General features: G+C 44.2%; 1 protein-coding gene across 1 annotated transcript; it reads left to right on the top strand.

The window, feature by feature from the left end:
• The first annotated feature begins 49,832 nt into the window (after nucleotides 1-49,832).
• PRKCQ (protein kinase C theta) lies at nucleotides 49,833-97,571 on the top strand. Its single transcript, XM_084279254.1, has 19 exons — nucleotides 49,833-49,943; nucleotides 50,037-50,191; nucleotides 51,342-51,467; nucleotides 57,452-57,651; nucleotides 59,474-59,534; nucleotides 60,898-61,060; nucleotides 61,530-61,561; nucleotides 61,663-61,748; nucleotides 62,783-62,912; nucleotides 63,602-63,711; nucleotides 66,046-66,169; nucleotides 68,160-68,338; nucleotides 70,975-71,148; nucleotides 80,877-80,968; nucleotides 83,208-83,270; nucleotides 86,588-86,726; nucleotides 91,429-91,617; nucleotides 94,166-94,294; nucleotides 95,622-97,571. The coding sequence occupies exons 3-19, from the start codon at nucleotides 51,350-51,352 to the stop codon at nucleotides 95,775-95,777; spliced, it is 2,145 nt and encodes a 714-aa protein (XP_084135380.1). The 5' UTR covers nucleotides 49,833-49,943; nucleotides 50,037-50,191; nucleotides 51,342-51,349; the 3' UTR covers nucleotides 95,778-97,571.
• Nucleotides 97,572-144,179: the final 46,608 nt, after the last annotated feature.

The raw sequence follows: 144,179 nt of genomic DNA, 5'->3' as shown, positions 1-144,179 counted from the left end.
ACAGGAAATAGGCATCAAAGGGCTGTTCTCAGGCAGCCAGAATGAAAGGTGAAACAGACCTGCTCTCACAACCAATGCAGTTTGTGATTCATGACCTTTTGCTTTTCCTAGAAGGAAAATCAAAGATTATGTTATTTGTTTATGAAGAACTTAAAGAAGAACCACTCTCATGGAGGGTTGGTCAGAGGATTTCAACCCTGTGGAAAAATCCATGATTCAGAGCCTACCTCAGACCTGTGGAGATCCAAATCCATTGCTCCAGGTATCCAGGAGAGGCATTACGCCATTAAGCTATAATCAATGTTTGGGAAGAGGAGCAAGATGCCTACATGACCCTGCACCTGATGCTGGACCACTGGACTGCATGAAAGCATCCCATCTCAAAATCTTCCATGGAGAGAAGCATAGCAGCTAACAAAGCAGCCCAGATCGTTTATTACCTGCAAGGACTCAAGCTGTCATGCCCAAATCACCTGTGGTCATATCACACAACTGGTTCTTGCTCACTCATTGTGCAAAGACATCAGACATTTCATTTGGTTCCAGGAATCTTGCTTCTAAGGAAGTCTTGCAGAGTACAAATGAGAGGTCACCCATCACAGGCAGGACATTTACTCTCAGCCTCAGGCTGAGGTCCTTCCAGACCTTTGCAGTCACCATACCAGGTGGTGATGGTTCAGCTTAATGTCAAGTAGGATGAGAAATGGTGGCTGAGGTTTCTGGGGTGGGTTAGCAGAAGACAGAGAGATGATCTCTGGCTGATGAGTGGGAGTTTGTGAGGAAGAGAATGAAAGGAAAAAAGGGAAGGCCAGAAGTGCTCATCAAAGAAACTAACCCTCAAAAAAAGAGAAATAGAAATGTTAAGATGATGCAATTCTGCTTTTCCAAAATGAAGCACTGGGACTTCAAGCAGTCTGTTTCCTCTGAAAAGTGGAGCTAACTGCAAACACCAATAGGCATGAGGTTAAATACAGGGGAAATAAAAGTAACCGCTGAACCTAAGGAGGAAAAAAACATTTCAGTCTGACTTAAAGTCATCTCCTCTGGGTTGCTTTGTTGATTTCCAGAGAATACCCCTCAATGCTTTCTTCCTCTGAAATCTTTTCTCACTACCCTCCTATAATTTATTGATTTCAACTAACTGTGCCAGAAATTAATGACTGCTCCAGCTCTGTCCACATCTTAACTTGAGCTCCTTTTCCTTGCTTCTGGAGAGGTAGGAGAGCAGCTGCAAGGTGAAAGCCCTCCTGCCCTTGGTTCTCAGAGAGTGCAGACAGGGGAGCAGCCCCCAGCAGTATCCCACTTGCTTGGGTGGAGGGAAGGCTGAGGTTGGTTGTGGTTTTGTTCAGTGTGATGCAGAACCCTGTTCCTCACTGCTTGCACTATGTCACCCTGAGCTGTGCAACAACGAGATGCTTCAGAGAGTCACAGGTTTAGCCTGGGGTGCTTTGGCAGAGGTAATGGCTTTGGAAATTAGGTTATTGTGCAAAAGAGATACGACTTATGTACAGCAGTCAGAAGGAGCCAGAGTCAAGGTAGCTCTGAGAGGTCCATGGGAGACATTTGTTCCGTCGTGACTCGGCGCTAAATAATCCATCAAAGCTCTACCCACTTCAGGTCCTGGTAATAGTGGCACTCCTGAGTCCACCAGGCTCATAACAAAACCTCTTAGAAACACAGTTCTGCACATATTCCTTTCCCAGACCCACAGGTCTGTAATAACAATAGTAAAGTGATAACAGTAACAATAGTCATCACTAACAGAAAGCAAAATGATGAGAAGTATTCATCAGCTGTCAAGGTTTCGTTAAGCAGTTCGGTGATATTCTGGAGTCACGAACCATTCAGGTCTCCTCTGCAATAATGGCACTGGTGGTAGTGGTGGTGATGTTGATAGATACTTGTATTGCAGGAGGCTAATGCACGTAGGTCTTGTGGGATGTGGTGAATATTGAAAAGTTGCTGGTACACAAAAAGCAACCAGATAAACTGGTGGAAGAAAAATCCATGAAGTATTGAATATAAAGCCACAACTACAGGAAGTCTATAAACAGCAAGTCTTGCTCTGAGCTACTACTGGTTTGACTTGTGTTCTTGTTCTCATGCACCTTCTTGGAAGTATATATGGGTGTCTTGCCTGTATTGCTTGTGGGCAGGTAATACTGGGACTTAATAATGAATCTATTCAACTTCTGAAAAGTTTTGTGAAGGCTTGCATCCCATGCTGGGTAGATGGCATTAGAGGGTAACTCTCCTGTTGGTTATTCCAGCTGCCAGGATCATGTCCATGGAGACATTTGGATATGGCCTCGAGAATGAAGTGATTTACTGACACACTCATTTTTCACAAGTGTTCACCTAATCTCCACAGAATTCATGAAGTGCTATACTCCTGAAATCAAATAGCCAACCACATAAATTCTGTGGTACACTTACATAGGATGCTTCTAGGTAGAACTTGGTTCCATAGACAACCCAAAACTGTAGGCAGGGATGGAAACATCAGTTGTCACTGGGGTTGATAGCACTGGAAACCCCTTACTACACCATCAGTTGTGCATGGGGATTCATGATGTCAAGTTTAGGTGTAGCACTTCTGGCTGTGCTCTCAGGGAACTGTCTCCTCATTTCTTCTTGATGCATCCTAACCACATTGTCAAGGGTTAATTCTTAATCTCCTGATACTTTCTATTTCTGACTTTTTATTTCCTGATTATCATCACATTCTGATCTTCCACGAAGGGATCGAGCCTCCCACAAAGCAAGAATTTCTCTTCAGTCTTAGATAGGTCATGAAGTCTTCTATGTTTTCAGATTCTTTTGATAATAGCTGTTTTAAAGCATCACTCTCACATGTCTCATCTTGATGTGGAGTGTAGTACTCCTTCCATTCCTGCTACACACTTCCATAGTTAACTTCCACTGCCTGAATTAGCTGAAAAACTTTACAAGCATGAAGTGTTTTACAGCCAGCTGCTGTCAGAAATAAAACAACCTTCTAACTGGTTTCATTTCTGCAGCACATTTAACGTGATGACACTATACGAAGCAGTGGCTCTCCTCTCTCTCTCAAGGTGCACTTTTAGCGTTCATAACCAGGCTCCTCTTCCAAGTGGTGTATTGCTACTTTTACATAGTTTAGTTTACTCATTAAGCCATGAAATGTTCACTGATCACTCCCAAGAAGTGTTCTGGGACCCCGACTTCTTCAGGGTCTGAGTTTTCAACTATTTTGCATTGTGCAACCAGGGTACTTTGACACATGAGAATTAGTGTGTGGTAGTGTGCCATCACACATTAGCTGCTCCTCATTAAATGTACATGTTTCTTTGTTTTTCAGTTCTTGCCACACAAGATCTTGCAGATGCCAAGTTCTTTGTTCTCTTTATTTAGGGGTAAGCTAAACAAAGCTACCTGAGGTCTCTTGCACATACCTGGTGGTTTTCAGTAAATGTGATGCAGCTCCATCTCTGTGTTCATCCTAGAAAGCAAAGAACATTGTCTCCAGGATAATGGCTTATAGCCTGACTTCTGGTGCTATGTATAATACACACTTACATGAGATTGCCACTGGAATAATGTTGAAGCTGCCTGACAGCCCTGTCAGGACACAAATGAAGGCTTGAAAGGCTCCAGAAAATTATGCAAAGCTGAGGAGAGTTTCATCCCTTACGGCATCTTCCAGTTCCTCAATCCCTGCAGAGTTAATCTTCACAAGGATCCATCTCCAGCACCTTGCCCAAAATCACATAAGATGCCAGTATTTCAGGAAGCTTCATGTTTGGGTACATGGAATAGAAATCTTAACAAAACATCACTTTTAGGAGATGACAGCCTTTCATGAAGTTTGTCCCTATCATATATTTGCCTGTAAGAACAAAAACCCATCAACAGTCCCAAGGATTTCTGTTGTCCTGTCCTAAGAAGGCTGTTTGGGTTCCCTTCTTCTTATCTTGAACACCCAGGCTTTGAACTCTGGTTCTCCAGTCATGTTCAGCATGAATTAATTTGACTTCAGGTGAACTCCAGCATTTCATGCACAGTCTATTTCAATGCCAGTTTAAATATGACCTCAGTGTTGGTGATCATGTCTAATGCTGCCACTTCTATAGCGCCCATCTTTCTGAAATGGAATGTTACCCATGATATTAGAGATCAAACAGGAGAAACTCATCATCAGGAGAGAAACTTTATAAAGTTCAGTGAGTGAATGAGTCGTTTACACACTGAAGATATTTCATGCACCCTGCCCTTTTCTCATTGCATGGTTGAATATACATATTGTAACCAGCCTTTGGATTTTGAACTCAAGATTAACTCCCCACAGCCTAACAGCAAACTTTTGCTAAGATAGCTGTAATTAAACCTTTTTTTTGTTCTACAACTTCCAAATGTACTGTCTTCTGACACCTTTTTTTATCTATGCCGTTGTTTGGTCTGACTCAGATGCATAATTTCCATTAAATGCAACGTGGGTTGAACCCTTTCGTAGCCCACTGAAATGCACTGTCTTTCTCATCTACGGTAATCGCTCTTATGTGTGATGTACAAAAATATTTACAGAAAAATAAAGCTTAGACTCACAGGTGGTGTAAGTGTGTGTTCAGAGAAATCATAGAATCACAGTAAAATAGGGTTTGAAGGATGACCCCCTCCATCATCCATCCTAGAGTGGGATCAACCCTCATTATTTCAGTCCTCTCTACAAATTTGCTTAGTTCCTTAAAAAGATGCATAAAATTGAGATTTTAATATCTGAATTTTTATTTTTTTTACACGTGTAAGTTCTGTGTCTTGTTCTTAAAACCTCAAATGACGGATCCTCTGCAATGTGCCTGCAGCAACCTGTTCAGAGTTTCTCAGTCACAGCCAATAAAGCATTGCCCCCAGTGTCTGCAATAATTCCTCACTGTTGCAGTTTAAACCCATTATTGCCAGTTCTGATCCTATCATTGGAGCCAGTGAACACGTATCGCAGCAAATGCCCTTCAGAGTTTTAGGGCTTAAAATTGCCTTCAGTGTGAATCCTTTTTTTTTACAAGGGAAGACTGTACAATAAGGCAACACTTCTTCCCCATGAATGCTTACTATCAAAAAAGGAAAGGAGGGAGAAAGACAGTGGTGCTCAAAGAATGCCAGACAGCAAGGCAGTGTACTATACATTACTTCTTATTTAATAGCTCTATCTTGCAAACACTTGAACAGTTTTATTCCAGTAAGCTTGTGGACACATAAATATTGGCAACATTCATTCATAGAAACATCTTTCTTCTTAAACCTTATGGGCTGCACATCAGCTCCAGGCCTGATTTATAAGCCCGAAAAAAATGGAGTCTCAACTGATCATCATATATCTGTATGAATACACTGGAAAAAAACTTTCCCCTTGAATTATTGGGAAAAAAATAATTACATTCATGTTATACTCAAAAACATACATGAACAGTAGGTTACTGGAATATGCCATTGTCTGGACAATTTTACAGAACGCATCATCTGTTTTATTTTGGCATGCCATGCTGCCAAATGGGCTTCAAAAATTTCACATTTGAAGTCTGCATCAAACATAAATCCCCTGTAAGTGGTGCATTTCAGGGTCCAATGGGTTGTAGTGAAGTTCAAAGAGTGTAGACTTAGATATATATGTATACACATATATATATGTGTGCATATATATACACACACACACACACATATATATATATGATTTTTGCACTTTGGAAACCAGATTTAGCCATAAAAACTCTTTTCACTGTTTTTCTATTTTTAATGAAAAAGATGAGTCAATCACTAACCCAATGCTTGGGCCTGAATCTCTTCTCCCCAAAGCTGGCACAAACAAAAGTAACCCAAATTAATTATTTGGAGTTACATCAGCATGAAAGTAAAGCCACCAAGAGAAGAATAATATTCCTCTGTGCCTGATACTGAAGAGGTTTATTTTAGTTTCATTCATTCCCAGGCTTTTCAGATGGGAACACTATTTTTTTTTCAACCTCATATGGTGTAACTTGAAGCTGCTATAAAAACTCCTCCTTTCTTTTGAAAGTCAGGCTTTCTTCTTTTTTTTATAGCATCCGTAACCCTTGACTTTCTCACACAGAGTCTGTTCCTCAAAGATTTCTCACAAGAGTGAGTGATTCAAGGTTGGTTTTCAGCTTGATTGCATTTTGTGTGACGGGGAATATAAGCAACTTTGACCTAATCTTATCACCTCAGGCATGAACCCCCCCCCAATTTATTTATTATGGATAATTTGCATTTTCTGCAAGCATCTATGGCTGTTTGCCCAGACGATCAAATTTAGGGACTCATTGGCCCCACATCCTGAAGGATCTAGGAGCTGTATGTACATGCCTTTTGCATGAGCCCAGCCCTGCTTTCTCTAACCTGTTGGGAACCAACACAGCCCATGGCAGCCCAAGCAGCCACAAGAATCCCAGAGCTCAGCTCAGTCTGAGCACTGTGTTGTTACATTGCACCTTGGCAGTCCCCAAAATGACCACTGTCACCTTCACCTGGTTACATCCCTGCATCATATAAGGTTTTTCTTATGGGCTGAGATATGCCCACTGTTTGCACCATTTGCAGCATCCCATAGAGGTGACTCAGGAACAACTGGTATTGCTCAAAACTTTGCTGTGTAGGTGCAAAGGTCTTCCTAGTAGTCATATTGTCATGATGTCATGGTGGGCCTGTCATCTTTCACTACCCTCAATGATCCATCAGACTCCACCCATGGTTAATATCAATATCAACCTCAATATATATGGACCAGCTGATACTAGTTGCAAAAAGAAAACAGAAAGAAGAGCTGAAATGAGACATAGGCACATCCAGAACTGCAGGTCAGGCTTCACTGGTGGACAAGACTAAAAAAATCTTTTGACTAACTTGAGACACATACATCTGGCAGTTGTGAAGCCCAGACTTGAAGCCAAACTCCAGAGTTTGCTCCTAGCTGAGACAGGGAGATGTGGGAGCTGGGGCTGGCCAGCTGCAGCCCTTCTACTTCATTTCAGTTCAGATACGTTGCACAGCAGACACAGGAAATTGCTACCCAAGTACACAAACCAAAATATACACAGACCTTTAGTTTCATTTTAGCAGTCCCCAAAAGCATCTGTTTCTCATTAAAAGTACGATATCCAAAAGGCTGGAAAGATGGAAACACCTTTTAAAGACACGGAGTTTACAGGAGTCTAATAGATATCCTCTCCATTCCTCTATCACAAGGCAAGATCAGCCCTACCCAAGACCTTTTCAGTAAATGTTTGTCCAAGTTATTTTGGACACAAAAAGAAATAATGGAGTTCCCATCCCTTCCCCATGAGAATTACTCTGATGCATCTGTAGTCTTTGCATTAAAAAGCTTTTTCAGTGTCTAAACTAATAACACAAGATGAAAAGTTCAGTATGATTTTTCAGTTGCAAACTCTACAGATGTTTCTCTGTAAAATATTATCACTAAAGAATATAATTTTGATGATGATGATGATGATGATGCTACTAAGATTATTTCAATTGCAGTGTAATCTAAAGGGTTCAGGGTCTGGACAAAACTGATTAAGCCATCAGCTCAAACCATTGGTCAAAAGTATCAGTCAAATTGCAACCATCAGCCAAAACCAACCAATTTTATCTTCTTGGGATATCCTACACACCCAAAGTCAAGGTCAGCCCAGGAAACCACTGGGGACATCTTTCTAAGCCATGATTCAGAGAAGGATCACTAAGTACACCTGAATATCTAAGACAACCAGCCCTTCCTGCAATTTCAGGCCAAAATGTCTTGTCTTCAGCAGACACAGAGAAGAGACAGACCTGTTTCATCGCCACTACTACTGGTGTATGCAAAAGCTGTTGGCATATTCTGTTTCACTGCTCACTTCTCTTCAGCTAAACACCCCCACTGCCTTCGCCATGGCCATATTCTCTATACCCTGATCCTTGATCCCATCCTCTGCTCTCCTCAAAAACCTCAGCACCCACCTGGCGCCCACACCAGTCATAGAGAAGATAACGTCTAGATGGTGCAGCCCTTAAATACAGGTTTCCCAGGCTGCACTAAACCAGCAGATTTTCCCTTAGTGTGGAGTCTGTGTTTAGTGGGACTTGTCCACTGCATCCAGTACAGCTGTATTTTTATACTGTGCAAGCAATAAACCAAGCTTTGGTTGAAAGTCTTTCCTTAGTACTCTCGTTCCTCCTCAGTTCCTGTCCTCCAGTTTTGTTTTGTTCAATTTAATATCTCAGGATGATTTGGAAACTGTCAGGAACCCAAGGGGATTGCAGTCACCAGGATTTCTTTGCTGCAACAGCCCTGGAACAGCCCTGCAACACAAAACTGAGCTGTGCTGTGTTTCAGATCTTGCCATCTCCTCCTCGTTGCTCTGTCCTATCAGCTATTCCCTTATCTGGAGCAGGATTGGCAGAATGAATGGCAAGACTGGTCCTGATCCTGTGAAATCAGTCCTCTACAATGCTTTAACCTTTTCTATCTCTGTAGTTAAAGCCACTTGTCAACTGTGGGAAAGGGCAGTAAATCCAGTCAGAACTGTTAACTTCTGAAATGATTATAATTTGGATCCATTGGCTTAAAGTTTGCCAGCATCAAGGTGCCACAATGATAGTTGAAAGTGCAAAGTGGAATCGATAGAGTAAAACTAGTTTAAATTTCCAAATGGACACTCCTGTTTTGAGGCAGGTGATCTTCTCTTGTAGAGAAAGTCCATGAAAGCAGGTTGAAGGGAAACCAAAACATTTCCTGGCAGTGACAGAAGTGCATCATCCCAGCAACTTACATTGGCAGGTCTGTGAGGTTAATCCACTTGCTAGTCAACAATATTGCACATTTTTCAACCTTTGCATTGAGTCATGTTCTTTCCTCTCATAAAGAAGAAAAAGCAATGTTGGGGGGAAAGAAGATGAACCTTGCATGACTTCAGACAGCAGCTGGAACATAGATAAGTTTCTACTCACAAAAACCTTTCTCCAAAAGACTTTTAAGCTGGGCTTCTATACCCACAACTTGGCAATTTTTTTCCTCCTTAAATCTATCCGTTGCTCTAACAAAAGCTTTACCTTTCTCTACAAACCTCATGTTACTTACATCCTCAGGACATCAGGGCTACAGAAAGACTCCTATTAAAAAGTCAAATGAATAATACATTAAGGAGGATTTCTCTGTAAACACGTCTTTCATGTTGTGTGTTTACTTACTTGTAAAAAAACATGAGAGAGGGGGCTCTGCTTTACAGCTCAAGAAAGGTGCAGAGAAGGATGACAAAGATGAAAAAAAGTGTGGAATAGCAGATTGAGGAGGAATAATTAAATCACCTTGGAGTCATTGCCAGGCTGAAGAGGTGGCTGAAGGAGTAGATAAAGGTCTATCACACTTGTATCCCTGTACTAAATGGCTTTCTGTTGCTTGACATCAAAACAACAGACTGTAAGGAGCGTTCCCATAGCAGCTCTCCTGGCTCTGCAGATAGTATGAAATGAAAGAGGGACAAGGAATAAACTCAAGGGGTGGGCTGCTGCTTGCAGGCTTAGCACCCACCAATATATCCTCATGACACTGCCCAAGGTATAAAACATTTGTTCTCAGGTTCCTGCTATCAAGTGCAGCTCTAGCAGGCTCCACAGCAACTGTATTGTGGTGATCTTGACCTGAAAACAAGGTAATAAAGCTATGGACATAATAAAGACAATGGAGATAAGAAACCTGTCTCAGGACAACAGGAACTTAATACATGATGGAGAAGATCCAGGGCCAAGTGCAGTGTAGTGTGAACGTAGCCAGGAGCCAGTCCCAGGACAGGGAATTGGTGTCTATTTTGATTTAGCAGTTTAGATATTGCCACTGCTGCAGGATCAGGGATTAATAAACTTTTTTAGGTGTTTCTTCACACAGCAATAACCTTGGTGGGATCAAATGGAGGACCAGATTCTGATCAAGACATTCATGGAAGCCCAGGTAAGAGCAGTCTACAGCAGAAAACCACCTTTTATTTCTTGCCTCATCTAAGTTTTGAGGGCTAGGTGCTGAAATGGGCTCCCATTTCCTTCTTCCAAGTCACCTCTGTTTTTCAAATGTTACTCTCCTGTGCTTCTAGCCACCTCGGGCTGTGCTAAACCATCTTGGCTATGCAAACACTTTGGCTCCTCAAGACAGGCCAATGGAACTGTGTAACTGATTTTTCTTTCAGTCCTGAGCACGTTGTGCCCAATGCCATAGGAGGGCATGTAATCCCACAGCAATGGAAGGAATCAGTTATAAAAATTAAATCAATGTTTAATTTCTCATAAGTATGGTGTTATTTTGCTGACTCTTAGCCTGCAAGGACATCTCTAGGATTTACTGTAGTGTTGCTCACTGCTGAGGGAGTTATCTTTGCTGTATCCCAGCCTTACAGGGCAATACTTGTTCTGGAGTGCATGTTCAATGCCATGTCTCAGCCTTGTTTTACAAAGAATCACAGAATGTGTAAGGTTGGAAGGGACATTTAAAGGCCATCTAGTCCAACCCCCCTGCAGTAAGCAGGGACATCTTCACTAGATCAGGTTGCTCAGAGCCTCATCAAGCCTGACCATGAATGTCTCCAGGGATGGGGCCTCCACTACCTCTCTGGGCAACCTGTGCCAGTGATCCACCACTCTTAGAGTGAAGAACTTTTTTCTAACATCCAATCTAAATCTCCCCTTTTCTAGTTTAAAACCATCACCCCTTGTGCTATTACTCCATGCCCTCAGGAACAGTTCTTCCCTAGGTTTTTTAGGCACCTTTCAGGTATTGGAAGGCTACTATAAGTTTTCCCCTGGAGCCTTCTCTTCTCCAAGCTGAATAACCCCAACTCTCTCAGCCTGGCTTCACAGGGAACTTGCTCTATGCTGTCAAAGGGAAGAAGACCTCAGATTACTTGATCTGAGTGCTTTATCCCTCAAATCACAGCACTGTGCAGCAACTTAAGCCCTACAATTGCCAGGTCTACGTTCATGGGCTGCAGGGGTGGTTATAGAGAAAGAGCCTCCAAAACCCCTTTCAGCAGCTCTCGTGTAGTCTGCCAGCCCACAGTTTCCCCCGTCTAAAACAATTCCCCCATCAACATCAAATATTCATTTCCTTGAGGGGGAGGGAAGCCAGTCGATGTTTTAGGGAGAGGGGGGAAACCAGTGTACTTGACTAGAACGTGGGAGGTTGCTAACCATCAAAGATCATGATAGAAATCATCAGTGAAAACATAAAGGAAGCCAGGATGTCTTCCACCAGACATGATTAATCCTCCACCAGACATGATCAGGAGCATTGTTTGGATGTCAGTGAATTGGTCAGGGAATTTTTCACTTTCCAGGAGAATGATGCTGCAGGATTTTGATTTATAGCTGAAAAACAGCCTAATTTCTAACTGAAGATTGGAAAGTGGGAGGGACATATGAACCCATGACAACTCCTGAATTTTCCACGAGCGTCAGTCAGCCTTTGAGGGAGTTTGTATGATTGCCTTCAGTAGACTGTCAACTCTGAAAACTAATGACAGGGTATGGCAGGCTAGAGTCCAGAAGTGTGAGGAAATAGCTACGGATGAACATCTCAATGAGGAACACAGATCATGTTTCCATTGCCACCTATTTTTCTATATTTCAGTGGGATGCTATTAATTTAATCATTAATCAATTGAATTTCCATGAGGCAGTCAGGGTTTCAGTTACCTAAATGCCTGAGATGCCCAGGCTAACTGAGACATTCATATAAGGCTGGCAACACAGGACCTGTAACTTTCTGGACAGGTGTCTGGAAGCTAGAGCAAAAGCCTGATACTCAGACACATCTAAAATTGCACTAGACACCTACAACAGAGCAACTGTCTAGCACCCTCAAAGTCCAGGCACCCTGCTACAAAATCAGCTCCAGTTTCTGCCGAGAATGTGACATTTAAGTGCAATCCAGCAAGTGATAAGCCTGTAAATGCTGAGGAAAGTTAAAGAGCAGTCTGGCACTTCGCAGCCAGCCAGCTAGTCCCCAAAGGAAAGTATTTTACTAACTTTTATTTCAAGCCTTTCTTTAGCAAGTGTAGCTTGTCTGAATACATATTATCACAAAGATCAAGATGTTTGGATCTGAAAATACCTCACAACAACTGTCTGCTTTAACCTTTGCACAGCTTACATATTTTCTCCTTGTAATAGTATTCCACCTACTAAAGGATTTCAGAAGCACTGGAAGGCAATGCTTCTACAGAGGGTATTTGTTAGAACATAATATCTGCTATCAGGTGTAGCTGGGAGTTATTAGAAAGTGCCCTGAAATAAATGTTCTTCATTAGCCTTATGCTAATTCAGAGGATCATATAATTTCTAAGCAAAAAAGTATATGCAAATAACATCTGTCTCATAACTGGAAAATGGCTCCAAGCCTCAAAGTTTGAGTCTGGATCTAGATCTCACACTTCATGAAGTGTCAAGAGCTCCAGGCTTGGGATCTTGATGAATAAAACATCAGAAACAAATTAGAAACGTGACTAAAACCAGCAAGGAGAGGTCCCAGCACCCAGGGTCTGTGACAGGCAAATCAAGTGAGGAGACAAAGGCTCCTCACTTGAACAAATTCATTGATCAAGGGAGGAAGATTCACAGGTTCATAGAGGTTGGAAGGGAACTCTGGAGATCATCTAGTCCAACCCCTCTGCTAGAGCAGGATCACAGCATCCATGTGGGCTTTGAATATATCCAGAGATGGAGACTCCACACCCTCTCTGGGCAGCCTGTCCCAGTGCTCTGCCACCCTCACAGTAAAGAAGTTTTTTCTCATTATGAGACGGACCTTCCTGTGTTCCAGCCTTGTGTCCACTGTCCCTCATCCTGTCACTGGGAACCATTGAGAAGAGTCTGCCCCCTTCCTCAGGACACCAACCCTTCAGGTATTTCTAAGTGTTGATGAGATGCTTTCTCAGTCTTCTCTCCTCTAGGCTAAACAAACCCAGCTCTTTCAACCTTTCCTCAAGTCTTCTAATCATCCTGGTAGCCCTCTACTGAACTCTCTACAGTAGTTTCCTGTCTTACTTGAACTGGGTAGCCCAGAAGATCATACATCAAGTCTCTAGTAGCTACTAGAATTAAATGCAGATGTACCATAACCATCCACTTGTCCTTTAACTGTATAACTGACATTTCTGTCCGAGCTGCTCAGTGTACCAGCCACATTTACTGGGGACAGAGCACACTCTGGTGAGGACAACTAGAGGTGGAACAGCCAGATGTTCACAGGAATGGGTTTACCTGGCAAGTTCTCAGGACTTTAAATACATCCCTTTCCTTCCCCAGTTAGCATGCTGGCAGAGCAGATGTTCCTACGGCATGTTGACTTGCATACCGAAGATTTACACCAGCCTGTGTCTGTTCATGAGAGATATTTATACCTGAAGGAAACTACTTTGGAGTGTAGAAATGCACAGACTGGTGAGGGGGGAGAAAAGGTGAAGTAAAGCTATTGTTACGGAGGATAAGGTCCAGCCTGGCCCCTGTTTTTCAAGAAAGGTGTGGAACAGAAGAGGGAAAGACCTCAGAGGCTGAGCAAATATTATCTACAAGGAAAAGTAGACTGAATTGGAGCAATGTATCATTAAGAGAGACAAATTCAGTGCAGGCAGGTGGGCACCCAGTCTCTGAGAGTTAATAATGGCAAATGAACTAAGGAAAACCATGACAGGCCAACACACACAATAATATTCCTGCAATATTCCCAGTCTCCAGCAACTTGTATTTCCAGTAATTCCTAAACCAGAGTCTACTGGAATTTAATAACCTTCAAGGGATTTTTATCCTTGTACATCTAAGTGCTGTTTGAAGTACTAAGATTTCAGGGTCACAACGTACTTCATCAAGGGTTTTCATAACTTAATAACAGGTATTGCATGCTGCACAAAGAAGTATATCTGCATTTTCCTTTAAACCTATTTGTTTTACATGATTTGATGATAGTTTGATGTTCTTGTACTAGAAAAGACTGTGGACAATCATGTCTTACATGTATCAATGACACTTGTAATTTTATAGGTCATATCACAGGATAAGAAGTCAGAGACTGCAGTTTCATTGTGGTGGATTTGAGTTGGGTGTTAAGGAGAAATCGCCTCTCTAGTGTGAAAGAAAATGAGACACTGAAATAGATTGTATGGTAAGAAGATTGAGCTTGATTGCATATGTGTCAAGAAGGCAGACAATCAATGTTGTTCATGGTGCAGTTTATCCCACTCTTAAGTATATATCCACGTTCAGTCAATTAAATTGCACTTTAAACTCCACTGACTATCGACAAGATCTCCAATGACAACCACAGAGCCTCAACAGCCTCCTCACAGGAAGACAACCAAACTTAGAAAAGAATCCCACCCATCTGAGTTAATCCAGGCAGAGCAGGACTGCCAAACTTGCATCTTGGGGAAAACTCCACCTGATATCAAAAGCTACTGAAATGCCATGACAATGATTTAACACCTCCAAATACTTGCTTTTCCTGTGTCTTCTTTGATGCCAAGCACATGTAACACCAGTTCAAAACCCGTATGTTCTTCTGACTTTGTATAGTGATGCTCTAAACAGTGACAATGCTCTGCCAAGTCATACAGCAGAAGTGAAGCCAAGACACTGAACTATGGAGGGAATGTATAGTGTTACTTGAGTTTCCTTGTGCTGAGCAGAGCCCTGTAACAGATATTTTCCCCATGGGCAGTCTAATGCTCTGACTTTTCCCACCAGGATGCTTCCTTCTCTTTCAAATCTGCAGAAATTTGAGAGATCCACAGCTGACCTCCTTCTCTCCCAGTTGTTTTCCATCCCTTTTCTTAGTTTTGCCCTTGAGAGATTCCTGAGACCCCAAGCCAGAAGCCTTCAAAGTCCATAAAGGGATGACCACTGACTTCAGCAGGGCTTGGCTACTTCTATAGTGGAAATGACTAAGAGAGAATCACAGCTTTGACAGGCATCAACAGCTCAGCCAAGACACAACCATCTTCAACACCAAGGACCTATCTGGATCCCACAGCCCAAATCCCCATGAGCATTCAGGATCCACAGTTCTGTGTCCAGGGTCTCTCATGGACCTGATTCCTCAGTCAGTGCAACCACTATGGCTAATTCCATGTGACAAGTCTCCATTCCTTCCAGGCACCTTTCATTATCCCTACATCTCATTAACTAGATCTAAAGTAGTGCTAAAATAATTTTTTTCCATGAATAATGGCCCCTCTTAAATCTATGTACCATAATAATGGCAATTAATTTGAACAGGCCATTTAAAGCTATTGTATTGAGCTCAGCACAAGCCCAATTGACATGAAAGTCTTTTATAACCTGGTACTCTCTGGACTATCATTAATTATCTCCTAATTAAACAACAAAGTTCCCTCGCAATGCCCCAGTTAGACATCATTACTAAACATTTTGCCATTACTTAGTGGATTAATGTGGCTAATTAAGCAACTTGCAGCATGGAGTCAAGATCATTGAGTGACACTTGAAATGAGGTGTGCAAATCTCTATAAATTGTTTGAAGCCAAAACCTGGTTGGCCTACATCGACAGAAAGGATTACTTTAAAAGTCAATAGCTTTATTCTGATTTTTTTTTTTCCTTTCCTGGGGGAATTAAAATTAAAAAAAAAACCCTGCCCACAAACTCCAATAACAAATTGCCATTGGAAATGTTGGCTTTTCCATGCTCAAAGAAGAGACTGCTCATTTGCTCTAAGATTTCAGGTGGTGGGAGTGCAAGGGTTTTACAAGGGTTTGATCAAAAATTTCCCAGTATATTTTCCTTCAGTGATGAAACCTGAATTCTTCAGCTTCACCTATGCATGTACTGGCAGGACATCACTCCATACTGGACCTCAACTTCACCTACAACTGGGAACTCCTGTTGGAACTCTGCATATGCCACTATATCCAGTAGAAAGTGTTTGGGGATGATTTCTTTCCTTTAACAGAGTAGACTGCTGTGGTGACCAAGCCCAGGTTACTAGAGCTGTGATTGCATGAATGTTTCCAGTTCCAATCTACCTCCAGGACACTTGTGGGTTTGCATATTCAGTCTCAGCAGCTGCCAGCTTCCCAGTTGGTGATGCTGCTGCCACTTTCCAGCTGCTCTTCAACTAACATCCATCTTGCAGGATTTCTCTTCTGAGTTCTACTCTTCAAACCAGCAGCTATAGATAGACATGAAGGTCTATTTAACCTGAAGAGGGATGATTTTGAGTTGCAAACCTGTAATATGTGTAATTAGCTGTAGTTATATATCTAACATTCATATTCTGGATTCAGAAACTTCTCATAACTCAAAGCACAATGGGTACTTAGTCCACAATGAGGAGCATATCACTAAAGAAATGCTAATAATCTTTAAAGGAAGAGCCTCTCCTGGGACAAAGCACAGCATTGATATTTTCTGTTTACAGTGGCTGAGAGTGTGAAAAATTTCTTTTAAGATTCCAGACATTCCTCCCTGGAGATGTACCAGAGACTGTTCATACGTTCCAGTGACTCTAATGACTATCTTAACACTCAAATCCATAACAGAAAAGGAAAATCCCAAATCGCTCTTCTTCTACCCTAGGAAGCAGTAAACCTACAACCTGCCAGTTAAAAATCATCTTAGAAAAACATAATTAGGTGGTACAGCAGTAAACAGTACGTGAGGTATTTTTGTGTGTGATAATGTGTAGCAGGTTCAGATTTGTATTCAGATAAGGAGATCACAGTGAAACTGAAACTCCTTGCATGATAACTACTTCTTATTAATGTCAAGGATGTTGCCTGATTTGTTATAAAATATGAGGCACCTACCAGATGCAATTATGTTTGATATTACATTGTGCAGTGGCACTCTAAAAATACCCATGAAACAGTTGGCTTACACACTTCCCACCAGGAGGCAATCACAGAATCCCAGAATAGACTGGTTTTGGTTGGAAGGGACCTCAAAGCCCATCTGGTCCCAGGGACACTCTCCCTTACCCCACACTGCCAAAGCCCCACCCAACCTGGTCTTGAACCCTGCCATGGATCCAGGGGCAGCCACATCTTCTCTAGATAACCTGTGCCAGTGCCTCACAAAGAATTTCTTCCTAACATCTGATCTAAATCTATCCTTCTTCAACTTAAGGCAATTACCTCTTGAACTATCAGTCCATGCCCTTCTAAACAGTCTTTCTCCATCTTTCTTGTAGCCCCTTTAGGGGCTGGAAGGCTGCTCTAAGGTCTCTCCAGAGACTTCTCATCTCCTGGGTGAACAAGCCCAACTCTCTCAGCCTGTCTCCAGAGGAGAGGTGTTCCAGCCCTCTGATCATCTTTGTGTCCTCCTCTGGACTTGGTCCAACAGCTCCATGTCCTTTTTACGTTGGAGACCCCAGAGCTGAACACAGTACTCCAGGTAGGTCTCATGAGAGTGGAGTAGAGGGGCAGAATCCCCACTCAGTTTGCTTGTGACACAGCCCAGGATATGGTTGGCTTCCTGGGCTTCAAATGCACATTTCTGGGTCATCTTGAGTTTTTTTGTTGACCAACACCCCCATGTCCTTCTCTTCAGGGCTGCTTTCAACCCATTCTCCACCCAGCCTGTATTTGTGCTTGGGAATGTATCAACTGATGTGCAGAACCTTGCTTATGATCTTGTTGGAGTCACTAAATCTTTTCCTTTGCAGATAACCTGGTTATCCATCTTTATTCTACTATGGCTTTCAGTGGGTTCATCACTCCTGCATGCCAGTGCTGCGTCCCAGACTAAAGCATCATATCTCACATGACTTAGAATAAAACCTACTCTTACAAACAAGCCCTTTCTGCCTTCTTTTCAACCTCACATATATTGTCATCCTCTGCTTATTATAGCACCCAGTGCTTAGTCACAAGTGATCGCTTCCCCTTTCTCCTTTTCTGCTGCAGAGTATTGGACAAACAGAAAACCAGTTCCCCAAGGGGAATAACTGGTCACAGGTAGGGAAAGTGCATTATTTGAGCAGGGGGTACAAATGCTGGTTAACGGGCTCAGCAGAGCAGTGTGATGAAGAACTCCCAAACAGGGCTGATAAAAGTGATACCTCAGATTGCAGGAGGAAGGCCAGGTCCAGGAGATGGTGAGTGAGTGGAATGGCAGAGTAAAGCAGTGGTACAACTCCTCCAACACATATGTGGCAGCCTTCTGCTTGGTCAGATGGAGAGCTGATGCCATCTCTACTGCAAGGAACCTAGAGAACATTTATGGTGTCTGGGGACACCTGGGCAGATTAGACAGGAGCAAACCTCCACCACAGCCCCACAGTCCTTGGGAAGAACAGCAATGGCAAAATTACATTAATTCTATTAAAGTGCAACATCAGCCTGGGATGCTACTGTAGTTCCAAATCTTCTCCATCTCCCTGCTCTATGTATTCCAAATTGTCTCCCTGAATATAGATGTGCACCTTCTGAAAGCTTGTCTCTAGCTGCATATGCTCAATTCTGTGTTTCTTCTCAGTTTCCCTTATGTCCATACATCTTCTCAGCTGAGGGATTGATGGTGCCTCAGACACAGTAGGTGCTGAAGCAAGGATTAAAGTTTCATGCATGGAAGAGTCAGTCTGTACACTGCCCCACTTCGCTCACATCACAGAGCAAAATACCTCTGTACAGGCATAACAGCCTGAAACAGGTTCCCTCCTTCAGTCATGTTGTTGGCATTACAAAGTAACACCTGGACAAGATAATATCTATAAAGCCAACAGTGAGATTGATGGAGAATCCAAACATACACATGTATAAATGCTCACATAGGTAGATGGGACACAAGGTTGTTCAGACACTGCAGCTCTCATTCATCATCTGGGCATCCCTTTTCATAACTCCAAGCTGCTGCCACCCTGCCACCTCCTGTTTGCCCTGCTGCTGTGGATGATGAGGCCCTTTCCATGGTCATACATACAGACATCTGTGGTGATATCTGGAGGTGGTGTGTGTGTGTGTATATAGGCTTTTTGATACCCTATGTATATGATGCCCTTGTTACAGCCCTGCATCTAGACATTTCTTCAGGCTACACACAGATATGTATGAGTGTGGGTTTATATGCATGATTATCTTTACTTTTGTTGTTTGTATGCCTCTAGATTGATGCACAATGTTTTCACTAGTCAAAGTTTTCCAGCTGTTAAAAAGCATGGATTTTTTTCCTCTTAAACTAAGCTCTGAGTCTGCATCTTATGTTACTCTCTTGATAAACCCCAAACACAGACAAGTCCACATAACTTCTGGTTCCAGACATTTCACCACCTCATTTTCTCCCACTAGAACTTTCCTCCTATCCCCAGAGACTCATAAGAAACACCCCTTTTCACAACACTGAACTAAATCAAGCAGCTATTTTTATTGATCCCGACTTCTAAAATGATTGGAGGTGTGCCTACTGTGGTTTAAATGAGCACAATCCTGCTCAAGCCACTGACCTTTTCCTGATTTACTGAGACCTGTCCCTTTGACTTTACCATCTTGCAAGTTCAATCTGGATTAAACTGGAAGTTCTTCACAAAAGTGAGATTCTATGTGAATTTCAGGAGCCAAAGATAAAATTCCATAAGGGAATACAGACTGCCTTATCATTGCAGTTATTTAGCATTCATTTTTCACTAGCATATTTGCATCAGCCATGGTAAAAAGCTACCATGCTAGAACTTGTCCAAACCTGTAGAAGTGACAATTGCTGTCCCAAAGAGTTTGAAGATTCAAATAAAAAACAACTAGGGGAAGAGAAGGACACTCTTCCCTTGGGCTGAGACCAATGGGATGAAGTTTAACAAGGCCAAGTGTAGAGTGCTCCACATGGGACATAACAACCCCATGCAGCGCTACAGGCTTTGGGGAGACTTTCTGAAGAGCTGTCAGGCAGAGAAGGACCTGAGGGTGCTGGTTGACTGCAGGCTGAATATGAGTCAGCAGTGTGCCCAGGTGGCCAGGAAGGCCAACAGCATCCTGGCTTGTATCAAAAATAGTGTGGCCAGTAGGTCTGGGGAGGGGATTGTGCCCCTGGACTGGGCATTAGTGAGGCTGCACCTCGAGTACTGTGTCCAGTTCTGGGCTCCTCACCATAAGAAGGACACTGAGGTCCTCGAGTGAGTCCAGAGATGGGCAACCAGTCTGGGGAAGGGGCTGGAGGGAAAATCCTATGAGGAGTGGCTGAGGGAGCTGGGGATGTTTAGCCTGGAGAAGAGGAGGCTGAGGGGAGACCTTATCACTGCCTACAACTACCTGAGAGGAAGGTGTAGAGAGGTGAGTGATGGTCTCTTCAGCCAGGTGACAGGTGATAGGACAAGGGGAAATGGCCTCAAGCTGCACCAGGGCAGGGTCAGATTAGATGTTAGGAAAAAATTTTTTACTGAAAGAGTTGTCAGGGGGTGGAACAGGCTGCCCAGGGAGGGGGTTGAGTCACCTTCCCTGGATGTGTTTAACAGATGGGTAGGTGAGGTACTTAGGGATGTGGTTTAGCATAGGGCAGGAACGGTTGGACTTGATGATCTTAAAGGTCTTTTCCAACCTTGTGACTCTGTGATTCTGTGACCCTGCTAGATTGAAATTACAAAACCAGATGCACAGTCTTCCATTCTAAAGGTACCAACATGGCAAAAAGTCAGGGCCCTGCGTACTGCACAACCTTCCAGTCACAATATGGAGCTGATTCCCCGTTACAGAACATGCAATGGCCTAAGAAATAACATGAATAGAGTGTTTGTGCAGTGACATTTTTAAGCGCGCGCTGACTTTTAGGGAAAGCCCACAATGAATATTAAACAAGCCCCTGCATTTCCTAGGCCTTGTGGGTAGGACCTGACTTTCGTTTCTCGGTTATGTGCTTTGACCTTTTAAAATCATTTTTGGCACCGCATGATTCCTCTGCTTCTTCAGCCTTATTTGCTCTGGGACTTCAAGAGAATTAATAACCAAAGGAGCCCTGGATTCTTTCACCTGGAAAAGGACTTTCCACTAACGCTGCTGTGCATGGAAGAGTGCTCAGCAATTATAAGAGTATTTGAGAACAAACCAGAGGCACAAATGAGAAGAGTTGCTGGTTTCAGTTGTTACTTTTGAGGCATTTAGTGCTACAGCACCTTGATGCCTAACACAACACCCGGATTAAGTCCAAATCTGCAAGGCTGTACTGAAAGATAAAACACAAAGCCTACTTATTACCTAAGTCCCGCTTAAGCCTTCAAAATAGATTTCAAGTACAACTGGAGTGCTGCACTTGCCTCCTGTATGGGGGACATCCTATGACACAGTCATTTAATTTCAGGGCATGTTTGAGCTTTTTCTTATATATCCTGAAGGAAGCCAGAGGTCTGGATAAACCACTTTGGTTCAGATAGCAGAAAAAGGATTGCAGTTTTATTTTTCCTTTCCATCTTTTGTTTTCTCTCTCATTTGCAGGCGTCACTGAGCAGGCTTCCAGTCAGGTAATCCTTTCTAAGAGCTCTCTTTCAGACCCAAATGAAGCCAGAGGTTAAGAAAAAGAAATAATCATTCATATACTGCTGTGTTTATCATTGTCTGGAAAGCAAAGTGTTGAAACCAAATCGGCCAGAGACAAAATAGCCTGAGCTGCTACTGTGATGACCTACTTTTAATAATAAGTGAGCACTCCAGGGCTGGAAGGTTGGGGTGAATGTGAGAGTGTGGTGAGGAGATATCCTATGGGAAAGGATACCCCGGAGTCTTTCTGCCCTTCAGATGCTAACCTTCTCTAAACAGATATTTGACTAGATCACAAACTAGTACCCTGGTTTTCATTTGAGGACTTGCAGCCAGCTTTTATGTTATCCCAAAGCTGCATTTTCACTGCCATAGTGACAAGGACAATCTACGAAGAAGACTAAGATCTAATGCAGAGATACCAACTTCTTGATATGATCAATCAGCCCTTCCTCCCCCACATCTGTAGTGTTACAGAGTAAGTCCTTGAAATAGCTACAAGAGCTTGTTTCAAATGAGCTCAGGTTATTTCCGCACTGTACTGCAAGGCAAGCAGCAGCACTGGCATCCCCGAAACCAACCCAAGTGAGGCAACATCCTCTGTATTCACACCTACCCAAAGCAAGTGTCCTCACTGTGTGCTGCTTCAAATCACCGATGTGCTGTGCGTGTGCTCTTCCTGTCCCTCCATCACAGCCCTCTCATCTTCCCACACAGGGTACTGAAGGTCATCTACAGCACTGATCTGTCCTGAAGTTCTTTCTCGTTCGCCTCCTCTGGTCTCCTAACATAAGTGTGGAGTTTTCAATGCTTCTCTCTACCCTGCCAGACCCCTGGACCACAGTGGACATGAGGATCATGCAAAGCAGAGTTACATTTCTAAGGGGTTGATGGAGCAGCCTTCAGTCATTAGTAGGAAAGCGGCAAAGAACAGTGACCACACTGAGAAGCCACAGCCATGAAATGCTTGGGGATCTCCCTCTTATTTCTTCCCTCACTGAAATCCCATTTCTACTCCTGCTAGTAATGCTGCAGTCAATTGGGCACCTTAGTGGGTTATAACCTATTGACCATGGCCAGTGACAGAAAGAGGATCATTGCTTACCTTACCTTCAGGTACCTTCCTAATGTTGCAATTGCTCAGGACATTACTCCAAGTACTTCCCCCTGAGCCTAGTTAAGATCTCTGTATCATCTGCCTCTGAGGACCAGCTCTCCTGGCTGCTGGAGCTGGCCTGTGGGCACCTGGTTTTCAGAGCACAGCTGACATTTAAGACCATCTAATATGGTTCTCTTTCATGCTGCTGAGAATTGAGTCCACCGTGTCTCTTGCAGGGTGTCCCAAAACTGAGGTCATTGATGGAAAATGTATCCTAAACACCTAGCATCCTTTGGTGAACAAAAGCTGATATGGAAAGTCATCATTTTGAAAATTTTGTGGCCATAACAGAAAGGATGTGACAATGGTTCCCTTAACTGGAGCCTGATATGTTACCATGAACCAGAACTGATGGTAAATGCACTCAAATCAGACATTAGCACCAAAAAGAAAAAGTTTTGACCTTTCACCTTAACCACTAAAAGAAAGCAAGCCAGCAAACACACTCCTCACCCAAAATAGTCACCACAAGGAGGTCAGGTCTGAAATATTACCGTCAGCAGCTTCTATTCGCCCCAGCATACGTTAACCCAGCGGAGAAGACATATTTCTGGGAAATTTAGAAGGACTGAGCACACCACAGCACCCCACTGAACAACTCATTAATAGCAAAATTTCATTGGGCAACAAGTGATGTCTGCTGGCATCCTTAGTTCTTGTGAACAGGTCAATTCAAAATAATTACCAGGCCAGCTCACATGAGAAAGGGAGAATTCAGAGAAATAAAACAAAGACCTCCATGGGTCACCTTTGGCTCACTCCTGCTCATGGAGATCTCACAGAGGACAGGTAAAAAGTTCAGAAAGGGCTGTTATTTACCTGGCTGCTTCCAGCTAGGAGGTGGCACTGGTGAAAACCAAATGCAGGAGGTAGATCAGTGCTTATTTCGCAGAAGGTGGCAGCTTGGCTTCAATACACAGTGGGGTAGTGGAGTGGCAGCAGAAAGAAGGGTTGCTCAGCATCTCCACGTTGGGTTGGGAGAGTGGGCTGAGTCAGGGTTTAGCAGGCTTAGCCCAACACACCTTTCAAGCCATGCCTCAGTTTTACAGCCCCATTTGCTAAACCGCTGATGACTCCTCTCAGAGCCTTTCTTGGAAAAAGCTCTACTGAGATCATTAAGACTGCTAATGAACATCTGCATATGCAGTTGGTGAAAAGATCCGGTTGTTGTTTCTCCACCAGTGGCTGGGTGCACATCTACCAGATACCAAAGCTCCTGAGTCTTTCCCAGGCTAAACCAGCTTTTCCTTTGGCTACGTCTTCACCACTTGGAGCTGCCTCTGGTATTAACTCATGCCATGCCTCAGGAAAGACTCCCCAGTGGGACACATCTTCACCTTCTCCCCTGTCAGGTCAGACCTGTCAGTCCTCCAACCTTCCAGACAGGTCCAAGTGTAAAGGACACCTTGAGAAAAAGCTGTTTTGGGGACTCATGGTGTGTTACCCAAAAGCTGGACATCACCCTGCTGTGTCCCTAGGCTTCAGTCACCCATCTATAAAGGAGAGAAAGCTCTAACCTTTTAGGGCACAATAAATACACTAAAAACTACGGGGTGCTAATACACTGGATAGGAAAGACTTCAGTGTTGCCTTAAACAACCTGTTTTGTTGGGTTTTTCTCCTTCAGACTGCCCTACATAAGGAAGGTTATGTGCTGCTAGGAGTTGGTCCCTTTCAGGAGCTCGTACAACACCCAGGGCAAGAGGCTTCTGTGCAGACACTCAGAACTTGTGAAATCCTAGCGATAAACTGCCTTGAGCTACTGCAGTGCATAGCCCAGAATCAAAGTTATCAGGCAAAACTTCTCAAGTCCTCAACATGTACATGAGACAGAATTCAAGGTACAGTTTTGTATTAACATCACAGTGTCTTAGAGCTCTTTCTGACAAACTATTTTATAAGATAGATAAATAAGATAGATAAATAAGAATAACAGATAGATAAATAAGAATCTGTGACTGTCTGTCTGCTTTAACCACACAGATGAAAATAATAAGAAAAAAAACCAAAACACTAAGCACATTTCTGGATTCTTGGGAGGAGAGTTCAGACGTGTTATGAGTGTGTGATCACTACATCAAATGTGAGAGCCCTCACCAGCTGGGCTGCTGGACCCCATTAGTTTGAAGGAGGTGACTATGTCTGCAAGAAGAACATCTGCCCTACCTCAGCAAGCTTCACAAGCATCTTCTAGCCATGATACTTATTTGGGATTTCAGTTATGCCACAGTGTAAACTTTGGTACGGACATCAACCATGGGAGGACACCATGATGTGAGTTGTCAGCAGCAAAACCCCAGGCAGCCAGATCTAAAACTGAAAAAGTGTCTGATGTTCAAAACAAAAAGCCCTGTCTGTGCTGAATACCAATGCAGTTAGAAAGAGAAATGTGAGCACACTTGAAATCTTGCTGATCCCTTAACGCCTGTGACCTCCCTGGGCAATGACTTCTGCTAATCCCAACTGAATTTAAACTAAAGGTCTTTTAACTGGGAAGACAGTAAATACAGAGAGTATATAAAAACGTGACAAAAAGAGCCCAATGTCATTTGTTTGCCCAAATAGTTCATGGAGTCTTCATCCTTGGAGATACTCAAAAGCTGCCTATACATGGTCTGAGCAACCAGCTCTAGGTGGCCTTGCCTGAGCAAGGACATTGGACAAGATGACCTCAAGAGGTCCTTTCCAACCTCAACCCTTTCATGCTTTTGTGACTTTTTGATTTTGCCTCAGATTTCCCCATGCAATCATAGAATCACAAAATGCTTTGGTTTGGAAGGGACATCAAAGATCATGTAGTTCCAAACACCCTGACATGGGCAGGAACACCCTCACTAGACCAGGTTGCCCAAAGCCTCAACCAACCTGGCCTTAAACACTTCCAGGGATGGGGCTTCCACAACCTCTCTGGGCAACCCATTCCAGTGCCTCACCACCCTCACAGGGAAGAATGTCTTTCAACATCTAATCTAAACCTATCATCTTTCAGTTTGAAGCCATTCCCTCTTGTCCTATCACTACACTCCCTGATGAACAGTCCCTCACCTGCTTTCCCATAGGACCACTGTAAGTATTGGTAAGCCATAAGTAATTTTATCAAAGGAGATAGGGATGGACAGCTGTCCCACAACTCCCAAACTGACCTTCCAAGGAGGGTCAACGGTTAATGCCCAAGCACAAGAAGAGAAAAGGCTGGAGTCAGCTTTTAAGGATTCCAATTTCAGGGAAACTTGCTATAGATGGTGTCTTTGTGCAGAAGTCAGTGAAGGGGTACTGCTTTCATGCAAGCAACTGGTGATTATTCACCAGGGAAGGAGAGAGAGGACCTTTTGCTCACAAATGACTTTGTACTTCTCTACCAGTTTCAGAGCACCACAGCTTTCATTTAGCCTCAGCTAGAGTGTGTGGTCACACACCATGAACCATGAAGGCTATGGAGCTGGTCGGGGAGGTTTTCACCCACTCCCACCCATCCACCACCCAACCCCACCTCTTTCTCACCGCCGCTGTGTTCATTCAGCCTTTCCTGTGGCCATGCCCTGTGAAAGTTATGCCTGTTACAAGCAAAGGGCAACCTCTTGTTTTTTGGTTTTTGTTTTTTTCAGTATTGCTTAGCTTGTTTTTCTTAATTCCAGACCATTTTTCTATTCTGATTCAGAGCATGGTGAGGCAGTCAGTTGAGTCAGCAAAGTGAGGAAGCCATAGTCTGGGTTGGGGAAGCAGGACACGGTCAGGGGGCAGGCAGAGTGTGGGAACCAGCAAGTGAGGGCTGGCAGCAGCTTTGCCTGCCCCAAACCATGCCCTAAAATGCATTTTAATGCATCTACATATGTATTAATATATTATTTTTAATGCCACCAGCTCATAGCTGCTGAGCCCAAAATGACTGAATAAGGAAAATGAAAAAGTTTAGAACTTTAACCAAATCACAGTTGAGCAAATTTTATGGACTGGGTATGTATTTTGCTTTGTATGTTTGGTTGGTCCTTTGCTTGAGACTAACAACTCTTCTCTGGAGATATTCAAGTCCCATCTGGGTGCCTACCTGTGCAATCTGCCCTAGGGAACCCGCTTTGGCAGGGGAGTTGGACTCAATGATCTCCGGAGGTCCCTTCCAACCCCTACAATTCTGTGAATCTGTGAACTCTTGGAAGGTACTGCAGCAACAGCAGTGATAAGACCAGCATCACAATTGATTCATAACTCTTTGTACCTTGCCAGGGACAATACAGATCAGCAGTCGAGGAGTTCCAAAGAACTACAATCAGACTGGACCTTGTAGAAAGTTTGTCCGATAATTACTCAACCTTTTCTGGTGAAGCCTGGGAGATACTCACTGTCTCACAGTATTTTGCAAGTTGGTTTGATTTGCTCACTGCATTTCCTGTCCTCTTGTGCGGAGGCCGAGGAGCTCCCAAGTGTGTGACAGCTGGATGGACAGACCTCTCTTGGGAAAGGGTGGTTTGGGGAGCATCGGACTCACCATATAGTAGAAGGGATGAAGTGATCTCTCTGGTCCTTTCTAAGCAGATTTTCTGACAGCTAGAAGAGACCGAAAGGTAAGCTGCGTGTTAACGTGCAGTCCACACTTTGAGCAGAAGTGGAAACCTTTAGTGAGGAAGAAAGAAAAGAAAAAGCCCAGTTTTAGTGTTATTTTAACATTGAAAATTACCTGCTATATTTTCTTTATTTTTCAAGCACGGTGACTCACTGAGTTTCAATTAATTCAAAGCAAAGAGGAATATTTTACCTTCTTTCACAGCAGTTACTACACATGTTCCCTTGTTATTTTCCCCCCGCACCTCCCTCAACAATAAACTGCAAATAATCATCCTTAAAAAAAACCCAAACAACAGAGACCAAATATTTTGAGAATGAAACTCTTCAGAAAGGCCCATTGCCCAGGCAAAACGTTCAATCAGTTTGATGATTTTTTTTTTTCTTACTGAAAATGTGGGTGGTTTTCAAATACAGGAAAGAAAACACGATGGCTTGTGGTGATATTTTCCACCAGAAAGATGCAGCATTAAGGGCTTTTGGTTTCCAAATACCTACACCCACAGAAGTGGTCTTGCCTGTTGTAGAAGGCAATGACTGATTAGTTCTACGAGTCAAGTTAGATGACAATAATAATATACAGCAGTTGATGGGTGTTTCAGTGGAAGGTCTGTGTCAGTTGGGTAATTAATATGGCAGCTGCCTCGCAGACTACAGCGCTGCTGGTTTTAAATATGCAAAGAGCTGCTGTGAAAAAGAAGGGGGAAATCCATTCTCCATGTCCATGGTGGATAGGATCTGGTGGAAAACGTTCCTGCTTATCACAGCGGGTTGGATTAGATGACCTTTAAATACCCCCTCCAACCCAAACCATTCTGTGGTTCTATGATTCGATAAAAGAAGTGGGCTTAAATCACAGCAAGGGGTGAGTTGAGGTTATAGATTAAAGAAATGCTTTTCTCCAGTGAAGGACAGCTTTGAACAGACTGCAGTGGACAGGTATGGAGCTGTCGCTAGAGGTTTGGATGGGCAAGGTGGGTGAATTTTCCCTTAGAAAGGGCTCCTGGAGATTTTTCCCTGGAGCAGGGTCTGGAAGATGCCCTGCCAAAGATATTTCCTGCTCTGAGACCTTGTGTTGCACAGGCAAATGTTTTGCTGAGAGAGGATGCAGGCTGAAGCCCTTTTCTGCCCAAACGTTGGAGCTAAACATCCTAATGCACTGTTTTGTGTGTGATATACAGAAACTTATCCTAAGCCTAAATATTTGCAGAGCTGCAACATTTCCTACAGGCAAAGTGATCTTCATCTAACTGGCCTCTTTCTCTATCCCCCAGGTGGGATCTGGTGTATACCTGGGGGAAATATTGGTGGGGTCAGGGAACATGGTCAGACAGACCATAGTGCCATATGGCAGCTGGGTGTACATCACTGTGATGCCCATATTTCAGGGCACTCATTCAGCCTGAGTGCAGGTGGATACGATGATCCTCCAACCATCACATTCCTGTGCAAATTGTACCAACAGCATCAGTGACCAGTGGAGCTGAAAGCTTAGGCTCTGGGATGAGAATAGGTGAGATTTTAATTATCTACAGCTCACCTTTCACTTGGGGGGTGGAAGAACGTCTTCTGCATGCTTGCACTAGCAACACCACACCCCGTGCCTCCCCGGTGTAACGCACTCTGGTGCAGACAGGAAGGAGGGATCTGTGAGTTAATGGTGTATGAGCAATTAAATTCAAAATCATCAGCCTCCAGAAAACGTCTTTTTCTCTCCTGCTGCTAACAGGAATAGGTGTACTCAGCTCGAATTGTTCCAGAAATTAGGTGAGAACCATTCTTGGAAAGCAGTTCCTTTCCCCTGATTTCCTAAGTCCCAGCAGCCTTTCCCTTTGCCTTGCCTCTCTCCTTTATTTTAATGCAAACTTTACAGCAGCGAGGGCAAAATAATCACAGTGGCATTCAAAGAATCCTTGCATCCTGCTCAAAGGGAACACTTGCAGGTCCTAACGCTTCAAAACACCTCATTTGGATGATCTCAAACCAAACAGCTCTTTTACAGGTCCGGCAGGTAGCTTGCTCTGCACCTCTGATGGTGCACTGATGTTTTAGGGAAGCACCATTTGAGACTCTTCAGCAGAGCACTGGGATCCACAGAAGGCACAGGAACATGGCTTCATGTCTTCTATGGGTACATCAGGGGTGTGAAGGACATCTGTAGGTCTCCTTGCTATAGCTGTAATCATATTTGTTTGCCCGTGAGGGGCAGCAGAGCCCACTAGTCTCACAGGGCTGTTGTGCTCTTGCCGGAGGTGAAGGTTCTGCAAGGGATTCTCCAGAACCCCCTCGTTCCCCCAGATTTCTGGGGTTTCCTTTCCTACTCGTTGCTCCTCTCCCAGATTCCCAGACCAATTTCCCTCTCCAGATCCACCTGTCCACAACCTTACAGCAGAAGAGTAAGCCAAGGGACAGGTGGAGCTGAGGTCTCCCAGGGGATGTTCTGGGCAAAGCCCACCTCTAATACCCTCAAGCCCTGAAAGGGGTGCTCCAAACAGGTACCACCCATCCCCCTTCATACAACAACTTGGTCTGAGCTTGTGCCTGACCGGGAGAGAGATGCTTTAAAATACCCGTGGCCAGGAATGTAACACTGTGGGATAGACGAAGGAGGAAAACCTTCCCTGTTGGCTTCTCCTTTGCACCCCTCACCTCTCCTGCCTGCCACAACAAAAACTCTGCACAGCCTGGAAAATAAATCCAGTTGTCCTAATGGCTTCACTCTTCTTTTGGTGAGCATCCCTTTGCAGCCCTGCCTGCAACAGTGGGTTATGTGCAACCAGCCCCAAAGCAGGGTCCCTCCCAGGGACGATGCCCACCTCCCAGCCAGCACCAAGCCCAAGCCCCTGGGGATCGGGCCCTTTGTTTTTTGAGGGGGGGAGGGGGGTGCAAACACGGCAGAAGGCCGTGGGGGCCCGCGGGCGGAGAGGGGGGGCGCGGCGGGGCGCGGAGCGGGGTGGTGCCGGGGAGGAGGAGAAGGAGGAGGAGGAGGAGGAGGAAGAGGCGGCCAGGGCAGCCCCGACGGCGACGGAGGGCGACCCGGCGTGCGCTTCCCCCGCGGGCCGCGGCGGCGGGGCGGGGGCGGCTGCGGCGGGCAGCGCTGCGCCGGGCTGAGCCGAGCCGGGCTGTACCGGGCGGAGCTAAGCCGAGCCGGGCTGAAGCGTGTTTAGGCAGTGCCAAAGCCCAGCTTGAGCCGAGCCGAACCGAGCTGAGCCGAGCCGAGCCGAACCGGGCTGAGCCGAGCCGAACCGGGCTGAGCCGAGCCGCGCAGCCGGGCAGCAGGTACCGCTTGCGGCGCGGAGCGGAAGGGAGGGAGGCGGAGGTTGCGCGGACAGGGCCGGGGAGGGCGTCCGGCTGCGGGGTGATGTGCTGGGGGCTGGTGGGGAGCTGGTGAGATCCCCCGGGCGCAGGCGGCGCGCAGTGTAGAGCGGTGGGCGCAAACTGCGCGCAGGCAGGAGGTGCCCAGCGGGGCAGCAACAGCGAGAAAGTTTGGGGCGTTCTGGTGGTACTGGCATTTCATTTGACCTGGGGCGCTGCTCAGGACAGTCTGCTTCAGCTACCAGAGACTTTTCTCCTTTTCTTTTCTCTTTCCTCTTTTCTTCTTTTCTTTTCTTTTCTTTTCTTTTCTTTTCTTTTCTTTTCTTTTCTTTTCTTTTCTTTTCTTTTCTTTTCTTTTCTTTTCTTTTCTTTTCTTTTCTTTTCTCCTTTTCTTTTTCCTTCTCTTCTCTTTTTTCCTTTCTTCTTAAATTACAGTTTAAATTACCTTCAGGTTCTACACTTGATGTCTTTTTACGAGTGTTTGTGGTTTCGTAGTCACATTTTCCTGCCTTTAAAAAAGTGTTGTTTTCTCCCATGCGTCTTCATGCAATACAGAGGGGAAAATGAGAAAAGCGATGAAAACTGACTATAACCAAAGTGTTATTCAACGTGGTAAACAAACTGGGGAAAATATAGAGGGAAAATACTTTCCCCTGGTAGCTTCTATAATGTTTTGTAGGTGTTTCTTGCTTACAGCAGTATGTAATAAGACAACAAGTCTAGTTTTAGAGGAGATGCTGTATCTCAGTAGGTGGGCATATCGTTTTAGGATCAAATATGTAGTAGTCTACAAACCAGAATGGTGAGAAGCTTGAGAGCAGGTTTGAGCGGTAAAGAGAAACGAGCTGTCTCTCCATCCCTTCTCTGCTGGGTAGTGTTGTGAACTGCATTTCCTTTTGAAGGAGGGGACTCAAAACCCCAGCCTGGCTGCCGAGTCTCGAGACTTGGGTTGCGTTCCCTGCATGCACATTGAGTGCTAATGAAGTTGAACTCTTGGGTGTGATGGACTCCTTTTTTAATGAACCCTTTATATTGTAACTGCAGTGCAAGTAACTAACTTCTTTGGCTGTACTTTTCCCTAGTCTCCAGTAATGTGATACTTTGCAGGGGTGGAAAGTTCTTACGGGCTCTTTTTTTTCATTTCAACCGATGAAACAACAGTAGCAAAAGAAATGACTTCAGCAGCTGAAAGCCACTCAATTGAGTCATGTTAATAGCAGATTATTTAGTAGGGTTAGTAGGGCAGGAAGAGATAAAGTTTCACTGAACTTGCTATTAAAAAAAAAAAGGCGGGGGAAGGGAGAAGCAGAACTATGTGTGGTGAATAGGGCAATGCTCTGGCTTCTTGCATTTTTGAAGTCAAATCCTTTGAGGTACTGGACCTGTGTTTTTCATATTTCTTTTTTTAGCCTTCTTTTTTTTCTTTTTTTCTTTTTTTCTTTTTTTTTTTTTTTTGATTGAAGAGTTGACTCCATGTCCCAGTTGAGGCCACCAGTCATTTTTGAGTTTCTGGGGAATGTGCTTTAGGAGTCGAGCCAAGTTACCAGCAAGGAGCACCTGCTCCAATGAGGAGGTCCCTGTCCCACCTAGTTGTGGTGGAGAAGGGTTTCATTCAGCTGGAGACATCAGAAGGCCTCCTAAGACAGCTGCTTTCTGGGAGCTCACAAACCTGTCAAGCTGCTGTTGGTTGAATGTCTGACATCAGGGTTGAACATGGATGCCAGTGCAGGCTCTGGGTTGTCGCCTCTGTCTCTCTTTTCGGTGTTCAGGCAGGATATGAGGGTTTGACATCCACCAGCCTTCACTTGCCAAAGCTCCCTGAGCCATGCTGAACCCCTCTTTTTTTCTCCCATGACTTTTTGGCCAACCCCTATGAGGACACATGATGAATGACACAAGTAATGCCAAGCCTGTGCTGAGGCCCAGGAGTCGAAAGACTCTCTGCTTTAAGACACCACACTGGCGTAGGTAGCACAGAGCTTAGTTAGACTTTCTCCCCACTTCTACTTGGGATTTTTTTCAAAGCCCTGTCAAGGATTCAGATCCCCATCCTGAACCTCCATCACACATCAGGGCAGACCCCTGTTCCCAGGCTGGTTTTGTAATCACACTGCTACCCTGGGTAAAACTTTTCTTTTTCCTTTTTTTTTTTTTAAATATTTTTTTCATGCCAAGGAGGGCTACGAGCAGAGGCTTCTTACGCTGCCAGGGTGGAGCTAACAACTTTTTTTTCTCTGCCTTAAGCGTGCTTCCTTTGAAAGAAAGTCACTCAGTTGTCAGAGCTTCTCACCGGTGCGCTGTCTGCCTTATCGTCATGTCAGAGGTGGACGGCCTCAGAGGAAAAGCTTAGGGGGAGAAACAAGGAAGGAGGGATGGAAGGAAGGACAGCCCCAGCTGCTTAGTTTCCCAGCATGACAAGGTTTTATTTTTCCTTCTTGGGATCTTTTCCAGGTTAGTCTCTGCATATCCTCCCACTTTGTTCTGCAGGAGGTGGTGTGCTGAGTATAACTTTTGGTGGCCAACTTTTTGACTACTTCTCTTATTGTCTGGGTAAGCCTAAGGAGGTGAAGTACTAACCATCTTCCAGGGCTTTGTCAAGAAGGCTGCTCTTGACTTTTCACATAGATGTTTGTGGATCTAAGATAACACACTCAACTGTGAAGGCTGCTGTTGGTTCCCATTGTGCTGAAGCTGAGGCTTGTGTAAGCTGAGTGCCATTCTTTGCCTATGCTTTTAAAAAGTGATTCTCATAATAGAAAAGGAAGGAAGAGAAAGTCAATACAGTAGTATGAACATCCAAAACCTGTATGTGTGAAATCTGTAGGACTAGCCAGAGCATTCATCCTGCAATCACAGGTACCTACAAATTAAGTGTGCACGCACAGTTTCCTTGCAAGGTTACTCATGTGCTGCCGGCCTGTCCTCACACAGGGATGCTCACCAGCTTGTGTGTTTGGGATCAACATCAGCAGGCAGCCTGTGTTAGCCTGTGAGCTCCCCTGGCAGTTTGTTTCCACTCCGTTCTGGTGGTCTCTGCTGGCACTTTCGTACTAACCAGAGCATCTGACTCCTGGTTGTCAGCCTGGCTTGGAAGGAAAACATTGGCAAAGGCAGCATAAACCCAAACCCCTTCTCTGTAGCCAAGTGCAAAGTGGTTTTTTTGCATCGTGGCTTGTTTGTGTTAATTTTGTGATATATCAGGCTTGTTGGAGGTCTTTAATTTGTCACCAGCAACCAGATCACATCTAGCAGCAAAGATAGCACTTATTAACTTTGATGATGTGTATGGAATGAACCCAGGCAGCTTTTCATGTTGCCCACAGCTACTCTAGCGACAGATACTCCCTCTGGTTTGTATTGTACCTTATAGCAACCCCACTGCTTTGGAGCAGCTCTCTGGGGCAGAAGCGTATCATCCCACTGTGGGATATTATTAGTTACACCTATGTGTAAGAATGCTTTCCTGTGTTCAGTCCTTTTGGGCAGAAGTGCTGAGTGGAAGGAGTTTGGATGTATGGGATGTGTGTACACAGGCTGAGATGAAAAGAAAGCGGTGCTGCTTTCACCTAACCATGCCTTGTCTCTCTCACCACCGTGCCATGCGTGTGGTGCGGATGTGTAGGGTTCAGTTATCTCTCAAGTGAATTTCTTGATATTTATCTGAGGCATGAACAGCCCTGAGATTTGCAGAGTGTGAGCTCCCCATAATGTTTTTTTCTGGGTTTTTTGAATGGCCATTTCCACAACACATTCAACTTGTTTTGGTCTGGCTTACTTCTCAGCAATTATATGCCTGGATTGTTATGTCTTTTAATTTGCTTGGCATTCATGGAGAAAATGTGTCTCTCACTGCCCAGCTTTTTTCTCTGTACTGCATTGATAATGCCTGCTGAGTACCTGAGTTTATAAAAATAAAGAAACCCTGCATCTTCTCCCCAACAATTACGAACTAGAAAAGCAGAAGAAGCAATTACAATAAGTGTCTTTTTTTTTTCAAGAGAAATATGTTTACTGAAGTGTTGCTGCATTGAAATAATCTCCTAGCATAGACAAGGCACCTACAGTGATGAAAAATTCAGACAGTTTTCATTCAGGGTTGCTAGAGCATGAACTTAAAGGAAAGAATTTGATGTGACATCAGAGAGAGGTGCCTATAGGAGATGGTTGGAGCATCTTCCATGGAAGGGAATTCAGAGGTGTCAGTAAAAATATTTCTGTACTTAAATATAATTACATTTATGGTAATTATAATTATCAGCAAACATAACCGTAGAAGGACTGTCTCTATAATTACTGCTGCACTGGCTAGGAGCTGAAGATGGGATGGTAAATGAACACATCAAACCATTGGACCTAAGGAGTTTACAAAGTACATAGGAATGAGTTACACCAAAGGTAGCAAAAGTGTGGTACATATGGAAGTAGAAATGGTGAAAGAAGGAAATAGGAGGGGAAAATCTTGCAACCTTTTGTGTTGCAAGTCTGTAGCTCTTCATGGGCACAGTGACGTGCTCCCAGGTAAGGTGTTATAAGAGTAGGGTCTAAGCTGGAAGATTCAGGGTTACAGGTTCTGATGATTTTAGAAGACAGAAGAAATAAAAGTGGTTTTATTTCCAAAACACAAGAAAAAAATCAGGTATTTTTAGCTTTTTGTGGAAATAATTTGGTCCACAACAAAAATGTTTTGATTTGGAATGTTGTTACTGTGTGCCATAGTGATTTAGTTAGAGGTGGTACATGCTTTTCCATTCACAGTTGATTCCTGAAGCTTCCCAGATTTGCTGTGACCTCTTTATATGGTGCAGAAAGACGTTGGCTCCATTTTCAGTGTCTCCAACAAAATTCTTCATGGAAGATATTGTTTTGTGGATAAACCTGGTTGACATGAATGAGGAGATGGGGGAACCCTGTCTATAGTTTCCATGAGGCTTTATTATAGTTGGCTGAATTAAAACATGTCAGACTTTGCACCTCAGTTTCCCAGAGCAAAACCCCAACTTCAGAATTATTTTTTTTAGTTGAAAAAGTGGTTTTGTATCAGATATGTCTGACAGAATCCTCTCTGGCAGCAGAAAACAGCAGCTTATGATCTGCTGCTCATGGAGGGGTTTACCATTCAAAAGGCCAGGAAAATGACCTTTGAAACAGCTTTGAAAAGGTTGTTCCAGGCACTTGGGGTAACATGGGAGATGATGTGAGCGTGCCTGCAGAACTGGATCAGAGAGTGGAGGAGGCAGAGTAGACCTCAGACTCATCACCACAGCAATCTGGGACAGGAAAAACCCCGTGTAGACAGATGGCTGGAGGAGAAGGAGCTGGTTACAAGAAGGTGGGTAGAAGATAGAGAGGCATATGGTGAGAGGTGAGTGTGGGGCTGGGGGCAGCCAGTACGTTCCTCCTACTGTGGAAGTGTGAAGGTTTAAGCTACAGATTCACCTGTGTTTAGGACTAGCACATTTTATGGAATTGAGCTGATTACCCCCTGCCAGGTGATATCCAAGATCTCTCTATCTAAGATCTTTCTATCTACGCCTGTTGCTGCTTTATGGGAAGAAGACCCAGAACAGGGTAGACTCACTCAGACTCTGAAGTAATGTAAGCATGCCTTTTCCTCAAACTCCCATCTTATGGGCGATATGGAGCCACTCTACTTTTGCAGTGGAAGCTGAGGTCTCAGGAGATCCAGGTGGACTTAGTGAACCCAAATATTTGTCTTATGTAGCCCAAAACAAGTCCCAGTCCAAACCAAACTGAAGCAGCGATGCCTGGTCACATTCCCACAGTGATATTTCTTTTCCTTGCTGGTATATCTTTGGTGCTAAGCAAAGGTTTGGGACCTACTTCCCACTCTTTCCTGCTGGATAAGGGACACAGCTCCACCTGACAGATGGTGTGAGCCAGTGGATATTCTTCTGAAAGCAAGCATGTCCTGTTCTTTATTGCATGTCCAGAGTCAGTGGCTATTCTAATCAAATAACAGGGCTGAGTGCTGTGCTGCAGTCAACAAGAGCACGTAGGTGTCAGCACAGTCCCAGTCTGGTTGTGGTCTGTTAGAGCAGTGCTGTGGCAGGCACGCTTTGCATGATGGTGTATGACAGGGACTGTTCCCTGTAGGCAGGTTGGATGCAGAACTTTCAAGGAAGAGTGAGATGCCTATGAGATGGATGTGCTTTTGCTCATCTTCTTCACTGAAAGAGTTAGGATGTGGAACAGGCTGCCCAGGGAGGGGGTTGAGTCACCATCCCTGGATGTATTTAGAAGATAGCTAGACAAGGTACTTAGGGATATGGTTTAGTAGAGGAGAGGTACAGTTGGACTCAATGATCTTAAAGGTCTTTTCCAACCTAGTCATTCTGTGATTCTGTGATCTACTAGAGAAGGTATCTCGATGCACTTGGTGCTTGGCACGTGTGTCCATGCACTGCTGACCCCAACAGCATTGACTTCACAACATCAAAACGCCTAGTTTGGGTTTAGTAGGACCTTCATGACTTCATGACTTCCATCACTTACAGCCTACGTGCTGGTCACAGGATAGAAAGACCCTTGCTCTCAGTAAGGGATATAACCAGAAAGGGGTAATGAACCTAATGAATTGTCCCTGTGTGCTGCACACAGCACGTTTTGTACCTCAGCAGAGAAGGTGAGAAGAAATGGCTTTCCATAGTCACCAGCCTGAGCCTGCTCCTCACTGCTGTGTCTAGACCAAGTGTAGTGGACTAAATCACAGCCCTAAAACTTCACCTGTGAGGGCATAGACTCATCTGGACTCGTCTGGTTTTTACCTTGATAAGTAAGAAGTGGCTGAAAGATCCAGCAACAGTACAGCAGACAATTTATAACCCAAACAATCGCTCTAAGTCAAACACAGATTCGTCTTCTGTTGTCACATCTGGATATTTCATTGCTGAGCAAAGTGCAGTTCCTCCCTCATATACTAGTGAACTGCACATTTTCTGGAAGCCCAAATAAATCCAGTCCCTCCCAACTAGCAGAAGGGCTGTTGCACCACTATGAATGCATGTGTTTGCTGAGAGCATGGATTTAATGTAGCTCATCTGTGGGATGCAGGGGTGAGAGAGGATGTGTTCTCAAAGCAGACCAGCTTTAGGGCTTTGCCTGACTCATTGTTTTGGGAAGTTATCCCGGTGTTTTGTGGGAGAAGAACCCCTCTAACAAATGCACTTCTAACTTTGGACCGACAGTAAGGTTTTTCTGGGGTTGGGTAGGTGTATTTCTCCCTCTCTACTTTGTCTGTCCCTGTCCTTGTCGATGCAGTAACTCAACATTTTGGATCCAGTCCTGCTTTTGGGACAAAACATGCAGCAGCAGTAGCCTTACTGGGAGCTAAATGTCTCTGGCTAAGAGGCCAAATTTAACCTGCAACCTAAATAAAATGCCCATAATTTTATTTTTAAATTAGAAAAATATAATAATAAAAATGTATATATATATATAAATGCTAATGGCAGCAGGTTTATCTGCAAAAACACACGTGTAAGGCTGATGTAACTATCCTGAAACGTGCAGGCTTGTTGCAGCCTTACCTTGGCACAAGTGAAGCACCAATTCAGCCTGGTCCTCAAATGATCCCATGGTTTTTCAAATAGGAGGTAACAATCTACAAGGATACCTAGAAACTCTGCAGTCAGTGACAGGATGACTATCACTAATGAAGACACCAAGCTTTGGGGTCATCTAGCATCATAAATCCCCAGGAACCTTGCTCCAGACTTCTGCAAGAGCATTTCTGTAGAACCTTAGTTTCTGTTTTGTTTCAAAACCAAATTTGCATGTGATTAACTTTTCACTTGGATTCGAGCCTTCTGAGGAGGTTTTTGATGTGGTCATTTGATTTTGCTGTGGAGTCTTTATGTGCTGGTGAGCCTGCTCCTCCTGGGGTGTAAATCAGCAGTACAAGTCAGGGATGGCCACAATGGGGGAAGAATTGAGTAAAAGAACAGGCATTTTGGGTCTGGTTCATTGGGAACAGAAAGAGCAGCTGAGGCTTACAGAGATTTGTTCTGCTTTGTGAATGGGATTTAGACAAGGTCGTACCCTACTTATCTGCAGATACTGGAGAGACAAATGCTGATGTGGGAGTCACCATTATTTGTCTTGAAGGACAAATGAAACACATGTTGAGAGCTGAATTTACCCAGGATTTCCCCTCCCACCCTTGCAGTAAAACTTGCTATTTATGTTTTAGTTTGTAACACTGGTGAGGTGGTAGAAGAACATGTGTCCTCCAGCTTCTTTTTTCAGCTCCCCTGTCCCCTCCTCCCCCTCATACAAGGGGAGGGTATTTGTCAGGGGAGCTACAGGCCTTGCTATTAAAACATTTGAGCAAATTACATAGAGAAGGCCTTTGGAAAATGGGGTTTTTGTCTGCCTGTCCCCAAGGCAAGGTGGTTCTCTGTAACATATTCTGTGATGAAATGGGAAAAGATGGTGTTTTTAGCACATCTCATCATTAGAAAATTCAGTTATACAGCTTGTGTCAGTTTTTCCAGTTCATGGTTATTAACATTGTCCTTCTGCCTTACTTGCAGACCAGATGCAAACCCCACAGAAAGTTAAATAAAGGTTTCGGTGAGTTTTGGTTCAGAGTCTGTTGCACTTGGGCAAAAACCATCATTGTGTCCTCAGCTTATTTGTCTCTCCCTGCAACACATGTGTTAGCTCATTTGGGTCTTGCTGCATACAAAGACCTGTGAGCTGAGCTCCGAATTTCACAGAATCACAGAATTGTAGGGGTTGGAAGGGACCTCAGGAGATCATTGAGTCCAACCCCCCCTGCCAAAGCAGGTTCCCTGGGACAGGTCACACAGGTTGGTGTCCAGATGGCTCTTGAATATCTCCAGAGAAGGAGACTTCACACCCCCCTGGGCATCCTGTCCCAGGGCTCTGTCACCCTCACTGTGAAAAAGTTCTTTCACATATTGGTGCAGAACTTCCTGTGCTCCAACTTGCAGCCATTGCCCCTTGTCCTGTCCCCACAGACCACTGAGAAGAGGCTGCCCATTTCCCGCTGTGTCTCACACTTCACGTATTTATAACAATTAATCATATCCCCTCTCAGGCTTCTTTTCTCAAGGCTGAACAGCCCCAGTTCACTCAGCTTTTCCTCATAAGGGAGATGCTCCAATTTGCTTAACTGCTGGCAGGTGAGACACCACAGCTGGGAACCATCCCCTCTTGTCTCAGACGTCTGAATGCCGGGCAGACACCTCCACCTCAGCAAGCTGCCTGGTCTCGGTTGGCTGTGTGGTGAAAGAGGTATTGAGGTCAGCAGGCATTTGACCCATTTCAGTCAGCACCATGGAGATAATGGAAATTGAAAACCCAGCAGGTCTGCTTCTTTCTGTCATTTATGAAAGGAGCCTGGGGTGAATAGTCCATATGCAGATGTATAGAGTAGGCAGTAGAGTGAATTTCTAAAGTTAGGTGTGAGGAATTCCAGCCATATACTGGTTTGTTTGGGCAAAGAGGGGAGGGAAGGGGACCTCTGGTGTGTCAGGATCAACAGATGTACTGATATCATAGCGTGGTTCCTGGGGACTGTGGTCCCTTTTGGGCAGAGGACCCCAGTAGCATCACTAGCTACAGACCTAGATGCTCATAGACTTCTCTTGTTAATCACATGGAGGGTGGTCATGTTGGTGGATGAGGAGTGAGCAGAGGGCAGTGGCAGGGTGGACAAGGAGGATGCAGTGTTAACTGAATGATCTTTGGAGCATGGTGATGATGTGAGCCTCTGAATTCAGTCCTTTCAAGGAATGCCATCTGTGCTTGCTGAAGTTCTTGTGGCCACCAACATGCCTCTTCATGGTACAGCTCCCACTTGCCACAGCCCCTCTGGCTCTGTAGTTCTACGTTAGACAAGAGTTATGTCATATCACCTCAGAAAAAGGGACCTTCTTCTTTTTGGGAGTGATAAGGAGGGGGTGGTAACCAATTATAACCTTTGTCATCTCTAGAGCACAGTACCAACTTGATTTTTTTTTGCTCAATCCATCCTTTTCTGATTGTAGTAAAAGGGACCTCATTCATCTAAAAGAAACTATCATCTGTTGCATTTTGGAAATGCTGCTATGGCTGTAACTCATAGTGTTGCACAGAGGTGACACAGCTTGGGAGCTAGTTTCTGTTTGGGATTTTTTGAGTGCACCAGGACTACCTCTGCTATTGCACCTGGGTATCTGAGTGCATAACTGAGATTTTCTCTGAACAATGGCATGTGCAATAGGGACAGACATCTTCCTTGCACCCTGTGTTGCTCAGCTGAGCAAGAAGAGTGATGCTGAGGTGACCCCTTCACAGTACCTGGGGATGATGAGCCACAGTAGTACCAAGATAGCCAGTGTGGGATGGACGGAACATTTGTTTGGTTGAAGTGAGGCTCTGTCCTACCTCTTGAGCCAGAGCTAGTTAGTGGGGAAAAATATATGAGTTTGGGGCAGATAATCTTTGCATGATCATAATTTAGCTCCTTACATGGTTTGAAGGTGAACTCATGAAAGTTTCCTTAAGCATCCAGGGGTGATATTTAAAAAAACCCACAACCTGGAATGAAAACCAAATCAAAAATCAGATTCTTTGACCTAAAATGAATTTTTACTGTGTTTCATATTACATTCTTCCACTGACTGCATGTCCTATGTCCACCTCAGTCAGGGACATAACTAAGGGCAGAAGCACAGAAAGAAATGGTGGACAAATGACCTCTCAGAGAGTTGGTATGAGGTCAGCAAAGTGGAAAGATTATGAAGAGACAGAGATGGACAGTCCCTCAGGAGCCCACCTGAGGCTCTCATGCTATACAGACACCACACTGTAAGTGGGAAGAGGGCTTCCAGCCTAGCTGGAGTCAGAACTTTCTTATTTAAACAGAATTTTTAAAGTTTAAAATTGAGCTCCTGACCGAGGAAGAGGGAATCATATCAGAGTTTATTTAAGGAGGTGGCTGGAGTCCAGGGGCATTGGGAGTGGGAAAGTCATAGAGGTTGGTGTTATGATGGTATTGGCAAGAGAGGCCACAGGTGTGGCATCTGAAGAAGGAGCCTGAGATTGATGTGATTATAAAAAAAATAACTCATTTGGGGTCATTTTGATTAAACCAGGGAAGTAAAGACTGATGGAGCAGAGAATGAAGGCAGAAAAGTAGCATTTCTGTGTGTTACTGTGTAAAAGTAGCATTTCTGCTTTTAAGGTGATTAAGAATAAATATGAAACTACAAGGGGGTGGGTAAGGCTGAATTATCTGAAATACCCCTGATGATGTTCATTGGGAAGTGTGAGCTGGGCTGGGTGCTTAGCAGAACAGCAAGTCTCTGCAGACTGACTGGGAGGACTGCAGGGCAAGGAGAAGCTACTGGAGAGCTGCACACCAGGGCTGGGCTCATGCCTGAAATCAAGTTGTCTGGCAGTCAGGCATCTTTTTTGCAGTTCCTGTCTGCTAAGCCTGATAGGAAATGTCCAGTGCTGCAGAGGAATAGGGGGGAAACACTAATTCTCCTAAATGAACAGTGCAAGCCCTAGAGAAACACAATGCAATCCTAGATCAAACTTCAGTTCCTGAAATGCCTCTCCAAAGTCCTTCGTGTCACATAGAAGTGAGGTGTGGATGTCCAGTATGGACTCCAGTTACAACCTGAGGCTTCTCTCTGACAATTTCAGCCACGTTTTTGAGGAGTATGTAGTAACACCAGGCAGACAAGAAGCTTCGTTCCTGACAGATGGGTAGACAGATACGTCAAGAATGATGTAGACATCGTCTGCCAGGAGGCAGAGGGATGAGTGAAATGTTCTTTTCCAGCCCAACATTTCCATGACTCTGGGACCAAATATCTTTAACAAGTTTCCAGATTAAATAAAACCATTAAATGCCTCTGTTGTTGAATGACATTAGCCATAGGCATGCAACTGCACCTGCAGAAGGAAGGATGCTAATATATCACATTATGGCTCTGTTGTGTGTCATCATCCCCCCGTTCCCCTCCATCCTTGGGACTCTTTATTGAAGGGAAAGAAGATATAAAAAATAGGTGCAGATGTTGTCACCATCAGGAAGTTCAGTGCATTAACGACCATCCTGAGACAAGATGATGAAGTTTTTGAGGTGAACTCCACCTGTGTTTTTTTTTTTTTTCAAAAGCACCAAAACCCAACTAACAGGAAAGTGTGAACCAGTGCCAAAATCTTACAGAAATACAGGAATTGCTGGGCTAACGAACAAGAGACCAAAAGAAAGGAGATACTGTAGCTACACCTCAGTTCAAGGTATTTTTATTTCCCTCATTACCCTGGAAAGGTCTTCAAAAGCATTTTGTGAGCAGTGTTCAAAAAAAACAGGCGTTGTGTCTTCAAGTTTGGCCTGTGTTTGTTAGAAGGCAGCTAAAACTTCAAGAGAGAAGTCAGCATTCCAAGTTATGGATATGTGTAATGGGGTTAATTATTTTTAAAGCATTCCTTTAGAGTTTGAGTGGCCCAAATGTTGCAGAAATTGAGTGATTCAGGAAGGTACAGTAGCTTATTTTCGCTAGGAAAATAAGAAGGCCAAACTGACAACTTGCTTTTAATAATAATCTGGACCCAAAAATGAACAAAAGAAGTATTCACAAAGGAGACCAAACTGAACAGTTGTGCATCATTTTGGTGGGACAGGTGAGGGTGCAAGTTTGCAGGTCTTTCAGGACCCCACATGGCAAATTTTTATTGAAGGTGAGGGTGTCATGACCATGCTTCAGGGACAGGGCCTGGAAGGGGTTATTCCCAGTAGAGAATTGGTGGGTCTACTCTGCTTCTCTTTCCAGTTTGCAGAAATAACAAGGGTTTTAGCTTTCAAAATTCTGCTTCTCCAGAGGGAGAAGCACTCCACTTTCCACTGGAAAACAAAAGACATATGTGAAAGATTCTCCTTTTGATGGGAGATTTTGGCTCCTTCTATATGAAGAAAATAGGAAGTGTCGAGGAGTGTCCCTGGGCACTAGACCCTCTTTCCATTTCTAGAGTGACTTCCAGTGAATGACACTGGATAGGCAGGATGTGTGGAGTCCCCACCTATATTTTACTGTCTTTTCAAGTTATTGTAACTGTTAGCCAGAAGTGCATCTGCTCCCAGATCAACATGTTCATTGTGAGTCATTTTTACTGGACACCAGAACATCATTAGTTGGATTTACCCAATTTTAGGCATCTTTGGGTTATGCACAATGGGGAAATAGTAATTCCAGGATGGGACTGGCTTAATGTATTTTAAATATTAACTTAGGGGTGCTCTCTACACACTCTTTATTGTGTGTGAAGGGAGCTGGGGTGATAGCTCATACATCTGCTGCAGTTGTCTGGGTATATTTGTGTGAATCCACCCTTAATCTCTTCACCGACAGCGAGGCCATGGTCTCTTTATTCCAAGCAAAATGCAGTTGCTGCAGACTGTCCCATGTGTCATCATTCCTGCCTAGCGTGGGCCCCCACATCCGCGCTGTGTCAGTCAGGTCAGGGAGTGGATGCAGCTGCAGACTCACTGGGTGAGAGGGAAGGGAAGGGAAGGGAAGGGAAGGGAAGGGAAGGGAAGGGAAGGGAAGGGAAGGGAAGGGAAGGGAAGGGAAGGGAAGGGAAGGGAAGGGAAGGGAAGGGAAGGGAAGGGAAGGGAAGGGAAGGGAAGGGAAGGGAAGGGAAGGGAAGGGAAGGGAAGGGAAGGGAAGGGAAGGGAAGGGAAGGGAAGGGAAGGGAAGGGAAGGGAAGGGAAGGGAAGGGAAGGGAAGGAAGGGAAGGGAAGGGAAGGGAAGAAGAGGAAAGTAGTAGACACAAGAAAGAAGAGAAGAGGAAAGTTGCTTTAGGAGAAATACCATACCATAGGCACCAAACTCCTCGAAGAAGTTGAGAACCTGCAGTGTGAGATGGGATGGAAAGCTGGGCCGTGTCTTTGGACGTAGTCAGCACTTAAGTCAGATTAAAGCAATTGTTATGTGGAGACCTAAGAACAGCAGAGCATCAATTCCCTGTTTTTAAGACCCAGCTATACTTGTATCTGCTAGAATGGTTATAGATCCTGCCTTAGAGATTGTGGATGTATGAGATGACCACTGCCATGCCCAGCAGCAGTTTTCTGCAGGGCAGGAATACCAGCCCTTTTACAGCTGTACAGCTGCCCAACTGCATTAACTTGGCTGCAGCTAAATCACATAAAAGATCTGAAAATAGCCCTGAGGCTCCAGTCTTGTCTCGAGCACAACAAAGGCAACAAGAAGACACCATGTAAACTTAGCAGAGTACAAACAGCCATGTGTGGTAGGGTATGTGTAAGAGACCAGGTCCTGGTACCAGTACACGTGGCTTTCTCTCAACACAGCATCACAAGATGGCCCAGAGATTTTACAGAGGAATGCCCATTCCTGTCCTGGCCCAGAGAAGTCTGCAGGCCTCATTTACTCATCATTTGGTCCAGTTCTGGGCCCCTCACCATAAGAAGGACATCAAGGTCCTCGAGCATATCCAGAGAAGGGCAACCAGGCTGGAGAAGGGGCTAGTGGGAAAATCATATGAGTGGCTGAGAGAGCTGGGGATTTTTAACCTAGAGAAGAGGAGGCTGAGGTGAGACCTTATCACTGCCTACGATTACCTGACAGGAGGTTGTAGAGAGGTGGGTGATGGTCTCTTCAGCCAGGTGACAGGAGACAAGGGGAAATGGCCTCAAGCTGCACCAGGGTAGGTTCAGATTAGATGTTAGGAAAAAGTTCTTCCCTGAAAAGAGTTGTCAGGACCTGCAACAGGCTGCCCAGGGAGGAGGTTGAGTCACCATCCCTGGATGTGTTTAACAGACAGGTAGATGAGGTACTCAGGGATATGGTTTAGCATAGGACAGGAACATTTGGACTTGATTTTCTTAAGGGTCTTTTCCAACCTTGTGACTCTGTGACTTCCACACGACAGAAGAAACGCTTCGTCTGGCTCCACTGTGTCTGCAAACGGTGTTGAAGGGTTTGCATGGAGAACATCAGCTGTGTTTTGAAGTAAAGTTGTTCCGTGACATTTGGGAGGCTCTTTGGTCTCATGGAGTCTGGTATCATACCAAGCCCATCAGATGCTGCTGGTCCCACCTTTCCTTTCCTTCTTCCTCCCTTTGCATGATGCTGCATATGGGGTGACTGACTATAGAAAGAGGGAAAAATTAAACGGCTATGAAAATTCCCCTCCTTTCCCTCCTCCTCTGATCCACACCCTTGTAAGAGGGAAATATTGGGTGGCACCTGGGGGGTTTCTGACCTCTCTTCTTTATGAACAGGCTGGTTTGATCCCCACTAAACTAACAGGTTGTATGGGCACCCAAAGTGAAGGTAGCTTGAGAGTTGGCTTGATCCCCATTCCCCATGATCTGTGAGATCTAAGTTGTCAGGGGGCAGAGACAGGAACCCCAGCCATGGCTGTTGGCAGTCAGTGTTGCTTTTGAAATCTGCAGGAGTATCCTGGACAGGCTGGAGAGCTGGGCAGTTAGAAACCATATGAAGTTCAACAAAAGCAAGTGTAAAGTCTTGCACCTGGGAAGGAATAACCATTTGTATCAGTACAGGCTGGGGGATGACCTGCTGGAGAAGAGCTCAGTGGAGAAGGACCTGGGGGTCCTGGTTGGTGACAGGTTGGCCATGAGCCAGCAGTGTGCCTCAGTGGCTAAGAGAGCCAATGGGATCCTGGGGTGCATCCGGAGGAGTGTAGCCAGCAGGTCACAGGAGGTGATCCTCCCCCTCTGCTCTGCCCTGGTCAGGCCCCACCTGGAGTATTGTGTCCAGTTCTGGGCTCCCTGGTATAAAAAGGACAGGGATCTCCTGGAGAGAGTCCAGAGAAGGGCTACGAAGATGATTAAGGGCCTGGAGCATCTCCCCTATGAGGAAAGGCTGAGTGAGCTGGGACTGTTCAGCCTTGAGAAGAGAAGACTGAGGGGGGACTTAATTAAAGTCCATAATTATCTGAAGCAGAGGATGCAGGGGGAATCAGCCAGCCCCTTTTCAGTGGTCTGTGGGGACAGGACAAGGGGTGATGGCTGCAAGTTGGAGCACAGGAAGTTCCGCACCAACATGCGGAAAAATTTTCCCAGTGAGGGTGAGGGAGCCCTGGGACACGCTGCCCAGGGAGGTGGTGGAGTCTCCTTCTCTGGAGATATTCAAGACCCGTCTGGACGCCTATCTGAGTGATATGTCCTAGGGAGCTGCTTTGGCAGGGGGGTTGGACCCGATGATCTCTCGAGGTCCCTTCCAACCCCTACAATTCTATGATTCTATGATTCTATGATCCTGAGTTGTGTTATGTACCTGTGCAGGTCTCCACCAGCTATATAAACAGATGTTTGCAGTGTCAGGGCTTGCCTTTTTTTGGCTGGGAGATGCCTTTCAGGAGGTGAAGGGAAGTTCATACCCATCAGCTATAACTTCTGTTTCCTTTCCCTCTTGGTGAGGTTATGAAATCATTTTGCATGCAGTTTTTGCCTCCAAAAGGGGAGAGCTCTGGAAGCGTGACCTCTAGAAAACAAGGTCTTGATGACGTTAGGCAAGAAGCATCTCAGATCCAGATATACTTCCCCTCCCCTCTCATCTGGCCACCGTTCAGTATGTTGACATCTTCACTGCATCATGCATCCCTCCATTTTCATTCATCAGAACGCACAGACATCAATCCCCCTGAGGGCAACTGTCCCCAGCACAGTCCTTCCGCTGACTCGAAGCAGGAGCTCATTTCTTCCTCCCTCCTTAACCACAATTGATTAAGCCTATTAAGGATTTTATTACTTCCTAATATCATCCGGGAATGATTTCCATATGTCACATTATTCTCCGGAGGGGGCACGTCTTCCCCATGCCAGAGAAACAGGGTGGAGTATCGCTGAGGCCTAATTACACCATACTTGGGGCTTTATTGAGGAGAGGTTGCAGGTGGCCCTCTCTATAAAGATGCATTTCATCCTTAGCTTTCGGATACCTTACAGTATCCTTTTCCACTGGGAAATTAAGCAGACAGTCTCCATATCCATTGCAGCTGCTTCTAGTGTTAAATTAAACTGCTGCTATTACAGTGAGCGGTTGCTGGAGCGGAGTTGTGTTGTTCCTTAATTGTTTATGGCTGTGGATTGGAGCCAAGTAGCAGGCCTGTAGTGGCAAACGCTGGAGATACGACCTGGAAAACAGATGTTTGGGCCAAAGCCAAGGTGGTTTCAGGAAAGACGGTGAGAGAGAAGCAGGAAACCAGTTATCTGCCTGATTTATTGGACGGGGTGAAGAAATTCACCCCAGGGCAGAGTGCTAGAACAAGGCTTGTAAAGTCTGATTTTAGCTAGCTTTTAGCCAGCCTCTGTGAGACTTCTGTGGGCAGCTGTTGGTTTGCTAGTGCTAACACTAGGCATGCCGAACCTACGTGCTCTGCAGCTGGATTGGTTTGTGTGAAGTCCCAGCATAAGTCTTTTAGATCTGATGCAATGCAATGGATATTTTGAAAAATAGATGATGCCTACAGTGGAGGAGGTGCTCCATGTGAACAGATCCTCCCCAGGCATTGCCCTTTGCTCTGAAAGGAAGGAAATTGATTCATTTCATGCTAACACAAGGGTCTAATATGGGTCCAGCTCATGATCTGAGGGTACCAGTTTTTCTCTGTTCCTCTCCCAGGAGCACAGGTAACTGCCTCACATGAATACACCGATCCCATTGACATCTATGATTATGTCAGATCCGTCCCACCCATGTTGGGTTGGAAGGGTTGAGGTTGAAAAGGACCTCTGTAAGTCTTCTTATCTCCAAGTATGGAGAAAGGGACCTCTGGAGATCTTCTTGACTCCCAAGTATGGAGATTCTCACAACCTCTCTGGGAAACCTGCTTGTGAAATGTTTGATTGCACAGAGCCAAAATGGAGTATCACACCAAGGCAGGACAGGGGATATCCAACTTGGTTTGTCTTAGTCTTAAATGCCACTGTGTAGGGAACAAATCCACATATCTGAACAGGTATTTTGTAGCACATTAAACCAATTATTTTTTTGGAGCAGTGAGGTTAGTAATTAGGAGGACAAGATGCTTTCACCATTTTAACTATGTTGTAACTACAATGATTGCATTGTAATGTGTCAAATGCCAGGCTCAAGCGTTGAGCCCTATTTTTATTTCTAAGAACATAACCCAGTAGTGTTACTACTTTTCAGTCCTGACGAGTCATCAGAAAACCTCTGGCTTCCTTTAGCAACACTCATGTTCTTAGATGCTGAGTAGTAATTCTGGCTAGCACCCTGAGTTTTTCTACATGAGTTTAGAAAGTCTTGCTAAAGGAGTGCTTACAGCCCTCCCTTCACTTCCTCCTCCTCCCTTTTACAGCCAAGGGTATGGGCACTGGGGATTTGGAAGAGGATACGTAATGCCCAGCAGTCACCAGAAGTACTAGAGGAGTAAGGCAGAGAGAATACATCTCCTTTCACAAAAAGAGGCTTGATGCACGTTTTGACTGTTAGCTTTAGTCTCTGGGTTTTATTAACTTCCCATACTGATGCTACATTACACAGACAGAACATCTGATTACTTAGATTTCCCTTCTGCTACCAGAGACACTTTGATTTGTTTTTCCTTTTGTCTTTAGACTAAGTAGATTTCTTATTTTTTGAAACAAAGGAAATGGCATAATAATTGCATTGGAGGGGGGAAATATATGCACACATATATCTTCCTGTTAAAGAGGATTTTTTTCCTACCTAATTTGAACAGATACCTTTTTTTTTATTAGTCCAGGCAAAAATTTTAGCCTCTTTGTGACATAACTGTAATGGTTTAGAACTCATAAACTACTCATTGTACTATTACACAGGGCCACAAATGCCCCTCCTCACAGAGGCACCTGCACTTGAATATATAAATGCAAGTAGCTTTCCAAAGGAAGTTCATCAGGCACTTGGCTATCATGTGTCTGAAACACCCTTCAGGTGGTCTCAACCCAGAGGAGTGAGGACATTGTCCTAGTCTGCATCCAGCCCTAGGTGAACTCTCCCCAGGAGAGTTGTTTTGTGCCATCTGTTGTATAGATTAGCCTTATGTAGGGTAACAAATTTAGGGAAACCTCCTGGGAAGCCTCCCCTGCTGAAATCTCTGCAGACAATAGCTGCAGCTGGCTACATGGGCCATCTGTTTGCAGAAGTGTCAGAAAGTGTCGTCTCAGTGCCTGGGCATATTTGGTCCAGAAGATTTGGCGCTTCAGTCCCAGTGCTAACTAGTCATTTTTCTTCATTTTATAACACAGGACAAAGGAGAAGATCTCACCATAGCCAAGGCATGAGTGAAACAGGAACCCGCTGAGGCCAGGGCATGCGCTAACAGAAAGTTGTTCTGACTTTTCCGGTCACCCTAGACTTTTGCACAGGGGACTGATGGAAACTTACCGCTCCATACTGCTGGGTAAGAGAGAAGACACTTAAGTGGGGGACTACATCTTTGTTTCTCAAGTTGTCCTCTTTCCTTGATGGTCTTGCCTTCTGTCCCCTTGAACAGAGAGTCCAAGTTTTAAAGTCAGCCCAACCAGAAGAGCGGTTATCCTCGTTCTTTCAGCTGAGAAAATCCTTTCTATGTTGTCCACAACTGCGATGAAAAGAGAAGCTCTTCTTGCCAGAGACTAAACTTGTCTTTCAGGAAAATACCATTTATAGGTAAGAAAATTCCATTCCCAGCAATTAATCTGGACATTCTTCTGTGTGAAGCTGGAGGGGCTGCCCTTGGGATAGAGCATTTTATGCGTGAAGAGACTTGGGCTGCATCCCACCCCATAAGTCATTCAACTTGTGGCTGTTGTAGTTGAACAATATATTGTTGTCAATATTTTTGACAGGTATCAGCTGGTGATAGGACTCGTGTCTTTTAACTTTGCTGGTCCAGGACATAAACATCTGCAGCTGAGTTCAAAGTGCTTGCTGCTCCCCATTGACTAGAGAGGGAGCCCGGAATGACAAGCTCACAAGTTGACACAAAAGTTGGCTAGTAAATAGGAGTCCTTTTGCCCAGATGGCACAATGATGGGCACCAGCTACAGCATTTAATAACTTCTGGCTTCACTAGTTCTCTCCAGAAGCTCTGAAAGAGCCTACAGAGATGACCAACCCAAAAGCTTTGTTCCATTTCCTGGTATCTGCTTTTCTATGTTTCTGTTTTTAGCTGCCTAAAATTATCTTGAATTTTTTAAATTTGGGGTTTTTTTGTGCTCCACTCTCTACAACGTGTGGTTCATATGAGCTGAATTTTCTCTTTATAGCTTTTACTTTTGAATATGGGTCAGCCCCCAGGCAGTCGAATGCCCATGCTGTACATAAATAGCACACAGCTATTTCACAGTTTCATGTTCAGCTTGCAGGCTCCCAACAGCCTTGTATTCCCGAAACCCTTTCTATTCTCATAGCATTCAGGTTCTTGGACACATGACTCAACACAAATTACAGCAGAGGTTATCCCAGCCAAGGAAGTCCCGATTTGGGTTCTGCCTCTTGTTGTTCTTGCTCCTGACAGCTGGTATCGAGTCACTAGTGCTCAAACCTGCTGCCGTGGGTCTTCCCAGCCATGAGTTTAGCCCTGCGATGAGTTCATCTAGGTGGTTAAGCTGAGAGCTAAGTTACCCTGCCTTATGCACATCAAGTGGCACTCAAGCAGTCCATCTTCTTGTTAGACAGTGGAGGAAGTCGCAGAGTCTCCAGCTGGATGGACAACTAACGGCCAGTGTACCCCTGTCCGACAGAGATAAGAGGCTGCTTAAAACCAAGGGAATTTTTAGACTCTTCCCAGACACTGCCTGTCTTTTCTTTGACACAGGACTTGTCATGTCTCCCTTTCTGCGTATTGGTTTATCCAACTACGACAGTGGCCCTTACCTGCCATCCCAGGGGGAGGTGATTAACCCTTACTGTGCTGTGATGGTGAAAGAAGCCGTGGAGTCAGGTAAGTGGGGAGGTGTATATGCATGGGAGTTTTTATAAGACACATGTGAGTGCTTTACTAAGTCATTTCTGGTGTGTAGGAAGCGCGTTGGTAAATATATATATATGTATGATAGTCCTTTTGTGTCCCAGCACAGTGCCAGTTTGGGTTTAGCATGGTCTGCAAGGCAATGTGATTTTAAGGTGATGCCTAACAAGTCTGTGTCTTCTATATGAGGTTATTATCAACCAAATTACAGGTCCCAGCATGTGACAGAGCAGATGAGCTGAGCTGTATTCGGTTTCACTTTTCTATGAGCAGCTGTTGGCTTGTCAGTGGGACACCAGACAAATGAAATCTGGGTGCCCTAGAAATATCCTGGGAGGGCTGTCCATGTTTATCACATTTTTTGAGGAGTGACAGACCCAGCAACTTCCAGTATTTAAAAAAAAAAAAAAGCCCAAAACTCTCCAACAGCCCCAGTTGTTGCAGAGAGAGAATTAATTTCTTGGCATTATTGCTGTACTATGTAAAATGTTTGGGAGTGAAACCTCCTGCTAAGCTGCTTCCTGTGTCTGGATATATTTGGGGGTTGGACTTGATGACTTCTTCTTGAGGTCCCTTCCAACCCCTAAAATTCTGTGATATGGACTTTTCTACTCTTTTCCTGATAGAACAACACTGATAAGTCCTCATTGGGAAAACATTTCTTATGTAGCTTGTGTATGAAAATACTCCCAGGGAGAGAACCAGAAGTTTTTCTATTCTTCTTTGTAAGATTTATGAAGATCAAGACCTTCACTGTCAGAGAGCTCCTCATGTTGGCTGTTATTTGTCTTATATCTTTGAGAAATTCCTAACTTAGCTGAGGTGACTCTTAAAAAAATTAAATCAACTCAGAAATCCCTTTTTATAGCTTGAGACTCCCCATGTGTCTAATCTTCAGAGGATGTTGAAGTACTGTAAAAAAGGAAATTTTAGAATTTTAAAATAATTCAGTATTTCACTGGGACATTTGGTTTTGTTTGTTAGTTTGATTAAGAGTCAGCATTTATCATGTTGAACTTTAGCTTGGCTTAAATGATACTTTAAATGATTCTGGAAGACATGGTCACTGGTAAATTCAAGTGAAAAGAAAATATGGCATGACAAGATACCCCTAAGATTTTTTTATGGAAAATATGTCCTGTTTCAGATCTGTGCAGGGCTGGGCTGTTTGCTTTAATGAGACCTTTAAAAGCCATAACTCAAATTGATGTCTTTTGCCAGAACAAAATCAAAAGTGAATAAAATCAAGTTGGTCAGCACAGACCTATATTTATTTGTTTAACACAGAGCTGCAAGCGTTTTCCTGCATCAAGCAAACAAAACTGTACTAAGGGATATGGTTTTTGTGCTCCCGAGAGTCAATAATAATAATAATAATAATAATAATAATAATAATAATAATAATAATAATAATAATAATAATAATAATAATAATAATAATACCACCTCTACCAACAAAACACACAAATATTTAGAAGATTTATGTTTGCTGGGTTGGAATTGCACTCATTTAGCTGTTGCTCAGAGCATGGTGGGGCAGCCAGAACGACTCCTCATCACGTCAGTGATAGCAGCAGGAAACTCCCAAGACTGATTTATCTCAGTGTCCTTTCATAGGGTAGGTTTAATCACCCTTGGAAGGTGTTGGTCTTTGCTGGTGGAGATCTGTAGATGGCTAACCTTATCTTAAGGTGACTAAGACAAGAAGAAACCATGGTGGGATCCATCTCATCCTGAGGAAGACATACATAATGGATCTGATGAAAAGCCCAGTGCGCTCCACTGACTCAGAAGGCAGTTTAGATGCCCCACCTAGAAGGATATGTCTAATATTTAGTGAGATGAGCTTAACTCTTCATGCCAGATATGTCCTCAACATGACCATCCCGAGGAGCTGTCATGATCAGGCAGGTTTAGAGGAGGCAAAAGACAATGAAGATCTCAGGACAAACTTTAGCTGAGTGTATGTGAAATAGCTGCTTCCCTGCTTTGTGATTCCTTTGATCATAGCTGCTCTCTGTCTCCCTGGTTTCATAAAACACTTGCTACTCAGTGGTAATGGGATTTAAAATAAATATATATATATATATCCTGATATGGAAATTTTGGTTGAAGTGGCATGGTCAAGGAGCAAGAGTGAGTCCCCTGCAAAGCTGGTAAGAGATGCAAACTATCCTGACTCCCTGCCTGACATGATCCCTACATAGTGGTGAGTGCAGAATGCAGGGCAGGACGTGCCTAACCCCAGAGCTGAATCCAGGATAGATCTCAGATCCCTGCCAGGTCTGTGCTGGAACTGTTTTGGTAGACGACTCTCCTCTGACTTTTACAGTGTCTTATTATGGATCAGATATATACAGTGTTTAGCACTTGGAAAGTGTAAGGGGTTTTTTTATGTGTATGTTTTTTCCCAAACAGGGCAGTGCTAGGTGATAAATGTGTTTGGTTCCCAAAAAAGGGAGTTTTACCCTGGCTTTCAGTTCATGCCAAAGGTTATTGCTTGTCAGCGAGCTGTGATTGGGACAGAGGTCCTCAGTGGTCTAGGAGTAATGCACATCATCTGTGGACACAGGGTTGTAACTACAAGGCCACCCCAAAGAATTTCAGTAGCACAGGAAAGATCTCAGGCAACGTGTTTTGTTTTCTCCCCTTGCTGATTTTGTAAAGGGGTCCCTGGTATTCTTTAATATAACCTTCTAAAACAAAACCAAAAACCACATTCACCTAGTTGAAAGTGTTACAGCAATTTGTTGCTGAAGACAAACCATTTCAGAGGTCACAGGTGCCTCTGAGGCACAAAAAACCCACCCCCTGCCCTTTCAAAATGACTTCTGCCTTCACAAGGCACCCGGCCCGGTGCCATGGCACCACCTGTCTTGGTGACATTTGCTTCGTGAAAGATCCTGCTCCGTGTTTGAACTCAGCAAGCCTCCAGTAAAAGTGCCCCTGACTACAGTGAAAGCTGCTGCCTGGGAAAGACAGATGCTATTTTATTTTTCAGGAACCCAGAGTTAGATTAATCCCTGGCAGAATTCCACAGACGTCAGCAGGGATGCAGCAGGAGGGGGGGGGGGGGGTGACTGTCTGATCCCGTATATTGGCCCATTCGTTCACATTCCAGGGTTTGCTTATTTAAGCCTTATGCTTTGGAGTGCAGTGCAAACAAAAGCACTTGTTTTGCAAGTGCTGTGTTCCACATCGGTGGAGTTTCACTGATGTAGCAAAGAAATAATGACCCTTACTAAGACTTCTCCATAATGCTGGGAAGTTTGTGGCTCGTTTTTATGTCTGACTTTGTTTGCTTTTCACAGAATCACAAGGTTGGAAAAGACGTTTAAGATGATCAAGTCCAATCATTCCCATCCTATGCTAAACCAGATTCCTAAGTACCTCATCTACCCTTTTTTTAAACACATCCAGGGAAGGGGACTCAGCCCCCTCCCTGGGCAGCCTGTTCCACAGCCCAACAACTCTTTCAGGGAAGAACTTCTTCCTGACATCTAATCTGACCCTGCCCTGGTGCAGCTTGAGCCCATTTCCCCTTGTCCCATCTCCTGTCACCTGGCTGAAGAGACCATCGCCCACCACTCTGCACCCTCCTGTCAGGTAGTTGTAGGTGGTGATAATGTCCCCCCTCAGCCTCCTCTTCTCCAGGCTAAACACCCCCAGCTCCCTCAGCCACTCCTCCTAAGATTTGCCCTCCAGCCCCTTCCCCAGCCTGGTTGCCCTTCCCTGGACTCATTCAAGGATCTCAATGTCCTTCTTATGGTGAGGAGCCCAGAGCTGGACACAGCCCTCGAGGTGCAGCCTCACTGTACTCTTTTTGTTGAAAGTGTGCATTGAACATCTGTTTCCAAGCCTGATGATCATGAATTAAGCCTGCAGACAGTGAGATCAGTATATGCTTGCCTATATCTATGCATGTGAAAAGTCATCTGATAGAGCTGGATTCACCTTACAGGTGCTCTAAGCTTTGGGAAACTGAACTTGAACCTAAGACTTATCTGCACAATCATTTTTCATGCCAGGCAGGACAAGAAGTGATTTTACCATTACAGGAATGATCTTCGCTCAGTTTTGCTATGCAGACCAGTGCTGATGCTCAGAGGAGGTGGCAGCTCAAATCATAGAATCATAGAATGGCATGGGTTGGAAGGGACCCCAAGGATCATAGAGCTCCAACCCCCTGCCACAGGCAGGGACACCAACCTCCAGGCCTGGAGCTACACAAGGCTGACCAGGGCCCCATCCAGCCTGGCCTTGAACACTCCCAGGGATGGGGCATCCATCACCTCTCTGGGCAGCCTGTTCCAGCCCCTCACCACTCTCTCTGTAAAAAACTTCCCCCTAATATCTAATCTAAACCTTTCTTCCTTTAGTTTTAATCCATCCCCCTTGTCCTGCCAGTGTCTGCCCTTTTAAAAAGTTGATTCCCCTCCTGTTTGTATGTTCCCTTCAGGTACTGGAAGGCTGCAATGAGGTCCCCCCATAGCCTTCTCTTCTCCAAGTTCATATAAATCAAGTTTATATGAACAAACCAAGTGCTAAACCACTTTGTTAGAGCCAGGTATGAGGTTGTAGAGTGACATTTCAGTGAATACTTGTTGCAGGATCATTTATGCCTCTCCTCAGGAAGCTGCTTTCTCAACCTAGATCTCTCTAGTGGCTCCAGCAGTTATTTCTCCTTTAGTAGGAAACCAGTGTTTGGGGTGGTGAAGGGAGATTTTTGTAATAAACTAACTCACAGCCCCCATGTCTGTTCTTTCCCCAATAAACATTAGTATTATGCAATCAGGAGTCACTGTTTCCTTTTCTTCCCCTTTTCTCCTGCCTCCAATAATTTTGGAGCTTCTTTACCTTTTTTAATTAATCCTGATGGCGTGTGACTGAAAGCTGAGCAGAGGAATTAATCCTCCCATCTAGGCAAAGATTTTACCCAGCACATGCCATTTTCCAGACTATTGGCTGCATGTGCTTTTCCAGCTGGAATTATAGGAAGTAAGAGCAGGGTCTTTGGGAGACAGGAGTCACAGGTCTGCCACTCCCACAACTGCCTTTTATTCTCTTATTCCACCAGCTTTGGCATTTGGTGGGTTGAAAATTAGCAGAGGGTAACTGTGAAATAGAATTTATCTTGAATAAGTGTCCAAGCCTTTTTTAGGGCTTTATGAGGTAAAATGGGCAGCATGAAATAAATAAAGCTGGCTGAGGCTGGAAATAATTCTCTGCAAGCTAGTGCTAAGCCACCGAAATACTCTTCATTTTAAGACATGTCTGCTGTAAGAAGAGGAATTAATGCATGAGGAAGGGTTTTCTAGATTAAAAACTGTGCACCAGTGTGGATGTAGTTGCAGGTCTGTAAGACAGTTCATGTATTGACATCCCTGAGCTGGCTGAGATGTAGTACATTGACTGGACGTGCCCTCCAGCTGAACCTTGATCACAAAGGGCATCCAGCTTTGGGGGGATTAAAGTAAACCAGTTCTCTTTTTGCATTGCCATGGGAAAGATGATACATGAGGCTGGTTATCTGTGGTGGAATTCACCTGATTAGAAGTGGGTGTCTACGGTGTCAGAGTCTACATTCAAGGACTACTCAATAGGTCTGATAGTCAAGGGTGGAAATTATCTTTTCTAAGGTAAATATCTGCATTTGATTGAATGAACACACTATAACTCCATCAATTTATAGTGTGTTGTATTATTGGGTATTATACAATGTGTGTGCCCATATGTGAGCTATCTGAATGGACCCAATGTTCAGATAGCTCAGATATGAGCATACACATTGTAGACACCTAAAGGGAGATGAATCCCATCCTAGGTTACACTTCACACAGCAACCTTGTAAGACACTCTAACATGACAGACATTAAAGTGGGTAAATAACACAGATCTGTCTTGGGGAAAGTAGAGTGTGCAAGTTGAGTCAATTCAAAACCACTTCTTGTTGACAGAAAATGGCCAAGTGTACGTGCAGAAGAAACCCACCATGTACCCACCCTGGAACAGCACTTTTGATGCCCACATCAACAACGGCAGGGTGATGCACATCGTCGTCAAGGATAAAAGTGCTGAAATGGTTTCAGAGACCACGGTGGAGCTCAAGGTGCTGGCAGAGAGATGCAAAAAGAGCAATGGGAAAACAGAGATATGGGTGAGCATCCTATCTTCCTCTTGAAGGACGTGATGGGGAGCTGCTGTGGGGTAGAGGAATGCCCTGTGTCCATGCCAGGCTGTGACTGTAGCCAGCAGGGCAGGAGGAACTGGCTGCCATTCAAGGGATAAAGCTTTGAGTCTACTTTGGTATGATTTGAAGGAAAGACTTCCATGCATATTAAAAAAAAAAAGGAGCATGGCACATTCATGCTACCTGCTGCTGTTATATTGAAACAGATGACCTCTGTTAGCAAGGATTCTGGTTCAGGTGAGCTGTGCCCATGTATTAATATCTGCTTAGGAAACCGACTGGGGACAAATGAGTGGCTAAACATGAATTATTTTATGTGCTCTGGGGAAACAGCTTTAAAAATTTAACCTAATGCCAAGTAACTGATTCATAACTGCCTGGCTTCAGAGTTATGTCAGAGGAACTCCTTTAAAATCACTGGAGTTATAGTGGAGGAAATTTGAAGTAACAGTCTTCATAAGGATGCTAAATGTAGGGCTGTGTTCCTTGGTAGCCCAAGCAAGATAATTCTTGAGGATACTCTTCAACATACAGCATTCAGTAGCCATGTGATGAATAACAATAAAGTGGAAAAACATTTGTAGAGACACTGATTTCCTGGAATTTGTTTGCTGGTTTATTTCCCATGACAGTCCTCAGGCTGAGTTGCATGACTTAAGAAGAGAGTGGAAAAGTCAAAAAAGCTTTGGTTGTTTAGCAGACCTAAGAGCAAGGTTTGGTAGAGAACTGCACATTTAACACATAACTTGGAAGGAGTTGAGATACTTAGAGATGGAATTGAAAATCGAAAGGCTCTGCTCAGCGTGACTCCAAGCCCAGGCTTCAAAGCCATGGGAGGCAGTAGCCTGGTGAAGAGGAGAGAGGACACACAGTCTGGGCTGATGCTTGCTTGCAGCAAGGGTAGTCGAGTGCAGTTGGGAGACTCTTGTCCTGTTGTGTCCCAACCTGGTAGCAGCTCCTGAAATCCTCTTTCCATTCACTCCCTGATACAATTAGCAATCTGGGAGAGTGATTCCAGAGATCTCATCCTTCAAGGGTCATGATAATAGTATTTCTCTCACTTTTCTGTGCAAAGGCACTGTTTCACCAGGAAGGTAGGGATGTAACCTTGCTCAGGATCTGCTGGAGGTGGGTGAGGCAGGTACTGCTGTAGTTCTCAGGCTATAGAAATCCTTGAATGTAAGTCTACTTATGCCTAGGCTAGTGGATCCAGATTTGCAAAGGCATCTATGGACAGAAGCTCAGATAGGTGGGAATTTCCAAGTCCAATGGAAAGGCTCCAAAAATGCCTGAGTGAGCTTATAGCATCTCTCACAGTGACTGTAATGCAAGTCACGCTTGCAGGACCAAGTGTCTAGAAGCTTTCAAAATCTTTTAAGTACCTGTCTGAAGTTGGCTCATTTTTTTGAGGTGCTCCCACTTCCCCCTTGCTGGACCCACTGAGAACAACAGGTTTTCCTGTAGATACTGCTGATCCTGAGCTGGTGTCTAGAAACCTGCCTACAGCTCCCATACTTTAGCCACATTAATCTCTTCTATCATGCCACTCCAAGTGCTAAGAAGTGATCTAGCCTCTTCTCTCAATAGTTGTTCCTACCCTGCCTTGTTGACCCACAAAAGTATGAGCCACCCAAAAATGAACGTTCACTGGTGTTCATCAGTTCCCACTGGGAAAAGGAGACAGCTTGAGTCATCTGAAACAATTATTGCTTTTTTGAATGACTGTTTAATTACACTGGTCTCTTTCTTTTTTTTTTTTCTTTTCTTGTTTTTTACTTATCTCAACCAGCTAGAACTGAAACCTCAAGGGCGAATGCTGATGAATGCAAGATACTTCCTGGAAATAAGTGGCAAGTGGTTTTGTTCGTTAATTGATAGATGTGATTTCTGGTTATGTGGGACATATCTGCTGTCTTGACTGAAAGCAGCGCCTGTGTTATTACTGGTTTATTCATGTGAACTATCACAATGATTTGAGATGAACACCCCAGAAAAGCAATTTTTATTGTACGGTGGGGAGGAAGAGTGACAGTTTTTTTCTGTGATTTGAAAGGCAGATTTTTGGCCAACAGTAGGTTTTATCGTTACACTAGGCAAGACAGAAGAGGTGCATAAGGAGCCAGCTCCCTCCAAAATAGTTCTATTTGGATGTATACATGTAACATGCTGTGGTGTGTGTCATAGTGCAGATGTGAAAGTTGGGATACAATTTACAGTTGATGACACCCAAGTGGATTGTTGGTAGGGCTTTTATGATCAAGAGCGATCTCGGCACATCAGGAAAGGAACTTAGGGAGTGTTTTATCTGATCAGATGCCAGGTTCTGCTGAAAAGTGAGCTGGATTACTCACTAGGCTCCATTGCCTGATCCAGCTAGACCTCCAAGGACATGTCTCTTCACTGGGAACCAAATCCCACCTGCAGAGTTTGATGTCTGTGTGACCCGCGTTCTGCTTTGTTGAGGAAAATCTGTTTCACTCCATATGCTCAGTCTTATCTTTCTGAGTTTGATGCCAAAAAGCTCACACCCTCGGATGTGTTGTGAAGCTGTAAGGTGTAGGTATCTAGAAGGACCTTCCATTTATAGAAACAGAGTACTGAAAGCAACTAACAGCATGTTCATGCTGATATTTTCTTTGTCCATTTCTACCTTTAATATAGAATAGGCTACTGTTGCCTCCTTGTATGTTATACCAGAGAGGCCAAAGCATAGATATTAAAGTTGTGTCTATATTACAAATAGCAAGATTGGCATCAGGGCACACTGGGAGCCAGTTTCATATTTTTGTATATATATATTTATGCACATGTGTTTGTGTGCACATATAGATAATTGTTATTTTTTTATGTGATTTCGTCTTTTTTAGGACATGGTTCTTCAGCACTATACAAAGTTAGAAGGTTATGCTTAACTGCAAATTATCTCTTCTTGGGGATTTCTAGTCTACATTTTAAAAGCTGCATTATGAATATTCAAGGGAGCTCAGAGTCCCAAGTTTAAAGTCATTTTACTGTCCCAGTAGAAATGATAGATAAAAACCTCCCAAACAAGCCTTGTGTGGGTTTCAGAAAATGGTATTTCTTAAAAATATTCATTCCCATAAGCAAATCATCAGCTTCAGTTGCTTAGTATTTTGGCAGCTGTATTTTTTTTTCAAGGTTCCTGATTAGGACAGGGTACCCTAATAAATCTGTTGTTTTCTTTCCCCTCAGATGCAAAGGACCTGGCTGACTGTGAGACTGAAGGTTTTTTCTCCTTACACCAGCGCAGGGGAGCCATCAAACAGGCCAAAATCCATAATGTCAAGTGTCATGAGTTCACGGCCACCTTCTTTCCTCAACCCACCTTCTGCTCTGTCTGTCATGAGTTTGTATGGTAAATGAAAACAGATCTATGCATTTTCCCTTTTTAAGCCTAGGGACCAACTTTGCTTCTCCAGGGAATATCTGTGGTCCCGCTGCCTATACTGACAGCAGGACCAGACCCTTGGCATCTTATATATAGAGCTATTGTATCACTTCAAGGATGAAGTTCACAGTTTTTCTTTCAACTTGAAAGTTCCTTTATTTTTTTTTAGTTCATTTTTTATAAATGTTTTTGTCTTTGGCCAAAATCAGCCACATTTGATATTTATATATTGTGAAATTCAGAGGGTGGGTATATGAAAAGCAGTGAGCATCACTCCACAGTTAGACTGAGTGAAGATGTTTTGAATAGAGAAGGTCTATAAAGACTGATAAAATGCAAAGCTGTTTCATTCTGTTTCTTCCATAAATGTTCCTCTCCTTTCTTCTGTGGAGGCTTTCAGAAAATTCCTCATTAACCATTTCTCTGTGTATTACAGGGGTCTGAACAAGCAAGGCTATCAGTGCAGACGTAAGAACCTTTTTTCGGGGGGATTATGGTTACTATAATTTTTACTTCATCTTTTCCTAAGGCATTTTTTGTTACTAACACCACGACACTTGTTCTTTCAGAATGTAACGCTGCCATTCATAAGAAGTGCATTGATAAAGTCATAGCCAAGTGTACAGGATCAGCAATCAATAGCAGAGAAACAATGGTGTGTATTATTATGTGGCTGCTTTTAAAGAACTTGGGTGTCGTTCAGGTCTCTCTTACATCACTGTGAGCCAACTTCTGACAAAGCAAAAGGTGCTGCTGAACTAAAGGCCATGTGATCTGATCTGTGCCCTTTGTTTTTCATGTTCCCAGTAGTTTCATTACCTCCTACCTGTGATTTATTCAAATGCACCCAACTGAATAAGCAGTTCCTGAATCAGGGGTGACATTTTTCTAATGTGTGAAGTATAGCTCAGAGGGAAGTAATGGACACAGTGTGGAGATTTACTTGAGGAGATCCTTCACTATCCGATGTTAGGCAGGACATCACACTGAATTTTCAGAGCAGGACTTTAACATCCCACTCTGTGTTATCTGAGATTTCCAAACAGAAGATCTAGCATCTTCACTATTATTTATTTTGGTTTTCTCATATAATTTTATAATAAATCTTTTTTTGTCAGGAACTTTAACTCCTGGTAGGACTATTCTCTTTGTCTTAGTCGTGTCTCACAGCTTATGTTTGCTTCCAGTCCCATCCTGCCTCCTGTTCTCCTTTTGCAGTGTTTAGAGATAAGATTTGTCTCACCTGTCTTCTGACATTTGCAGGGCAGATGTTTCAGACTTAGTCATCACCTTTTACTCCCTGTATACTAAATGAAGAAAAATAAGTGCTTCCAAGGAGTGATTCATGACAGCAAATGTTGACATCTATCTCAGGATGGGATTAATAATTTTTACAAGTATCCCTGTCTTTCCACTGAGCATTAAGGAAGTCTGGGTGCATAGCTGAGCTGCAAGCAGCTATCTGGTCACATAAATCAAGCCCAGGGATTAAACTGCCCAGTTCCCACTGAATTGCACAGATCAGTATGTGGTTCTATAGATCTGAATGATACTTAGTTTTTCTTGATGGATTACCCAAGGAAGAAAAGGGCAGTAGGCATCCCATCTTCTGTGGTACAATGCTGTTGGTTTCCCATGTAGAGCTGGGGTGGAGAGGCGTGAATTGCCAACATGGATTTTCTCTTGCAGTTCCATAAAGAGCGGTTCAAGATTGACATGCCTCACCGCTTCAAAGTCTACAACTACAAGAGTCCAACTTTCTGTGAGCACTGTGGCACGCTCCTCTGGGGCCTTGCACGGCAAGGATTGAAGTGTGATGGTGAGTTCCTGGTGTGTGTGACGCAAGCTGAGCATTGGGAGCCGGATATTGTCTTAAGAGAGTTGCAACCTAAAGAAGTAAATCTCATTTATCACCTTCTCTGAGATCTGTATGAGGTGTCATCTGGGGTGTTGGAGGAGTGCTCAAGGGGGCCGTTCCTCAAGGAGAATAATTCTTCATGGAGGAGGACCACTGTCAGCATATAGAAATATATGAGGTCCACGAGGCTGAAGAGTCACTTCCCAGAGAGACAAAGAACATCTCGGTGCTCACCTTTGATCTTCCAAAATCACTCTTAGTATTGACTTTCATTCTGTATTTCCACCATCAGACAGACCCAAGACATTTCACCATCTTCATAATCCTATAGCAATGGGGAGATCCTGTTCTGTGTTATCTGTGAGCTGACCGACTGGGGAGTTTTGGTAGCCTGTAGCTGTAAAGGCTGATAGATGTAGAAATACAACCTTTTGCACAGAAGAAGATATAAAAAAAACCTGTCTCCATATAGAAACAACAAAAAAAACCCAACCTGAGTGCCATAGAGACATAAATGGTGACCAGGCTTTGAGCTGTTCACATTGCTGATCTCTGCCAACAGCGGCACACATTCCTGCTCAACAAAATGCCAAAGCTTTTGCTTCCTAGCTATCCTCTGTTGCCCTGACACCTCTTGTTCTTTCTTTCAGCATGTGGCATGAATGTCCATCACAAGTGCCAGACAAAAGTAGCAAACCTTTGTGGAGTTAACCAGAAACTAATGGCTGAAGCGCTGGCAATGATAGAGAGCACCCAGCAGGTAAATACTTTTAAGCTGTGAGTGACCTGGAGAAAGGAGGATCAATTATTCAATGTTTGTTTCAGTGCAAGAAATAAGGGCATTGAGTGGAGGAGAAGCACTGTGGGTAACAAGTTCAGAGCAAAGAGTGGGAAGTGGGTCATTCATGGAATAAGCACTTGAACTCGTGACAGCAATATCTGGAGGCCAAAAGTTTTCATGGCTTGAAGTGACAATCTCCAGTGTTGATAGAAAAGCACTGCCTTTGGATCAGTAAATCTCTGAGATGCACATCTCTGGAGACAGGGAGGATGTTCTTAGATGACTTTGCATTCCCACACTGAGCGTTACCACTCTTTACCTGGTAACTACTTGATCACCATGACACACAGGACAGGATCTGAATGGACTCTTGCCCTGATTCAGTACAGTTGTAGTTACATTATGTTTGTGACAAAGGTGGTGTTACAGGGTCCAAGACAGAGTGAGAGGAACTTGGTTTCATCCTTTTACTACCCACTACTGTGCTCCATGGTTCCCACTTAGTGGTTTCTCCTGGGACTCTCTGGTCTATTTGGAATGAAACTCCCCAGAGCAGGAACTCTCACAAAGAGACATGGGCCCTGGGTAGAGGATCTAGATACTGCTGTCATAAGATCAGTGAATAAACACAGAAAATTTAATTAAAAGTAAGGGAAGATGGCTAGTCACAAGCCCAAAACCATAAAAGATTTTAGAAGTAGTAGTTCAAAATCATGATTTCTAGGACACCTCTCGGCTCTTGAGTAATTTTAGAAAGTGGCAAGTACCCAGCTCTCCATATTTAGGTTGCTCGAGTATCTCATGGCAACATCTTAATCCACAGAGCAGGTGTTTTCCTGAGGGGCTATCCACCAGGATTAATGCTGCATATTTCTCACCTTTGTGTGATACACAGTGCTGTGAAACCTCCATAGAGCAGGGTTTTTTCTGCTCTTACTTCTCTATTTCCCACCTACTGTCTCTGTACAGCTCCTTGCACTGTGTAATTTGAGTCACCATAGAGAGGTGAAGACGGAAAATACTTGATGCTTTCCCTAAAATACTCTCCTAATCTCCAGTCTTTGGGGACTTCTTCAGGCATAGCTGGTGTCTTAGTGTTTAGTAGGCCTCAGAGGATTTATCTTTCATGCCTTTGTTTCACAGAATCATAGAATTGTTTAAGTTGGAAAAGCCCTTTAACATCATCAAGTCCAATTGTTAACCCAGCACTGCCACTACTACACCATCTCCCTAAGCACCACATCTATGCATCTTTTAAATACCTGCAGGGATGGTGACTCAACCACTTGCCAGGGCAGCCAGTTCTGATGATTTGCAACCCTTTGAGTGAAGAAATTTTTCCTAGTATCCAATCTAAACCTCCTCCAGTGGAATTTGAGGCCATTTCCTCTTGTCCTATTGCTTGTTACTTGTGAGAAAGACACTCACCTTGCCACAGCCTCCTTTCAGGTAGTTGTAGAGAGCTGTCAGGTCTCCCCTCAGCCTCCTTTCCTCCAGCCTAAACAACCCCAGTTCCTTCAGCCACTCCTCATAAGACTTGTGTTCCAGACCCTCCACCAGCTTTGTTGCTCTTATCTACACTCACTCCAGCACCTCAATGTCCTTCTTGTGGGTGGAGTCCAAACCTGAACACAGCACTCGATGTGCTGCCTCACCAGTGCCCAGTGCAGGGGGATGATCCCTGCCCTGGTCCTGTTGGTCACACTATTCCTGATACAAGCCAGGATGCTGTTGGCCTTCTTGGCTGCCTGGGCACACTGATGGCTCATGCTCAGACAGCTGTTGCCCAACACCCCCAAGTCCTTTTCTGCCAGGCAGACTTCCAGCCCGTCTTTTTCAAGGTATTACATGGGGTTGTTGTGATTCATGGGAGTCTCACCACCTTGACACAGTGTCCTGGTATAAAGAGTTCTTCAAGAGTGACATCCAGACACTGTACAGGGGTGAGGCTGCCACATGTTCCAGCCTCTAGTATTTTTCCAGATTTGTCTTCAAAGTGGACTATTGAGGAAGAACTTGTTAATTAAAACAACCTTTGTGTGGATAGCCAGGGACTCAGACCCCTGTGCAAAATAGGGGACCTCTATACTGGCAATATAAACACCTGTTAACACCCACACACACCTTACAGAAGGCTATGAGTTCCTCTAGGTTACCAGACTCCTAAGCATTAGGTACAGAGATGCTCTTCTCAGAAGCAAAGGGTTCTTCTAGATCTTGGCTTGTGTAGCAGTCACACTCAAGAGCCAGCAGTGTCTTTAATCTCACAACATTTGGCTCAAAAAGTAATTTGCTGTTTTTTTTTAAATCCAGGCTCGTTGTCAGCGTGACACTGAACAGATTTCCAGAGATGGACCTCTTGAAATTGGCTTCCCAGTTCCTGTGAAGGAGGTAACACCACTTCAGGCATTGCCAACATCTACAACAGGAAAAAAAGGTAGTTTCACCTATTGGTACAGAACAGTAGGATTTGATAAGTTTTTGTTTGTACGTGGTTAGGTGGACATGAGAAGAGTGGGGAATTTATTGCCCAGTGAAACTTCCATGCATCTTTCCATCCTTTCTCATCCCAGGATATCAACAACTTTTCCCAGCCCCATCACCTGGGCATGGTAGATACCCTAGATCCCAACCTGGTTCATTCCTTCTCTACAAACCTACAACTCTTCCATGTTATCCCAACATGTTGGTAACATGAGACACCAACCATCACACATTCAGCTAGCCCCTAAACTTTCTTTCTGACCCAGTGCTTTAGCACTCCTGGTACCTACAGTGGGAATAATGTGTTTATTCCTCTCCTGGGACTCACAGACTGTAATATCTGGGAACTTTAAAGAGAAACCAAGCTCTAAATGGGAGACTGGGAATCATTCTGATCACCAGGGCTAATTCTTTTTCTGATATCAGATTTTTGAGTAAGGGTTGGCATCCAGTACCTTTGAAAATCATTTACACATCCCCATTTCACTCAGGAGCTGATCTAAGTGTCACAGCCCTCTGTGCTACAGGAGCAGACGTTTAGGAGGGTGAAGGAGAAATTGAGGAACACAGTTGATTAACAGAACTTGGACAAAGCTACTGGGGGCTCTGGGGCCTGAAATTAAAACTACAGTCTCTTGGGGAGGTCTCTTGCTTGTCTGCTTTGTGCTTGGGTCAAAGAACTCTGAATATTAGGAGAAAAAATGGCACTATCTTTCCTTAGGCTCAGGTGGCCCACAATAAAAGGTCATTTCAAGACCCCTCCATGTTCATGGTGTCCTTCCAAGAACTGTACTGTACCAACAGCAGAACTATAATGGCACTGACACAATGTTTTTCTGCCTCTTGCAAGCTTTAAACTGCATCTACCAGAAAGGAGAGGGAAAAAGAAGAGTACAAGTGAATCAATACTTAAACCTAGCAAGGACTGGGACAGTGGGTCCTCAGCTCCAACCATAACCAACGGTCAAGCTGAGAGCCCAGGCCTGACCATCATCTACTTTCTCAGTGGAAGTTAGTACTTCCCTGTGTGGAGATAACATCTGAACCTAGGACAAAATGTCAGAAGGTACTTGCTAAAGCCTGTCAGAACCACATTATACCAGTGCTCTGGGTTTGAAACTGCAGCACCAGGCTATTGAATCTGAGAGGTGGGTATTGGTACCATCTGAGCTAAGGTGTTTAAGTTTCCTTTGGCCCCCAAGGGGAAATAAATGATGTCCCCACCTGTGCTTATTTACTTTCATTTCTACAAGTAGAACTGACTATGCTGATATGAATCAGTAAAGCCTCAAATGGTTTCACATCTGGTTTACATGTGGGTCTATTTATCTGCTGAGTAGTGTTCTTACTGTTCAGCAGTTTAGGACAGTAAAGCAAATGTGCACTTGAGTGCATGGGATAAATCCAGTAAGGGACAGGATCTCATAGAAGTTCACGTACATCCAAGTACGTGAAGCACTGAAGAAACTCTTGAGGAGTTCCACTCCGGGACAGCTGGAGTACTTGATCAGAGGTTCACATTCAGAGTAGGGAGCCAATATGAAAATGCTATCCCATCTGTTTTACATGCTAGCTTTGCCAAAAGTCTTGAAAAGGTCTTGAAAAAAAATGGGGCTGCATCATTATGGCAGGCAGCAAGAAACACAGGTGGCCAGAAGTGAAGTGTTTGGTCCTGGTTTTCTGCCATAAAACATAAAGGCAGATGAAGGAGTTTGTAAAGTAGGAGTAATGCCTCTGAAGAAGGTGGAATTTCACTGGAGTAAAATGTCATCCAGAGGGAAAGTGATGTGGGACCAGAGTCAATATACTTAGTAGATTTGGTCATCACATTTCCATTTATTTGAAATACTCTTTTAAAAATCTAAGGATAATACCGATAAGTGTACTGGGGATTTTCTGCTCATTTCCAGGGGTTTATTTGAATGCTTTGATCTGTGTTGCAGAGCCACAGGGTATCTCCTGGGAGACTCCAGTGGAGGGCACAATGAAGGGGGAGTCTCTAATAGAGACAGACTTAGGAAGAGAACAGCCCCAGGAGCAGCAAGAGCACCAAGTGCAGCTAAAACTAACAATTGAAGATTTTGTCCTGCACAAGATGCTGGGGAAAGGCAGTTTTGGCAAGGTAAGCATCAGGGGACTGAGACACCACTACACAGATTTGCATATTCCTTATTATGACACTAAATAGCATGTGGTTTGAAGGCATCTCTAAGCCTTCAAAGAAACCTTGCTCCAGCATGGCTGAGTCTTGAATCTGGTCTTCTCCTTGATTAAGATGAGATTCTCCTTGCCCTTCCCTCTGCCCTGTGAGTTGCTGCCTCATGAGTATCAGTAATGGAAGAGGAAAGCAGCCAAGTAAAGCTGCAACTTCCCCATCCACACAGGTTGCCATGGCCTGTGCGTCCACAGAAAGCAGGTGGGAAAGATCTCTGTGCTGTTCCACTTCATCCAGCTACTCCTGCAAGCTTAGAGGGAGGCGGAAGCATTAGCTGAAAAGCTGAGTGTGGATCACCTCTCCTCTCCAGGGCAGCAGGTCCCCAGCTGGGAACGCTAACTGCTCTTTCTCAGCTCCAATCTGTGCTGGAGCATGAAGTAAATTTTGCAACAGCCAAGAATTTGTGCTTCTGAAACAAGAACCACCTGTTTTCTGTGGATTCATTAATCTCCATGAATTGTGGATTTTTCTTCCTTCTCACAGATGTCCCCTGGAAGGGGAGTTGTGTTATTCAGTGCCAACGCAGAGCTGCGTGAATCAATTTCAGAAGAACTCACCATTGTATTTTTCACAGCCAATAAGGAGAATGAGTATCAGATCCCAAACATTTCCAAGGTGGAAACTGTGTTTTAAAGAAGGGCTACTTTTTGTCTGCTGACTGAGCTGGGGGAATTGCTGCAGTCAGTTCTTAAACTGGTGAAAAGTTTTCTGCCTTGGCTTTCTGTACTTGAAAACACTTAGCATGTCTACACTTTGCCTGGGAAGTAGAGCCAAGGCATCTGAGTTAGAGCCAAGCCAAAATACCCCAAACTCCACAGCCCAGGCTAACGGGGACTCAAGAGCACAGATGTCATAGAAATATTTACATTGGAAGGAAGGGACTTTTAGAGGTCATCTAATCCAACCTGCTGCTCAAAGCAGGTCTGATCAGATGAGGTTGCTCAGGGGCTTGATTACTCAAGCCTTGAATACCTCCATGGAATCAGATTCTGTATCTTGCTTCAGCCCCTGAGTTAACTCTCCAAGCTTGCAAATGTCTGTATCTCTCTGCAGTGCACCATGTGGGTGTGGAGAGGACAGGCTATTTCATGCCCTTCTGCAACAAAAGTCACCCACAAGTTTTCTCTGTAGATGTTGCTCCTAGTGCTCTTAATTGCTTGGCTTCCCCAAGATAGTGCATGCTGATCTCCATGCCTGAGGGGTCCCTCCAGCTCTGCATGGACCAAGGATGTTAAGGGTCAGACCCATGAGGAAACCCCCTTTGCATGAGGTCTGGCCTTGCCTACTTTCACCTTGGATGTTGCAGCCCAAGGCACAAATATACTGCATTCCCCAGATTCCCAACAAGAGCAGTGCTGTGCACAAAACCAGGGGTAAAAAGGGTGCCTGCAGCATCAGCACTGTTAGCATTTCTAGTCATTCACTGCAGAGACAGAGGGAAGCTCTACAGTCTACTCTCTGTCTAGTGCTACAAAGTGAAATGCAAGAGTAGCCAAAAGGGTAAGTAGAACCTTTGTCAGGGCTAAAACGTGTCTGAGCCTACCCAGTAAACAGTGTCAGGTAGAGAACTTCAGAACCTCTTAGATGAATCTTGCATGTTTGTTCAGTCTGTGGGAAACAGTATTGACAAGCTGTTGGTGTAAAGATCAGGACTGGTGCTGCCTTCCAGTGGAGACTTCTTTGCTTTATGATCATAGAAATCATAGAACCATAAAGGTTGGAAAAGACCTCCTAGATCCTCTAGTCCAACCATCCCCCTACTACCTATATTACTTACTAAACCGTGTCCCTAAGTACCTTTACTTAAACACCCCGAGGGATGGTGACTCCACCACCTCCCTAATGCCCAACCACTCCTTCTGAGAAGTAACTTTTAATCTCCAACCCGATTGATCTCTAGAAAACCTTCTCTGCATGTCTGTGTCTCAGTTTTCCTACCCATAAAAATAGATAGAGGTCCTAAGTCCTCTGGGATGTGATTTGGTCTTCTCAAAGAAGTCCTGCAGAAGCACAGGGGACCCAACCTGTCTGCTCAGGCCTTCTGCTGACCAGATGGAAGGGGAGAAAGTCATATCTGTTATAGATCAGGCTAAGTGCTGGTAGACATCAGTTTACACCTGCTGAGGATCTGGTGCATGGGCATTTGCATTTCACATGTTGACAAAGCAACATTCTATGTTTTGTTATTTAAGGTCAGAAAACAGGAAATGTATCTCATGAGCATTTGCATAAAGATGGTTTCTGTTATCAGAAGTGCTTGGCACTCTGACATGGTCTGTCCATAAGGGCATGTAGCCCCTGCTCTTGTAATCACCAAAACCTTCTCATCCTTCCCCATGGTTCAGCTTCATAAAACTATTCTGCATGTGTGGAACAAACTCAAAGTCTACAGAGTTATAATGGCAGAACTGTGCCTGAAAGTCAGTGGTTTTTAAGGTCTAGCCTAGTGAATCCCCCAAAACTCAGCTCCCATCCTTGCATGGCTGCTGTGCCAGGTCTGAGAGAAGAACATTGCCCTTTTTGAGCAGTTGTTTCCACCCTAGGTGTTCCTCGCAGAGCTGAAGAGCACAGACCAGTATTTCGCTGTGAAAGCCCTGAAGAAGGATGTGGTGCTGATGGATGATGATGTTGAATGTACCATGGTTGAGAAGAGAGTCCTCTCCTTAGCTTGGGAGCACCCATTCCTGACTCACGTCTTCTGTACGTTCCAGACCAAGGTAAGACAAGGATCTGTCACCTTCCTCCACAAGTGGAGGGTGTCTTGATGAGGTACAGATATTTGGTGAAGTGCTTAAGTCTGCTAGATGTTAGGGAATAGCTTGGACATGAAGCTGTGCTAAGGGAAGGGATATTCAGATTAACCACTTGGGAAGTGTCTCCAGGAATTCCATCTGCCTTCCCTGCATTAACCGCTGGGGTGCATTTGAGGATTACACCATCCAACACTGATTGAGATGACTATACAGAGACCCATATCTACATCAGGTAGCCCGTGCTGAGGGTGTGCAAAAGCCACATCCAGGGTGCAGATGTGCCTACACTGGTGTTATCTGAACCTCTTGGACCATGAAGCGGTACCTTTATGCTGTAGCGACTAGCCTGGATCAGAGGTAACTCAAGAAACTCTGGTTATGAGGAATGAACACTCACTTCAAGAAAACTCTTTTCCTAGTTACTGTTAAGGTGCATCAGACCCTTCCTAAGACATGAAGGACCACTGGTGGTGAAGGCTGCAGTTCAGAGGGGTGGCACAGTAGTACCTTCACCTAAAATCGTGCTTAAGACTCCAAACCAAAATTGAAATGATATTTAAGTAAAGTATATATCTTCATGGCCCTACCTGGCAGCAAACCACCTGACTGAAGCACACACAAGGCATAGAAAAAGATGGAAGGAACTTTGAGAGGTTGTCTTGTCTATCCATGCTACCCAATCCCCTCCTGACATGTTTGCTATCCCAAAGCTCAAATTCAGAGGAACATCACTCTATCAAGGCTGTTTGTTCAGGTATTTGTTAGGATGCTCCCAGTCCCCACTCAGTCCAAGGATTTAATGATACAAAAACTGCTCGGTGGGAGGTTAGGACCTGCTCATCAAGAGGCTTGCTGCTTCTGCAGGGTCAGGAGAAACAAATATAACCTCTGCAGTATATCCCAGTCACCCTGGGGGATGCAGCACCTGTTTAAAGACAGATTAAATTTATAATAGGGAATGTCTAGGAATGGCTGTAGGTGATGTGACACTAACCCCAGAGATTCATGTTTAACCCCTTCAGGCCTCTTAGCCAGGACAGCATGGCCTGGGAATGGACCCTTGCCTGGAGAAAAAGGAATTAATTCCTTTTTTGGAGGCTAGAATTCAGAGGAAAATATAAATGACCCCCCAAAAAATCCAAGGCTTAATTAAAAAGATGAAATATTCACCACAGTCACAGCTCTACAAGGGAGTTTAAACTCCAGGGATAGCTGCCTGTAACTCCAGGTGCCCAAGGGGATGTCGACTGGTGCCAGTGGCTGACTTGCGTGCAGCAGCAGAACCATCTTGTCTGTGGTCCAGCCCTAGTCCAACCCTGATCTGGAAGCTGGAGGTCAGGTTTGGGGTGGAGACAGCAGTGTCAGCCTGCAGCTGTGGTTTCAGGCAGTGCATGCATGTAAGTGACATTTCCCTCATGAGATCACAATAAAAAGATGACTAAATGGAGTCGTGCCAGGAACCAGATGGGGTTTACTGACCATTTAGGGTGGGACTATGCTTCCAACTGTGACTGATGCAAGGAAAACCTGCAGGATGGAAAAGCCATGAAAAAAAACAAGGATGCCAGGCTCAAAACCCCAAGTGTCCTACATTGCCTTAAAGGCAGCATCAAAGCATTGTCCTGTTGACATACAGAAAGCGTCTCCATCCATCCCACCCCAAGTCAACATTGCCACTTTAAAGTTATTTGATCTCTGCCCTCAAGTGCTCAGATACAGGAGCTGGAATGTGGCTGCCCTGGGCCCTGATTGATTTCCAGCTTATGTTTTTCTCCTCTGACCTTTGCACGCCAAGCAGCAATCACTCAATGAGGGAAAACCATTCAGAGCAGGAGAGCTGTGACAAGCCGTGGGCAGCCTTTCACAGCTCAAAGGACAGCATGGTTCAGTTGTAATATCTTTGTAGAGCAAGTGTGTAGAAGCCAGGGCACCGCTGTGCAGAACCTCTGGACTTTTATATTGAAAATTTGAATTTTCAATTTTAACATTGATTATTTATTTATTTAATGCATCGCTGGATAGATGAGTAGCTTCAAACAGAAATGTGTGTGTCAACAAATGCCTTTCTAAATCTCTAGTGCTTTGGCTTGCAGTGTTTCTGAGCTGCTTCAGGTACCATCTCTCTAAAGGACAGGAAAAACATGTATATTCCTACCCTGAAACGAGAACCTCAGTAGTCCCCATGTCTCCAGAGGCGGGGAAAAAAAAGTCATATAATCTGTTGACAGTTCTCTGAACTCTGGGATGAGTTTCTTCCTGGCCTCAACCCAGGTAATCAGTGAATGCTTGAAATATATAAAGCTTGACAGCGCTTCAGACAGGTTTTTGCAGGCACTGGGCACCTCATACTCCTCCTTTTTGTTCTTGGAGAGGCTGAACGATCAGTGCTTTCAAAACTCAGAATGCTTGTCATGTTTTGCTACATGAGAATAAATTCAAATGCATGGGGGGGTTTCCCAATCTGGTTTTGAACTGGTTTATTTTACTGCAGTAATCTTTGTATCCAGATATTCAGCTGACATAATTATTTGGTGTGAATTTTAGCAACAACCTCAGAGAGTTACTCTGTTTTATTAGAATTAAAGGAAAACTGTTACATTAAAGAGGAGGAAAACCATGTTTATAATTCAGTGAAATCCCCACATTAGTAACACCAAAACAGCAACTAGCATTCCACTGCTTATGTCTTATTTTTCTTTTCTTTTTGAATTTCACTGATCTTCTGTGATAAAACAGTGACTTTTTGAAAGTCAGTGTGGTTTCTGTTTCTTTACTTCGTTGACCATGTTTTTATTCACACCCTTTACCTAAATGCAAATTAAGTCTTGAGGCATTTTGGGTTGTAGCACAAAATAGCAACACAGTAGACCATCTCAACCCAAAAGAGAAATAACATTTATTGCAATTTAAAAGCAAATGTTACAGAAACATTTATTTTCTACTTTACTAATGGTTTTTTATCTTCTAAGAGTCCTGTTTGTGAGCTATTTTCACATCCTCTGTCCTTAATACTTACTTTAAAAACTCTTACATTGGCAGGAAGGAGAAAAGGATTGTAAATAATGAGGAGTGTGATCCTAATTTAAAAATTCTTAGACTCTGAAGTGTTTTCCACAAGTATTTTCAGGATATTTCTCATTAAAATATCTCCTTGGAGAAAACTGCAATCCCTGTAAAATTTTCCAAGGGTAATTTCAATTTTCTTCTATCTTTGTCTTGCCATTAGGGGAACAGGGCTGAATTACTTGACCTGAATCAGCGTGTGGGCTGGCACATGGGTGCTTCACATGCATTCAGTGTTCACCTCCATTGCCTGTCTGTGCCACAGACCCTCTAAACAGCCTTGAATTGGGCCCACATGACCTCTCCAGGCTATGCAGGACCCTCTCTGAGCATAGCATGGCTGCAGGATGCTGATGCGTTGCAGGAGATGTCATTTTGCAGGGAGGATGCAAGCCTTGACTTCCAGCATCAGTGAACCATTGAAGGCACAGCAAAGTTTTGAGTGGACTAAACAAAACACTGTGTGCTGGTCACAAAATGAGGTGTCTTGTGAGGTCATATCAGACATCTTTCTAGCCAACATCATAAGGAAGGCTAAGACAAGGAAGGAAAGCTAAAGGAGAGAGCACAGGTCAACACAGTCATTTTTCTCTTGAACAAACCATCCCACGCTCTGACCTTCACCTTCAGCCACTTGGAAGACATGATCTTGAAGGTTTTTAGGGCTCCACCCTAGAAGTATTTTTGGGGTAATACATCAGCTTGGAAAAATCTAATTCAAGGCTAGTAGACCCAGCTGGTGGGAAAGCTGTGGAAGAGTTGGGAAGTTTAGGAAGGCTTTGAGGATTTCTCCTCTTGCAACCAGCAGTCTGGAAAACTGGCAAGGTCTCCTTCAGTTCTGGCCCAAATTTCAATGTGGTTCAGAAGAAATAGCAGCGTCTCAGCAGAGCTTTGGGATTTCAACAAGGTTCTGCCAGAGGAGGTGTGAGCAGCTGTAATTACAGCATCAAAAATATGAAGTCTTTACAAGACACTTCTAGGTGGTGTCAGCCCATGTGGTGGGAACAGGTGGAGTGTACTGGCAAGGAAAATAGTCATGGAGTTTTTTAAGTGATAGATGAGCAACACATTAAATACACATATTCTAATTGCCTTCCTGTTGTCCAGCTCTGAGGAGAATTGGGACAAAGTATATACAGCTTTGCCTGGGATTTCTAAAAGTCTGCAATGTATCATATAACATAATATAATATAATATAATATAATATAATATAATATAATATAATATAATATAATATAATATAATATAATATAATATAATATAATATAATATAATATAATATAATATATATAATGCTCAGTTCTTTGTACTGAAAAAGCTGGCTTCTTGAAGCAAAAACATTACCCTTTTTTCCCCCTGTATGTTGATACAACATTTATATTTCCTAAATTTGACTGCTTTGACCCTAATTTTAGGTTTTGGTCTGATTTTTTTTTTTTTTTTTTAATCTCCACATTTTCATAGAAGTTTTTATCCATCATTGAGAAAGTGAGTCACTTTCCCAAATCCCACCCAACACTGACAGGGAAAGCCACTTTCTCTTGCACTATAGGGCTGGTAGTAACTCATTTTGCCACTGTGAATGATGTATTCTGCCTGCTGTGAGCTGTGAGAAAGGGCTGGAATCACAGAACTCAAGTGAAAGGAGCTATTGCCAGCCATGTCTGCACCTTTATGTATACATGTATATTTTTATATGTGTGTATGAATATATTCATATGCTTTGTACCGAGTAGATGGGCACACAAAGTTAAGCGTGCCAAATGAGTAGTCAAAAATGCTGACACAGCAAAGATTAGAACAAAAAATAAATCATGAGATCAAGGACCAGACTGAATTATATGATGTCTTTAAGAAATGCTGCCATCTCCAGAAGATAGGCTGATATTACACAAGAGGGGAAAAAATCAGCTTTTACACTGGAGAACACAGTTAAACCTGAGCTTGCTTTTAACCAACTGGTTTTCCTAGCCCCAAAATGGTGCAAATAGCAATGTTAATACCTCCTGTGCCACTACTAGTAAGCAGAGACCCTCGCATTAGCCATTCCTCGTGGGAGCAAGTCACGATGAGGGGTGCCTGCATTATTGCTTTCCCACTGGATGTGATGCTGTGGTGAGACTGCAACACTCAGGAGGTGTTCAGCCTTGAGAAAAGGTTAAGTGGGGATCTTATTAATGTTTATAAATATCTCAAGTGTGGGACACAGGGGGAAATGGGCAGCCTCTTTTCAATGGTCTGTGAGACTGGACAAGGGGCAATGGCTGCGAGTTGGAGCACAGGAAGTTCCACACCAACATGTGGAAGAACTTCTTTACAGTGAGGGTGACAGAGCCCTGGGACAGGCTGCCTGGGGGGGAGTGGAATCTCCTTCTCTGGAGATATTCAAGGCCCATCTGGACGCCGACCTGTGCGACCTGTCCTGGGGACCCTGCTTTGGCAGGGGTGTTGGACCCAATGATCTCTGGAGGTCCCTTCCAACCCCTATGATTCTGTGATGTGGTGAAGGGCTGAGAGGCCTTGGACTCCCATATATCCAATGAACTAAAATAGATCCAAAGCACGAATTAGTGCCCAGACTGTGCTGGGCTCAGCTGCATGAAAATGTGAAGCAAGAGTCAGCTTCAGGAGTTGCAGTGTTAAGCCTTTCTCTAGGCAAGGGACAACCTCATTGAGTGGGCAGTGGGGTTAGGTCACTTAATATGCATTAAGGAGCCATCTCCATGTGGAGCCATTTGCTTGAGTAACTGCTGTAAATAAGGGTAAAACCACACAGTCCTACGGCATTAATTATTCTGATACTCATCCTCCTGGAAGCCCTAGGAGGAAGGATTTTTGCTCTACAGTAAATGGTGTTAAATTGTGTATTTGTACGTATGCAAGTGCTTTCAAATGCAAAGAAAACAAAATCTGAAAATCTCTGCAGAAAAGTGCTCTGGAGGGCTTCCAGCTGGTTTGGGAATTTTAAGAGCCTGTTGTAGGATGTACCTTCAAAAGATCAATTTAAATGCTGCCTGCTTTATACTCATTGTTTATAAAGTTGAAAGCATCTCTGATAGTGACTATTCATCCTCACAGCATGCAGAACAGAAGCAGGTTGGTTTAACTCCTTCACTGCCCTATCCTGGAGAGGCAGAGAGAGACGGTTGCTCTGCAGAGAGGAGGTCATCTTAGCACAGGCCCTGAGGGACTGATGAGGCAAGAAATTGAATTCTTACAGTAATCAAGTCTGTCAGTACCTGGCAGGACTGAGTTGACTAGGGAAGCGTGTTATTTTGTGTGCAGGATGCTTACCTGTATGTGTCTAACTGTGTTGTACATCAAGTTTCACAGTTCTGTCTGCTGTAGGAGCATTGTTTTGTCCTCCTGCAGAGGGGTTTGACAGGTACCCTCAGTTACAATGGAGAAGGCACTTGGAAGATTTTCTAGAACAAGGGAATGGCTGACATATGGACATTCTCATGACAGCTAGTGCCAGCTTTCCTGGGGCAGTGTCATTGCTGAGTGCAGGAAATGTCTTTACAGCCCTCCTTGACCTCTGTGGTTGTAAAAGAGGGACCCAAACTCTGATGTAGGATCAGACTTGTTGTCTTTAGCAAGTCTGGAACCATGACCAGAAGTTTGACTTAAGTGTTTGCTACCTGAGGGTGCTCTCACAAGCAGTCAGCAAGTCATCTGTTGTCTGTCTGCAAGGCAGATGGGTAGGGGAAGGGGTGGGCCTCTTCCCAAGCATCCTTGAAAGATGTGTAGGTCTCATCATGGAGGAACAACGTTCCTGTTTGTTTGCTTAGCATCCCTGAGATAGGACCATCATAGGGGGCAAGGGCATGATAAAGTTATGCCATCCCAGTTCCCACATCTTGAGAAATACCCACTTAACCCACTCTTGCCTGCTCCAGGTGCTGACAGACTTCAGAGCCTGGTGGTAGCAGACAGGAGGCATTAGATAACTTTCACAGGACAAGAGGAAGTGGAGGCTGGAGCCTGTCTGCAAACACATCCTTCGTGCTGTTCTAACCCTTTAACCTCTAGCACACTGTTGAATTTTTGGTGGTTTCAAGCATGGGTGTTGTTGCTTCCCATTTTTAATGTGGTGTGTAGATCTCAGGCTTAGGAAGATGTCTCAAATAATTTGTTGCAGACATACATAGGGACGATCTCAAGCAATTTTTCTCCTTGGGCTATTCCAGACAACTAAACTTTGTAGCAAGCGAGGGCAACTTCCAAGTCTCAGAGCAGAAAAGTCAGAGTGATGCTGTTTTTCTTTTCAGTACTGTATATGTACCACTCTGTAGCATGTGGTAGACCATGAACTGGGGTATTAATCATGCCTAAGTCAAGTTTGTAGTCTTCAACTTCATAGCTTCAGACAGTTGAACAAGAGTTCATAGAATGATCTTTAGATACCAATTAATCTGAGACGTTATCCACATTCTTCTTTCCTCAGATAGCAGAAGGATGCTGCCAAAGTCCCCTGTTTCAAGTTAAAGCCCACAGTCCAATTAGATAGCTGCATCAGTTGGTTGTTCAAATCCATGAGCAAGCAGAGCACGACTGCTTGTTCCACCGAATAAATGTGGACTTCAAGCTACACTTAAAGATGCTCGATAGGGTGAGAGCAAATGGTCTCAAGTTGTGTCAGGGGAGGTTTAGATTAGATATTAGGGAAAATTTCTTCACTGAAAGAGTGGTCAGGCATTGGAACATGCTGACCAGAGAGGTGGTGAGTCACCTCTGGAGGTGTTCAAAAAATACATAGATGTGGTACTCCAGAACATGGTTTAGTTACATAGTGGTATTGGAAAGATGGTTGGACTTGATATTAGTGGTCTTTTCCAACCTTAAAGATTCTATGATAAACTCAGTGGACTTTCATAGAAACACAGTGGTTTTCTCCTTGACACTGAAGCTAAATCTGGCCCATTTGAAGACCCATGAGGTTTCTTCTGTCCCCCCAGTGTGATACATGTGGCTGTCAGTCTGTCATCAGCTCATCACCTCCCCGCGTACCTTCACAGAAAACATCATTTCAAGTGTTTCCCTCAACAGGCCCCTGAGCTCACCAGATTTATACATCCCTACAGTAAAATGCCCATCTCCATTTGGCCATCTTACCTGCTCAAACTGACTTCTGTGCTCAGACTCCTACAGATGAAAGACCTTGAAACTGAAAACCTGCCCGCGTGTGGTTTATTGGTGAAATCTGTATTCTTTCCCTGGGAGGCCAGATCTGCCCCTGTGCTTGTTGGATGGCAGGTGGGGTTTCCAGCCAGACGTCCATCTAAATAAGAGCACTGTAATTAAAAGGATCTGGCTAAAGAAATTGCGCAAATGAGAGCAGACAGCTGTTATTTGAAAGGAACAAACGCTGCTGGTTTTTAAAATAGCCAGCTCTTGGCTTGCTGCCAGGGATGCTTACATTGGATTTTATGGATAAAAATCTTCCTTCAACTGTGAAAAATGTAAGTGAAAAGAACTCTATTTCCTAAAAAAAAAAAAAAAAAGCAAACCTGTGATAGGCAATAGGCAACAAAGGGAAGATATTCATAAACTTTAGCATAGCCTGGAGATGACTGACTTCAGATGCATAAAAGACAGAGAGGGGCTTTTGAGAAGAAAAAAACTACTACTGCATCCATTTTATTTTATTCAGGCATTTATGCTCAAAATCTTCTTAGAAGGTGCCCCTCCTGCTTAGTAGATACCATTCAATGTGGATGAGATGGGTCTGAGCCCCCCAGCTTCTGTTATGGCTCATGAAGCAGCAAGGTAATCAGTGTGGTGTACATCAAGGATTGAAAAGGAAACTTTGGAGATTTGTTCTGCTCTTTATTCAATGCAGAGATTTTCCCCCCATCCTTCCTATGTACCAGGAGGAGAGTTTTCCACCGTCCTTGTAGAACAGCTGATGGTTGCACACAACTTGGGACAAGGATGTGATCTTTTTCCAGTCCACTCTGATATACAAGCACTCAATTGGCACATGGAAATATGATTAATTCATGCATCTCCCCACTGGCAAGTTAGATCTTGCCTTGTTTAATAGAGCAGTTTGCAAGTTTTAAATCAAGCATGTGCTTAAAACAGCTTGCTGCCAGACACTGGCCAGTGTCTCTGATAACTTGAAAATTCAGACCCATGTTCCACCACAAAAGATGTGCAGGAACATAGTTAACACCACTTTGAGATCACTCCACTAGATGGATAATGCTCTGGGCTGGGAACCAGAGGAGGGATGGGATTTACTTCTGCCCCACCAGCCCCCCAGGAAGCTTGTTCATCTATCCTTCTGTTGCACAGGCACTGTAGAGTTGCTCATCCCCGTCTAGTGAGACTTGAGGTCTGCTGGTAAAAAATCAATGGCACCAGCTGGTGATTAAGTGGATTTGCAATGTTTGCTAATACTGTTTGTACAAATCAGAGCAATGAGGGTGAGCATGGGCTTAGAGAACAAAGAGGAGAAATGAGGAATCTGAAAAAGAAACTGCTTTCTTTCCAAAACCCTCACTGTATTCTTTTCCTTCCTCTTTTTAAGAGCTGTCTGGGTGGGGTGTTTTGTACTTTTATCTTGCCCTGACGGACACTTTTTTTTTTCTTTCTTTTTTTTTTTTTTGGTCTCATTCTCTAGGAAAATCTCTTTTTTGTGATGGAATACCTCAATGGAGGAGACCTCATGTTCCATATCCAGAGTTGTCATAAGTTCGACCTTCCCAGAGCAACGTAAGATGTTGTTATAACCTTGTGGTTTGCAGGTCACACACATGGTAGAAGCAAAGGCAGCAGCTGGAGACACTGAGGATGTTGATTTTATTCCAAGCTCTGCTACTGTCCTGTAAAGGAATCCTTGGGCAAGTCACTTGACCTCTCTGCACCTCACCCAGCTGCAGAGTGGGGATAATGCTTGTGCTGGAAGCAGAGTTGCTCTGCATCCCAGCTCTCTCAAAACAGTCATGCCGGTCATCACCCTGACTCAATGAAGGACTTGGAGCAAGTCACTTCCTCTCCCTGTCCTCTCTCCCCTCCCACAGAATGCTTTTTAAAGCCCATCCGCACAGTTGATTTCAGTCAGACGTGACCTTGCTTTGCATTCTTGGTCAACCAGGGAAGCTATTTCTGTCTGGAAGAGTTACAGACACCGTTACACCCTCCCCAGCATTGCATCTGCCTGCAGGCTTATACTTTTGCCTGCAAACCAGGGACCTCCTCCAAGCCTCTCATCTGGCTGCCATATTTCACACTAACCTCAGCAGAGTCCCACAAATGTTTCTTCAGAGCTGAGCTGGAGAGAAGCTGGCCTTTAGGCTGCCCATCTTGCTGGATGAGTCTCCTTCCCAGGACTGCAGGGATTCCAGAGGGACCATTCAGTCTAGCTGAGACCTTACCTCCATAAGTGCCTCCACTGTCTATAAACAGCCCCAAGCATACCTGAGATCCTCTCTGCATGGCCCACAGATGAGGGTCCTTTTAAAGCATCCTACAGGTTGTGTCTGGGGTGGCTCTTGGTTGCCCATACTTGGAGGCCCCAGTAATGACATCATGGACCCAACCTCCACCCCAGATTTACCAAAGAAATTCCACACAAGCGTTTTCAGCTGTCTGTGAAACCAAATATCTTGTTCTTTACAACACTGGGTGCCCCATAGCCAAGCTGCAGGACCTGCTTAAGCTGAGGTTCCTGGTCCAGTGGTCAGAAGTGAAGCTATTGTTTGTTAGAAGTAATGGGATTTTCCCTTTTCCCCTTTAAGGTTCAAGGGGAGAAAAAAAAAGATAAAACCTATCAAAAGGTAAATTTAAACAAAAAATTAATACACCAACAGAGAATTAAAAATTTATTTAGCTTTGATTAAAGTAAATAGAAGAATTAGAATAAATGAAATGTGCTTTTAATCCTTCTGCAAGCAAAAGGTATTTTGAAAGTCAATATTGAATCTGCTATAGGAATTAATTTTTAGTTAATAATTTACAAAAAAATACCCAAGTCATTTAAATCAGTGTTTAATTTGATGATTTTTTTCAAAAACATTTGAATGTTCAGAATTCAGGGCCAATCTATTGAAAAGTGATGGAGCAGAGCTGTACAACACTGGGGGGGCACATCACCCTGCAGTTACATTCCCTTCTGGGACAGCACTTTCACTGTGCAATGGTGCTTCAGCCTCATGCTGCCTCTTTGCAGCAGGATGTGGTGATGTTCTTTAGGCAGAAACATCTGGAGAACAAAATGCTCATGCTAGAAAAGACTCCAGAAGAAGGCCACCAAGCTGCTAGCTAGTTCATATCTTCAAAAGATTTCAAAAGCAAGTTATAAAACAGAGCAGTGGTCTGTTTTACATACCAAGGAGACTGATTGTGGTCCCCAAAACTTGCCTGTCCCACTGTTGGGACCACTCTACTATTTGCATAGCAGTTATTGAACATGGCAAGTTATAGCTGCTCTTCTGAGGTCTGAGACACTGACTGTAATGGGCATCAACACATCTCATTGATTTAATTTAAATATGCAAATAAGGGAGAGATCTGCCTTCCTTGTGGTAGAGACCATATCTTAAGGAGAGGCGAGTAGGCAGTAGGAGCTGGGTGATGGGATTTTGCTCCACAGTTCATCTGGGCACCAAAGGACGTGTCTTCAGAGTCAGTTACATGTGAAAAATATGCAGCTAGACATGCAGTGTGCTTTCCAAATACCTAAAGATGAGGAGGATCAAAATCCCTATCATTTCACACAGTGGTTTCAGTCAGAGATAGGCTGCTAGCCATGTAGCATGCTTTTGGGAATCTCACATCATCCACCTGTTACCTATAAAATCTAGGTACCCCAAGCCTTCTGGAGGCACTCCAAGCCTCCTGGGAACTTAACAAACTTTTGGCACCTGGAGACATAAAGTTTCCATCAATTTGGGTCTAGTTGAAAGCATCTGTTGGGAAGCACCTGTTCTAAATTGTGTCTTCTGTCACTCAGGTTTTATGCTGCTGAAATCATATGTGGGCTCCAGTTCCTCCATTCCAAAGGCATAATATACAGGTAATTTTACTCTTTAGTCTCTAATATGCTAAACCTTTTCTGCTTTCCCTTCAAACACTAATGGCAACTGAGAGACTGTGGTTTTGATGTATCTACTGGTATTGCATTTCTATGCAGACCTCCTTTTTACAGAGTCTGGCTGTTTCATTTTGAAGAGATAGTGTAGAAAAGACAGTTTTGAGCCCTTTTTGAGAACCCAGTCCTATTTTGGTTAACATTAAAACAAGCCCTTTGATTCCCTTACTCTGAGTCATTCATATAGCACCCAGCATAGGCACCCAGTTTGAGCTTTCCATGTATGAGTAAAGGTATATAAGGTCAAGCCAGTCATGAAAAATTTAGTATATCTGCTGTGCTGGTTACCCTGGGGCAGTGATGACCAGCTCAGCTCAAGTAACAACAGCAGGAAAACAGTGATTTGCTATTGTTTTGTGGTTATTAACAGGTCTGATTTGTACAGTTCCATGGGGAGATGGGATTAATTTCACTACTATCATGAATGTAGCTCTTCTTGTAGTAAGCAGAGAGGAGTGAGCTTTTTAAGGTTAATCAGACCTGCATTAGAGTGTGTATGAGAAATGCCCATTACTACCTGGGGCTCTACGGTGGGATACTGCAGGCAGCTATGCTCAGACAGAAGAGTCCTCTCCCAAAATTGCTGGTATGAACTTAGTCCACAATGCCTCCATCTATCAAAGCCCAAGGAGGAAAAAGTCCTCTGCTACAAAAGTGCCCATTCCAACTTCTTGACTCCCTTAGCAGCCTCAAAGTTTTGCATGGATGCTTTGATCTAATGCAGCAGTGGTGTGCTCCAGACCTATGTAAAATGACAGAGATGAGATGGGAGCAAGGAGGGCTGCAGAAATCAGGCCACAGACTGCTTTCCCATGGCTGAAAGGAGGAACTGAATTTCTGGGAAGCTCTAATCCAACTCATCTTCATGGCAAAAGTTAGTTACTACACTGCAGCCTTCTGTAAAAGCAGGAAGCAAATAGCTTGTCATAAAGTAATGAGAAAGCTCGCTAAAGCAAAGATGTTTGCTGAAAACCAAAATGATCTCATTTCAATGTTTGTCATGTAGTGTGAACATTAGAACAAATGCTAAGAGTGAATGGCTTGTTTACAATCCACTCTGCCATTAAAGCACAAGCTTTCATTCATATAAACTCCCGTTATTATTCATTATTAGTACTCACGTGGGAGCCATTTATAGTCTTTATTGACCAATGATGGTGATTGCGCAAACATGAGATCAATATCAATGGCATTAAGCTAAGATGATCTCTGGGGTCTCAGCAAGTTTCTGGCTCTAATTATTGTTCTGGACGACTGAAGGGAAACATTTTCTGAAGTGCTCAAATCACTTAGCTGTGTCTGCCATTTTTACACAGGCTTCTCAGAAAAGTTGGTTAAAAAGATCCACAGGACATTGTGAGTTTGCTGCAGGACTGCTAATGCTGGAATTTTATAATTCACATTTTTATTTGCTGTTGCTACACCAGTGGTGTTGAGGTTTGGGACCTGTTTCCCCATGAAAGGAGAGAGATGGTTAAAGTCTGGAGCCTTGGGAAATGCAGGCAAATTGGGACAGTGAGACATCAGGTAGCGTGGTGATAGGAAGAAATAGCTCACTCCCAGTAGTCAGTGAGGCATTACTTTGGCTGTCAGGCTTTGAGAGAAAAGATTTAACCAGTCCTACTCCTTTTTCCCTTTTTTTCATTGAAGACAATGACAATGAGGTCGGTTGAGAATGCGCAGCCATCATCAGCATCTCAGTCAGAGCTAACTAAGCACTTAGGAAAGTGAATAGAAATCATTTTCTGAAACTACATCGCTTGTGATGTAGTAAGAATAATGATTCCAGCTGTTCTGTCTCATGCACCCACATTTGGAAGTGTTGGCTTAAATTTTAATGAATGAGCCGAGGAGTTTTTGGCAGAAACTCCAGTCCCTGGAGCCAATGAGTTTGAGACTCATCAAACTAATGAAAGCGAACTGTAGGTGATGGGTTTTTTGTTTTGCTTCAATCTACCAGATGAATAAACGCAGCGCTTGCAGCCAGAGACTGATCTCAATGGTGTAACTAAAATAAGTCATTCCAGCTGGAAATTGTGACAACATGAGTGTCTGCCACTTGGAAAGCAAATGCCTTGGTTGTCTCTATATTTCTTTTTGATTGATGACTCCCACTTTTTCTTGGGCCGTATTCTAGCAGCAACGATCAAGTGCCCCATGTCAACGATTTCATGTGTGGACACAGCGAGGTCTAACCTGATTGGGACCTGGCTGAAGCAAGACAAGGAGCTTTGCTCAGAAGGAGGCTGAATAGCCATCTTTCCTGCAATTGTCAGCAATCATCTCAAGGCGATCATGCCTTAGAAATCACCTTCTCTGAGGGAGTCAAAGCCATTACTGAAAAAAACCACATTGTAAAGCATTTATCGTTAGCAGGGTAGCTATATAGCAGCCTTGTGGTTAAGACTTTAGCCTGAGATGTGGAAAATGTGTGTAGGCTGTGAATCAGCAGAAGCTGGAAAAGAACAATTGTCCCTTCAGCTGTGGGCACAAGCAAATGTTGTGTCTGGGTCTCTGGGAGCCCTGAGATGGAGCAGTGATCACACAGGATAGGAAGCGCAGGAATGTGGGTGCTTTAAGACCAGGTAACACAAATTCTACCTACACCCCGGGTGAAGTACAACATCGCTGATGCAAATATCTCCCTGAGTCATTATTTCAATGAAAAGCAGAACTTCTAGGTAAGGTATAAAAAAATACTGTAGAAGTCATGCCAACCTACCTTCATTTCTTCCTTTCTCTTTCTTTTCCTCCCTCCCTCCCTCCCTCCCTCCCTCCCTCCCTCCCTCCTCTCCCTTCCCTCCCTTCCCTCCTTCCCTCCTTCATTCTCTCTCCTTTCAGAGGTTCTTCCCACATGAGAACCTCTTTGTTCTCTGTCAATGGCCATGATTCATCAGCTCGCTTGCTTTTACTTCCTTCTTTGTGCATTTCTTTTTTCTTTCTTTCCTCTCTTTGAGCTCTTTGCTTCCCACAGTAGCTCAGAGCCTGAAACCTCAGACAACAGCTTGGCAGTTACATGTGAAAGGCTTTGTAAATTCACAGGTTCTCGGCCCAGCCATGAAAGGTGGTGGGTCTTCTGCTGATGACTGGGATTACTGACCCTCTGCAAGCCATGCAGTGTTTGTGGGTCCTTACCTGTTCCAACATTTTGCAGATAGCGAATAAATAAGAGTAATCATCTAAAATAACTTGTGTGGCTCTGTAACACTTTAAAGGAGGGGTTTCCTTCTCTTCCTCCATAGAGACTTGAAGCTAGACAACGTCCTCTTGGACAATGAGGGGCACATCAAAATTGCTGACTTTGGGATGTGCAAGGAGAACATGTTTGGAGATGCGAAGACAAGTACTTTCTGTGGGACTCCTGACTATATCGCTCCTGAGGTAGGTGTGAGGTTCAAGGAGGTCTCTGCGTGACAGAGAATGAGTCGTAAGACATGACTGTCAGTCAGTGGTAGAAGGTACAAGGAGTAATAACCTGCTTTTGAGCAGTTCCAGGCTAGAAACTAGATTCCAGCCTGACTCAGAGTCTGCATTGCTATCATTGCTTATTTTTGTGGTTAATTCATTCTTTGTATACATGGGCTTGGGAAGCAAGCATTGCTTGGCCTATGCAAGAAACAGAATGCATAATGGAAATCCAGTTTGGGCCGTGGCAGAAGAAGCTCCAAGATGTAGGTCCTGCAATCGCAGGACAGAAACAGCATGAGGAATGGGAAGCATGTACCCTAGCTAGTTAACAGTAGGCTTCCATGGTTGTATGGGCTCCTTGATTGCTAGTAAGGAGCTATGGGCACTTCTAAGGGATGATAATCATCACAGCCTAAGAGAGAAAACAGAGAAAGGGGGGACAAAATGCCCACCCAGAGCTCTTTCTCCCTCCTCATTGATTAACCACCTTTTTGATACAGAAGATAGGCTGCATCCACAATAAAGCAGAGATTAGGGTTCATCCTCTGGGATATGCTCTGCTGCTTGTATAGGGATGCCACGCATAAGCTTGGACTTCTCACTCAGACAAGTTCTTAGTTGACTGCAAACACAGCTTGCACCACAAGTATCCTCCCAGATCTGAATAAGGTGCTCTATGCTCTGAAACAGAGGCATAACCTTAACACTGAGCACAGTCTCAAAGGACTGTCTAGATAAAATACAACCCATGGCTTCCTGTAAAAGGAATGGAGAAAAAAAACCCACATGAGAAAGGTCATGCATCCTGATTTTCCCCCTCTGAATGCCAGCGGTCGGAGGAGAGGTGTTGCTGTCTGGATTACAGCTGGGACCTGCTAACTCTGGGCTTTGGATTACCTGCTTCTCTGTTTTAGCTGTGCATGGTGCCAGAGCACCTCATGACACTGCATGAATCCATCCCTGGAGGACATGCCTCCAGAAGCTGCCTCCTGGTGAAGGAAGCTCTAAAACTGGAGTTGATGGAGGGCCAGCCTGTGCTTGAGCTAACAAGGGCAAGGCAAAGCTTGTAGCTTGTGTTAAGGTCCTGCTCTGTCCTCTTGACTCAGGAAGGCTGGGGCTTTCATGGAGATAGAGCCACATGAAAACTTACCAACAGTTCCTCTTCTCCTTGTGCAGTTGATAGCTACTGATACTTGGTGGAGAAAAGCTGAACACAATAGAGGTGCATGGCCACAGACACCAGACTCAAGCTTGCACATAGCCAGATCCTTTGCCCTTCCCCATATTTCTCTCAATTTTTTTCCAGACATAAAATTGTTCTCTTTTTTTCAGTTCTGTTTGGTTTGGGTTTTTTTCTGGTAAACATAAAAAAACTAACCCCAAACTTATATTTTTGGACTGGATCCCTTCAGAAAAGAGAATCATAGAATCATAGGGGTTGGAAGGGACCTCGAGAGATCATCGGGTCCAACCCCCCTGCCAAAGCAGCTCCCCAGCTCATATTGCACAGGTCGGTGTCCAGACAGGTCTTGAATATCTCCAGAGAAGGAGACTCCACCACCTCCCTGGGCAGCCTGTCCCAGGGCTCCCTCACCCTCACTGGGAAAAAGTTCTTCCACATGTTGGTGTGGAACTTCCTGTGTTCCAACTTGCAGCCATTGCCCCTTGTCCTGTCTCCACAGAGCACTGAAAAGGGGCTGCCCATTTCCCCCTGCATCCCAGACTTAAGGTATATATAAACATAAATAAGGTCCCCCCTTAGTCTTCTTTTCTCTAGGCTGAACAGTCCCAGCTCACTCAGCCTTTCCTCATAGGGGGGATGCTCCAGGACCTTAATTATCTTCATAGTCCTTCTCTATACTCTTTCCAGGAGATCCGTGTCTTTTTTATACCAGGAAGCCCAGAACTGGACACAATACTCCAGGTGGGGCCTGACCAGGGCAGAGTAGAAGGGGAGGATCACCTCCTTTGACCTGCAAAAAGAAAGGTCTCTCAGCCTGGTAACTTCACTCAGTGATTTACTATGGAGAGTTTTTAACTAATTAGGTGGCAAATTGGGGCCAAAAGAAACATTTTTCAGCTCAGAGAAGAACCTACGAGTCATACATGTCTCGTGTCCAGCATCACTCCAAAATGCATTTATTAGACTTTCAAGATCCCATTTCATTATTTTAGTGCTTTTGTGATGGATATTGGTACTTTCCAAACAGCTTATAAAGCTTTTCTGGGTTTTTTTTTTCCCTCTGCTCTAATTCATTGATCTTTTACTGCGCACCAAGGGCTCAATTCTGATCTAGGTTACACCAGTGATGACACAAGGGCTGGTCTCTTCAAATCAATTGGATTTGTATTGCCTAACAGCGGGTGTAAGTGTGGTCTCCAATCAAGCTGCAATTGGCTTTTATTCCACTTCAATATGCTTTTATTTAAAAAAAAACCTGCTATTTTCTGATCCTAAAGAAGGAGCCAAGTGATAATCCATTATCACTGATTTTACTTCATAGAATAAGGGAAAGATTAAATAGCTCAGAGTTTTATTTCTGCACCATCATTTATTTTACAGATTCAATGAGTGCATATAAAACATTTTGCCCTTAAATTGAAAGCACTGCTAGAGTTTATGGATCATCTCTCCCACCAGAGGCAGGAACACCAGACTTTTTGTCAGTATTTCAGTGCAGCTGCTACCACTGTAATTTGTTACAGACCCAGCACCTTGGCTACAGCTGTTCAAGTAAGGGGTGTGTGGGTCAGAAGACTAAGTGATTTGTTTTTTTAATTTAAAAAAATATTTGGGAAAAAAAAATTAAAAATTGCTGAGTTAATTTATTTTTTCCAGAGAATTGCAAAGCTAATAACTGTTTTCTTTGGCTGCCATGAAACATTTAGTTTCAATTTCCAGATATTTTATACTTTAAAAGGGAAAGCATCTTTGAAAGAATATGTCTTTTCAAAAGAAAAGGTTGGGATGATTTTGTTTATAAGTGATCCAGAAGAAATGCATTAGGGAGTCTTGCTTTGCTGATTCTTTTGGTTTTTTGGCTGTGAGTGAAACACATTGTATGTATTATGTCTTACATTCAAATAGCTTTTTTTTTTTTGGCCTTTTTGTGTCTCCTCTCCTGGCATTTTTGGAGACAGATATGGTAACCCTGAGCACTCTATCTCAGCTTGGGTTTAGACTTGTGGTACTAGAGTCCTGCTTTGCTAGATATCACAGGTACATCCAAGAGGGGGTACTTCTCACCTAATGTGAGAAAATTAATCTAAAAAATTAAACAGTTAAATTATCATTTTCCTTCCATTGGCTATAGAGATATTCTGGATAACTAAATTAATAAGACACATAACTTTCAGGTAATAAGATGAATCTGGGCCCAAGTGGCAATTTACAAGCAATGAAGGCAAGGTATGGAAACAGTCAAGAAATTACTCACTGTAATTACTCACTTCTACTGTCCCTCAGAGGCAGCAGCAAAGATCACTGCTCTAAATCATAACTTTTCAACTATCAGCAGCTTCATATGTACTGAGCTGGATAGTTGATTTCACTGGTGTTAAGCCATCTCTGGGGCTTGTCATCGATGCCTACACCATAAACTGTAGTATCACACTGCAACCAAGCTGTAGGCCCAAGAGTTACGGTTGTGCCTTAAAGTAAACTATTCCCACCTCCAGCTCTAAAATCCCGATAAGGATCCTAAACATCATAATCATCACATGTACCTTCAGGCATCTACAATCTAAATATTTATATACAAACATGTTGTCTAGGCTCCTTGATAACCTTTGGTTATTAAGGTTAATAACCATTTTACAGCAGGTGGATATTTAGCTGGATACCTAAAATTGGACTAATTCTCTTCCACGACTACAAAAGGAGCTAGTGATAACTTTTTCAGCTCTGTATCTGCATAAAAGATTTAGAAAGGCAGGTGAGATTAGTTCTACTTCCCCAGAGGGCAAGCTTGAGAACTTGGTCTTGTCTGGCAGTTTTGCAAGGGAAGAAAAAGCCACATCCCTATTTAGGGGAGGTGATCATTCCAGTTGACCTTCCCTGGCCTCCACATGTGGAATGCAACCTTTACTTTATAGCTGACATAGAAAAGCACAAACCAGTGGTCTGACTGAGGACAAATTCCCATGCCTCTACCTGTAACTCAGTTGGTCTCAAGAGGAAAATCAGTAGCTACTTTCTCATGATTTCGCCTGGACAGATTCATGCTGTTTCCACTGACTGATAGTCCTAAAGTACCTTTACAGGGTTAAACTTCTAAATTTAAAATACAGCATATGTGAATTAAGTCAGTCCCAAAATGCTGACACCTAACCATTTGTCTTTTTGGAAATCACAAGCCTGATGTGAACCCTTGGGATGATTTGGAGACCAGGCAAAAGATGACTTGCCTCACTTTTTTCATTTCAGATCTCTCTGGTAACCAAGGATTTGTTCAAGTAACTTAATAGTAACTCAAGAAACCAGTTATCTGTGATTTGGAGGTCCCTCAACCACAGCCCCTGTACTACTGGCAAATGCTCTGTTCATGCTTCAGGCAGGGGGATGCACCTCAGCTGTCCCAGTCAGTGCAAAGTCAGGGTCTGTCCACCTTTCTGAAATTGTAATATTGATGTCAGACATTTTACATCTGTCTTTGTCACTCCTCTCTTTGGGCAGATATTGCTGGGGCAGAAGTACAACACCTCCGTTGACTGGTGGTCCTTTGGCGTCCTCCTGTATGAGATGCTTATTGGCCAATCTCCTTTCCATGGACAAGATGAAGAGGAGCTTTTCCAGTCTATCCGTATGGATAACCCGTTCTACCCTCGCTGGCTTGATAAGGATGCAAAGGACATTTTGGTGAAGGTAAAAAATACCACACATTGAATGAAAGTCTTTTTCTGCCAGAACTGACATATTTTGCCTGTGCATCTTCACCTGTTGTTCAGAGAAACAAGTTTAGTGTGATAGGACCAAAGAGAGTCGCTTTCTTATCTGTGGACCTCAAAGTGCACCTGACCTAAGTCGTAATGCCATCTTTGTTTCTTCTTTCTCCTGAGTTGTGATGATGGCTCCTCACATCCTGTAGGGTGGCAGATACCAGAAGAGATTATTTTCTTTGCAGAGCAATCCCTAAGGTTCAAGGCATGTTAACTCCTTTAAGAAATATGTCAGGTTTCAAATGGAACATCCTTGATAATTATGACCTTGAAGTCATTCTTGTGCTTCAGAGATAAGAGGACATCTAGGGTAGACTGCTTTGGCGTTCAGCATCATTTTCAATAGAGCATATTTGTGTCTTTGCACTGAGCTAAAGAGCAGGATAACAAAGATTGAGCTGTGTCCTAAAGTGGTGGAAATACTCAAGCCAGTAGCACCATGTAATCTGGATTTTTGGCCCTTGGAGTCTCCTACATAGCAATGCACAGTGTCCTTTCTGAGCAGAGCACTCTTCTGTTTCCATCTAATGGGCACTGACTTTGGCCTGACATTGTACATGATCTAAGCTAAGGCATTTTCCCTCAAGATGGAGCATGGTGAGAGAGCATGTGCAGAGGGTTATAATGGCTCAGCTGATGTAAGGTAACTTGATCATCACTAGAGTTTGGTCATATTTGACCCCCAGTCCCTACCTTTACTTCCAATTTGCAAAGTGTCAGGGCAACATACAGTACTCCACACAAAACCAACCCAAAACAAACATGGAGAACAGGTGATTGATGGTTTTAGCATCTGGGCTCAGATGTTTAGGTATCACTATAAAATGATAATAATGAAAATATTCAACAACAATTGTTCAGGAAGACATACCATAGCAGACTGAGATTTTGAACTTCTGTTTCTGGGACATATGCTGCCATCTTTCTGCACAAAAAACCCTGTGTTTATGTCAAGATTAGAAATTATAATCATCTTTATAGCAATCAAACTTCCTTGCTTAGAAAAAAATCCACATTTTCTCCATTGTGGGCTACTCTCATCATCACTGACTATAGATAGTTACATATTCCACAGTGCTTAGTGCCTGTCTTATTAGGATAGAGTGTCACCTATGTAATCTGCACTGCTGTGTAATCAGTTGTCTGTAGGACACTTCAGCTTTGGTGAAGCTTTGCCCATTGTGTTCACCAAAACCTAATGCCTGGTTTATATTTTTTTCAAACAGACCCTCAATGGTCCATACATCAGATTCTTCTGATGCCACTTTTGGCATTAGATATTTATATTTGCTCTTTGTTGAGTGGTATCTATTGTATGCTCATTATTGGCCAAATAGAGTAACAAGGAACTTCTATCATATGTAACCCAAGTCCATTCAGAGATGACCTCCAACAGCAAAATTCTTTTGCAAATTTGCCTTACTCCTGAAATACGACAAACTGGCTGTATTCAGGTAACCTGCTACAAAGTGTTGCTACTATTCCTCTCCATTGATTTTAGAGGGATCTAAGATCTGGTGCTGTACTTGGATGGCTAGCTGGCTTGGATCCTAGCTGGCTTGGATGCCCCAAGCATTTTACTGCAGATGTAAAGATAAATTTTAAACTATTCACACCGATCATTACAGCAATATTTCAGCACTACAGCCTGCTCACAGGCGTCAAGAGGTGCTCTGAGTTGCTTAGCACTCCTGAAACTCCCCCAGAAACACTTCCAGAGCCAAATGACTCCTGCATCACCATAAAAACATCTATGAGAAAACAGGCTATATTTACATTAAACTCAAATGTTGGTTCAGACCTGCACATAGCTGATGGTGAAGAGTCCCAGCTTTTTCCTACCTTCAGCAGAATTACTCATCCACCAGAGCTGTAGCCTGCAGTGAGCAGCAAACACAAGCTATCAGAATTGAGGGTCTTTTGACAAAGCAAACAGTTGTCAGCATCTAAGCTGGTTAGTGGAGACCATCTTTCAGTGTGTAAAGGAGGCCAGATGATTGGGTCCTAATTAATTACAAAGGGTCAAATACTGACACTCTAGGTGTCCAAGGGTATTAGAGATGAATGTAACCCCACAGAGGCCAGACTAGTTTTTTTCATACATTATGCTTCTATTTCAGCCCTAATTTTATTTCTAGTAGCAAGAAATTGTCCAGACAAAAGCTTGTAAGTGAGATCTAGACATTTCACCTCTGTAGTTGCATGCTCAGGCACATATGTTGTTGCTGTTGAAGCAAATTTGTCCTCTCTTTGCTGCAAAGGAATAATATGTCCAAGATCCCTCAGTTTTGGCATGTAAAGCTAAGAATTTAAACTTGTTCCCCAATCAGAAATGTAGTAAGTTAGAGGAATCTTCACATTCTCACCAACCGTGCTTGAGGTTGAAGTCTGAGGCCCTATTTGGTAGGACTGTTCTAACGAATACACTCTTCTTGATGAAAGACTAAGGTATTCCTCTCTTTGCAACATTCTAGCTTTTCGTGAGAGAACCTGAGAGAAGACTGGGAGCCAGAGGGAACATCCGCCAGCATGCCTTTTTCAGGGAAATTAACTGGGAGGCATTAGAAGAAAGAAGGATGGAGCCTCCTTTCAAACCAAGAGTGGTAAGAATGCATCTTCATTCCCATCCACCCATCTCATGTCTTTCTTTCCTGAACAATTAATTCCCCAAATATCTAAACTCTCCAGCACATGCTAGCAGTAAACCAAAGCCAAGACCCACAGTAATGTTATAAACCCATTTATTTAGGGGCACTTTCCAAAGTCTTCAGACATGGGTCTTTATTGTCAGAGTCCTCAAATCCTGTTTAGATCCATGGAGTCAGCATTTTAAAGGTGGATAAATGCTTCACACGGGGAATAACATTTTTAGGCATCAAGTTAAAGCTTTCAAAATGCCCTCAAACTTTCAGGGTCATCTTCTGGAGTTGCTCTGCACATGTAGCATCTCTGTGTAAAGGTAGATAGATGGAGTACCTTGGCCTTGTGCAGTCAGAATGGAAAGTATTGACTCTTACTTATATGCCCAAATGCAGATTGAATTGTTCACAGGCTGTCTGATATGTTGTGTACATCAGACATAAGCAGCTGAAACTATCTACAGTTCTAATATGTGATGACATCCCGTCATTGAAAAGATAACTGTGAACTAGGTACCTCCACTGGCTGGGCTGCCTGGCTTGGTCATTATGACTGCTCCTTTCTGGTGGCTATAAGCCCAGGTCTGGCATGCCCAGGCTTGAGAAATTGTGAATAATTCATCACTTTCTCAGTTACCATAGCAGAGGTCAGGAAGGCACTTAAAACATATTCCCTCGCTCACACAAGAACAGCCTGTTCTGTAGGAATTGCTCTCATTGCCCTGCAGAAGGTAAAGAAGGAAAAGCAGTTTAGGTAACTAGGTGGTCAGCTGAGTCAGGATGTTCCTGCCTATCAATAACAGTCCTGTTAAGCTATTAAAATCCTATTAATAATAATAATATAATTTAATTTGACAAGCGTATAACACTTTACAGTCCTTCACTAGTCATTTAATTGATGGGTCCACTCTGCCATGTTACACAGCTGTAACACCCCTGCCTGGCAGAATTAATGGATCATAGGCTCAGTGCCTCCTATATAATATTTAGTCCTATTACTACTTCAGTATGGTAATAAGCAAGTGATTAGCTCTGGTTGCTGGATATTCGGAGCTCAGACAGGTGTTCACTGCAGTTTGATGTGTTACTGTGCATCGTTTGAGCTGGAGTAACTAATCATTGTGCAAAAGGCCAAGAGCAAATGCATTACAGGTTCTCTGGCTGAGCTGAGCTTGCTTCCAGCTAGTTGAGCTGACCCCATAAGAGGCAGCCTGATAAATCTAGTATCTTCGTAACAAATATCTGAATATTAGTGGTTTGACATCACTCTTTTTTTACTTTTTTTTTGAAGAAATCTCCAAGTGACTGTAGCAACTTCGACAAGGAATTTCTGAATGAAAAACCTAGACTGTCCTGTGCTGACAGAGCACTGATTAACAGCATGGACCAAAATATGTTCAGCAACTTTTCTTTTGTGAACCCTAAAATGGAGAAGATATTTTCCTGAGATCTGCTTTACCCTGTAATGGTTTGAGTAACACTGTGTCAACTGAAGACTGTGCGTGGTTATTTTTATCAAGAACCCACCAGAAAAACACATCAGTGGAAGTTGTCACAATGGCTGGAGGCTTCCAGATTATTACAGTCTGTAGCAGATGCCAGCCACTCTTCATTAATGAAGAAGTTCCTTCATGGCATCTTTTGGTCTCTCTTTTCCCGATATTCTTGAAGTTGAGAGCATCTAAAAATGAGGAGGTGCCAAAACCTGTTCCCCACTACTAGTACATACAGCCAATGGTTTCTCTGTAATAAAAAAAAAAAAAAAAAACAAATGTATTTGAGTTTCTAGTGATGACAGTGCCCATTTCTACAATTCTCACCTTCTTCTGAAGGACAAGTGTTTTGCTCAAAGCCTGAGGGCATCTGAGAAGATTTCAGGCTGGGTGTTTTGGTGACCTCCACTTTTACATGTACAGAACTATGCACAGGAGTTTTAAAGAAGTAACTTAACTCCCTACACACTTGAAAAACAGGGTTCACTGGTGTTAGGATTCAATTTCGCTCCACTGGGATAAAGAGACTTTGCATATGCCCATTCCAGCTTCCGTACATCTCAATCAGAGGCCCTAGAGCAAAGGACTTAACCCCAAAGAAGGATGGTTGCCATGGCATGTGTCAAGATGAATACAGAAAACCAGTGGTTTACACTCAGTACTTGAGCAGGAAGGATGGGAAGATGCAGTCCAGCAGAAAGCCTCGAGAGCCCCTGTTCTACAGCTTTAACTGTCTTCACATGTGTCAGGCTCACAGACTGGGCTTTCTGGCATTTCATCCTACAACTGCACTAGAAAGGTGGAGGAGTTTTCCTCAAACCATTGTTTAAGCATCATAAAACTGGCCTTCCAGTCACAACATTGGCATATTTTCCTTGAAAGGCAGTAATCAGTCCTTGCAAAGGCTGACATACGTTCTAGTGCTCTAAATGACATCCCAACTCTTCAGCAAGCATTGCAGACACAGATCAATAACCAGTGGGTCGCAGGGCAGGATAGCACATTGAGAGTGGAAGTCTCCTTCACCTTGTGACATGTTTTTTGGTGTGTTCTTCCTTTTGCACTCTGGAAATGTAAATAGGGTTTAAAACCCAGAATCTTTTCTGGGATCCTTTCATCACAGGATCCTCCTAAATAGCAATGCACTGTTTTCTGAGGTTGAAGAAATGTAGAACCACCCAGTTACTGATTATCACCAAGACACCAGTTACATACCAGGTCAAAATTAAGTCAGAGCCCAAATTGAGGATTCTGTAATAGCTTGGACTTAGGCAGTCACACAAGTTGGTGTTGGGCTCTAATCGAACTGTATGCAATTGGAGCTTCACTGCATCAACAACTCCAGTCCATGAAGGAGAAAAGCTGCAGAAGGTCAGTCATACCAAAATGAGATTCCCCTTCAGAGGTGCCTTTCTGGCTCGGCTGGACCAGGCTGTCAACTTGGGACCTCCCAACAGGATGGATGCAACCTTGCAGACGGTGCTGGGATACCGCTGACAGTGAATGCAGACACCAAGTCCTGCAGAACCAAGAGCAGAAGTCCCTAACATCAACAGGAAAAGCAGAACATCCTGAAAAAAGGTCTCAGCTCACTGACTCTCATGAAATCCTTGTTTGTGCTGAAAGAAACACAGGGGGCATCTGTGCTCCCAGTTTGTGCAGCTGGTCATCGCGTTTAATTAGAGGGGTTAACATGAATGTTTTAAGAGCCAGTGCTGTTTGTACAGTTTAATAAAATGCTGTGTACAATTGGAAAAGGGGCATTGAAGTGATTAAACAGGGACAGAGAGCAGAGGTGCTTAGAAAAGCTATTAACATGGCTCTGCGCTTCCTGGGAGATGTTCCCCATGGGAATTTCAACCCATAAATACACAGGATCAGCGAGCATTTGAACAACTGCAACTACTCCACAGACAAGTATCTTAAAAAGGGATTTGGTGCTGTACAAAAGTACCTAAGAAGAGAGTAAGATGTGTCTTTTCATTACCAGAAGCTTACACAGCTGTAAATGGGGTCTGGTATCTCAAAGGGGTTGCAGACCCTGATATAATAGGAACAGTTTCCATGGAATGCCTTGTGGGGAAAAAGGGGTATCCCTCTAAGAAGGTGACGTGACTGCTGGCCCAGCTGAAGTGCCTTAACACAAACACACACAGCATGGGCAACAAACAGGAGGAGCTGCAAGCCACCATGTTGCTAGAAAGTTATGACATGATAACCATTCCCGAAACTTGGTGGGATGAATCCCATGACTGGAGTGTGGCTATTGATAGCTACAAGCTGTACAGAAGGGACAGATGAAGAAGGAGAAGTAGAGGTGTTGCCTTCCACGTTAAGAAATTGATAGAGTGTGAAGAGATGTCCCTGAAGAATAGTCAGGAGCAGGTTGAGAGCTTATGAGTAAGAATTAGGGATCACGACAACAAGGAGAGCATTGTGGTTGGGGTCTATTACAGACCACTTGATCAAGGGGAGCCTATTGATGAAGCCTTCTTGCTCTAGCACCAGGAGGCATCTTGCTCCCAGGCTTTCATCCTGCTGAGGGATTTCAACAACCCTGACATCTGGAATTGGCTGATGTAGCTATCAAGCCGCTCTCCATGATATTTAAAAGTCATGGTGATCAACTTTAGTCCTGCACCTGGGTCAGGAATATCCCCATTACCCATACAGGTTAGGAAATGATGTGCTGGAAAGCAGCCCTGAGAACTTGTGAATGAGAAGCTGGACATGAGCGACCAATGTGCAGCTGCAGCCCAGAAGGCCAACAACATCCTGCACTGCATCACAAGCAGTGTGGCCAGCAGATCAAGAGAGGGGATTCTGCACCTCTGCTCCAGTGAGACCTCACCTGGAGTACTTTGTCCAGCTTAACCCTTAACACAAGGACATGGATCTGTTGGAGCACGTCCAGAGGAGGCCACAAAAATTATCAAAGGGCTCTCTTTGATAATTCTGTGAAGACCTCTCACATAAAGACAGGCTGAGAGAGTGAGGGTTCTTCAGCTTGCAGAAGAGAAGGCCCTGGGGAGACCTTATAGCGGCCTTCCAGTACCTGAAAGGTGCCTGTAAGAAAGCTGGGGAAGAACTGTTCCCAAGGACATGTAGCAACAGGACAAGGGGTGATGGTTTTAAACTAGAAAATGGGAGATTTAGGAAAAAAATTCTTCAATATCAGGGTGGTAGATCACTGGCACAGGTTGCCCAGAGAGGTACCAGAGTCCCCATCCCTGGAGATATTCAAGGTCAGGCTTGATGGGGCTCTAAGCAACCTGATCTAGTGAAGATATCCCTGCTTACTGCAGGGGCATTGGACTAGATGGCCTTTAAAGGTCCCTTCCAACCTAACACATTCCATGATTCTATGTGGAGAAGTCTTAACTATTAAGTTATTCAGGCCCTCTTCCTTTAACACCTGAATGAGGCTGGACCAGCCACATCCTGGGAGGGCCTGACTCTGTCCACTTGCCATGGATGGAGTCTGGATGGCCTGATCCTGACTAGATGTTGCATTTCTAAGTGTCTGAAGGCTGACAGTATCTCACGCTAAATAGCTGCTACGGATGTTTTCTTCACAACGGCACAGTGGTTTGTGCTCGACACCAATGCAGGAGCACCCCAAGTGTGTAGACTAAGGAAGCAGCGTGCTGAATCACCTCTTGTGGTTAAGTAACTGAAGAGCAACAGCATTTTAACACCTCTCTGACCAGAAGCAGGGCTCTCTGCACTCCAGCTGTAAATAAAGCAGCCGAACAGAAGAGAGGCTTGTAAAGGAGCACGTTTGAGCAAGTGCTGGAGCAGAGGTGGTGTTAAGCTTGCTGTAGGGCTTTAGGTACAAACCAGAAGAAGTGCTGCCTTCACTCTGTAAGGTGTCTTCAGCGTCAAAACCAAGTAAACCCACTGAGGATGGGGGAAGGGAGTTAGGGAGAGGTGGGTATGAGCCACCACGAATGTACATGCCTCGTGTCTCACCAGTGCCACAGCCTGAAAACCCTCCCAGCTGTGCCTGTGGTGTGCAAGGAGTGACGTGGTAAGCAGCAAGCGTTTTCCTGTGGTGACAGCGATTGAGAGATAGGAGCTGGTGAGGGCTGAAAAGCCAAACACCCGCACGGAAATGAGCAGGAGCCCAGGTACTCACAGAGATGCTCCTTTGCCTTGGCTGAACCTGGCACCTACAGACCCATCTTGTCTTGTCTTCATTTTATTTTTGTTTCCTTTCCACTCCTCCATAAAATGTTTATTTTACAGTGTAGTAGATGGGGCTTGCCAGCTTTAGTTACTCATTCACTGAAGGGCCAATCCTGTTCTTGCTGTGGGTTCACAGCACTGCTGTAGGAGCATGGCACCTGCAAACATCAAGGTCTGACCTCCAGCACCACCTGCTTCAGCTCAAGTTTTGTCAGTCCTCACCAGCCAACTGCTCCTTCCCCAGCATTGCTGCTCTACTCGACAGATGCACAAATTCCTGCTTGTTGGCATTCACCAAACTAAACCTCAGGCTGATAATCAGGTCAGGACAAGTGGGAGTCACCAGTGACCAACAGACCTGCAAAGACCTCCAAGGTTCTTCCAGAGGAGGCTGGTTGCTCCTCAGCATGCAGCCCAGGGGTATGATTACCTATCCCATAGGGAAGACCTAGCACCATCCTGCACCCCACCATGCTCTTTCCTGCCCATGCAGACAGGAAAGACAACTTTGCCCAGTGGTTGCCAGACACATCTTGCAGTAGAGACATCACCAAAAGTCCCTGTCTGCCAATACAGCTCCAAATAGTACTGCAACTAGTACTTGCACTTGTACTTACTACTGTATTTGTACCTTAGAACCCCAGCAAAAGATCACAACTAGGATCTAAACTGCTCTCTCACCCCAAGAGATGCCAACTCAGCTAGTGTATCACCTACAGCAGCTAAGATCATAATCAGTCTTATCTACCTTCCTTGCTTTCAAAGAAGTTTTATCTTCGCTTTATCACACCAACCAAGACAGCTCATGCAGAACTGGTGAAATACAAAAATTAACGAATTTCTGGGTCTTTGACTGGCACTAGTTGCAAGCCAGTGGGTCTGTACCTACAAGCCAGAGACTACCTGATGTGCTGGGGTCCAGTCTACTGTTTGGTAACAGGCACAATGCAGTCCTTTATCCTCTGTATTACCTTAACGTTTGTATACACGAGGTTGTGAAGTAACTTAAAAATGTGAGGAAAGTGAAACAACCCCAAAAAAACCCAACATTGAGTTGTGGGAGGTGAAACAAGAACAGAAAAGGAAAGTAGGGAAGAAAGGAGAGGTACAGGTTGGTATAATCTTACACAACACTTCCCATCATTCAATGGTTTCAGTTGCAACTCTGCTGTTTTTCTGCACCAGTACCACCCTAGAGCTGCTTTTCTCAGGGACAGCCTGAGCCTAGAACGGATGAAAGGGCTCTAATCTAGCTTCCTACATGATGCAGAGTAGACACTCCTATCCTAAATCTCCTCCAGAAATCCAAGGTTTTCTGTCCTCAAACAGGATTCAGGTCTCAGTTAAAATAGTTGAATTCAGCTGTTGTAATGCATAGGAATGAAGTTTAGCTGTTTACATCTCATCACCTAGCATCACTGAGACATCCTGGGGTAGCCAGGGCTGTGGATGCTGTCTACCTGGACTTCAGTAAAGCTTTCAACACTGTTCCTCACAGCATCCTCCTGGAGGAACTAGCCACTCATGGATTAGATGGATATACTCTTCGCTGGGTTAAAAACTGGCTGAAGAGCCAGGCCCAAAGAGTTGTGGTGAACAGAGTTAAATCCAGCTGGTGGCAGGTCACAAGTGGTGTTGTCCAGGGCTCAAGGCTGAGCTCAGTCCACTTTAACATCTTCATTAATGAGCTGGATAAGGGGATTGAGTGCATCCTCAGTAAGTTTTCAGACAGCACCAAATTGTGTGGGAGTGTTGATCTGCTGTAAGGCAGGAAGGCTCTGCAGAGGACCTGGGCAGCCTGGATTGACGGGCAGAGGCCAACTTTATGGAGTTCAGCAAGGCCAAGTGTCAGGTCCTGCACTTTGATCACAATAACCCCAGGCAATGCTACAGGCTTGGGGCAGAGTGGCTGGAGAGCTTCCTGGAGGAGAAAGACCTGGGGGTGTTAGTGGGCAGGCAGCTGAACATGAGCCAGCAGCGAGCTCAGGTGGCCAAGAAGGCCAACAGCATCCTGGCCTTTGTCAGGAACGGTGTGACCAGCAGGAGTAGGGAAGTGATAGTTCTGTTGTGCTCAGCTCTGGTGAGGCTGCACCTCGAGGACTGTCCAGTTTTGTGCCCCTCACTACAGGAAGGATGTTGAGATGCTGGAGCGTATCCAGAGAAGGGCGATGAATCTGATCAAGGGTTTGGAGCACAAATCCTATGAGGAGTGGCTGAGGGAGCTGGGACTTTTTAGTCTTAAGAAAAGGAGGCTGAGAGGAGACCTTCTCGCTCTCTACAACTACCTGCAAGGAGGGCGTAGAGATGGGGTTCAGTCTCTTCTCTCCCACAACAAGTGATAGGACAAGAGGAAATAGTTTCAAATTGCACCAGGGGAGATCTAGGTTAGATATTAAGAAGAATTTCTTCACTGAAGGAGTAGTCAAGTGTTGCAACAGGCTGCCCAGGGAGGTGGTGGAGTCACCATCCGTGGAGGTATTTGAAAGGCGTGTAGATGTTGTGCATGAGAACATGGACTAGAGGTAGACTAAGCAGGGTTAGGTGGTGATTGGACTTGATGTTCTTGAAGGTCTCTTCCAACCTCAATGATTCTATGATTTTATGATTTTATGATTCTATCCTAGAGGATCTCCACGAGACATGGTTTTCTCATACAACCTGTGGCATACCCCCAGTCCTATCACCCCAAAGCACCTCCAGTAGCAGTGCACACCCCTGCATAAGCAGCTGAATTAAGCCTGGTCACTGAGTTCACCCTACAGCAGGCATCTGCATTCAAACAGCTGCGTCACTCCCTGAGGTGCAGACAGTGTGTAACAGCTCAACTCACACGATTGTTTTGAGGTTGGTTTGTTTTGTTTTCTCATTTGCAAAAATACCATCCCCTCGACTCATGTTTCTGAAAAGGACCAGAAGCAAATAGCCTTTGATGTGGTGCTCACCAGTCTCACAGTCAGAGGAAATCTGCAGCTGCTGGCAGCCAACAGTGTGAGCTCCATGGGAGGCAGCCTGGATCGACACCCTCATGGTGGCTGCTTGTGGGACAGGGCAGGGAGTGACAGGACAAGGGGTGACAGGTTTGAACTGAAGGAGGGGAGATTCTGATTAGATATTAGGAAAAAATTCTTCCCTGTGAGGGTGGAGAGGCCCTGGCACAGGGTGCCTAGAGAAGCTGTGGCTGCCCCTGGATCCCTGGCAGGGTTCAAGGCCAGATTGGATGGAGCTTTGGGCACCCTGGGATAGTGGAGGGTGTCCCTGCCTATGGCAGGGGGGTGTAACTAGATGGTTTTTAGGGTGCCTTCCAATCTGTCTGTGATTCTGTGATTCCATGGAGTCTTGCTCTCAAGTAGATGCAGTAATGCCAGTGAGTAAATATAGAGAATATAAAAATGTCTCTGAATGAGGCTTGGTTCCCCAAGAGTCTCACTGAAGAAATCTGTTGGGAGTGTCATGGCACTCAGGTCTCTATTGTGGCACCCTGGTTTGGTAACTAGAACTAGGAATGGTTAAGGAGCTGGTCCCCCTCACCATCCACCTAGCTGGTCTAGACTTCACCAGTTTGTCTGTAGGACTGTTAAGGACGATGATGAAAGTCTTGCTAAACTCCAGATAAACAGCATCAACTGTTCCACCAACCTAATAATTTTGTTGTTGAAGGTTTTTATGCAAGCTGTTCAGACATGATTACCCCTTCATAAATCAATACTAACTACTCCTAATCACCTTCTTGTCTTTAACAAGATTGGAAACTGCTTCCCAGAGGATTTTACCCATCAGCTTCTCAGGGATGGAGGTGATGCTAACCAGCCTGTAGACATCTTATCCTCTTTCCTGCCCTTTTTGTAGACAAGAGTGGCATTTGCTTTCTTCTATTTTGGACTCCAATTGAAGAGCAGATTCACACTGGATATAGCCTGGTAGTAGCCTACCTGCAGTTTAGTTTAGAAAGCCCCAGCTGCTCAGCCACAGAAATTTCCCACAGTCCAAGCCCTTTTAGGAATACTTGGTAAGGTCCTGGAAAAGCCTCTGGTGGGTTGGGATCTAGCAAGACTCTACCCATATCTGCCCCACCTGAGCAGAGCATAGGTCCATGCTGACATGGTACGTGTGGTTGGACTCTCCATCTTCAACGTAGCTCAGTGTGCAACTGCAACCATGGGTGACTGTGGGTAGTGAGTGATGGTCTTCAAAGCCATCCAAGACCCCAGTGTAACCAGTATGTAGCACCCTGGATTATGGTCAATTGCTTAGCCTGAGATTTCTCATTAAAGCAGTGATGTTGCCTTCAAAGCTCAAGTGGGTTGAAAGACTCATTAAATACTTAAGTATCATAGAAGATGCTCAGTGTAAGAAGAACCTGTAGGAATATTTAAGGGCACAGGCTCTTCCTCATTCTACATTTTCTTGTTACATTTAAAAAATCCTTAATCTCTGTTCCAAGAGGCAACTGTGATCTATCTCTCTAGGACCCAGCTATCACTCAACTTATGTTGCTCCACTGCCTAAACAAAAACTTGCCAGTATACAGCACCTGAAGAGGTGAACCATTATTTTAAAAATTACCTAGAAGAAAACATGCTGTTGGGGTGGAAAGAAAATAAAAATTAAGTATTACATTTAATTTATGGTGTGGCCCTTTATTTTAAAGGGACATAAACAGAAAATACTCAGACATCAAAGGGAGAATCTCAGCTTTCACTTCTAAATTCTTTTTATTATTGTTGTTAGCCTCCCAGTTGCAAAGGAAATTAGTTCTCTGGTAATCATTTCCATTTAATTTTCAGCTTCTTTCTGTTGATAGCATTGTGTATAACCTTTTTTTCTAACAGTTACTTTAAATTGTGTGCTTTGATATTCCATTCAGCTGGTGGGGAAGGAAAATTCAGCTCTAAAAAAGCCATTTTATCTCTGCTGTACATGAGCTCGGCTGGGTAATGTGGTATCTCAGAGAGTATATTTATTTAAAATCATTGGTATTTTCCACCAGGGTAAAATTCTTCAAGATATAACCCCTCATTGCCTCCCTCTTTCCCACTCAAAATTTCATGGGGCCATATTAGTGGAGAAAAAGGAACAGAATATCAACCCTTATTCAAAAGAAACAATAATCTACCCATCAAATCAAGTCAGTTCTGGTCATACCTAGGCATAATGAAAAGAGTAAAAAAACCTGACAAAGTGGGGAAAATGAAGCACATCTGCTGTCATAGGGATAATAAATCCCAGACCACAGTGGCCTCTTTGAGATAGCGAGGTAGGAGTCAGCAGTGACATAAAGTGACCTTTCCTGAAAGAGATGATGTTAGAATTTAATAATGCATTTTAGTTCTGCATTCAGATGGGATTCTGGAATTCAGATGGGATGTTTCTTCATGCTGTATTGTCTCCACACCAAATCATATGGCTTCTTCTCTTTCTTTGGGTAGACTAAATAGAAAGGAGTAAACAAAAATCCTCCACGAAAGATCACAGCAGACTTAGCTTAAACAGCCATATTAGGGCCAAAAGGATGTGTTGAACCTGATAATATGAGCCATTGCCTTAGGATTTCAATTAAATGCCTTAGCTGAAAACCAGCAACTCCTACACAAATATATGTAGATTAACCACTAAAGAGAGCCAACCGTATCAGCTCAAGCTACTATTTTTAACAGCAACAACCACCTTGAACCACTTCCTATATTCCAAATGGAGGGTCTTTGATGGACCAGCTGGGAACTGTGATGTGGTTCTTTATCAGCCCAGGAACATACAGGAGAATAAGATCTCCTGCACCCAAAGTCTGGCAAAATATAGTCTAAATAGAGCTGAGAAGGTGACTAGGAAAGTTCAAGATGCAGGCTGGGACTTCACAGGATCACTGCAAGAAGAAAGATGTATTTGGTTTTGGTATGGAGAACCAACAAAGTATGATCCCTATGGTGTAGCTGCCTGAAATATAAACTGCTTCCTTGACATCTTGGTGAAATTACGATCAAACTCTTCAGTTTTGGAAGAAACACCTAAGCATTCAGATGGATGCAGTTTTTTACCATGTCTTACCACAGGTGTAGATAGCTCTTAGTGTCTCTAGTGTGATACTTGATTTACAGTCATTTGGGAATCAAATGCAAACCTGTTTTAGTGGTGGTTGGCAGGTTAGGGTGATGGTTGGACTTGATGTTGAAAGGGTCCCTTCCAGCCATGACAATTCCATGATTCTACGAGCTGCCTCTCCCTTTGATTGGAGATTTTGGGTTAATCTTATGCTTCTTCAACACAGTGACCTTGGCCAAGCACTAAAACAGAAAGGTTGGAAGAGCAGTCTGGAAAGTGTTTTTTCTTTGACTGAAACTCTGCAGGCAACGCAAATCCCTTTTCTTTAGGCTCTGTAGACCTGAGTTTAATTTTATGCCCTTAAAATTCATTCCCCATGATAGCACAAGCTGCATTTCTCTCATCTAACTATTTATCAGGATGTTAGGGTTGAGTCTAGCAGGTCAGGTAGCAGGTTCCACCTGCAGTCAGTGGAGGCACATGTAGAGGGAGCTTTACCCCATCCCAAACAGGAGATCAACAAGTTGAATGAAACACTCTCCACATTCCTGTAAAACTAAGATGCTATAAGTGTTTCTAACACCCAGAGTTAGGCAAGACTGCCTGTGTCTGTGACACACAGTCCAGGTAACATGAAAATTAGTGCCACAGAAATCAGATCTGTGATTTATCTATGTACAAGAGTATATATAGTATAGATGTGTGCTAGTTTGGGCTGGGGTAGGGTTAATTTTCTCTATAGTAGCTCTCATGCACTGTGTTCTGGGTTTGTTCTGAAAACAGTGTTGATAATGCAGAAGTTTTAGTTCCTGCTGAGCAGTGCTTACACAGAGCCAAGGCCTTTTCTGCTTCTCTCACCACCCCACCAGCCAGTGGGCTGGGGGTGCACAAAGAGCTGGGAGGGGCCATGGCCAGGACAGCTGACCCCAATGACCAAAGGGATATCCCATACCATATGGCATCATACCCAGCACATAAAGCTGGGGTAAGAAGGAAGAGGGGCACACATTCTGAGTGATGGTGTTTGTCTTCCCAAGTCACTGTTACACGTGATGGAGCCCTGCTGTCCTGGAGATGGCTGAACGCCTGCCTGCCATGGGAAGTGGGGAACGAATTTCTTGGTTTGCTTTGCTTGTGCACAGCTTTTGCTTCTATTAATAAACTGTCATTATCTCAACCCATGAGATTTCTCACCTTTACCCTTCTGATTCTCTCCCCCAACCAGCTGGGGGGGGTGGTGTGAGCAAGTGTCAGTGTGGGGCTTAGTTGTCTGCTGGGGTTAAACCACAAGAAGACATTTGTCCCTGAAGAAGTACAACCTCAGCTCCCTCTACAGTCACTAAGGACTAATAATGACTGTGAGAGAAACTTGTAACACAAGTTAATTAGTTTTTAAGTACATGCCTGCATAGCATGTATCCTGTAACATCAGTTGTTTTGATAAGGTCTCCACTGACTGTTCCAGGATGAGGAGAGTTGTCTCCTATGTAGACACCTAAAGTCAAGTCACTCTTAGTTAGGAGAGAAGGATCCCCTTCCAGGTGACATCAGAACAAGATGACAACCTGCACTTAGTAAACTGTCAGCTATAGAGGCAGCAGAGTGGCTGCATGGGCTTTACAGGCAATGTGGACCAACTAAGCCTCACAGCTAGATAACAGCCACCAAAAGTGCTGTGAGGTAAACCCAGCTGCTGTAAATTCTGCTATCTTTGGCTGTTTCAGGCCATAACACCCACAGGCTGACAAGATCACCCCAATCCCTTATTTTCTAGGCCTGCAATCTCTTTATCAGGAGAAATAAGCCCATCCTTGGGTGACCCCATCCAAAAGCCTCAGCATTGTTATTCCAGATTTATACCACTGCAAATTAAGCCAGAGTCCTTGGGTTCCTACCCTTCCATGTATCTCCCAAGGCCTTGAAAATGGTTGGGCAGCAACTGACTGCAAATTTTTCGCTTCTTATCTCCCATTTGTACTTCTGCATCCCTTTGCACATGCAGATGTTCGGCCTCCTATAACCTTTGATGGTACAGAGTGGTGATTTCATCTAGACAAAACAGTTTCAGAAGTTACTTTGTGCTAGGCATGCCAGAGAGGCTGGAAATGCTTAGCTAAGGACTCTTGGCCTGCTCCAGGGTGTAGTCAAAAAACCTCCAATAGACTCAATAAATTAATTTGAAAGAAAACACAGTGAAGTAGCTTCAATGGCTATCAAAATACTCTTCTTGTCAAGGATAGAAATCCCTTGAATCTACTCCCAGGCATAGCATCTTCCTTCAATGCTCTCAGTGAGTGTCTTCGGTGAGTTTAGGACTTGGATCTACAATTCCTGAATGCCTAGCCATCTTTGGAGACAGAGATTTAGTTCATATCACTCTTTCTTGGGCTCTTTTTCTCTCATTCACTCACTGTGTTTAAATTATTCCTTCCTTTTTACTCAGTCAGCAGAGAACTGAAGTTTGCTGATGTCAGGCTCTCTGAACAGATGGGAAAGCAGTATTGATTATGCAGTTGAGAGTAGGACATAAATAGCTTGTTAAAAGTAAATAATAATAGCTTAAATGCTGTGTACAAACCTTTATAAAACCTAGTGAAGCAAATAAAATAATCCTTCCAGAAATCTATCCGAGTTTTTAATGAGATGATGAAATTCAAGAGCCTTTTTCACTTACTTATGTTAGTGCTGATATAAGAGCTGATTGAATTAACAGTCTGGAACTGCTAGAGATGAGCCTGCCTTCGACATCCCAGCCAAATAAGATGTTTGCAGCTGATGTGTGAAAGGGAAAAGAGAATTGATGAGGGAGAGAGAGCAGCAGGACAGGAGCTGCAGAGCACAAACTACTTTTGTTCAGTGTAGGGAGAGAAATTTATTTTTTGTCATAAATTCAGCCTGGGCTCAAACTCACTCTGTTGTGTGTGACATTCAAATTGGGGTCTAAGGCAGGACATGGTATAAAGCCATGGATTAAATATATCCTTATTGGTTTAGGTTCATTTTTGGTACATATAAAGTCATTCTGAACTGAGAGCATTGTCAAGTCCGTGTTCAAAATCCATCTGCCCTTCCATCCACACAGTACCTGGCTACTCCAAATGGTCATGACTTGAAAAGGTGGTGTTAAGCAGAAGGGTGGGTTCAAATTTTAAGGTTAGGCAACAAGGGGGAGATTTGGCTGAAGAAAAATTGGTTTGAGCTTGGGTTGCTGTTACCCCAGGTGTAAATGTGATACTTTTCTGATTTAGATCTACACAGATCGATCAGAGCCAGGAGAAAGTCTGCATCAGAGATTGAATCAGTCCATGAGGAGTGTTCAAAATGATAGAGAGAGCTCAAGATGGGGATCACAGTATTTTTTACAGACAAGTGGACTTGCAGACTATTCCTTTGGGAGAAAAGAGAATTTTTCTGGGGACCAATTCCTGGTTGTTTTTGCTTCACTCTATTTTAGCTCCAATTCAACCAATAACTAAGAGATGTTTCAGCAGGATGGACGCATTCACAGCCACTCAAGCAGGTGCACATGGACATGCACACATGCAGATGCACCCACACTGACAGCAGGGCTGGCTCTTCCCCCTGCAACACTGGAGATGCCTCCTCCAGAATGACATTGCCTCCCTTGAGTGTTTATCTCTGCTGCTGTAGAAGGAAATACCCTGGAATCATACTGCCTTCATCTCCCCAGACATCACTGCCTGAACAGAGCAGGGATTCAAAACAGAGCAGGGATTCCCTAAACTGCTGAATGATTCTGCCCATTTGTTCTGAGCCCACACTTTCATCCATGATGTGGTGCTTGGCACCATAAAGAAGACTCCTCTTTCCTCCCACCCTGATGCAATGAGCTAGAAGGAAACTCTATGTTTTGCTCCTATGATGCTTTGAATGCTTCCAACAACTCTTTTCAGAGAAGCTGAAATACCACAAACAGATTCTGTTGAGAACTTTTCAGCTGAAATCTCTTACAGATTTAAGGTGCTGTGGGAAAGTCCCCATTTAAAGTAAGAGATCCTAAAGACTGGGTTTCCAAGCAGATTTACCCTTTCAATACAAAGATAAATATCTGGATCCAGGACTTTCAGCAGAAGCCACAACATAGGAATCTGAGATATGGACAGGCTGGGACACAGATCAGTGCAGTGAAGCAAAAATTCCTGCACACTCTCACAAGAAAAACCAAATTTCAGTTAAAAAAATGAAATAACTTTGCATGCAATTAATTAATAACTTGTGTAACTCACTGCTGATGGATAGTAAGGAGTTTAACAACCCACCAAATGTTGTAGTCATTTTTGATGAAACATTCATGGAATAGAAAAAAAAAAAAGAGAGAAAACTCACAAGTGGGTCAAATCTATAAACCTCATGAAGCACAAACATGTCTCCAACCATGGTGAGAAGTCCCTGCACAGGAAAAAAATTTAGGAGAATAATGCTCCCCACATCTCCTCCCTTTCAGGTCCAAAGCCTAAAGGTTTATTTGTTTGGGTTGGTTGGTTGGTTGGTTGGTTGGTTGGTTGGTTGGTTGGTTAGTTGGTTTTTTTGGTGGTAATGGCAATACAAGAGGGATGTGGGTAAAATTCCATTTTCCAGATTTGCTAGAGTTTTCTGACATGATCTTAACAAAAGGTGAATATTCCCTCTGGACCACATTTCCCTTCCTATAAAAGAGACATGACAAATCTTTCAAAAGGAGGTGTTGTAAGTATAGATCCATAACTCTTTGGACATGCTCTGCTAATATCGTGCTGAAAAAAAACAGCTATCTAGATGAAAAGACCAATAAAGGAAGAGTTAAGTCATGTTATTCCTGATTTATGTTAAAAAAGAGGGAAATTCCCACGATGAAGAATTTTCCTTTTGAGCAGAAGGGTGCTGTGTACCAACACTAAGGCTCACACTTACATTAAAGGCAATTGCTGCTATAAACAAGTTATTTGTTTTGTTTGTTTGTCTTAATTATTCACAAACAGGTGGCAGTTTTACTAATTTGTTCTTTATTCAAAATAGTTGGTGTAAACATATTTCTGTCTCTCTGATATCAGGGCAGTAGTATTCTCGTTACTCCTTCCTGGCTATTTGTGCCACATGGTGGATATTAAATCACACACCAGGGATGATGACTGTGCCACTACAGCATCAGCTGTCTCTAAAATATAAAAAAAAAAGGAGAGAAACCTCCCCCCTTTTATTTTTTTGTTGTTGGCAAATTATCTGCAAAAAGCTCAGCATTGTTTGAATAATAAAAAGCTTTTACAGATGGCCACAAAAAAATGTTTGCAAGGAGACTACTCTCATGAATATTTATTCTCACCAATCCTCCTGACAACTTAACTTTCTGCAGACGTTCTCACCAGCAAACACTCAAACAGCCTCGAAAAAGGCAAATAAAAAGTTTTTTGCACATAAACACAAGAACACTTGCAGATTATTTATTTTGCAGCACCATCTAGGAATCTCACACAGAAGAAAAGCCCTCTTGTGTTCAAGTCGTTCGATGCACAGATGAAAAACTACCTCCTTCCTGAAGAGCCTCAGTCTATCACAGAATCACAAGGTTGGAAAAGACCTTTAAGATCATCAAGTCCAACTGTTCCCATCCTATGCTAAACCATATCCCTAAGTAGCTCATCTACCTGTCTGTTAAACACATCCAGGGATGGTGACTCAACCCCCTCCCTGGGCAGCCTGTTCCAGGCCCTGACAACTCCTCCAGTAAAAATTTTTTTACTAATATCCAATCTAACCCTGCCCTGGAGCAGCTTGAGGCCATTTCCCCTTGTCCCATCTCCTGTCACCTGGCTGAAGAGACCATCATCCACCTCTCTACAACCTCCCTTCAGGTAGTTGTAGGTGGTGAGAAGGTTTCCCCTCAGCCTCCTCTTCTCCAGGCTAAACATCCCCAGCTCCCTCAGCCTTCTATGTGTACTAAAGGGTGGCATGATGCTGTCCTCATTTTACAGGGGAGGAACTGATGTTGACCACAATGGAGAGGCTTGCCCTAAATTAGAAAAAAAATGGCAGAATCACAGAATGAATCACTACTACTCCCTTCAAATTCCCATCCTCCCACAGTGTCCAGATCTAGAGACTTTTTACCAGGCAGTGATTTAGGGACATTTTACTGTATGGATTTTTAGCCTTACATTCTTTCATAACTCCAAGCAATGTGCTATGCTATACAGGGTACCCTATGTAAGTACTTTATAGTTAGTGTCAACACACTTCATATCCTAGTAGAATCAAGAACTGCAATTATTCACTTTAATGAGCATGGACTATTTTGCCTCAGCCAAATTCCACGTTCTCAGTGTTTGAAACAAAGGCAAAGCCTTTTTATGGATTGCCATAGTAAATAGTATTTGAATAGCACAGCACATGGGGTGCAAGGCACAGAAGCTGGACGTAGGGAGGCTGGCACGTTCAGCTGGGGTACTTGTAACCACATGGTTCTTTTAACGTGAGTTGAATCATTGCAGATTATGCCCTGTTGAAAGGAAACAGTATATTCTGTGGTGTTTAAAGATGTCACAATCGTTGCAGAGCTTTTGGAAACCAGTGAGTCAGCAGGAGGAACACAATACCAGTTCCAGCTATTATGCAGTTATTTAAAACAAAACAAACAGAAACAAAACAAAACAAAAAAAAAAAAAGCCACTTGTGAATTCAACAGATGCAGTGAATTCCCTGCTTTGCAAAGGCTAAAGTGTTTGCACAGAGGAAAGGGGCACTTTTATTAACATAAAGGTCACTGCAGTTCAATTATTCATCTGAATGAATTATTCAGTATTTTCTTTTATTTTCATTAAGTGGGGATGTCTGTAAACAATTTCTGAAGATGGGGAGAAAATCAAAGACTAGCAAAAAGTATGTGCAAATGATGGAAAAGCAACAGGTCCTTACAGACTCACAAAAGAGCACAGCCAGGTTTTAACCCAACCAAGGTAAAGTAGATGAGGGCTCAGAATGCCATTTGACTTCCTGTGAATCATGTCTCTCACCTTCTCTGTGCATAGCTGTCTTGTTGCAGTTGTGATTCCAGTAGTGTTTAGGCAATGGAAGAGCCTGTGACCTACAAAACTCATCACTGAATTCTCTAGATAACCAGGCCCCCAGTTAAAATAGGATTGAAGTCATTCAAGCCAGAGATAGCCTAAAGTCCTCTTCAGCCCATGTGTCTGGTGTGTCCCAGTGATGTTTCAATCCCTACGAGATACTACCTGGTCAGAAAAACTTCTTTCATGGGGTTAGGTAGAATGCAGGTTTCAGTCTGTAACCCATTGCCTTGGTTTTCCAAGATAATAAGAAGCTTAACTTAAGTGGAAGCTAAAAACCTGAGGACACCTTGTATGATAAGAATAAACATACTTACCCTAAGTTTTCTGGCACAGATTGAGTCTCTCTGTGTCTCTACAGACAGAAAAACCCAGAAGAGTCTTGTATGGACTCTCTAGAAATAACTGGAACTTAAGTAATGTTTTTCCCTTTTCTGTACATGGTAACTTACACACAAGGACTGAAGCTCCAGAGCTGCATGTCCAGCATCTGGTTCTTGGAGCTCTGGATCCAGTTAAAACATCAGAATACTGGGAAGGGGAAAAAAACCCACAGCCTCTTCTGTTCAAGAATTGTCTGCACACAGACGTTTGTCACCAACTCATTTGTCAGTCACAGTTATTTGAGGAGTGTTTTGTGCAGCCATCACATCATTTATCTTTGTAGCCTATTCTTTTGCAACAGACAGCTTCATTTGCACGTTATTAGTCTGGTTGGGTAACGGTCTTACTGTAAATATTCCCTTCATCCACTCGTTTTGGGTCCATAACACACTTCTAGGCATCTTTATTTGGTCAACAACTTTAGCTAATAAATCTTTGGTTTAATGATAACACTCCTTTCACAGGAATAACTCTGTACTGTTGTATAATGAATGCCAGTGTTCAGCTATTAAAAATTTTGTTTCACTTCCAGCCCTGCATGAACACAGAGGTAAACCCAAATTTGAGACTCATTCCACTGAAAGCTTCCCCATAGTGCTCTGGTGCATGGTGGTTTGAGACTTGGTACCGGTGTGCTTTCACCTACGGACTTTGTATCTCCTCAACAGTATCGTAGGGCCAATGGTATCCTGGGCTCCATCAGGAGAGGAGTGGCCAGCAGGGACAGGGAGGTGATTGTCCCTCTCTACTCTGCCCTCGTGAGGCCCCATCTGGAGTACTGTGTCCAGATCTGGGGCCCGCAATACAAGAAGGATGTGGAACTGTTGGAGAGGGTTCAGAGGAGGGCCACAAGGATGATTAGAGGGCTGGAGCACCTGCCCTACAAAGAGAGGCTGAGGGAACTGGGCTTGTACAGCCTGGAGAAGAGAAGGCTGCGGGGGGACTTCATTGCAGCCTTCCAGTACCTGAAGGGAGCTTATAGGCAGGAGGGGATTCGACTTTTTAAAAGAGCAGATAATGGCAGGACAAGGGGGAATGGACTAAAGCTAAAGGAGGGAAGGTTTAGATTAGATATTAGGGGGAAGTTTTTTACAGAAAGAATGGTGAGGGGGTGGAACAGGCTGCCCAGAGAGGTAGGGGATTCCCCGTCCCTGGAGGTGTTCAAGGCCAGGTTGGATGGGGCCCTGGGCAGCCTTGTGTAGATCCAGGCCTGGAGGTTGGTGGCCCTGCCTGTGTCAGGGGGGTTGGAACTCTGTGATCCTTGGGGTCCTTTCCAACCCAGACCATTCTATGATTCTATGATTCTATGATTCAAGTTGTTCTCCTCAGGTTAAGAACAGAAGGAAATCAAAAGAAGCATTCAACGAGCTGAAATTGCAGAGCTTTGCTCATTGTCAGTCTAAGAATGTAAACAGAGGAAGGTTCCTGCAGTTCTGAAGTCTAGTCTTGCAGTTCATAAACTTCTTAGGAACTTTTTACTTCTCATGTGCCAGAAAACGTCCTCTCTTCTCGGAACTCCTCTTTCAAATAACTACAAATATTTCTTCATATGCCAATGGCACCAGCTTTTTTTTTTTTTAAATAATTCAAGATTATTTTTTTTCTCTGAAACAGGGAAACAGAAAACACATTTCCAGTAGATCACCCTTGTGTGTATTTGAGTCAGACTGAAAAAGGACAAATTCAACATGAAACAATGGCATGGAAGAAGGGCAGATTTAGGTTGGATATCAGGAAAAAGCTCTTCACTGTGAGGGTGGTGGGTCACTGGAACAGGTTACCCAGAGAGGTGGTGGAGGTCCCATCCCTGGAAATGTTCAAGGTCAGGCTTGATGAGGCTCTGAGCGACCTGATCTAGTGATGTCCCTGCTCGCTGCAGGGGGGTTGGACTAGATGACCTTAAAAGGTCCCTCCCAACCTAATGCATTCCATGGTTCTTGGAATCAACAAATGGGGATTTTTCTTCAAACCCAAACCCCAGCTGATGGTCAGTTACTGCCCTTGAATCATTTGTAGATCTTTCACAAGCAACACTTTCCAGCTGTGACAAACTCAGGCTGACTGTACGTGTTAGATCACATGAGTTGTGATGGAAATAGCTCTAACTTCACAACCTTCCAGCAAAGATTTTTAGCAAAGTTTTTGTTTTGTTTTTTTTTTTTCTGAGAAAAGGAAAAAGTTAAGGGGATATTTTGTAGCTCTGCGTGACCAAGCCTGATGATTTGTGATTGCTGGCTGGCCATCCTTGTAAGACTGTGATCCTAATTGAGGTAGGTCACATGTTTTTTATTGTGCTCACCTGGGTGACTGTTACACCTAGAACAAGGTACTTCCAGCAAGCTGTATTTTGTACTTGCAAATTTGAAATCTGCCTTCCTAATGAGTTGCTTTAATTAGCTATTTGAGTGGAGTTTTCTGCCAGCAAACTCATTTGCTAAGATATGCATGGAAGGTAGATGCACAAGAAGATCAATTGTGTGTCTTGAAATTAGAGTGAATATCTGTGGTACTTATTTGACAGTAATTACTGTGATGCAGCAAATCTCAGGGGGGGGGTTATGCCTGGAACCAGGATTCCTGAGTCCTGAAGGTGTCTGCTTCTGGTATACACACCCACTTCACTTGTACAGACACTGAATCCATTTGAAGTTGCACATGACAGAAAGTTGTTTCCAATTGACACATGTTTGATAGTTTAAATAAAATGAGATGGCAAACAGGTAATTTCCTGCTGCTGGGAGTCCATACAAATACCTGCCAACATCATTCCCTGTACAGAAGCCTTAAGGTGGATGAATCAAGGTGATCACTCCTTAGCCCACAGTGGGAATCGGGCATCCACGCCTGCTCAGGGCAGGACATCGGGGTGCTCACACTCCTCTGAACTGTTACATGATGATGCACTCTAATACAGGAAGGTCACAACTGACTTTTTTCCTCCTGTGGACCTCCTCTGCTCTCCCTGTGCAAAAGCTTCACGACTGGGGAATACTACTATTTATTTACTTTATAATCCTACCTAACACCACATAGTTCCAGACCATAAAACACCACCTCTTCCTCCTTTTCCTAAACTGCTATCATGACATGGGAGTGTGACACCAGGGCTCACAGCACAGGAAAAGCCTGTCATCTCTGTCCTGCAGACTTCAAATGATTGGGAAAGCCTGGGTTCATTGGAAGCCAGTGGTAAGGCTAAAGGCAAACAACTCTGGGCAGGTTGAAAGAAAAACCTTCAAGTTTTGCTGTACTGCCCTAAGAGGGGGTCCCAGACCCTACCAGCATTAGGTGGTCAGATGTACCCTTGTCTTCCAGCAGCCAGTCCTCCTCCTGCTCATCCTCCGCAGTTCACATAGCATTATCCTCAGAATCTTTCCAGACTCCTTTATCCTTCTCCTTAAGGCCCCTGTGGCATCAAACACCTTCGTTGATGGAAATTGTCTCCTTGCCACAGATTGTTCTCATGGATATATCTGTTCAACCCCATGAAATTTCCTCATTAAGCCAAACCCATCACATAGCACTTGCTGTTAACTATGTCCTGGGAATTTGATGGCAGCCCTTCAGAAAAGCTTGTTGGAAAAATCTCAGCTGAAGCAAAACCATGAGGGCTTTTTGGATTTTTTAGGGGGGTTGGGAGGTGGTTAGGGAGTTGTAATTCCAAACTGCCCTGTCCCTAGGTTAGAAAAGATTCAAGGTCATTCCAACCTGGTCCTCAAAACACAGGGCTGGGAATGAAAGGAGTGGGTTTTATAAAAGCTCTCCAACTGCAAAACCTCCTTCCTGCTCATCAGAGGGGGGCAGTTTTGCTTCACCACTTGGTGGGCGAGCTCTGCAGAGATGAGCATGATTTCCCATCCCCATCCCAGCATGCAAAGTGCCTGCAGGCAGGGCAAGAGTCTGTGTGGCTGCAACGAGCAAAACTTCCTGCAGATGTGGAGGTGAAACCAGATTGCACCAGAAAAAAGGATGATTAGGAAAATCCATCCATTTGTCACAGGTTTCTCCTAGGATAAGATTTCTGGACAAAAAGTGAGACAGATCAGAAATCCTGAAGTTATGCACAGAAATGAGGATGGGTGTAAGATCATCCCCAAAGCAGGAATTTTGCATTTTCCCTGTTCCTGTAGCAACCTTTACTCTCCTGTTTTTCACCTGGATTACAAAAATTCCCACCTTTCCAGTGTGCTAGGATTAAAACCATACACAGTACTAATCTAAGTATGCCAGGGGATACTTCCATAGACTGGGACCACCTCGCGTGCCATGGCTTGGCTCTGCACTACTGACCTGCCAGCCACCAAAGCAAGGCAGTGAGCAAACTGCCAGCTGGGAATGGTCCCTGGACTGGACTAATTGCCAAATGTGGCAATAGTTTCGGGGTGACTCTTAGTAGAAAGAGGCCAAATTTGTGCTAGAAAATGCTCTAACTGCACAAATGTGGACAATGATGTTCCCAGAACACTTGACCAGTTTTTATCTGCAAAGTAATCTCTCCCTGTCCTTATCTCAAATCCTGAGCCTCTCAATATGTATTTTCTCCCCTTTCCAGCTGAAAAGGGGAGTGATAGAGTGGCTTTGGTGGGCGTCTGGCCTCCAGCCAGGGATGAACCACCACAAGGGTCTATCTATACTGGTGTGGATGGCCTGCGGGATCTGGACAACAGTGGAAATGCCTTGTTACACCTCAAAACAGATCACATAACAAACACTATTATAGCACATGGTCAATCTTATCACCCTTTCAAAACCACAGGCTCTAATATCACAGTTTTCACGAACAGCAGTTATGACACAGTTATTTTGCAACCAGCAGCAAATCCATCATTGCTTCAAGCCTGGCCAAATGTCACCTGCTTGCCCTTGCAAATGCCTAGGGCAGGTCTAGGTCCAAAGCCAAGCAGCTAGGTGACAGCATGATGGAAATCACTTTTCTGGCCAGCTGGTGCATACTGGGCTTTCTTGTGGAGGTGTTTTCCAATGCAGAAGATCCTGGATATAGGGAAACAGACCCCCAGCACCAGGCTGAGCTCTAGAAGGTGCCTTCAAGCAGGGATGCCTAAAGGCTGTAGATCTCATGGTGAGCCCTGCCTAGATGGTGTAGAGCAGTGACATGCTCCCATTGCTTCACACCAGCAGAGAGTATGTTACATGGGTGTATCCAAAAGAGCTTTGCATGCCTGCTCTCCTGCAGATTTTTTCCAAGCACCCAGAAAATGATGCACTCTTTCACTGTGTTTAAGGTGAAGCCATCTTTTCCTACTACCATTTCCCCTAAGTCCTTTTCTCTGACAGCCTGGTGATCAAAACCTTTAGGTGACACTACAAGTCTCTTTGACCAGATAGGTGAAATCTCATACCCCAAGGAGGTACTTGCTTTCTGCTTACTCCTTGTGTTCTCCTGCGCACATCTTAGTCCCTCCCTTTCTCTGTTACCCCTCCATCATATAGAGATGCCTACATTGTGATTTGGTATATAAAACTGATATGTCCTGGTGATGCTCTGCAAATGAGTGAGATTTGATCCTACCAATGGGGATCCATCAGGCAGGACATACACAGAGGTTACAAACTTGGGGGAAGAGATTTAGGAGATCTATTCAAACAGGCAAATGTTAAATAATAGGAGTCATTAATTCGCCTCGTTGTACCATATTAATGCCCTGGGGTGAAATCTTTCTTGCACAGTCTGTTTTAAAACAGACTGAAACTGGTTTTAATAGTTCCAAGAACCATTTCTGGGAGGGAATTGCTGGTCGGATTTAATAACATGTGATAATCAAGTCCAGATATAGCCCATCAGAGTAGATAACAAAAAGCTTCTCTGCACTGAAACTTTACAGGGTGGGAAGAATTCTCAGATGCCTGGTTTTAACAGGCAGTTCTAGTGACTTGCCACTAGCATATGTGATAGGAATGAGCAAACAACTGAAACACCTCCCTGGATACGAGAGACACCCACCTATAACCAATTCTGATGGGCAAACAAAAGTAAAGTGCTGGCTGCAGACCCTGGGTGTGATGGAGGCTCAGAGCCTGGTGTAGACTTTATGCCTCTGCCTTGTGTCAATCCAGGGCTTGCCAAAAGTTATGATTTTTCTCAGAAGAGCTGCCAAAGAGGTTGAGGATCTGTAGCCTGCTCAGTGACATAACAAGTCTCTGTCCCTTCTCCAGAAGTGAACACAAGATGGTGCTGCCATCCACCGATAGCCTTGCATGTAACTTTACACTGTTTCTACTCAGGGTGTTTAAAACGAGACCACTTTAGATTGTTTCTTGATGAAGCTTGCCAAGAAATCTCTGGGATCCTGAGGACAAGCTAAAAGCATCTCTCTCTGGCAGCCTGGCTCAAACAAGCCATGTTGTGTGAGGGCTGCAAGTGAAGATGCCATGATGTATTTCTCAAGGACTCATTTTAACTCTCATCCTGGGGAGAAAATTCCTCAGGGGTCAATGACTATCACAGTTATCTCCTGTGATGAGTCATGACAGGAGGTGATGCCTACCATTCCTTGCCTAGATGAGCTGGGTTAATGCCACGATGCCCAGCAAAATCCTCATTAGTCCAAGCAGAAAGTGCCAGGTGGCAAATGCAATGCAAGCTGAGAAAGAGCTAGAAACAACAACAACAAAACCCCCACACTGCCCAGGATTATCCTGTAACCAAATTCAGATCTGCTGTGTCTGCAGTGTTGCCACCACAGTCAGCATTTGGGAAAGACTTCTCAATCCACTGCAGATGCAACATGAGTTCCCAGGCCGTCTCTTTGCCCCTCTCTAAGGAAGATCCAATGCCTGATGCATATCAGACTTGAGCCACTGGATGAAGCTGAGCCAACATAAAAAAGTACAGGGGAAAGAGATGTGACCTCCCAGGGTGATGGAGCAGACAGCAACTCACTGCTCCCACAGTCATGTGATTATGTGAGACTCACCAGGAAAAAGATGTGCCAGACTAACAAATTTTAATGAAAATACAGGAATCCAACTCCTCATAGACTTAAAAAACCTCCTTGCCTAACTTACGTGTCTAAACCCTGTGGATAAGTGACAGCAACATTTATGAACCACATGACTGTTTTCCATTGCTCTTTGAGCAGGACTTCTCTGTGCACAGTGACTTTGCCTTCCCCACATTAGGGATTTTTTACAGTCCCATAGAGACTCTTCTTTCTACCCAGCCACTTGCTTGCAAAATCCATGGGCATGTAAGTTCCTGGGAGACACTCTCCTCTCTGCTGAGTGTGGTTAAAACCAGCCAACTGGTTCAACGGTTCTTGGTAGGACATGCTGCATTGCACAAGCCTCTTTCCAAAGGAAATGAGGCTAAAGGGAGATCTCTCTCCTCACTGGGGAGACACACTTGAAAAGCATAATGCAGGTGCCCTTTTCACGAAGAGGGAGAAAGCTGCTCTGTGTTTTTGGAGTCTGAGGCTCTCAGATACTAGCACTGCATTAGCCTTTTCCCACTCTTAATTTCTTGGCTTCCCAATGGAAGTGTGTGTCTTTCCCATCTTCATGATGGGCTTTGGCTGTGTCAGGACTGAAGGACGTGGCTTGCAGAGATGTGGATTTAACATTTTCTCAGGTGGTGGAGGTTTTTTTCCCACTAAAACATGAATGTTTTCCCCCCTCGCGTGATGATGCCATTGGATCAGTGGATGTGCCTCAAGTTACCATCCTGGTAGCATCTGAACTGCAGTCCAGGTAGGTGTCAGTGATGCAGGGAATGGCAGTAAGCTGTTACTGATATTTACACAGCAACCTGAACCAAATCAACCTTCTACTCTCAGCTCTCAAACTGGTTTTCTGCCATTCCTAGAGGTCTCCACTCCAGGTCCCTCCTACAAAGCATAGACACAGATTGCATAGTCAGTCCACCTCCTCAAGTGCCTCTAATGTTAGGGTAGGCTGTGAGAATCACTCACAATTTGACAGTGTATCCATGTAATAGCTGGGTGGTTGGAGCTGAATAAACTGAGCAGTGGAAAATTGCAGTATGGCTCAGACGTGCACCAATTCAGTGGGTGGACCTTGAATACTATGGTCAAATGCTCATCTTCCTTCAGATTTCTACTTAGCTTACTCCTCCCCTGCAATTACCTTGACTTTTTGTAATAGCCAACCTACTTCTGTGTGCTGGTTTGTCTTCATGGTCGCTTGTTTGGAGAGATCTGCCCCTCCTGAAAAGGCTGCTTGAAATTACCTGGTTCTTCTCCACTGTAACACAAGCATCCTCCTTTCTGTCCCTGTTTCTGTGGCATCCTGTACTTTCAAAATAAAGGTAGCATGAGTGGGGATGTGGTGAGAAAACCTTTACAGACAGATCCCCACAACTCACTAGTCCTAAACACTGGATTTTTGATTGTTAATCAAGTGACCAGCTTTCAGAAAGGAAGAAGTAGACCCTGGAAAGCTTCTGGGGTACAAATCACACCAAGTCTGAGAACTTCTGGTGGCTGAGAGAGCACCTGCTTTTCTGGGTTACCTCCTGGTACCACTTCAGTTTGTCAGGGACAGATGGGGAACATCATAAAACACTTGGAAGTCTCCCATGTCATGACACCTTGGGTCAGGTTCTGGCATTACAGGAAAACTGGTGTTGAAGGGTAAGACCTTTGAGCAATAGTGTTGCAGTCCTTTGTGTTTGGGTCTCAAGCTGTGATAGTCATGCCTCTTTAGCTATGAATGCCACAGATCAGGTGATACCAGCAAGGGAAAACCCTGAATGGGATTGAAACCAGTGGAAAAGAGGTGGCAAAAGAACACATTTGAGCTTTCAGTTGCCAAACTGCAATTGCCTGGAAGACAAACAGCCTGGCTGTGATTCCTTTTGAAACCAGGGTTGCACCACGTCCTACCACTACATCCAATCCTTCCCAGTGAAGAGGATGAGCCAGGCTACAAGCCCAGATTATCCAATGGCCACATCAACAGCCAGCTAAATGGGCTGAGACATTTTTTCCTGAAAGGTCAAGCACTGCTGTGCCAGCAGGTACCATGCATGAAGGTACCACCTGGGAAGGCTGCCAGCAGCAAAACCATCCATCTCACAAGCCCACTTGATTCTTAAGGGAAGGCACAGGAGACTGACTCTGAAATGATATGGGCATTTTCTGTGCAGGACCACACAGAGAACTGTCAAACTCATTCATCAGCTGCCTCTGTACAAGTGGTAATAGCATTCACTTGCCAGAAGCTTGGCAGGGGTTGGGAGCAGTGACCTAGAAGTTAAAGGCTCTTTGTTTCTTGCTAATCCCTGGAGCTATGCAGTCCCAAAGCCCTTCCCTTTCTGTGCAACACAAGACCAGCTTTCACAGCCGTACCCTGAGCCCAGTGAAGGCAATAGAAAGACTGTCATTGTCTCTGGTGACCAATGCAGTGTCCCTGGATTCTGCAAAATTAGACTGGCTTCTGCTTTTGTTGTAATCAATACCAGTATTACCAGTGACCACCACTAAATCCAAATGGGACCATGGTATGTGTCCCTCAGGAGTCTCAGTGATGCTGAAATCTGTGGTGATGCTTTTCTGAATATTTCAGGGGATGCAGGAAAGAGGCACAGATTTTCAGCAGGTCTCCAATATTTTCTAGGTGTCTTTTCCTCTGAAAGGACTTCTTACAATCACACCTGGATTGTGTACTCCTTTATCCTACCACTGCATAATCCTTTTAGGAAGCTTGCCTTGCATCTGGGAGCAGCTCCTGGTGTGCTGTGAAACTACTGTTGGGGTACAGCAACACATTTTCTAGTGCAAAAAAGAACTGGGGAATGAAGGGTCATGAGGACAAACATCAGTCAGTTGTTCTAATCAAGCAAAGAACCTGGTTTAACATTAGAAGCAAAATCCCCTGAGTTACATCCTTGAGCAAGGTTTTTCTCCTGGACCATTGGAAACTCCTCTGCTCTCACCAGTTTTGCATAATTAATGACATCACTGATTTTAATTAGTCTTTGATAAATATTAGGATGATTCTAAGATCTGGGGAGAAAAAAAAAAAAAAAAAGAAGGAAAAAAGAACAGCAAAAAAAAAGAGACCAAAGGACTTCATCCTACAAGTCCTGCAACTGGTCTGCATCTGCTGCTCCTTCAAGTGATGGAAAACTTGCACCAAGATGTAGGGCATCATCCTACCAGCGACATATCACAGAGGATTTGGGGACCTTTAGAATAGCAGCTGGCTTTGTTGGCAAGATTAATGCTGTGACAATCTCTATCCAGTATGTTCTACCCACCAGCAGTGCCCCATTGCTCCTGGCTCATTGCCTTTTGCCCGTCTCCAGACCCACACAGCTCTACCTGGCCCAGCCAAGAGCTCTTTCCTCACACTCAGGTCCAAAAGACTGTGTGTTTAAGGAGAAGAGACCCAATCCACATTTCCTTTCCAATGCCAGCACCCTGTGGACGCTGTTTCCACTATCACAGTGAAAAAGAAAAGGTCTTGTTGCCATCACTGCTCCTGCTTCCACCCACTGTATCTCTTTGGAGAGGGACAGACATCAAACCCTGAGCCAGGCATTGGAGAAGGAGGATGAATTGTCCTCTGGAGTTGTTTTCTTCATATTGCCTACAGGAAGAACCAAACCAGTATTTTACACTGTCCTTACATTTGCAGTGACATCTTACTGACCACAACCAAACCACATTTCTTGAAGTTCTTCTGTAAGCTTAAACTACAGTGCTTTGGGATAAATTTTTCCAGAATGTCCTTTAATTTGGGGTAATTCTGTCAGGTAAAATGGCTTTTCTAGGGGGAATTAGAGAGCTGGGCACAAAAAAAAAACCCAAAAAAACCCCAAAACCAACCAAAAACCAACCAACCAAAAAAACCACCCCAAACAAACTATAGTGTTATTTTCTACTTTTAAAGAATTTTTTTCTCTGGAATTTCTGGAAGTTTCAATGTGCAGAAATGATAATTGATTCCTTATTGTTTTCATCTCTCTTCATTTCTTCTTTTTTTCCTCTGTATTTTTTTTTTTAAGAAAAAAAAAAAAAAAGGTTGGTGAGTCCTGAGTCACTGGTGAGCAGTGAGTCATTTCTATGATGAGCTCAACTTCTTTAAAGCGTCAGCAAAAAGCCCGACAGATGCTGGCGTGACATTTCCCTTTGCGACAGTAGATGGAGCTCCATCCTCACTAATGTCCCTTCCCAGACAGGAGACACAACCCCCTCCCCAGAGAAGAGATCTGATGGTTGTGTTGGTCATTTCTCCTGGCAACTTCATCCGTAAGGGGTCTAAGTGGACAAAGGAGATGAATAAGCCGGTGTTAAAATAAATGCCAGGTCTGGAGCATAACTCATTTCTCCAAAAGTTTTATTTACCAGACATTTACTGAGGGAGCTCCAGCCCCCTTTCACATCACCCATTGTAGCACCAGCACCCATAGGTGCACATGTAAATGTTTCCACCTCTCCATAGACTGGCTGCAACCAGCCCTGAGACCACCAGTTTTCTCTAAGAATGTCCAGGTCTGGAAGACTCCTCTCCTTCCAGGGACCCTGAGCTGTGTTGCTTATTCTCCTTTCCCATGCAGCTGATGAAGTCCTACAGGCATTTTTGGTTTATATATGCATTAAAACCTCCTCTGCAATATGACCTTGTTTCATCTACACAACCCCATGAAATCCTTCAGCATGTTCTTCCAGACTTGTTACTATCAAATTTTCATGTATTCTCAAAAAAAAGAAGACAGGAGAGAGATTTCTTCACCTCCCCACACTGGCAGAAGCCAGAATTCTGAATCTTATTTCCTTGAAGTGGTCTAAAAGCGAATCATTGTGTAAGCACAACACCCTCATATTGTTTATGGGTAGGCAAAAGGCAGAAAGCCATTTTAATAACAGCAAGTCTATCATCACAAATGTGCCAACAATGTTTCTGCAAGACTGAGCAGCTGCAGCCCAAAGCCTTTAGGTTATTGTGAAGAGCATCTACGAAAATGTAAGATCAGCCCAAGCCTCTAGTAGATCCTAAACTGGGTGGGGTAGGAGGGAAAGTTTATTTATTATTTCTGAATCGATGTTATTCTAATCAGGGCTAAACAAGCTGTTGCTGGATGACAGAACCTGCCTGGATTTGTTGTTTTAAAGCTTGTGGTTGGACTTTCAGTGTCTGTGAGCTCCAGTGGGGCTTTTCCTCTACCTCAGGTTTTAATTTAAGTTCCTTAATGCCTTGCAGGGACTGAGTTCATGGCACAGTCCTTCATTATTAGGTTTTCAGTCTTCATTCTGACTACTTCCTTTCTTTAAACTCCTTGGAATGAGCATTTTTGCAACCTTTACCTGCCTGCCCACTGCAGCATCCCAAAGCTGTTGGGTTGGAAGGACTCAGCCCAGCTGCCCAGCATCCTGAGAGCCAGAAACTGGGAATGGAGCTGGCAAAATCTGGGAGTTTGTCTTGCTTTAAAAATAAGGCTGTTTCCATATCAATGTCATTGGCTTCACGTAGTCAAGGAAGAAAAGTTTGGTTTCCTGTGACACTAATTGCAACTGTGGCCTCAGTCTCTGATGCACCTTGCATATCTGAGATGCTCCTGATTTGTGGATAGATGCCTGCAGCGGAGTGCTCCTCTCTAGTGTATTCCTCCTTCTCTTTCCTTATCCCCTGCCAAAAGAAAAAGCAGAGGCAACATGATTACTCCTTGGTAATCAACCCACATCTATGCCTTAAAAAGGGACCAGCAGGCTTAAGTATTTTTAATCTGACCTGAAACAAGTTGGGGCCAGGCAGAGGGAAGTGAGCACCACTGCGCTTGTGGGAAAAGCTGGCAGGAGTGTGTTTTGCCCTGTTGACAGATGAGCAGGGCCAGGGCCCAAGCACAGAGACAATTTTGAAGGAGCTACAAGTCTGCAAGACACTCAGGAATTTCCAGCTAGGAGACTTTTCATTCCCCTCCAGCAAGGTTTAGGATCCTCATGAAGAAGAGGAGCCAGGTAAGAGAGGGAAAGGGCTTGTGTTTTTCAATTACTTCTCTCATGACAGGAGGGAGAAGCTCTGGGAACACGTTTCATAACATCTCTTGACTGTTTCCCCTCTGCAAGAAAACGTTTTCCTTTGTCATTGTGGCAGTCAGATAAGATCAAGCAGCACAGGGCAGAAGGGAGGCAGTGACTGAAGCTGTTATAACTCACTCTGAAGCTCTCCTCTCAGGTAGGAGCCACGTGAGAGCATCAGGTGCCATGGGAATTCAGGCAGGAGGGGCACTGGGGCTTGGTCTTGTTTATTGTTCTTGCCTGGAAAATGAGGGGTAACTCAAGAGGACACAATGTACTCCTCTCCCTTCCTGTGTCTACCCAAAGGCAATTTATTGTCAAGCTGAGCCATGGCCTGAAAGCAAAGTAAATTCCTGTGTTCAGCTCTGAACAGAGAGGACACAACCATTAAAGAAACTTCCAGTGGAAAATGCTTCCAATGCAGAAAATGTTGATGGAAAATGATTGACAAGGGCTGGTCTCCTGCAATCCCTTATTGCCTCTCCTTGGCTGTAGCCTTTCTCTTGCCCCAAGGTGGTCTTCACCAACACATTCCATGTTAGGAGGGTTTTCCGTAGGGTTCACACTGTTGACTTGCCTTCAGTTTTAAGACAGCTTGTAAATGCAAGAATAAAAAACGTGGTGGGTGGGTCAGCAAGGCACTCCCTTCCAAGCAGTCACTCTCCCTCTTGGGTTTCCCCAACTATTCAGCTTATGCCCACAAAGCTCCCTCTGGCTGGGTAGGACTGTGGGTTGTTTAAGATGGTTATGAGAAGGCCTGTGAAGGATCTCTGGCTGTGTTCATTCCATAGGGATGGGCTGTGTGCTCTGTAGTCCTGGTCCTCCAAATGTAGACCATGGTCCCATGCTCTCAGTGTCACACAGAAATTGCCTGGACATGTTTCAAGATTTGTTGGTGGCAACCAGAACTTACAGGCAAATCATGAAGGGTACTGCACACTGTGCCACCTGTGTCTACAGCACATGGGTCTCACTCATGTTGGAACTGGTCAATGCCTTAACATCTCCCTCTGGAAATAAACACAAACTGCAGGAAAAATTACGACACTGGTAGTGAAAAATTCCCTACTCAAACTCGCTTGATCCCTTGAAAATATTCCCTAGTGATGTTCAACCCCCTTTTTTTTCCTCATATTTAGGGAACAGGCAAGAAAGCTGGAGATATTTATTGCTAATTGTCTAAGTAGCTCACAGAAACTTTGGGCTGGCAGGGAATGTCTAAGAATGAAGATGCACTTCTTGCTATCATAATTTGTCTTTCTGTACCTTTGTCAAAATAATGCAGTAGAGACTGTTTTCCTTATAGAGACTGAGCTGTCACCCTTCTCAATTTGATGGAGCTCAACAAACCAACCACCCATAAAAACACCAGGGCTGGGTTCCCTCCACAGTCAATGAAGCCAACACTTTGAGCACACAAGTTATCCTCTAAACATTTGCATTTAGAAAACTGAATCAAACATCTAGTCAAAGCATTCAGTAGTCTGAGGTGTAATCTAACTCACTCTGTCTCCGACACCTACATGTGACAAGCTGGATCCCTGCCTAAGTTCTGTTACCTGTTTTAACTAAATCTCCATTGGGCTCCCAAATCACATGACCACACCTCTGTGCAGACGCCTACACTGGGTATCTGTATCACTGAAATGAATCTGATCCCTACGTTGGCTTTCCAAGGCAGAAGGAATAGCACAGTCAAGACTCCTGTGTTGTTTGACCTTCACAGAAAGGAATTCAAAAAAAGGTAAATGGAAATTTCTCCTGCCTTGCAAACAGCCCTGGGATTTTCTCAGTGCTTGTTCCATGGACACAACCAGTGGGTTCATCACCATTGCAAAAATAAAAGCTGTTTATAAACTAGATTAGATATCGTTATGGTAGGTTGTGACACAGGATCCAATGTGAATCCAGCATTTCTTCTTCCTTGAAATGGCAGCACTTGAGAAAATATCTTGAAATTCTCCTACTTGAAAATAAGTGCAGATGAAGTCTGGAGAGGTGATACTACAGCTTTCTGCAGCGACGTTCAGCTATTTGGAAACGACAACTTGCTTCCAAAATAGGCAACAAAGACACGGCAGGTCCTCCAGGTATCCCAGACTGTGGATAACTACAGCAGCTGCTGTCACATCTGCTGTCACATCACACCATACCTTGGATCTGAAGAAAAAGGACCTACAATGCCTTTCATCCCTAACTGCATACTCTGCCCTCAGGTCCTGGCCTGGCCTGACTGCAAAACTTCAGGCAAGAACCTCTGTGATCTCCACCACTAGAAAAATCATTGCAGACAGCTGGGTTTTCACGCGTGCGAGTGGTAGCACAGCAGAGCGCCAGTCCAGGGGCACCAGCTATTGAAAAGCAGCCATCCTGCTTATCTGGGTCTGGCTCTTATGAAGACTGCTACCCCTCCTTCTCACCAGGGTGGAATTTGCTGGCACTACTGTGAGTCTATTCTGTCTTTTCAATAATTGCCACCGCGGTGCAGCATCCCAGGGTGTTGGCAGACACATGGCAGAGTAGGAGGGCATCGCTCCCCAAGCCGTTTGCTTTGAGAAAGAAAATTCCCCAGAATTATCATATTAGGCTCTATTCCCAAAACATGTCTAGACAGAGTTATGTAGGATGGGCTGTGCTATAGTGTCCTGCCCTAAGGAACTAACTACTGCTGAATGGGTTATTATTTGTTTATTTGAGGGTGCTGTGGTTGCGCCAAGAGAATCAGAGAACCCTGTCTCCCTAGCTACTATTCAGGAAAATAAAGCCTAAAAAAGATGAAAAAGAGAAAGAGAGGAAATAAGTGTATAAAAACTGCAGAACTATTTACTTATTAAAGACTTCGGAGCAAGCACAGATAAATATAAGGGTAAAATTCATTCTCACCTGCATTTTCTCTACCCAAAACTTTCACAATTCCCTTTCAGGGCAGCTCTTTGTCAAGAGGGGAGTGGGAGAAAGTATTTGAAATTATTTTACTTTTAGGTTTTGTGAATCTTTTAAACTTTCAAGCTTAGAACAAAATGAAGCCAGATACTTCGTGAAACTCGGGGTATCGTGAAACATTCCTCCCTGCAATTTAAGACCTTGTTTGTACAAGGGAGATGCCCTGATTGGTTTCCTTGACTTTGTAACTGAATGCAAGACTGTGTTATGCAAGCTATAATTATTCCTATTTGGAAACAATTTTCTCTTTTACTTTCAGAACTCTTTGGGGAATAGGAGGCAGCTCAAAACAGCAGGGTTTGCCAAAGCTAAATATAACAAACATCTTCCAAAAAGTTTCATTCTATTCTAAATCTGTATTGGAGCAATTCTGATAAACTTCAAATTCGGCAGAAGAATGTCTCTTCTCTTAATCTTTTCTTGGGTACCAAATGTTATCCCAGCACTTTTGCTTCAAAGTAAAACTCCACTGGGGATTTAGTACAAATGAACACTTCAGGATCTGATTATTCTAAGAGAATAACACCAAGTTCTCTGAGGTTGGAGAAGCAAGTGTATTAACTTCAGCATTTACATGTTTGACAAGAAAAATAAAGGAGTGAAAAATCTTTGACTGGCTGGAAGTTCAACCAGGGTTGAATCCTGGTTTAAGCCTCTACACAAGGTCTTGTCTACACTAGGTTTCTGGTTGAAACATTATTCTCTTGCAGCTGCCCTTTGCACTCTGGCTTCAATAGAAGCAGCACTTCTGTACTTAGTCAGCAACATTTATTTTAACTACCGTGAAGACACAGCCCTGAGAAACTAGATTCATGCCTGTTTAGTCTTTCTGCTTTGAACTGTGCCATACAGAAGAGTATGAGCATCCTGCAGCTGCGAGATAGGGCCAGGTGGTGGAGGGATGATGTATTTAATTGTGGGCATCTCCCTCCTGATTCTTCTTCAGAGCCAAATGAGGATTCTGATAGGCAATGGTCTTTTGTTCAAGGTGAAACTAGATTCAGCTGAACTTTCAGGTTGTTTCCATGGGTTGTTTTTTTTCCTCCCACTTTCTGTAGTCACAGAAGTATGTACACAGTACGTACTTAGAGAAATATGTACACAGCCTTGCTATTGTTCCCTGCCCTTGGCCACTCTGCTCTTAAGGACATAAGGGCAGTTTTCTAGGGAAAGCTATGGTGAATGGGAGTACTGGGAATGTCCTAAAGGTTAACCAAGTCATCTTACACCAATCTCCATCTCATCCATCAAGCCACTGTCGGACTTGTCTACTCCAGGGGACACTGACATTGCTGGGAGAATGATGCTTCCCAGTACAGACTGGGACAGGCACAAGCTGCTGTGGACAAGAGCATGATGTGTGATGGTCTAAGCTACAGCAAGGGGCTGCAGAAGAGAGCCAGATGGCCACTCTGCAGTGGAGGAGGAGGAACAAGGGTTGCTACCCACCCATTACCCCACCCTCACCTCCTACCCACCCAGGAAACTCAGACCTGTAGAGCCAGCATATGCTGACAAGGGCTTCTCAGCTGCTGAGGTAATTCAGTTGCCTCTTTACAGTGGTATAAACTAGGCCAGCACAAGCACTGATAGCCAGAAGTATGGGGGATTCAAGTCATCTTCAGAGATGCTCAACATCAGGATCAGGGTCAAGCCTGCCTGCAGGTATGAGTCTGGCAGTTCAGCCAGTCCTTTCTTTCCCACTTTCACAGCAGGTAGTGAAAATATGAACCCCTCCCCACCCAGATCTTGGTCATTTCCCACCACTACATGCAGCAGATGACTGTGCACATCCAGTCAGGAGACAATAGGCAGATCAGGGTCAGCTGCTCTGAAGCACATTTTATCCCGGCTGCTTGTTGTAGCCCCATCCCACATATCTATGTTGTGCTTTGGAAAGGACACAGGACACTACATTAACCCTTCACCTCCACCATGTCCTTATCTACCCACAGCTTCAGGACCAGGTATTTTTGCCCCAGACCAAGGAGGGACAGCCACCTCCACATTGTCCTGAGATCATGAAGTTTTCCAGCCCAGACAGTGGTTTCCCATGCCATGCGTACAGCCCCTTACAGAGACGGCAGCGTAGGTATAACCCAAACCCACCAACCTTACCCCTCCCCTGGAAAATTACATCACCCTAGACAATTTACTGTTAATCAATAGGATTTAACAGACCCAAATACAACCCCAAAAGAAACAGCTGATGCAGCTGTATCTTGTCAGCAGTGAACGCCTCGATGCGAACGGAAGCATGATCTGCCTTTGTTGGCATTTTCTGCTTTGTCTCTGACTAGCATTTGCATCTCCTAATTAAAGAAGTATGGGCAACTGTTTAAATATATATATATATATATATATATATATATATATATAGCATTGCATTAAAGCCCTGGGATCTATCTGACAGTCCAGCATGATGCAGCAGCATTAGTAATGTTTGTTGTACCATTTCAAATGATCTCATTTGGAGTGGAATTACAGGGAGCCTGTGCATGTTCTATCCCAGATAGTTGCAGGCACATGAGTTTTAGTAGAAATTCATCCACTGAACTGCATTGGGTGGTCCTTTTCTTTGCAAAGGCCACGAGTGCTCTAGCTGAAGTTAATCTGTGCCTGCTCAACTAGGTATGGATTACTTATGTTTTCCCTCAGAAAGGTGAACTTTCAGGTTGTAATGGCAAAGTGTTGGAAGCTGACAGATGATTGATGTTTGGGGAACTGTAATTTGGCATCCTCACGCACCAGGACTATGTCTTCAGTTTCTTCTCCCCCAAAACCTTTTCCTTCTCCATGCACAGGATGAGCAGTTCTTCAAGGATGGCTCAGTGTTTTACTGGGGAAGGAAGAAGAACTGTGAACAAAGCAAAGCTGACAGGGGCAACTAGATTTTCCCCTGCTAGCCTTACCTCTGAAGAGGATGATTTCAATCAGCTCTTCAAGGTATTCTGTATGATTTCCACACCACCTTTTTCTAAGCAACCAGTGCAATTTCAGGCTCATTTACCACGGGTCACTTTAGTGCAGGGTAGTGTCATGTGCAGTCCTGTCTGGAAATACTTTTCCACTGACATCAAGAGTTGAACTTGGTCCAGAGGTGACTAGACAATCTCAGGAGTCATCTTTCTTCTCCACTGAGCGTAGCCTCTTTGTTCACGCCGCAGCATGACCCGCGTCAGCTATTGCTCAGCAGAAAACACACACGGGGAAGGAAGGATTTGGATTTGTTGGGTTAATTTACAAACTGGATTTGGATTTCTTTTGGGTTACCTTCAAACTGGTTCTTAAAGTGTCGGTGAGGGTGACGACTAGCCCTGCCCTTCCAGCTGCCAGTGTTTAAATACGATTCTGAGTCTTAAAAACAGGAAGCGATGATAAGTTAGATTAACTAATCATTATCTCCAGTAAGGAGGGCAGCTGGGTCACTACAACACAGCTTAGTGTGGCAGCCACAATATAAATAGAATCAGTGCTTACAGATCAGGAGACTGTTGGAGACCAAGGTTAAAAGAATAACTAATGTGTAAATACACTATGTATAAATAGCATATAAATGTGTATAGTAACATATAAATATACTATGATCGTGCTCAGAGTCCACTTGCATTTCCTGGAGAATCTGTGCAGAGGGCTAAGGATAACGAGCGTTCATAAATGACCTTGTTAGGAGCATCAGGGGATGCCAGCCAGCTGAGGAGGGTGGATCTGCACTCTCCATTAGTTTGCCATTGACTGCCAGGGCAATGCTGGAAATCAGCTTTTCCCTCCCCCTGACCTGGAACCGATGTGGCACAGGGCTGTCATGAGGGCTGACTGGTTAATAAGATACCATCATCCCTCAGGCAGGGGGAAGTGTGAAACCATACAGGGATGCACTCTGGATGTTCCATGAAGGCAGGGATGCTGGCATGGATCTGGAGAACTCTTCAATTAAAGCCAAGCCAGCATGTCTTAGAGCCCACAGCACGATTCACACGGCAAAGGGACTTCACTTAATCACCAGGAGTGCTGCAGCAGCCAAGAGACATGCAAAAGGGGCACTTAGGCTTGTCCCTGACAAGGATCAACAGACCTTTTATCCTCTACACCCAGTTAACACAGGCAGAGAATAAGAATCAAAATGATCCCCAGAGATTTCAAGAGGCTTTTAGGCAGATGAAGGAGAAGCCAAAGCAAGGTCTCATCCTGGCCCACAGCCTTCATGAGACACTGTTTTGGGAAGCCAAGGATCATGCTTTCTCTTCCAAAAGCCACTGGCACCAAGTGAATGTTATCACAGAGAACTGTGTATTTCCTGAGAAACCTCCCCGCCTTTGCCGCAAGCTGCAGCTGATGAGCGCAGCCTTAGTATTCAACGGTGTTTTTCCATCCTCTACTTCCCCCCCCCACCCAAAAACAACAAAAAAATTATAGAACTCCATCCATTTTAAGAAATGCAGACCCAGAGCTGCTCAGCAGATCACTCTGATATTGATCATTTCAGCCTTTGTGAGTTCAGAAAGCCAAATTCTCCATGGGGCCGGACAGGGCTCAAGTTGGAGGAGGAGGAATGTGAGAACAGAGCACTTAAGAGGCACGGGCAGCATTTTTTGGTGCTGCAGTATGTGCCCTGGTGGAACAGAGGACATGTTATCCTGCTTGCAAAGCATTTTCTGACCTGCTTTTGACCCAAGAAGCATTTACATTCATAAATACTTGAGTCGTACCCCTGGGAGGTGAGGGAAGGAGAAGAAAGGAAAAGAGTGAGTTTATCCAATCTGGGATCACTGCAGGGCTTGGAAAATGATCTTTCTTCTTCTCTTTTCCAGCCCAAAAGTAAAGCAATCTGCATCCAAGAGTGCTTGTTTATTGGTCTTTGAAATGGACTTTGCCAAGACAGCTCCAGTGACCTTTGAGAGGATAGTGAGACAAATTCATGGGGTCATTCTGCCTCCTACCATGCTCCCAGAAAGGTGTTGACTGGATGACTTAACTATGGGAGACTTTACCCAGTTCTGTTGTTCTTTCTGGAAGAAAAAGGCCTAGGAAAGGTTTGTACCACAAAGTACCCACCTCCCCATTTCCCACTGAGAGACGGGGGGCAGTCTGTGGAGAACTCAAGGTGGGTGGGGAAGAAGGACATTGGAAGAATGGGAATGAAAGTCAACATGTAACCAGAAAGTCTAGAGTACCAGAGTCATCTAGGACCTTCTCCACATATTGAACACAATTCTTGTTCTCCAAAGACAAGCAAAACTGTAAGATATACAGAGAAGAGCAATAAGGAGGACTGAGCTATGGATCTGACCCTACATGTCAAGAAGTTAAGCATTTCATCTAGAAATGTGGTGTTCCAAGTGGAGTAATATGCTTAGTAGAACACGAGTGGCCTGAAGAGGTGGGTAGGGATTGATTGATTGATTGATCACTCAAGGTACTCCAGCCCTGCTATGAATGGAGAAAGGACCAAGTACTCAAAACAGCCCTTCAGCCCTCCAGACCATGACCACTCCTGTACTGTGCAGTGATGTGTGCTAGATGTTGCCTGGAGCAATCTCAATACAGAAAACCCACTAACTTCTAAACAGAGAAAGCAGACGAGCTATTGGTATAATTCCTGGAGAGCCCAGCAGATCTCTTCAAACCAGCCCCAAGGAATACATCAGGGAGCTAAAACAATGTGTTGGGGAAACACAGATGATCATTAATCACTGATAGCTTGCTTTGCTGCCACCTGTTACACCACAATTCAGGGGAACATAAACCCTATCTTCATCTCCCAAACCTTGGCCCTGCCACCATATTTGACTGACAGAGCTGTCAGTCTCATGTCAGTGTGCCTTTCTTCACAAGGGATTATACTTGCTAAAACAAGCAGGCCTATAGCAGAAAGACAATGTTTTTTCTCTCAAAAGTCATTTTATGCCTGGAATGAGTAGCCAAGGCACGTTATGCAGAATCAAAATGAAAGTCCTAGGGATGTATCTAAAATTAAGAACTTCAGGAACTTGCTACAGCATGGGAAGTTCATCTCAGCCAGATCAAAGTGGTGACCAAAGGAGAAAAGGGCAGAGGGCAAACTAACATTTTTCCTTTCATTTTTGTCTTTCTCCAGTGGGTTTGAGTTACTATCAGAAGCCATTTCTGTGAGTGTTTGGGGAAATCTGCCTGAAGCAGCTGTATGGGTAAATGCTTAGAGGGGACTTTTTGCTCTCTCTTCCCAGTGGTTACCACCATCTTTTGGGGAGGTGATTTCCAAGCAGTGCACTGAGCATCTTTGAAGTGCCAAGTGAGCAAGTGCTTCTTAGCCCACTGAGCACCAGTTGCAGTCCTTTGCTCTCACAGTTCTCCTCACCTTCAGGGAAGCATTTTAGCAGTGCTGACATATGAGTGCTGAATTCAAGAGATACTGTGGCTTTTGTTTAGAATTGGGCAAGGCCACACCACGAATGCTGTGTCTAGTTCTGGGCCCCTTACTATAAGAAGGACATTGAGGTCCTCGAGCATATCCAGAGAAGAGCAACCAGGCTGGGGAAGGGGCTGGACGGGAAATCATATGAGGAGTGGCTGAAGGAGCTGGGGCTGTTCAGCCTGGAGAAGAGGAGGATGAGGGGAGGACTTCTCACCACCTACAGTGACCTGACAGGAGGGTCTAGAGAGGTGGGCGATGGTCTCTTCAGCCAGGTGACAGGTGATGGGACAAGGAGAAATGGCCTCAAGCTGCACCAGAGCAGGTTCAGATCAGATGTCAGGAAAAAGTTCTTCACTGAAAGAGTTGTGGGGATGTGGAACAGGCTGCCAAGGGAGGGGGTTGAGTCACCATCCCTGGATGTGTCTAAAATACGGGTAGATGAGGTACTTAGGGGATCTGGTTTAGCACAGGACAGGAACAGTTGGACTGGATGATCTTGAAGGTCTTTTCCAACCTTGTGATTCTGTGATTCTGAGATTCGTCTAAGATAAGGCAGCTCTCTGGTAAGCAGAGACCTAAGTTCAATTCCCTGTCTTTTCTCCTGGTTATTTACTTTGAGATCTTTGGTATGTCTTTTTGTGCACTCCAACATTCCCAGTGGTTGATAACTGACGCCTTGCCTGCAGAGTTGCAGGGGGTATACAATAAATGTTGCAAAGAGTTGAGATAATGCTGTAACAGGAGCTGTAAAAATACCTACAGAAAATAGAGAGACTTTTTATATCACCACTGGAGCTGAGGAGCAATGCGTGCTTGTGTAGGGGCAGACAACTGTTGGAGCATCTCAGGTTCACTGGGGTATTCCAGTTACAGGCAGCACTGGAATCACATCATCTTCTTTCCCAGCCTTTGTCAGGACAGCCACATGTTTGCACCCAGCTTTCTTCCTCTTGTACTTCAGACGATGTCATCTCCACCTGAAAGCTCATTGTGTGACTGGGGAAGCAGCTCACATCTGAACCCATCATCCTTTTTTTTGTTCCTGTTTTGGGGGGGAGTTGGGTTTGGTTTGGGTTTGGTTTTTTTCTGATCACAAAACAATCTTTGCCTGCACAAAAACAAGCCATAAGCACAAGGGTGAGGGGAAACCTGGTTTATCATCACCAAAATGTCCTATGCCTCTTTGCAGCTTTAGCAGAGGTGATGGGGTCCATGCAAGGACACTTTCCTCAATGCCAGATCACGTGTTGGGAACCTGGACAAGAGTAAGAGACACAGCCCTGTCACACTTAGATAACTGCTATCAGATTTTGACTCTCTGTCCCCCCAGGAATTCTGCACATGAGTAACATGCACAAGGGAATGTCCTACAAAGCACAGCTGCAAAAGGACACAGTCCTAAGCTAGGTAGCACCCCAAGAACATCAACAGCACAAAGTGCTCCCATCGAGCTGAACGGCACCTGAGGAAGAGCAGGGGGCATGTTGCAGGAGGGGACATGTTGCAGGCTTGGGGATAGCCACTAGATGGGGGCACAAGCACACACACGGCCATAGGGCCCCAGATGGACCCCAGGAGTAGGAACACCAGGAGGTGACACATCACTAACCTCCTCTGCCCCTTGGCATGGCCTAGGACTCTCCAGGGAAATGGAACTGCCAGCCATCCACCAAATTCATCAGAGTGCAGCCATGCATGCACCCATGACCAAGATATCAGGGCACTCAAGGTCTCAGTACTTACTCCTCTGGGATAAGACTTGACTGCATTATGGCTTTTCGGAGGTTAGGATGGACCATGAGCAGCATTAGGAGACTCCATGTGGCTACCACTTCAGATCATTACTGAGACATAGTGCTTTGCTCTCGAGATCTGCTCCAAAAGACCGCTTTGCTCAACACTTCCAGCTAAGCAATAGTCTCTCAGACTATAAAAAGGTGCCTGCCCACTTCTCTTGAGACCACAGGTCTTGAAAACCATCACTGGAAACAGCCTGTGGGGTGCTCCCTGCTGTCTGCCTCTTGACAAGTTATCCCACAAATTGACTGTGACTGAACACAGTGCTTCTTTCATGGATCCCAGAGGGACCTGAGCATGCAAAAGCTCCCCCCTACCCTGACATATTCTATGTTCCCTCTTGGTGAAGAAGCAAGTTCAAGATGCTGCCAAACACATCAGCCCTGGAGCTGAAGCAACAGGCTGAATTGTCTCTGCAAATCTGCCATGAACTGCATTTTATACACAGAGAGATTCCTTGCTCCAAATGGAGCCAGGGAGGGAGTGGGACTTGGCCTCTTACTGGGAATGCTCAGCCCTGTTTAGTGTTACCAGTTTAGCAGAAACATAAAAAGGCCTGAAGAGATTCAGTTAATGATGTGTCATCAATTAAACAGAGGCAAGTTTTACAAGGGAAGAAGCTTTGGCTTATGTACAGTCCTGATGACAGATCCATGGAAAGGCTCCTGGAGCAGGAGACACTTCACACACATCCTGCAGGTTGCAAAGGAGCCAGTGGAACTACATTGGGGGACACCTAGTTCCTTGACCCTGGGGGGGAAAGACAGGTCCTTCAGAGCAGAGTATCTTCCTTCCTTGTGTGCCCAAGGTTGCTTGTATTTTTTGTAGAAAAACAGCTTTTCCAAGAGCCCTAGAGGGTGGGTTCACTCAGCTAGCCAGTCTCCTGAACTGACTTCTTGCACCTTCAAAACAGAAAGATCCCTATCATTTCTTGTGTCCCTGATGAGCAACATCAGCCCAGTGAGTTTCCCTCTGCTCTGAGGCATGTGAATCCATACCATGCACTTTGGAAACATCAGGGAATTTAGTGGTATATGGCAAGATCACACAGGGGTCGTAATAAATCCACATCTTCTTTCATCCTCCAGCATCCCATGCTCACCAGGGTCTAGAAACATTTGATCTGAGATTTTGGAGTTCCGAGTTATTCTGTCCAGGCATTTCCCAGCCAGCCTGACCCTTGATGGCCTCTGCCCGCCAAGGAAACAGAGAGTTTTTCAGATATTGTTTTCTCTCTGTGACTGGAGCTCCTTGTTCTGGAATAAAACAGCTCATTGTGAAGCCTCTCTTCACCACTGGCATGTGACAAAAATATCTGTTTCTCCTTTTTTGCTAAGGTCCAGCTGCTCCTTTGCTGATAGAAGGGAAATCCCTGCAAATAGAGAGCAAAGTCAACGACACACAGCCTGCACCCCATGAGTCAGCACAGCAAAGTTCTCCTCATTTCCCCTCTGCCAGCCCATAGCTGCTGAAAAGATGTGGTTGGTGGTGGTGGTGGTGGGTTTTGGGTTTTTTAGCTCAGCATTTCCTGGAGTTTACTGTCAGTTCCCGACTTCTTCAGTTATGCTTGTGGTGTCTTTATGTGCAAGCATTCAGCAGGTCCAGGTCTACTTAGCATCTGAATTCAGAGAAAACAAGCTGGTTTCAGCTCTCAGTGGCAGAGGACCAAGAAGTTTCAGTTCTGCAGGATGCTACATTTTACTTCAGGGTGAAGTTAGAAGAGACTTTTCCTCTGAGACCTTCTCTTGACTAGAAACATCCTTTGCCCTTTCACCTGTTATTTTCTCTTTTATGTTGAGATATAATCTTTACTGCCATGATGACCATGAGAGCCAAGGATAGAGGTTTCTGTTGAAATCCTGGCTTGATTCCCCTTCTTGAGGGACTGAGAGGCCTTAGTTCTGCATGCTTGGAAAGCATTTTGCCAATCGCTGGGCTCTCCAGCCTTGTCTGGGCTTTGTGCCCTAAGACCGACAAAGACTTTCTACTTGATCCAAAGAGTTCCAGGGCAGTGGGATTGGCTTACATGGCCAATGTCACCAGCCTATTTGATCTCTTCTTTATATGCTGGCAGAAAGAAAATGCTGATTCAGCAGGCACAGGAGCAAATATCAACAGGAGCAAATATGCACAGTGTATATACGGGCTGCGCTTCTCCCCCTTATTTCTCTTCTTCTTTCTGATGTCCTTGTTTCCTGCACCTAACGATTATGTTTGAGCAGGTCAGATTTCCAAAGCCAATGGATGCTCCACAGACACTGGGCTTTGTTGATTTTAAACACTTCCTATCACAAACCACAAAGGGGATTGGTAAACTCTGCCTGGAGACAAACTCAAACATCTCAGGAAACTTACACCATCTCATACTACAACTAAACAGAGGCAAAAATAGGTGTCAATGGCTTCTGTGAAAGTTTGTTTGCTCAGAGGGTTGGGGTTTTTGTGGGGTTGGGTTTTTTTTGGGGGGGGGGAGGTTGTTGTTTTGTTTGGGGTTTTTTCTTGGTCTACCCTGATAGGACACAGAGACTAGTGGTTGAAAAGAGCAGCAACATCCACACACTCCACATCCTGATGCATTCATTGATCCACTTTGTGCTCCCCTCTAGCACTTGGTGTCCCATTGACCTACTCTTGGCCCTCCTCCTTGCAGACTCTCTGTCTTGGCTTGTTGCTTGTATTACTTTCAAAAAACAACTCCATGTGAGCTGTCACAAGCTCATGGCAATTGTCCATCTGAAATTCTTCTTGTGACATTTCTGGTACGACGTGTGTGGCACTAACTGGCTTCAAAATGAAACTTTCAGATGAGTCTGTGTCTTTCATTGGGCCAGTGCTCCTTCAGTGCCTAGAGCAGGCATAAAACTTCTTCTTCCCTAAACAAACTCAAATATTTAGGCTGATAAAGTGGGATTCAAAACATCAGGTGTGAGTCAGATCAGAGGGATTTGGGTAACTCACTCTTTTCAGGTGCTTTGGCTTCATGAAAGGCAAGTCCTGCCTGACCAACTGCATCTCCTTCTATGACTGGGTGACCCACCTGGTGGATGAGGGAAAGGCTGTTGACATAGTCTACCTCAACTTCAGCAAAGCCTTTGACACAGTTTCCCACAGCATTCTCCAGGAGAAGCTGGCAGCCCATGGCTTGGACAGGTACACTTTTTGCTGGGCTAAACCCTGGCTGGATGACCAGGCCCAGAGAGTGGTGGTGAATGGAGTTAAATCCAACTGTCAACCAGTCACAGGTGGGGTTCCCCAGGTGTCAGTATTAGGGCCCATCCTTTTTAATATCTTTATTGATGTGGATGAGGGAACTGAGTGCACCTTCAGTACGTTTGCAGACAACACCAAGTTGGGGGGAAGTGTTGATCTGCTGAAGGGTAGGAAGGCCCTGCAGAGGGACCTGGACAGTTTGAATCAATGGGCAGAGGCCAATGGGATGAAGTTCAGCATGGTCCTGCACTTTGGTCATAACAACCTCAGGCAACACTACAGGCTTGGACAGGGTAGCTGGAGGAAAAGGAGGTGGCACAGAGGAAAAGGGCCTAGGGGTGAAGTACCTAGGGACATGGTTTAGTAAGTAATATAGATGGTAGGGTGATAGTTGGACTAGATGATCTTGGAGGTCTTTTCCAACCTTAACGATTCTATGAAAAAATTTCTCTTTGCTAGAAGCAGCCCAGCCAGAGCAGGTAGCATGGGAGCAAGACTAGGGTCCCATCATCTTCAGGGAACCTTCAGGGAGAACTTGAGAAGACATTTTACTTCTATCTGCCTCTGTTTCTCCATCTCCAAAATGAGGATCTGGTCTCTCATTCCAGCTTCCCCTTACATTGTAGTGATATTTGAGGCCAAGAGCTGAAAATGCTTGGTAAAACCTTGGTGACGTTATCATTCACTTACACAAACAAGGGAACTGAGTTTTGCAAAGACAACATTTGTCTTTAAGTCATTCCCCCACCTCTACAGGAAGACAGCCTATGCCCAGACATGGCGTAAGTCACATGAGGAAAACAAGCTGTCAGACAAGAGTTCTGATTTTTCTTTTACCCCCAACTGCTACCCAAGTTCTATGGGTTTCTCTCAGGCAGACACTCATCCACTATTGCTCCTGTTAGGGAAACACAGGAACATGTGAGCACGTGAGAGACTGGGAGTGCTGCCTTGTTCTGTATTTGTTCCAAAACCTACATGAAATAGTGTAACACTCGTTGTTTCAGGTGAAATGAAAACACTCCAGCAAATACGCAGAAATAATTGACATCCGTTTGGCTATTACTGGTGGCAGCAAAGGTGCCCTGTAGGTCTGTGTGAAATGTTTGGGTTTACATTACTTCATATTGCTGTACATTTCCTTTGCCTTCTCCTCTCACAGAATCACAGAATCACTGGGTTGGAAAAGACCTTTAAGATCATCCAGTCCAACTGTTCCTGTCCTGTGCTAAACCAGATCCCTGAGCACCTCATCTACCAATCTGTTAAACACATCCAGGGATGGTGATTCAACCCTCTCCCTGGGCAGCCTGTTCCACAGCCCAACAACTCTTTCAGGGAAGAACTTTTTCCTGACATCTAATCTGAACCTGTCCTGGAACAGCTTGCAGCCATTTCCCCTTGTCCCATCTCCTGTCCTCTGGCTGAAGAGACCATCGCCCACCTCTCTACACCCTCCTTTCAGGTAATTATAGGTGGTGATAAGGCCTCCCCTCATCCTCCTCCAGGCTGAACATCCCCAGCCACTCCTCATAGGATTTTCCCTCCAGCCCCTTCCCCAGCCTGGTTGCTCTTCTCTGGACTTGCTCCAGGACCTCAATGTCCTCCCTATAGTGAGGAGCCCAGAACTGGATGTACTTGAGGTGCAGCCTCACCAATGCCCAGTGCAGGGGCACAATCACCTCCCCAGACCTACTGGCTATGCTGTTTCTAATACAAGCCAAGATACCGTTGGTCTTCCTGGCCACCTGGGCACACTGCTGGCTCATGTTCAGTCAGCAGCCAACCAACAACCCCAGGTCCTTCTCTGCCTGACAGTTGTCTAGCCAATCCCCCACCCTCAGGTGCCTGTGCTCTGCATCCAACCTTCTACATGCACATGGGGCAATTGAAACTATGAGAGATTGTCTCCTGTCACCCCTGGCATTTGGCTCCACAGAAATGCAGTGCGTGTTTTAAAGGAAGCAAAGGGCAAAGATCTCATGTTACACTGAGGCAGATCTTTGTAGGCTCATTAGAAAATTGCCCATTATTAATCCTGCTGAGAGTAAAACCAGTCTGGTGTAAAACAGCCCAGCAAAAAAGAAAACCAAACTAAACCTTTCAATCTGATTTATTCCATCCAATAGTTTGGTTCAAACCCAAACATGGTCAGTGTTGCTGGACCCTTAGATAGCAGGTGTCAGTCTGCCATGTGTGAAACATCTTCAGCTTGAAACTTGAGATTTAACTGAAGTGAGAGAAAAAAATCAGCCTGAAGCTGAAACCACTTGAAATACCAAATCTAATTTGAGACAGAGCTAACACTGAGGGAGATGACAGGGATTACAATGCTCCATGGAGCATCCTCAGAAGCTTTTTCACACTCATATGAATATTTGTCAAGCTAGACCATAAATCAGGCACTGCTAAAAATTTTTATTTGCTTTTGGCCTCTGGGATCTGGTTTAAAAGGACCTCTTGAGTCTGATGATATTTTATGTACTCCTTGTGAAATTCACAGTGGTTTTATTCAGAATTAGGCAACAATACACAATTCATCCCTGTTTTTTTATTATTATCAACCTTCAGGAAGGGGAATAAAATTAACAAAATGCTGTGAGATCATTCAAAACATCCCTCATTAATAAAAAAATCTATCATTACAGCCTGGCCCTGTCAGGGGACTTCAGCACAGCTTTGTGACAGTCACTCCGGGTTACTTGTCAGAGTCCAGAGCTGGAGTGCAAAGGCGAGAGAGAAGATTTCATCCTGCATTGCCCAGGGCAGGTATTGCAGAGCCTGTCGCTCCTCTAAAGCAGAGATGCTCTGGCTGGAGCCCGCCCTGGGTTGTTGACTTTGCTGCAGACAGTCGGGCTGGGGCAGACTCAGACAGCAACAAACCCTTTATGAAAGCGGACGGGGAGAAAAAGGAGCAAAGGCATCCAGGAACCGCCAGCTCCCGCTAGACAAATTTAACCATTTCAGCCTGTAGTCTGGCCCAGCATTCCCAGACAAACAGTTTTCCTGATTTACACCCACTCAGCTCCTGCCTTTGCTTAATTAAATTCAATGTCTCCAGAAACATGGAGCTAGGAAGGATTTCCAGGGTCCATTCCACAGTCACCCCTCCGTCCCATCCTCATCTTCAGCTTATACTGCACCCTTTTGAAGCTGGTGTGTGCAGGGGGCAGTTTCTCTTCTCCCAGATCTTGCTGAGAAGCTGCCCCTGACCTGTTGATGAGGAACCATCCTGGTCCTAAGGTCTTTTTTGTCTCACCCAGGGCACACAACAACATAGAAAGCATGGGGAATAACATCCAGTGTTACTTCTTTTCTCCTGGAAAGAGTCCAGTGGAGGCCACA

This window comes from Gallinula chloropus (assembly GCF_964237585.1).
Source record: "Gallinula chloropus genome assembly, chromosome: 1".
Taxonomy (NCBI): domain Eukaryota; kingdom Metazoa; phylum Chordata; class Aves; order Gruiformes; family Rallidae; genus Gallinula; species Gallinula chloropus.
The sequence above is the reverse complement of the archived record's forward strand: the minus strand, read 5'-3'. Positions and strand labels throughout refer to the sequence as shown.

Bases quoted from the DNA above. Each gene is read 5' to 3' on its own strand.
- PRKCQ (XM_084279254.1), top strand. From the start codon at position 51,350: ATGTCTCCCTTTCTGCGTATTGGTTTATCCAACTACGACAGTGGCCCT. The intron at 71,149-80,876 runs GTAAGACAAGGA...CTCATTCTCTAG, and splicing joins TCTGTACGTTCCAGACCAAG to GAAAATCTCTTTTTTGTGAT. The intron at 94,295-95,621 runs GTAAGAATGCAT...TTTTTTTTGAAG, and splicing joins CTCCTTTCAAACCAAGAGTG to AAATCTCCAAGTGACTGTAG.